Source organism: Pleurodeles waltl, chromosome 11, assembly GCF_031143425.1.
Source record: "Pleurodeles waltl isolate 20211129_DDA chromosome 11, aPleWal1.hap1.20221129, whole genome shotgun sequence".
Classification (NCBI taxonomy): domain Eukaryota; kingdom Metazoa; phylum Chordata; class Amphibia; order Caudata; family Salamandridae; genus Pleurodeles; species Pleurodeles waltl.
In genome coordinates, this window is record NC_090450.1 from 629,418,655 (window position 1) to 629,562,833 (window position 144,179).

Genomic DNA, 144,179 nt, shown 5'->3' on the forward strand with positions numbered 1-144,179 from the left:
AATAGAATCTTAATGTAATGATCCAGGACTTTCAGTTGGAGACACTGGAAAGTTAGGCCCATATTTATTCTTGGTTTGCGCTGAATTAGCCTTTTTTTTTTTTTTTTTACGTTAATTCAGCGCAAACCTAACTCCACTTTTATACTTTGGCGCTAGAAACGTCTAGTGCTAAAGTTATGGAGTTTACATCATTTTCTGGACGTGGAAACTTAACGTGCGTCAATGAGATGCCTACCGCGTTCCCGTGCAGAAAACAACAATAGGGCCTTAGTGCCCTATTTATCCCCCGTGCTAAAAACTAGCACAGGGGGGATGGGGGCCTTAAATAATGGCACTAAGCTTAGCTTAGCACCATTATTTAACACCTGGGTCAGGGCAGGCATTAGGGGACCTGTAGGCATATCTCCATGGTCAGAGACCATTGATAGAGCTCATAGGTGCCCTTTCCTGGCCCCAGGGACACCCCCACCCACACCAGAGGGACACCACAGGATGGGGGACCCATCCCAGGTGAGTCCTGATAAGCATTTTTTTGTTTTTGTTGTTACCCGCTCGGAAGCCCTGACGCGGGGCCCCCTGCATGGCACTGGCCCCAATGGACATTTGTCCCTTGGGCATAGCCATTGGGGTGGTGGGCATGACTCCTGTCTTTACTAAGACAGGAGCCATGTCCATGGGGGTTGTGTGCCAGGAAATGGCGTTACTCTGCTTACAGGCATTTTTTTACCTCTAAACAGTGCAGCGCCATAATCCGGTGCACAAACTCCGGTTCCCCCTATGCCTCCCCCACCCAGTTAGCTTTATCTACAATAACGCTAACTGGGCATTACCGCCGCCTGGGGTTGTTCCATAGATATGGCCCCTGGCCAGCATCCAGGAATGGCGATAGCCAGAGCTATAATTTTACAAGCAAAACTGCACTAACACAGTTTTGCGTGTAAAAGTATAAATATTGGCCTTAGTACGTTGCAGTAGGATGCCAAGCTTAAATATTCATTCTGGCAAACTCCAAACATTCATTGTGAAAATTACAAACATATAGGTCCTCACTACAACCCTGGCAGTCAGTGATAAAGTGGCAGTAATACTGCCAACAGGCCTGTGGTAAAAAAAAAAGTAATTACGACCACGGCGGAAACCGCTCAGACAGACAGCCACTTTAACACACCGACCGCCACAGCTGTATCAACAAGCACCATGGTGGTAACGGCCAACAGTCAGGCGGAAGACAATGTACTGCACACTGTAGACAGGCCTATCCGTCACCTTTTCCGGGGTGGTACCAACAACATCAAAAGCACGGTGGAAACAGAACACAGAAGTCAAAGGACTCACTTCTGGAGACTCAGGGAACAACCACAACACCATAAAGCCCGAGTTGCACATTTTTCTGATGCTTGTCTATCTTTTCCTGCATTATGAACATCAACGGCGGTGAAAATGACCACAGTGAGTACTGCCGCCTAGCACACAAGGGAGGGGGAGGAAAAGAGAGTGACACACACACGCAACACCCCAACCCCAACACCATACACACAATCAGATGCAGTAACATTACATATACATCTCATACCCCTCAGGAATAATGCAAGGACAAAAAGATTGGAAGAAAGTGAGTGTAACATGATAAAATAACATGAAAATGTGCATCAAAATACAAACATATACACATATTTACAAATGGAGGGACGCTGCCCAGTCCTCAATATCCATAGGCCACAGGGCCACATCACATAGGCCACCTCACTCCTGCAACAACACGGAGAGAACACTTCAGGGGCATCAGGCCAAAAATACACAGGCATCTCAGGGGGATGGGGGGCACCTCAACTGGAAGATGGTACAACACCACTGGTCCTGGAAGGGGCTACATGCCCTGTGCGATGTCCAGGGGAGTGCAAGGGCACAGTCTCTTAAGTGGGTAGTTTGACCACTGCTTGGTCCTGGGGAGTGCAAGGCCACAGTCTTTCAAGTGGGTGGTTTGCCCACTGTTTGGTCCTGGGGAGTGCAAGTCCACAGTCTCTAAAGTGGGTGATTTGCCCACTGCTTGGTCCTGGGCAATGCAAGGCCACAGTCTCTCTAGTGGGTGGCTTCTTCCACTGGTTCTAGAGTGGGCATTGTGCCCACTGTGCGTCATCCTGGGAAGAATGGGGTGAGTGGATGGGTTCTTCCACTGGTTCTGGAGGGGGCATTGTGCCCAGTGTGCTTCATCCTGGGAAGGATGGGGTGAGTGGATGGCTTCTTCCACTGGTTTTGGAGGGGGCATTGTGCCTTGTGATGCAGATCTTGGGTAGTGCAAGGTCACAGTCTCTCCCCTGGGTGTCCCACCTACAGGATTTGCAAAGTTCAGGACGCACTACAGCCCACGGAGACTACACACTGCCTGCCGGCGGTGATGGCTGCTCAGTGGTGGCAGTGGCGGGGCTGGCAGTGGTGGGGATAGGTTCCAGCCCATCCCCTGCAGCCTCAGACGGCTGCCCACTGGGACTGCTGCTGTTGGCAGTGGTGCTGGTGGCAGTGCTGGTGGTAGTGCTGGCAGTGGTGGGGGAGGCTCCAGCCCTTCCCCTGCAGCCTCGGACGGCTGCCCACTGGGGCTGCTGCTGCTGGCAGTGGTGCTGGTGGCAGTGCTGGTGGCGGTGGTGGCAGTGGTGGGGGGAGGCTTCAGCCCTTCCCCTGCAGCCTAGGATGGCTGAACTGCCATGGTTGGTGGAGGGGGCTCCGAATGAGTCCCAGCACCAGGCCTCCTGTCCTTCCTGCCTGTAGGTGCAGGCCCCCTGGTTCCCGGGATCCTCTCCCATCTGCAGTAGCTGTCGACACTACTGTGGCCGTGGGCTGGGTGGCTGAGGTGCTCACCTGGGATCTGACCACCCTGGCCCGATGTGAAGGACTGGGGAGGAGAGGGGTAGGGAAGAGGTCAAAGGTGGAGAGGAAAAGCTTCTTAGGAACATTGGGGCGGGAAGAGGGTGAAGGTTTGGGAGTGAAGGAAGAGGAAGTGGTTGTAGAAGGTGTCTGTGTGCTGTGTATGGGTGCAGGTGCATGGGCTGGATGCTGTTGTGAGGTGGATGGCTGTTGGGTGTCTGAGTGCTTGCATTTGTGTACTTTGGGAGGAGGGGGCACAGACACAGTGGGAAAGGACACAGGGGACGTGTGCATGGATGTGGGGGTGGTGAATGCCAGTGAGGGGTGTGTAGTGATAGGCGTGCTGGTGATGGAGGTAGTGGATGAGGATGTAATGCATGCAGGTGTGAGTGGAGACTCTACTGGGAGGGAGGCGGATGTGGGATGCAGCTCCCTCCGTCGCCAGTGCCTCAGCTCCTCTGCCAGTTGATGCTAATGCACATAAGGACAGGGTGACAAAACAAAAGGGGGGGAACAAAGGATACACTTGGTCAGTGGCTGCTCAAACACCACTGTTGGCATAGACGACACACACAGGTAACAGCCCTACGCATTAGGAAATGCACTACCACTCACAATGCTAGTCACCAGGCCATGGACAGTAATACCTAACGCTAATAACTACATACCTGAGACCCACAGACCCCTGCCCAATAGTGGATGCCTACTAGCTTGATTGGAGGTGGGTCCCATCAGACCCTGCTCAACATGGGACCTACCCTGTAATGTCCGGACTGGCCCAGAGGCACCCAGAGGCCCACGTCCCCCACCCGGAGACCACCCCACCACATGCAAGCACTATATTGGGAAACTGTGCTCACCCCCTTGTGGTTGCTGTGATGCCCTCAAGCGCCGATCCAGCTCCGGATAGACCACTGCCAGTATGCGGACCATCAGGGGGGGTCAGGGTTTGACGGGCACTCCTTCCTTGTTGGGAGGCCATCCCCAGCTGGGCCTCCGCCGTCTTCCTTGCCCAGCGTCTCAGGTCCTCCCACCGTTTGCAACAGTGGGTGTTCCCCCTGCCATTGACCCCCAGGGTGCGCACGTCTTTGGTGATGGCACACCATATACCCTTTTTCTGATGGGCGCTGACCTACAGAAATATACACCAAGCAACAGGTATCAGTCAGACCATCCGACCTGTTACACTCATGTCCCACCATAGCCCTCCCATCCCCTTACGCACAAACATTGCCCCCCATACATGCAGCTTGGTGCCTGGGACCCTTCCACCAACCCCCCCACACGAGGACCTCACACACAGCACTCCATGGATTCATGCCCCATGCATCGTGCTCACAGTGTACTCACCTGTTGGTCTAGAGGCCCATACAGCATTCGGTACTGTGGTAGGACCCCATCCACAAGTCTCTCCAACTCCACAGCAGTGAAGGCAGGGGCCCAGTGACATGAGCCATGGTCGGTTCCAGACACAGGTCACAGCAGCACTTGCAGTGTAGGTCCTCTCCTGTTGAAGGTCAGGTAGCAAGTGGGTGAACAGATAGAAAATGGCAGTCACGTCCGCGGCGGTGCGTACCGTCACCACCTGCGTACATCACCATTGGCCACTGTAACCCATAGGGCCCAATGAGATCCAATGAGGAGTTGCACAAAGGTTTTCGACTGCCTCCCCTAACGGCACACAACGTCAGCGGAATTACCTAATTTCCATATGTCTCTCTCTAAAGGACAGGTGGATGCCATTTCGGGGGGGGGATGGGGGAGTCCATGGCACCGAACTGCGTCACAGTACACATAGGCACCATTTGGGCCTATACAACAATATTGTGCTACAGTCACAACATGCAATGCAGCTTAGTGTTTGGAAATATGGAATACTGACCAGCTACTTACCGTTTGCCCCCTAGATTGCAACTGCTGTGGATGAATAGGAGATGGAGACATCCCCCGTGTACAGGCCCCAGGTTGACTTGGCAACAATGGAGGACAGGCACATCATCCTCACCTATAGATTGGACAGGGCCACAATCACAGAGCTGTGTGCCCAAATGGAACCTGACCTGATATCTGCTATCCGTCAGCTCACCGGGTTCCCCCCTCTTGTGCAAGAACTATCTGTGCTCCATTTCCTGGCAACTGGCTCCTTCCAAGTGACAGTAGGCTTGGCAGCAGGAATGCCTCAGCTAATGTTCTCAATAGTGCTGACCAGAGTATTGTCTGCCCTGATTAAAAACATGCGCAGCTACATCGTTTTCCCCCAGGTGGAGGATTTGGCCACAGTGAAAGCTGATTTCTATGCTATGGGACAAATCCCCAACATTATTGGGGCGATTGATGGTACACATATTGCATTTATCCCCCCCCCCCGGAGAAATGAACAGGTGTTCAGTAATCGGAAGAGCTTTCACTCCATGAATGTGCAGATAGTGTGCCTGGTGGACCAGTACATCTCCCATGTCACTGCAAAGTATCCTGGGTCTGTGCATGATGCCTTTATCCTGAGGAATAGCAGCATCCCATACGTGATGGCTTCACTCCAGAAGCACCGGGTGTGGCTAATAGGTGAGTCATGGTTCCCACCCAGGGGTTGTTGGTGTATGGGTATGGTGTGGCCCCTAAGGGTTAGTGTGTATCTAACAGTTGTCTCTCGATATTTGAAGGTGACTCTGGTTACCCCAAACTCTCATGGCTACTGACCCATGTGAGGAATCCCAGGACATTGGCAGAGGAATGTTACAATGAGGCACATGGGCGAACAAGAATAATAATAAAAAAGACATTCGGCCTCCTGAAGGCCAGGTTTCGTTGCCTCCATCTAACAGGTGGATCTCTGTACTACTCACCCAAGAAGGTGAGCCAGATCATCGTGGCATGCTGTATGTTGCACAACCTTGCCTTATGTCGCCAGGTGCCTTTTCTGCAGGTGGATGAGGCTGGAGATGGGCGTGTGACAACAGTGGACCCTATGGGCAGTGAAGATGAGGAGGCAGAGGATGAGGATGAGGACAACAGAAGTGCTATTTTAAGACAGTACTTCCAATGACACATAGGTAAGACACTGCAATTACACTTTACATTGACAGTTTTGTATTTAACATTGTCACTAGCAGGCTGATTTTCCAACTTCTATGGCCACTTACTGTACCCTTTGGCATCTCTATTTTCAGATATTTGTGTCCGCTATCGCTCATGGTTTGTTGACTGCAGCCAACTACAGGTCCTTCCTATGTACACAATATTGTACAGTTATATTGCAGTGTTTAAAGCTTGTTAAACGAATACATGGTCAAATGATTTGACAGACTCCATACTTGTATTTATTCAAATGGTGTTTAATTAGGTGCTAATTATTAGAGACAGATGTGCAATGGGCTGGGTTGATGATGGAGGAAAGTCCAGGATAGAGTCCAGTCTATTTGTATCACAGGTGAATTGTCCAATGGGGCTTAGGAAGGGGAGCAATGGCAGTTTAAGGTGCACAGGGTGACAGAGTGGGACACAAGGGTGACATTCAGGAGAGTCTTATTTCCTGGCAGGGGTCTTCGCAATGTTCTCTGGCTTCTGCCTGGATCGCAGGGACTGTTTGCGGGGGGGTGTGGTGCCGGTGGCCTGTTGTCTCTGTGGCGGGGCCTCCTGTCAACTAGCGGCAATGGAGGTGGAAGGCTATTCATCGGTTTGGCTAGTGTCAGGGGCCCAGTGGTGTAGCACTGTCTCCATCATGGTGTTGGCCATGTTTGCCAGCACCCTTGCAATAGTGACCAAGGTGGTGTGAATGTTCTTCAAGTCCTCCCTGATCCCCAGGTACTCTCCCTCCTCAGCCGCTGGGTCTCCTGCACCTTGTCCAGTATATGACCCATCGTCTCCTGGGAATGGTGGTATGCTCCCAGAATGTTGGTGAGTGCCTTCTGGAGAGTCGGTTCCCTGAGCCTGTCCTTCCCCTGTCGCACAGCAGTCCTCCCAGCTTCCCTGTTGTCCTGTGCCTCTGTCCCTTGAACCGTGTGCCCACTGCCACTGACCCCAGGTCCCTAATCGTCCTATGCTTGTGGGGTGGCCTGGGGTCCCTGTAGAGGTGGACACACTGCTGATTGACGTGTCCCGGGGACAAAGGTATTAGCCAGCTGGGTGGGTACTGTGCTGGTGTTTCCTGAAGGGGAAGGCTCTGTGGTGGTATGGGACTGTGCCTGGGTTTCTGACTGTCCGGAGATCCCTAATGGGCCAGGTTGGTCATCCATATCCAGGAGTCCAGAGCTGCTGTCATCACTGTGGGCCTCTTCTGGGGGGGGACTGGATGTTGCTGGCACCTCCTCTCCAGTGACGTTGGGTGGGGGACCTGTGGGGATGTAAATGCAGTGTTATGGCTTCTGTGTGTATCATCTTGCGCATGGGTGTGTTGCCCTGTATGGGTGTTATTTCCCCACCAGCTTTGCCTTGTGTGAGTAGTGATTTTGTGGGCTAGGTGATTCTCTCTAATGTGCATGCTTTAGTGATGGGTGTCCATGCAGGTCTTTGAGGGGTGTCCATGCATTGGTGTTGCATGCAGTCGGATGAGTGGGTTGTGATGATGGGGTGTGTGTGAGGTGGTGGAGTGATGGGAGTGAGGGTATGGGTGGGGATTTGTGATGGCATGCAGTTAGGAGGCTAATAGTAATAGAGATTTGACTTACCAGAGTCCAGTACTCTTCCTACTCCTGTCTGGCCCTCAGGATGCATGATTGCGAAGTCTTGCTCCTCCCATGTTGTTAGTTGTGGGGGAGGAGGTGTGGTCCAATGCCAGTCCTCTGTGCAGCCATTTGGTGTCTTGCTGCAATGGAACGCACCTTCCCCCATAGGTCGTTCCACCTCTTCCTGATGTCATCCCTTTTTCTGGGGTGCTATCCCACGGCGTTGACCCTGTCCACGATCCTCCACCATAGCTCCATCTTCCTTCCAATGGACGTCTGCTGCATCTGTGATCTGAATAGCTGTGGCTCTGCCTGGATGATTTCCTCCACCATGACCCTTAGCTCCTCCTCAGAGAACCTGGGGTGTTGTTGCAGTGCCATGGGTGTATTGTGAGTGGTGTGGGTGAGGGGATGTGGGGTGCTGTGTTGGGGTGTGTGATGTGGGGTGTGTGGATGGTGTGTAGGTGATGGTGGTGTGTGTTTGTGGTCTTGTCTGTGGTTTTGCCATCTCTCTTGTTGCACTTGTTTATAATAGGAAAGGGTTGTTGATAATGTGTGTGTGTGTTTTTTAGTGGTGTGTGGGTGTGGTGTGTGTATGGGTGTCAGGTGTGTGTAGTTTGAATTGTCCAATGTGGAGTTGCTTTGTATGTGTGTGTGTATTTTGAGCACAGCTGTATGTACAGCCAATGGTTTCGCATCATTGAATGTCCGCTGCGGTGATTCGTGGGTCATAATGCTGTGGGCGTAGTTCTGTTGGTGTAACGGTGTGGGTTTTGGTTTTGCCAGCTTATCACTGACCTTTGGGCTGGTGGACTTGTGTGTGTGGCTGTATAGTGACGGATTGCTATGTGTGGGTCATAAAATGGGTGGCGGTAATCCGCTGCGGCGGCGGTATGTTGCCGGTATTCAGCATGCCAGTAAGTGGGATTTACCGCTAATGTCATAATGAGGGCCATAGACTTATCAGGCAGCAAGCAATGGGGCAACAAACTTAAATATAATATTCATTGTGACAATTGCGAACGTATAGACTTGTCAGGCAGCAAAGACAAATAATTCTCAATCTGTACTTACAGAAAATCCATATTAATAATGGAGGCAAACCAGGATACCTTACAGCCGCAATGGGTAAGGAAATGGCACATAACCAGGCACAGTGGTCGTTTCCATATTTTCTTTTTACTTATCTATCAATAGGGGCCAACTATTAATCAAATCAAATCAAATCATTAACATTTATAAAGCGCGCTACTCACCCGTGCGGGTCTCAAGGCGCTAGGGGGGAAGGGGGGGGTTATCGCTGCTCGAACAGCCAAGTCTTTAGGAGTCTCCGGAAAGCGGAGTGGTCCTGGGTGGTCCTGAGGCTGGTGGGGAGGGAGTTCCAGGTCTTGGCCGCCAGGAAGGAGAAAGATCTCCCACCCGCCGTGGAGCGGCGGGTGCGAGGGACGGCAGCAAGTGCGAGGCCAGCGGAGCGGAGGGTGCGGGTGGGGACGTAGAAGCTGAGGCGTCTTTTGAGGTATTCCGGTCCCTTGTTGTGGAGGGCTTTGTGTGCGTGGGTGAGAAGACGGAAGGTGATCCTTTTGCTGACTGGGAGCCAATGCAGGTGTCTCAGGTGTGCGGAGATGTGGCTGTTGCGGGGTACGTCGAGGATGAGGCGGGCCGAGGCGCTTTGGATGCGTTGCAGGCGGTTTTGGAGTTTGGCGGTGGTCCCGGCGTAGAGGGTGTTGCCGTAGTCCAGGCGACTCGTGACAAGGGCGTGGGTCACGGTTTTTCTGGTGTCGGCGGGGATCCAGCGGAAGATCTTGCGGAGCATGCGGAGAGTGAGGAAGCAGGCGGAGGACACGGCGTTGACTTGCTTGGTCATGGTGAGAAGAGGATCCAAGATGAAGCCGAGGTTGCGGGCGTGGTCTGCGGGGGTCGGTGCGGTGCCGAGGGCCGTGGGCCACCAGGAGTCGTCCCAGGCGGACGGGGTGTTGCCGAGGATGAGGACTTCCGTTTTTTCAGAGTTCAGCTTTAGGCGGCTGAGCCTCATCCAATCTGCTACGTCCTTCATACCCTCTTGTAGGTTGGTCTTGGCGCTGGCGGGGTCCTTGGTGAGGGAGAGTACAAGTTGGGTGTCGTCGGCGTAGGAGGTGATGATGATGTCGTGCTTGCGTACGATGTCGGCGAGGGGGCTCATGTAGACATTGAAGAGTGTCGGGCTGAGCGATGAGCCTTGAGGTACGCCGCAGATGATCTTGGTGGGTTCTGAGCGAAACGGAGGGAGGTAAACTCTTTGGGAGCGGTTAGCGAGGAAGGAGGCGATCCAGTCCAGGGCCTGGCCTTGGATCCCGGTGGAGCGTAGGCGGGTGATTAGGGTGCGGTGACAGACGGTGTCAAAGGCAGCCGAGAGGTCGAGGAGAATGAGGGCGACTGTTTCACCGTTGTCCATCAGGGTTCTGATGTCGTCTGTGACTGAGATGAGGGCGGTTTCCGTGCTGTGGTTGGTTCGGAATCCGGTTTGTGAAGGGTCGAGCAGGTTGTTGTCTTCCAGGAAGGTGGTCAGCTGTTTGTTGACGGTCTTTTCTATTACCTTGGCTGGGAAAGGTAGAAGAGAGATGGGGCGGAAGTTTTTCAGGTCGCTTGGGTCAGCCGTAGGTTTCTTTAGTAGGGCGTTGACTTCAGCGTGCTTCCAGCATTCGGGGAAGGTAGCAGAAGAAAAAGAAGAGTTGATGACGGTCTGGAGGTGCGGGGCGATGATGTCGTCGGCTTTGTTAAAGATGAAGTGCGGGCAGGGGTCCGAAGGGGCGCCGGAGTGGATAGAGTTCATGATGGGTTTGGTTTCTTCCGTGTTGATGTGGGTCCAGTTGTTGAGGGTGATGTCCGGGGAAGCGGGTTCAGTGGTGTATGGTTGGGTCTGGTGTCCGAAGCTGTCGTGGAGGTCGCTGATCTTGCGATGGAAGAAAGTGGCGAGGGATTCGCACAAATCCTGTGAGGGCGTGACGGCGTTGGCGCTGGCGCTGGGGTTGGAGAACTCTTTGACGATGCTGAAGAGTTCTCTGCTGTTGTGGCTGTTTTTGTCTAGTCTGTCGGTGAAAAAGTTCCTTTTGGCAGTGCGGATCAGGTGGTGGTGTTCGCGTGTAGCGTTCTTGAGGGCGGTCATGTTGTCCGCGGTGTGGTCCTTGCGCCAGGCCTTCTCAAGGGCACGACAAGTTTTCTTTGATTCTTTGAGGGTGTCAGAGAACCAGAGAGGTTTTTTGGTGTTGGTCTGTCGATGCGTGCGTTTGAGGGGAGCAAGGTTGTCAGCGCAGTTGGAGATCCAGTTTGTGAGGTTGAGAGCTGCGTCGTTGGGGTCGGTGGTGAGGGTGGGTTGGTTGGCGGCGAGAGCGGAGAAGAGTTGCTCTTCAGGGATCTTGTTCCACTGTCGACGAGGGGTGGGTTGAGTGCGGAGGTGGGAGGTCTCGCGTCGGAATGTGAAGTGGACGCAGCTGTGGTCGGTCCAGTGTAGGGCAGAGGTGTGGCTGAAGAAGACGTGTTTGCTGGCGGAGAAGATAGGGTCGAGCGTGTGTCCGGCGATGTGGGTGGCGGTGTTCACCAGTTGTTTGAGGCCGAGGTTGGCGAGGTTGTCGAGCAGGGTGGTGGTGTTGGGGTCGTTGTTTTGTTCCAGATGGAAGTTGAGGTCGCCTAGGAGGATGTAGTCCGGTGAGGCGAGGGCGTGCGGGGAGATGAAGTCGGCGATGGCGTCGCTGAAAGAGGCGCGAGGTCCGGGAGGACGGTAGACGAGGGATCCTCTGAGGGTGGTCCTTGGGTCGGTGCGAATCTGAAAATGCAGGTGTTCAGCGGCGAGGGGGGGGTCTTCGGTGGAGGTGGTGACGCTGATGGAGTCTTTGAAGATGATGGCGACACCTCCTCCTACTTGGTTGGTGCGGTCTTTTCTGGAGATCTTGTAGCCTTCGGGGATGGCGGTAGCGATGTCTGGAGCAGAGGAGGCGTTCATCCATGTCTCCGTGATGAAGGCGACGTCCGGGGCTGTGGAGTCCAGGAGGTCCCAAAGTTCAACGGCGTGCTTGTGGATGGAACGAGCGTTGATCAGGATGCACTTGAGGTGGTTGATGGCGCGTGGGCTTGTGGTCGTGGTAGTTGCGTGGTGGAAGATGCGTTTGCAGGAGTTGCAGGCGAAGGGTCCATGGGTGCATTTGGGGTGAGCTAGGAAGCAGGTTTTGGAGCGCCCTGGGTTGAGGGCGTGGAGGGTGGTGGGGTCGTAGCGGATCAGCGGGGCTTGGGGGAGCTGGGGACCAGGGGTCGTGGCGCTGGGCGCGGGCCAGGCGCGGACGGGCGCAGACGGGCTTGCCTCTGGCGCGCCAGCGGCGTGCCCGCTGCGCGCGCCCGCTGCGCAGTCGCGCAGCGGCCGCCATAAGAGGTAGGAGGGGGGGGAGGGGTCAGCTGGGGGCGAATGGGAGCTGGGGGGCGGGGGCGTGCAGGAGGTCGCGGCGGGAAAGCGCGAGGGAGGGGGGGGACAGGTAGAGTGAGAGGAGCTGGGGGAGGGGGTTTAGGGTGGAGGAGGGTGAGTGTTAGGAGGTTTGGAGATTAGGGAGAGAGATAGGAGTAGGGTTGTGAAGATAGGGGAGGGGGGGTTGTAGAGGTGGGTGAGGGAGAGAGGTAGAGTGAGAGGATAGGGAGATAGGTAGTAGAGGGGGTGGCGGGAGGGGGGGAGAGATAGAGAAATAGATAGAGAAAATAGATAGAGAAGTCGATAGATAGGGAAATAGATAGATAGACAGATAGGTAGGTAGGAGGAGGTGGAGAGTGGGGGAGTTAGATAGTGAGATAGGGAGCTAGAGAGATAGGAAGATAGGAGGAGTGAGGGAGGTAGATAGCGAACGGGTTAGCTAGGGGTGAGAGAGGGGGAGGCGAGTGAGGGAGGGGGATGAGGAAGAAGCAGGAGGGCAGGCTCGGGGGAAGAAGACGGAGGAGGTAGAAGAGCCGAAGACAGGAGAACAGAAGACAGAAGAACAGAAGACAGAAGAACAGAAGACAGAAGACCGGAAGAGCAGAAGAACAGAAGAACAGAAGAACAGAAGACAGAAGAACAGAAGACAGAAGAACAGAAGATCGGAAGAGCAGAAGAACAGAGAAGAACAGAGAAGAACAGAGAAGAACAGAGAAGAAGAACACAGAAGCACCGAGAAGAACAGAGAAGAAGAACACAGAAGACCGGAAGAACACAGAAGAACAGAAGGGAAGAACAGAAGAACAGAAGAGAAGAACAGAAGAACACAGAAGAAGATTGCAGAGGGGGAGCGAGGAGGAAGAGACAGAGAGGAGGAAAAGAAGCAGGAGCAGGAGAGAAGGTGAGTGGCGCGGGGCAGGGCGAGGGGCTGGGAGGAGGGGGGTACTTACAGTTAGGTGGGTCTCAGGAACACAGGAACTCGGGAACTTGGAGGAGCTGCAGCGGCAGGGGGAGCGACCTACCCTTGGGTCAAGGGTCACTACCACTGTCGCGCAGCGGCCGCCATAAGAGGTAGGAGGGGGGGGAGGGGTCAGCTGGGGGCGAATGGGAGCTGGGGGGCGGGGGCGTGCAGGAGGTCGCGGCGGGAAAGCGCGAGGGAGGGGGGGGACAGGTAGAGTGAGAGGAGCTGGGGGAGGGGGTTTAGGGTGGAGGAGGGTGAGTGTTAGGAGGTTTGGAGATTAGGGAGAGAGATAGGAGTAGGGTTGTGAAGATAGGGGAGGGGGGGTTGTAGAGGTGGGTGAGGGAGAGAGGTAGAGTGAGAGGATAGGGAGATAGGTAGTAGAGGGGGTGGCGGGAGGGGGGGAGAGATAGAGAAATAGATAGAGAAAATAGATAGAGAAGTCGATAGATAGGGAAATAGATAGATAGACAGATAGGTAGGTAGGAGGAGGTGGAGAGTGGGGGAGTTAGATAGTGAGATAGGGAGCTAGAGAGATAGGAAGATAGGAGGAGTGAGGGAGGTAGATAGCGAACGGGTTAGCTAGGGGTGAGAGAGGGGGAGGCGAGTGAGGGAGGGGGATGAGGAAGAAGCAGGAGGGCAGGCTCGGGGGAAGAAGACGGAGGAGGTAGAAGAGCCGAAGACAGGAGAACAGAAGACAGAAGAACAGAAGACAGAAGAACAGAAGACAGAAGACCGGAAGAGCAGAAGAACAGAAGAACAGAAGAACAGAAGACAGAAGAACAGAAGACAGAAGAACAGAAGATCGGAAGAGCAGAAGAACAGAGAAGAACAGAGAAGAACAGAGAAGAACAGAGAAGAAGAACACAGAAGCACCGAGAAGAACAGAGAAGAAGAACACAGAAGACCGGAAGAACACAGAAGAACAGAAGGGAAGAACAGAAGAACAGAAGAGAAGAACAGAAGAACACAGAAGAAGATTGCAGAGGGGGAGCGAGGAGGAAGAGACAGAGAGGAGGAAAAGAAGCAGGAGCAGGAGAGAAGGTGAGTGGAGCGGGGCAGGGCGAGGGGCTGGGAGGAGGGGGGTACTTACAGTTAGGTGGGTCTCAGGAACACAGGAACTCGGGAACTTGGAGGAGCTGCAGCGGCAGGGGGAGCGACCTACCCTTGGGTCAAGGGTCGCTACCACTGTCGCGCAGCGGCCGCCATAAGAGGTAGGAGGGGGGGGGAGGGGTCAGCTGGGGGCGAATGGGAGCTGGGGGGCGGGGGCGTGCAGGAGGTCGCGGCGGGAAAGCGCGAGGGAGGGGGGGGGACAGGTAGAGTGAGAGGAGCTGGGGGAGGGGGTTTAGGGTGGAGGAGGGTGAGTGTTAGGAGGTTTGGAGATTAGGGAGAGAGATAGGAGTAGGGTTGTGAAGATAGGGGAGGGGGGGTTGTAGAGGTGGGTGAGGGAGAGAGGTAGAGTGAGAGGATAGGGAGATAGGTAGTAGAGGGGGTGGCGGGAGGGGGGGAGAGATAGAGAAATAGATAGAGAAAATAGATAGAGAAGTCGATAGATAGGGAAATAGATAGATAGACAGATAGGTAGGTAGGAGGAGGTGGAGAGTGGGGGAGTTAGATAGTGAGATAGGGAGCTAGAGAGATAGGAAGATAGGAGGAGTGAGGGAGGTAGATAGCGAACGGGTTAGCTAGGGGTGAGAGAGGGGGAGGCGAGTGAGGGAGGGGGATGAGGAAGAAGCAGGAGGGCAGGCTCGGGGGAAGAAGACGGAGGAGGTAGAAGAGCCGAAGACAGGAGAACAGAAGACAGAAGAACAGAAGACAGAAGAACAGAAGACAGAAGACCGGAAGAGCAGAAGAACAGAAGAACAGAAGAACAGAAGACAGAAGAACAGAAGACAGAAGAACAGAAGATCGGAAGAGCAGAAGAACTGCAGCGGCAGGGGGAGCGACCTACCTACAAAGTGCTTTAGATGTTTAAGTCTGAGTTGCATGTGTAAAATTCTGAACATCATGGTTGAGATTCACAGATGGTGCAACGTCTAAGTTTTACAGTTTTCCTGAATGGTATCAACTCAGTATGACAAATTCCGAAAATGGAGAGCACCATTCTGACAAAACCAGGTTAATGAACTCCATCGTGCCAAACTGTCAAAGTGATATATACCTATTTCCAAATACTATTAAAGTTAGAAATGAATGGAAGCAGTAGAGGTGTTAAATGAGGAATGTGCAGGGGAGGGAATCCCAACTCTGAAAAACAAGGGGATAGTTTAGAAGGGGCTATAAAAATAAAAGGAGAAAAGCACAAATAATTTCTGATTATTGGTAAAGAAGAACCCTCCTCATGCAGTTTTCATAAACCTCGTTCATGTCTTTAATAGTGAAGAATTCGTGCAAACTGGATTCACAAATCAGAAACGTTTTTTCAAATTTATTTTTTGTAGTAGACATACTTAAGCATCATGTCTTAAGTGGATATCCCCCAAAATACGCAGAGCAATCACACTTTTATATGTCACTAGATTATGTTTAGAAGTGGGCTTTAACAGTGCTTCGTTTGTAAAAGAATGAGTGCTGGTGCCCAAAGCTCTGCCCAGAAGCCCATGGTCGGTGCTATTAGTTGTGGGTGCATCTAATACAAATGCTGCATAGTCTCGGCTCCACCTCATGCCTCTTTCATCTACTGCCTTCTTAACTCAATCCTGCAGGACTCTGCTTTCTTTCTCTGTGACGGTTCTTCCGCCTTTTTGTCTTCTACAGTCTCTCCACTTCGTGTGCGTTTTCCTCTCTTGCTCTAGGTAGATGGCTGATGTGGAAAATACATGCCGGTCCCCACAAATGAGGTCTGGGGTCCCACCAGCATCAACCAACTCAAATTACCCAAAGGGCATTTCAAATTAAGTTTCAGGGGAGAAGCCATGAAAAGCCTCTGTAAGTGAGGCAAACACTGACTCAGTTGTGCCTTTGCGGACATTCATTTAAAATTCCAAACCATTTTCCACACGTACCTTTATTTGTAAACTTGCCCATACCTACCTGTAATATAAGAGGTGAAGAAAGTGTGACAAAGTAAATGACATCCCACCTCCCATACTAGAGATTGAGATGTTGCACATAGGGAGTGACAAATTGTGTGACATGGAAGAGTATTTCCCCTGGGATGAAAACCAAAAACATACTTTTTCAAAATAGATAGTTTTCCCAACCAACGCATGCAGGTTCACAGCAATTCATATATTCTGCTCTCATAGAGTTTATATGAACACTATGCATGCCCATACACACGTTCCAAAATTCAGATTTAGACCGGGAAGATCCATGAAGAAAGTATCAAGTTAACAATTGTTTTAATGCTTAGGGCTCTTATATTTTGCAAGGGTGCATATATGTATTCATATCACATTTCCTTAATCGAGGAACCATTTGTTAATGATTATGGCTGGTACCCTTGAAAGTGGTGGGGCAAGTGAAGTACCCTACCACATCCTGAAAAAACAAAACACCCCTCCCTCAAGAAACACAAAAGTAAACCACACCTCCCTCCAAAAGCCCAAGCCCAAAATAAGATACCCTCTCCCCAAAAGCCCAAATTCAAACAAAACACTAACTACAAAACAAAACAAAACCACTACACTTACATACATTACACATTTCAAACAAAATAAAATGGCACTTACCCTCTGCTCCCCTAACCAATCCAGACACTGCTCTCATGCTGTTAATCAGCATGATGGAAGCTCCTGGATTGGATGGAGCAGGCTGACTGGACGCTACTTCAGGCCCTAGAGGCCTGTGCTTGGTCTCCACCAGGCTGTCTAAGACAACTGGCCGTAGAGCTTCAAAGTGTGTATGTCACTTTGGCCAGCACAAAACAGCCGGCCACAGTGACATGCACACTTTGGAGCATCCAGTCAGCCCTGCCTCTGTGTTCCATGCTGCCTGCTAGCAGAAGAGGACACGCCCAGCATGTCTCTGAGCTCGGGGCTGCTGCAATCCGAACTGCGCAAACCAGTAAAAGTGAAATGGCAGTTAAATCTTTTTATTGCCATTTTATTTTTTCCTGCGTTGCTCTCAGTGGGCGGGGTGTTATGCTCCCCTGCCCTCAAGAAGAAACCGCCACTGATGGCAACCTGATGCTTTCCTCTGACAGATTTCAGCAGGTCAAACCTGCCTAAAATTTTAGTCGCAAATATCCAAACCTCAGAATTGGAAAAATTACCTACACCTGGTAAATACCGCTCCACATAGGTATTGGTGCAGTAACAGCAACCCCTGCATAAGGAACCCTAGCCAGGGCCTAGGTCTGTCACTGCATTAGTGACCAGATGCAGGGACTTAGGGCCAGATGTAGCAACTTTGCAAATTGCGACTTGCAATTTGCGAGTCCGAGCGAGTCGCTATGGGGTTGCAAAGACCCACCTCATTAATCGCAAATTGCAGCCCCATAGCGACTATGGGCACTCACGGGTATGGAGGCCTGCTGTAGTCAGCAGACCTCCATGTCCGTGACTGCTTTCAAATAAAGCAGTTTTTTTTTCAAGTGTAGCCCGTTTTCCTTAAAGGAAAACGAGCTGCACTTAAAAAAAAAAAAACTAAACCTTTTGTTTCGGATTTTTTCAGGGCAGGTAGTGGTCCCTTGGACCACTACCTGCTCTGAAAAAATAATTTGGGGTCCAGTCACAAAGGGTAAGGTGTCCCATGGGGACCCCTTCCCGTTTGCGAGTAGGTTACCATCCACTTCAAGTGGATGGTAACTGCGCGGTCGCAAATGGAGTTGCATACCACTGCGACTCGCAAATAGGAAGGGAACACCCCTTCCTATTTGCGACTCTGAAATGCATTTTGCGAGTCGGTTCCGACTCGCAAAATGCATTTCTGCATAGCAAACTCAGGTTTGCGACTCGCAAACGGCGATTTTCGCCGTTTGCGACTCGCAAACCGTTTGCTACATCTGGCCCTTAATGAGGTTGATTTTGGATACCTGCTTGGACTTACTGTTTACTGAGAGTAAGACACGTTTCGCACCACAAGTGGTCTTGATACTGTTGCTTTCTGCACACAGGTCCCGGGTTTCATTTACTACAGTAATAGCTGCTATCTATTCTAATGTCTGATGCACATTCTTCTGTGGTCTCTGCCACTTTCAGTCTCTGTTTCTCTGTACAACAGCATGCAGACATTGACTCAATTTAGTTTCTAACTTGTTTGGCTGGGATGAGGAATAGATTTCTCAGCAACTGCTACCGTGAAGTGTTTGGGGACAAAGATTTCAAGACAGATAATCTACTAAGCACGAGCCACATGGAATGAGGGTTCTTGAAATAGCAAAGAAAGAAAATAATATAATGGAAAGAAAAACTGTCATTAAGGTATGCATGGATGGTCTGGATTATTCTCTAAAGTGCATAATGACTTTAGGCAGTTTCTGTGAATGCAGCTTTCTATGGTATCGTTTAACTTTGGTCAGTGACTTCACAGTTTTCAGGTCACATTTTTTCATCACAAATGTCATAAGGCTGAAAAATGTGATTGGCAGCCTACGGGTATATTATAGCCTTTCTGATGTTGCGACAATGAATGAAGATTAGTCACAAGGGTAAAATAAAAGATCAGGACAGATTTCCCTTTGAATCTGTTACTTTTACTAGTCTGCCTATAGGAAGACAATCCCTTCTTTCTGCTCTTTCTGTGTCAGGCAAAGCATAAATTGACTGGTCTGCTATGGTGATTGCACTGCAGATGCTAAGCAGCATATATTTGAATATATTTCTAGAACTGTACTATAAATTATGCCTGGGGGTAAAATTCACTGTACTTGTAGATTCGGTGGAATTCACGTACTCCGTGCTACGTGGAGTAACGCGGAGTTCCCAAATTCTGCCATCTGCTGTGTATCTTTATCTTTTTTCCACTAGCGCACGCAAAAATTATTTTTGATGCTCATTCGTCAGCATTACAGTAGTCTCAGGCCTCTTGGGAAAACTTTTTTTCAAACACGAAGGCAGTGCCCCAGAGACTCCTAATTCCTTTTCCTGTCCAGCAGGCGCCTCCCAGTGCTTTGCCCATCTCCTGGTCACTTTTCACTTGGATTTCAAGGTGGAAGAATCACTTTCTTTTTCTGCTGAAAATATACCTTTGGATTAAAGGACTTTGTTTATGATATCTCACAAGTAAGTTCAAAAACTATTGTATAAGGGTTAGGGGTGGGTGGAGTTGTGGAGTTCCACTACAAAGAAATCTGTGGAGTGCTAAAAAAGCTCCACGAACTCCACCTCACTCTATGTGAATGGGCAGAGTTTTGGCCCACCTCCCATTCACACTGGTTGATAAAAGAAGCGTGCAACACGAGAGCAAACAGCATCTCGCGGTCGCTCACACACACGGCCATCTTGTTTTTTCTATTCGGTGTATGGTGCTGGGCCTACTTTTCCAATCTATACTATATCTTTGCCATCCTTACTTTATCCTACTTAGCGCCCCCAGTTTTAAATCTATTTCCTTTGTGTGTGTATTTGTGTTTGGTGTATTTTATGTTTTTGCTTATTTTTTTATTTTCTGAGGCTTGTCCCTTTTTTGCTTTCCCCTAAGTTCCTAATTTCTTTCTCTCTCTATTTGGTGTATTTTATGTTTTTGCTTCTTTTTTTATTTTCTGAGGCTTGTCCCTTTTTTGCTTTCCCCTAAGTTCCTAATTTCTTTCTCTCTCTACTCCTTCTCTTTCCACCTGTCTTTTTCTAATTCCCACCCAATGCCATGGTGGACCGTGGGAGAGGCAGAGGTGGTGCTACTGCCACAAACCACACAACCAGCAGGTGCCCGCGCCACTAGGCAGTGCTGTCTCACATTATTTTTAGTGAAGAGGAGGTGGCTGCACTTGTTTTTTATGTGCAGCACCACCTCCCCACCATACTGGCAGCAGGTGGCAAGCCCAGGAGTGGGTACAGCCTGTGGGAGCATCAACTATTGGGGGAGAGGGTGCAGGATTGCATCTGCCAATGTACTGGGGACAGGCACACCCAGCAGCAGCTGCTGTCCCGCTGGGCTGGTATCTTGGACTGGGGGCAGGACCTTTTCTGACCTGATGGGAGTGGCTTGGTGAGTAGTAGAACTAGCCTAGCAAGTATTACTAATTACAACATTATTTTTTAAATAGCATACTGCTCACACTCAGAGGTAATTTAAGTTCAGGTAATGTTCCAAATATTATGTGATCCAATTTGAACAAGCCCGATGCTCACTGCTACCTAGTTCTGCTTGTTGCTGTAGGCCCTTGCTTGGGCTGATTATTTAAGAGCTTATGCTGACTCCTCTGTCCACCTGACACTAACATAGTCGTACTGTGGTTGTAGTAGTAATATAATATTAATGTGTTTGCTTTCTCTGTGTCTTCATTTAATGTACCTCGTACAGTCCCAAGCAATCTCCCAGTGATGTGTAGTATGCATCTATGGAAAATGACTAGGTTGGCCCATTAAAGAGGGATGCAATTTTTTAAGCAAAATTAATTCACTGCAATGCATTAGTATTTTCAAATGTAGCTTAGAAAATTTGGAATAGGGCTTAGGTAAGGTTTTGGAAATTAGGAATAGGTCAACTGGATATCAAAGGCAATCTGATTTAGAAAAGTACAATGTCAATATGTTACTGAGTTTGCCTTTGCCTGTCAAAATATTTTCTAAGAGATTAGCTGTACAACTAATATATTTTTCTTATCTTCTTTATTTCTTACATCAGCAGCCAAGGGCAAGAAGAGGGCATCAAAGGGTTGGGCCAAGGAGGGTGCCATCACAAGTGCTGCATTGGGTGGTAAGGCCACTATCAGCGCTGCAGCCGTGGCTGATGGCTCTGCTAGCCCAGTAAGTTCTTGTCAGTATTATTTATTTATTTAACTTTTACCTCGCCCAATTAGAATAATTTTTCCTCCTTTCTCTTATACTATGACTTTTTTTTCAAATCATCATTGTTCTGTTTAATGTTATCCCTCTCTGCTTATCCTTCTTTCTATAATTCTTGTTTCTGGAGCTGACTTCATCCTCTGTACTAATGTGTAGCATAAGGTTTCATCTGCTTGGTTATTAAGCTGTCCCTCTCCCTTAATTATTATACCCTGTGGACTGATACTGTAAAACTAAGACAATACATTAAGTAGTCTAATGTGAAGATTGCACAGTTTGCAGACCCAAGCAAGCTTGTTTGTTGAGAAGGATTTCTATTTTTTGCTCATGCTCAAATGATGAGAGAGTGGCCATGGTTATGGTGACCATCCCCAAATGCTGTGTTGTATATATTACTATGCAGTAGCCCAGCAGTTTTGATAACAGTGCAGCAAGGCAGAAAAGTAGTATGAGGATGGTCCCATTGTATTTGCCAACCAAAACCATTTGTCCTTCATTGACGGATGTATTCTACCCCTTCATTGCACTTCAAATAACTCACAGTAATCATCATATCTCTGGCCCTCCATTATGGTTAGCTTGACTACTGGCTTTTCTAACATTGTCAACCAAAAAATGCCCAAAGTGATATTTAAGCTGGGAGAGAAGATACTGCAAACTGAACTGAAATCATGTATTGTGGTTGTATTTTATAAAAAAAGAATACAAAAGGGGAGGTTATGTGGCATCTAAAATGTGTAATGGTTTTTCTAACAGTACCGACCACCAGTGCTGCGACCAGCACCAGTGTGCACATGAAGTAGAAGATAAAGAGGGAGTCTCTGCTGCAGCAGGGATGGGTGATGGTAAGTCATATTGCTTGGTTATTTATAATTCCTAGTATGCACACTGTATTTGTCTAGTGAAGCAGATTCCACCCATCATCATCCAGGACGTCCTTGCCCATGGCACTTCATGAGCCATGGGCTATAACCCCACCTAACTTCAGCATGGTCGCTAGCTAATAAAATTCCAATCATTTATCACAACAAGAATAAATACTTGTATTCCAAAGTTGATGATACCTTAATTGTTAATCAGTTACGTTTGTTTTTTTTTCACACAAAGGTCCTCATTAAGAACACAGCGGTTAAAACCGACATGTTCATGCTGACGGTCTTTCTGTAGACCGCCAGCCACCCTGGGATCCTGCCGGCCGTATAATATACATTCTGCTGGGCCGGCCGGCGGAATCATTGTTTCCGCCTGACTGCCCACCAGAATGCCTGGCTGGGACATTGCCGGCGGCTCCATGCCTCTGTGTGGCGGGTGTGACCTTCGCAATGGGCACTGCACAGGGGCCCCTGCACTGCCCATACCAAGTGCATGGGCAGTACACGTGCCCCCCTGGGGAGCCCTGGAGCACCCCTTGCGCCAGCCTTCCCCTGGTGGGGAAACCTGGCAGGGGAAGGCTGGAGGAAATGAGCTCTGCCCTGTCGGATAATGATGCCGTCCACCATCAGGCTGCCTGTCAGAGGCCTGTCTTCATTATGTGGTGGTCTGGGTCACCATGACGGATGGTGGGATTTCCCACCACCACCGGCATGGCGGCACAGACCGCCAAGATCATAATGAGGGCCAAAGTGTCTATGTGGTTTAATTTTTTAGGAAATCCTTTACAAGAAAAAATAAATCAACATTTTTTTTTATCTTATGCTGCCTTCATTCAGCCAGTCAGTGCTTTTATGTGAAGCAATGAATTATACTGTATAATTTCAAAAACAGTGTTTGCACTGTTGCACAGAGCCTTCTTTACAATTTGTCTTTTTTTCTCACTATAGCTGCTCCTTCTGGTCTCCCACCACCACTGAGCCAACAGGAGATAGCGGCCTGACTTTGGCAGCAGAGACTAGAGGCCTCCGGGGCCCACTACCAGCGGTTGGTGGACAAGGAGATATAGGCACATGCTCCTTCTCGGTGGCCCAGTTCCACCAGCCAGGCCTCCAGGGCACATCAGCACCACCAGGCACTTGGAGATGCCTGTCCCCGTACCACCATTGCTGCCCCCTTTTCAGACCAGCTACACTATAGTCGGTGGTGTGCAAGCTGGCACATTTGGGCCTTAGGATGGCATGCCTCAAGGCCCAGAACCAACACACAAGGGCCCTCATCAAGAAAGTCCTCTACTAGCCATATTCTAATGTTGTTGTTTTGGTCAGAGGGAGTTATGTTGTGGGTGGAGAGGGTGGGAATTTGGAAAGGCAGTTTTCTGCAATGGACATTTGGACTTTTACATTTATTGTGGACATTTGTTGGAGATAGGGAAGAGACATGTGGGAGAGGAGAGGGCCTGTTATGGGTGGAGAGGGTGGGTTTTGTTAGCAAAGGGAAAATCTTTTGAATCTACTTTATGTCTGAAGATTTGTTTGTGTTTTACTTTAACTTTGCACCAATGCCTTTTTCTCATAGCCCGTCTTTTAAATCTACTCTTTGAAGTGTATGCCAGTTGGGAGGTTACATTGCCTACTGAAACATAGATAAACAATTACTTATTTCATCTCTAATAGAAGTTAGTTACAAACTAACTAAAGTAGTTCACTTCATCCCATAGTTCCATTACCAGAATAGATAAATTGATGCTCCCTATGTTAATATTCCAACACCTTACTGGAGGGTTCAACAAGGTCCCTTCTTTACGGTACTGGTACTGCCCTAACACAGAAGACATCACAACAAGCCAGGTCCCACTCCCACCTGGGAGATCTCCAACTGTAGGAATAATCAAAAAGACCACAGGCAACTAAATTGAAAGAAAAAACAAGAGTTAGTAGGTTATATTATATATTATAAATAGCTTTATATTATAGCTTTAGAAAGACTGAGGACAGACTATTACCACCATGACACATCAAAGAACACCACATATTATAACAAAAACTTGCAATGGGTAACTATTCTGAGCACTGCTGAGCATGGAATTTAAAAGCCACAGTTATGAAATCCTCAAGTCCGAAAAAATTTACTCAAAGTCTGGAGTCTGTAGTCAACAAGGTTAAGTGCTTACTTTATTTACTCAAAACAAAGGCATGAATGATGATATTGACAGTAAGGAATGACGTTCTTCCTTATGCATGTTTGAGTAAGTGCGGCTGGGTTAGGCTATTGCTCTGAGAATAAAAGATCCTGCAGTAAGTTGGTGTCGCATTTAACCACATTCACCCCACCAAGTGTGTGATCTTTTTGGTGTGAATGAAGACACACCTAAAAACAGCCTGGGAGAAGAGTTTGATGAATGAATGGGAAAGTGGATTTGATGAAAGGTGTGACAAAGACAAACACAGCACAACAATATTCATCAGGCTGATGAGAAGCACATCATCATCATCATTAATCAGTTGTGGAAGAAAAGAGTATGACACAGTTCAGTTAAATGCATTGCAAACAGTCATTCTTCCTCAGAGATCCAAGTTATTTGATATCTAAAAGTTCTGTCTTCTATGTTTGAAAAAGTCAAATTGTTGAGGAGTGAATTGAACGCACCCAGTTAAAGAAAATGATACTGTATTGCCAAATTGGGCGGTGCATCTGCATTCTCCTCAGGAGTGTCCATCACTCTTGGGTGCTGGTCTAAACCCTGTCCAGGGGTAAGCAGGAATGTTGCGCTCAGCTTTCGCCTTGTCTTCGTTCAGGAAAGGAGAAGGCCTATGCATTGTAAAACAGAAACTGTATTGAAGAGTCGAGGAGAAGGACGAAAGGAAGGTAAGCTCCATGAGGAGTGTACCAAAAAGACTCAGAGGCAGAGCAAAAACAAGAGGACTTGGAGTTTCACCAGTGCAACACGCACACTCAGCAGCATTTCCAAAATCAACGCACCTCTCTCCATTCCAAGTAGCTGAGTACTAGGCCTCAGAGTCATGGTTTCCCTTTGAAGTTGATAACTTCTTTATTCTATCTGTTGATGAGGTATCCCGCCCTCATCTCTTCCATCTTTCCCCTGACTCAGAGTAACTCTGTCCCAGACCCAACCCGAGCGAGACAGACCTTTAGTGCACTGCTGTTGATAAACAAGTAGAGAAACAGAACTTCAGTATTGTGTATAGATTTGTGTTAGTTAACTAGAGTGACTGGTCTGGTCTCTGAAGTACCAGAAAAAAGTTGTGGAACCTACAGGTAAATTTATGCTAACTAAGTTCCTAAAGGTCAATCACCTTCAGGCTAAATTATCACCCATCAGAAACTAAACCTTGCAATTAATCAAAATCAAGTTTATTGTGAATTGAACATCTTCCTTCTCTGTCTGCCACCACATAAATAATCCATCGTCACTCACAATTACTTACTCATTGTTGCTAAATATGTAGTTACCTTTACCAATCCTAACACTGGCAGGCTACATTCACAATTTTATCTTTGACGCAGGCACCACATTGGATTTTGTTATTGGCACTCTTATAAATCAATAATCTTCTGTGGCAGCAATGTTAAGTGATACAAAAAAAATGATAGGCATGCGAGGGAGGCAGGCATTGTTTCCAGGGTCATGAAGGAATTCTGGAGGCTTCTTCACTGCATACTGTTCCAACTCCAATTCAGCCATCTATGTAACTAGAAAATAGTGGTCAGAAGGTGGTCAGCTAACACAATTGATTCTGACCAATCATCCTCCTCCTCTCCCTGTGCTGTTTTAGGAATGGTGCAAAAGTGTGGTATGAAATGTAGGTTTATTTTGATTATGGTCAATCTTCTCCTCTGCACTGGACTGAAGACCTACCACTTGAAACCAAGCCAATGCAGAGGTTGGGCCCGCTACATCTGTTTTTATTGTTGCCAGTGTTCTTGTTGCTGGTGTTAGGAGCTGCATGATAAGACTGCACTCTTTGGAAATTGAAGGCGGCACCCCAGAACTGCTGTTCTTCTTCCAGGACTCCAGCTTTCTCGAAAATTTACCTCCTGCATTTTGAAACATCTCCTTCAGAAAAAGGAATGAAAGTGGACAGAATTGTTTTGTACCGTGGAGCAAGTACATGATGTAATTTTGCAGCCTTGCATTACAAGCAAAGTGAATGATTAAGCACTCAACCAAGACATGCGCATCTAGGTTTATGTTCACACCTGTGAGTGTGAACCTTTTAGATATCTTATTTAGCTTATCCCATAGTAGATGTAATAACGGTATAGCTTGGCTCATCGTACTGTCGTCCTTGATAACCTCCTGTGTGAACAACTCAAAAGGGAGTAGTATGTATGCCAGGCATTTCACTATTTCCCAATTGTCCGCATCTATGGTCATAGCTTTCCCAAGTACATCTCCTCCTCTTTGAATGACATAGTCAGTGATCTGGCTGTACTGCTCAAGCAGACATTAAAACATATAATAGGTCATGTTCCAACATATCAGGGCTTTAACTGGTACTCTATTAGCATGTTGAATAATCCTCACCTGCTTCTGGACTTTAAAAGAATGGTTGAATTGAGTGCAGATTCTTCTGCCAGTGGTCAGTATGCTGACTATGTCTTCTTTTTTTAGAAGGTCTTCCACAACCAGGTTAATGCAAAGTGACAAAAACAGCACCCTGGAATAGCCACCATTTGACATGGCCTTGACTATGTTACTTCTATTGTCTGTGGCAACAAATCCAATTCTGAGACCTTGGGGTCCCAGCCATTCGGACACCTTACTGTTAAATGTGACCTCAATGCTTGCAGCTGTATGTGATTTCTCCATGGTAAACATGACTACTGTTGCATGCCACTGAAAGCTCTTAAAACTTTCTTCAGGTTCAAGACCTGTAGATAGCTTTTGCTTTAACTCTGCCAAAGACATCTAGTTTGCAGTGATGCACATGTAATCAGTTGCCTGACAAGAACTGGTCCTCATATCTGTTGTCAAGTGTGAACAGCACTTTGCTCTAAAGCGTGACCAACCAACTGCAGCCCATCATAATACAGTGTTGGAACAGCAACTCTGGCAAAATAGGTCTGACTTGGAACCTTCAATTTTGGGCAGATGGCACCACAAATTCGAAGAATCCCATTCTTTCCACAAAAGTAAGAGGGAGGAGGTCCTGCGCTAACATTTTAGCCAGGTTCCCATTGTACATACGGACCGTTGGGTGGTATCGGTCATAGGCCTGCCTAAACAATTCCGTAATAGTAGCCTAGATTTTTTTCTTTTCTGTGGCCACTGATACAGGAGACTTCTGAGAAGTAGGAGTTGGTAGACTCAATGTGTCTTGGGGCAGACGGTGTAGGCCATTGTGTCTCCATTTGACTCTGAGTTTTGTGCCATTTTGAAGTCGCTCAAGCAGGAGCTGTGTAATCCCTAATACATTAAATGATCATTGACTATGCAACATTTCTGTTTTGTTTAGGGCATTTAGGGGCATATTTAGAAGCCCCTAGAGCCACCTTGAGCCACATTGGCGTAATAATTTTTTATGCTAATGTGGCCCAACAAGGCCAAAATACTAGCCCCATATTTGCAAGTGGAGCAATGCATGCATGTACCAGGCATGCGCAGGTATAATGTATGCAAAGAAGGCGATCCCCCATTGGGGGGGGTTGGAAAAATGGCGCAAGGAAATCTGAGAGATTTCCTTGCGTCATCTTGAATGTACTTTTTTAATGCCTGCTCTGAGCAGGCGTTAAAAGGGGGCTTCCATTATTTATAATGGGCACCTTTGTACTCTGCAGGAGTAGCGCCAATATTTTGGTGCTTTTCCTGCAGAGTACATCAGTAGCGTCATGAAAAATGACGTTGTAGCCCCCCACCCTGTGTCATGGTTGCTCCGTATTTTAAATACGGCCCACACATGGTGGCAGTAGGGGGTCGCTAAGGGGCTTGGGAAAAGTGGTGATGCACTCGGTGCAGCACCATTCTCCATAAATTTGCCCTTTAGTCCACCCAGAAAAGATATATATATCTTAACTGCAAAGAGTATTACTAAGGCTGTCACTATTATCCTTGGGACAGGCATGCAGGTCCTTGTCAGCACCCATGGCCACTTCCTTTCTTCTTTGCTTTCCTTTGGATTTGTCCTTGCTGTTAGTGGTGGTGTTATGGCAGAAATAAGGAGGTCCTTCAGCGTAGCAGTTGTAGTTTGTCTATTTGTTTGAGGTGTCTTTCATTTCCATTGAAATATGTTCTAGAAACCCCAAGTCAGAGTGCATGGAAAAGGATAATCAATTATCTTCATCCAGTGGTACCTTCAGTGTGGTATCAGAGGTTATCCAGCACATAATGCACACTGAGGTACTTTGACAAACAAATTGGAACAGGACCCACTTACACCCCTTGCTTCTTGGAGGTGTGCAACACAAACAGTTCTACGAGGAATCAGCACAGGACCCACTTGCCCCCTCCGAGCCTCTGGAACAGTATGGAGCAGCACGAGCAGCCCTGTCAGTGTCCACTTGGTGCTTTTGTGGAGAGGAGGTTGCATCTCGGTGGTGGTGGCGGAGCTGCCGGTGATGCCTCTGATAGCTGCTAGTGGTCTTGTGGCTCCACTGCCTTCTTGGTGTGAAGTCTGTGGGTCCAGGAGGTTAGCCCCTTGCTGCTGACAGCTGTGGCAGTAGTCAGGAGATCTGATATGTTCCTGTCCACTGTGGCTGGAGGCAGTGTCATTGGGTGTGAGCCTTCACCCAAACCCAGTCACTGGGTATCCGTCCATGTTCTGGTGGTGTGCCTGCTTCAAGAAGGGCCTTCAGCACCTGGCAGTGAAGATAGTGCTATGTTTCTGTTTGTTTCTTGCAATATTGTAGCAGTAGATCATCTGATACTGATAGTGGAGCAACAGACATGGGCCCCGGAATTTTCATGGGCGCCAAAACAAAATCTCATAGGGTCTCAATTTTGTCACTCCTTCAGGAGTGCTCCTCATTGCCAACAAGGTTAGTTGGAGTGCATAAATCCATGAGAGTTCAGTGGATGCACAGATCTTCCCTATCTTATTCTTCAGAACCCGATTTTTTTCTCTCAAAACCTTCTGCGCCTGGTGGACGACATTCACAGTGTAGTTCCTGTGTATCTCCCAGACCCCTGCATATTCCCTGAATTACATGGGAGATGAACCTCTTTCCATTGTCCGAGCTCGAGAGGATTGGGACCCCAAACCAAGGGATCAGTTCTTTAAAAATGCATTCAGCAACAGTTTGTGCATCACTATTCTTTGTAAGGTAGGCCTGAGTCCATTTGCTAAACATACGTACAATGTCCAAAACATACTTGTACTTATATGCAGAGGCATTTCAATTAAATCCATTTACAAACTCTCGAAAGATCTGTGTAGTGGTGGAAAGTAGCCTGGTGCAGTTGGTGTACCCTTCCCTGTGATATACTGGGCACAGAGAGTGCATTGTCCACACAGATGTTCAACATATTGGCAAAATTTGGTGCTGTACCAACATTGAGAAAACAAACAAATCATTCCATCACATCCCACATGTGAAGGCCCATGGGACAGACACGTCATGGAAGGGAGAATCTTTAATGGCAAATATATCCTACCATTTTGACCTTTCCATACCCTCTCTTCAATGTGCACACATTCTCCATTTCTCCACTCTTCCTGCTCCTGTTCCCCAGCCTGTTGTTGAATACATTTGGGATTGAAATATGGGCACTCATCATTTACCTGTGGGGCAGAGGTCACTTGTGCTATTGCATATGTGTAGCCAGTTAGTGCTATTCTTTTGGCTTCTCCATCAATAAATTAATTTCCTTTGGAAAAATTAATTTCTTTGGCAGAAGTATGAGCTGCACATTTGACAATGGCAACTTTTCTTGCTAAGAGCAGTGCTTGAAACAGGTCAGCAATCAGTGATGCATGCTGTATTTGTTGGCCTGTTGAAACCCTCATCGCCCACCACTGGCCAAAATCATGTAATACACTAAATGCATACTGGCTGTCTATATAGATATTTACTACTTTTCCCTCTGCCAACTTGCAAGCCCTTATTAGTACCACCAGTTCTGCCGCTTCTGCATTCTTTACTGTTGTCAACCTTGCCGCCTCCAGTAATTTTGTAGCCATGCCTACTGCATAGAAAGCTTCAAGCATTACAGTGTCATCTCTGATACGTGACCCATCAAGAAACAGATCCTCCTCTGCATCTGGGAGCGGCATGTCCCTCAAGTCTGGGCCCACCTTGGTATATCTATCTAGTGCTAATACACAATCATGGAAGGCATTGTCTATTGAAGGGTCATCATGGTCTTGTTCAGTTGGCAGCAAACAGGCAGGGGTGAGAGTGATGCACCTTTTGATGATAATGAGTGGTGCTAACAGTGTTAGTTCATATTGTGTAAGATGTGCATTTTTCAGGTGCTGAGTCTTTGTTGTTGTTAATAAAGTATCAACAGCTCAGGGCACATGCAGAAACAAAGTATGGGCTAGCCCTGCATTTTCTGATTGCCCTAACGCCAAGGCCGCGGGAGCCACCGCCCTCAAACAAGGTGGAAGAGCTGCAGCGACAGGGTCTAAGAGGGCATAGTAGTATGCCATTGGGCAGTAAAAGGATCAATGTTTCTGGGCCAACAACCTGAATGAGCAGCCTTCCTTCTCATGACAGAATAAGTGGAAGTCCTAGTGCTGGTGCTGGGCACAGTTCATGTTTTAGTGTCTGAAATGCCCTATCGCAATCTAGGGACCACAGTACTTTGTATGGCACCTCCTTGTGAGTTAAATTCTCCAGGGGGGTGTAATTATAGAAACAATTGATATCCAGTGTTTGTAGTAGCCAGCTACTCCCAAGAAAGACCTCACCTCCTTCTGTGTGAGTGGTCAGGGGAATTGTGTTATTGCAGATATTCTGTCGGTAGCAACTTCCTTGTCCCCTGGGACAGTTCGTGACCCAAATAACGCATTGTTGTTAGGCAAAATTATAATTTCTTGGTGGAAAGGAAATCTTGTGTACTTTCCTTGCTAAGTGACATAACAGTGTCACCGTGTACTAACTGCAGGCTGTTCAGGAAGAAGATGCCAATAGCAGGTCATCGATGTATTGTATTAAGGTATATCCATCAGGTAAGGGTAGGGAGGCTAGATCTGTTTTTAATGCGTTGGAGAAAATTGATGGTGAATCTGTATAGCCCTAGGCTAATCGTTCCAAGTATACCTTTTCCCACAAAATTGGAAAGCAAAGAGGTACTGAGGGATAGAAAAGAAAGCAGAGCTCAAATCTAGAATCGTGAAATGGGTGCCCTTTATTGGAATGCTAAACAGTATTGTGGCAAGGTTTTGGACAACTAGAAATAATGGGATCACTATTTTATTTAGTTCTCAGAGATCTTGTGTGAATCTATGTACAGGGGCCCCATCCGGTCCCATGGAGGCCTTCTTCACCAGAAGGATAGGTGTATTGCAAGTGCTGTAATGCATTTCTCTTATCACTCCCTGTCACAGGAGGTCTTGTATTTCAATGCCTGTACCTTCTTCTCCCGCCTAAGAAATCGTGTATTGTGGAATTCATGGCAGTGGTGCTTCAGGTATACATTTTATTTGCACCTGGGAGTAATCTAATACTCAACCCACTTAATTTTCCCTCTGTTCCCAGACTTCACTTGATACAGAATCCTGCAGCTCTGGTGGTATTCCCTCTGGCCTCCCCTGGGGGTTACATCTCATGAATGCCTGTAACATCAATCAATTCACCCTGCTTTCCAGAAAAACCCCTATAGGTGAACAGTGGAAGGTACACTGCCTCATGCACTGCAGGTCCTTTCCCAACAACTTAATGGGGTAGTTTTTTAAGGGTTGTGTCAAGTACTCATCAACAGGTTGCCCTGTCATGCAGACTGCTGTTATCGGTGTTCCCAAAAGTGGTGCCTCCGACATCTCAAACCCCTTCAGCATTGGTCTTGTCGCTCCATTATCAACCAGGAAAGGAACAGTTTTGATTTTTACTGTTCTTTCCACATATGGGCCCTCCTGATCCATCGGTATCACTAGAGCTATCAGGCAGTCTCTTCCTCTCTGGCACCCATAGAAGTATGTCTCTGATGGTGACAGGGGTAGGTTGGGTAGCCCTCAGTCTTATTATTCCCATATCTGTCACTGTTCTCTGCCCTCCCTTGATGGTGGTGGTAATGGAGGGGCTTGTGTTGGACCATAAATGGGCTGTGTGGTCACAGGCTTTCAAGCTCTTGCATGCTTATAGTTGCTTCAAATATGTTGTCAGTGTAAGGTGGAGGCACATTTCATGGATGGGAAGACCGTCTAAGGGGTCTCCTGTCCCTTGGCCTGCCATTCAGAAACAAACAGTCTGCCTTCCAGTGCCTTGGCTCATTACAGTGGAAACAGGCTGTCCCTGTGGGGGCTGTGAGGATGCCCTGTTATTTTTCCTCGACCCCGTCCCCTGACCTGACCTCCTCCCCTGCCTCTGTTCTCTTCTCCCCTGTAAAACTTCTCCTGCGCTATCATCAACTTGACCTTTTCTCTCTTCACCTTTTCTGCTTCCAAGGCTTATAAATGTACCTGTTAGTCAGCGGAGTATTTGACTGCTGCCAGTACTTTCTCAATGGGCTCCCGTTGCCAACAGACAAAGGATGTCTGCAGGGGGTCTTGTATTGGTTTCCTCAAGCCACAGACAAAGGTGGTAACAAAAGCAGGCATAGCGTTCCCTAATGGGTTTCTCATGCCACTCCTCTGCTTGTAGACATGCAAGAGGTGACCATAATAAGAATTCACACTCTCGTCTTTCTCCTGCTTAGTGTGTTTTATTTTTGACCAATCTACCTTGTGTTCTGGCCCCCAATCCTTCTTTAAACATTTTACTGTCTCCTTCAACTTCACCCCCTCAAACTCTCCCCAGCCTTTTTCTCTTGGTGGTTCCTCTATCGGCCATTTATTTGTCTTCTTACGGTCTTCCCACAAGTCTTTTGGGACTATAATGCTGAACAATATGTCTAGATCCTCCAATGTAGCCAACCCACCACCAATAACCTATTCAGTTCTGTATGCCACTTATGTGCCTCTTGTCGTAGTTTAGGAAAGTCTTTACACAGGGACATAGTCAATATTGGCTTTGTCATCACTGGGTATGTAGTAACTCCAATCTCATTTGCTACCTCTAATGTGTTCAGAGAGTCTAGCAGTGTTTCCAACTGCCTCAGCGTTTTCAAAGTGTACTGTAATGCGTTTGTTGTTCTGGCATCCTCCCAAAGCTGCATTTCACCCTCAGTGAAACTAAGCTTCGAGGAATCCCACTCATAAGCTGGTGGTAATGTGGTGATCACATCCTTAGTGTTCTGCCTATAAATGATATGTACCTGGGGGCCTCTGCCACCAACTTAGAATGCGCCAGAGATAGTATTTCTTCCTTGCATTGTTTGTCATGAGTTTGCACAAACTCCTCTAATGGCGCCTTATCCTCTATTAAGTCTGTTAGAAGGCTAAGGCATTTAAGGGTGTCTTTCTTGAGGATCCTTTTTCTTTGTGTCAATGGGGAGTTGTGTGGGGAGGGCTGCCTGGAGCTAGGCTGAGAGAGACTGACCCTCCTCTGCCCAGGTGTGGTATTTGCATTTGTAAGAGCCTCCATTAGCATGCTGATGTTATAAATGCATATTTTCCATATCAGCTCACGCATGTCTCCCACATCCTGAGTGAGATCGCTAGAGTCATCTGTAAAATGAGGCCTCCATATCATGTTTATGAGAAACAGCATTTCCCCTCCCTTTTCCTTACATTCTTCCTGTAGCCCATCGCTATAGTTTTTTAATTTGTTGGCAACATGTGCTGCTTCCTGCCTGATCTCTTTCAGATATTGTATGTCTGAAAACCCCCTCAATCGCTGTTTCTTTTCATGCTCATTTACCAGGCGTCGTGCTTGAGCATGGCATTGTTCCTGCTGAGTCTAGTCCAGTATGTTTTGTGCTTGTACTGTGTAGGGAATTTTTACTTATTTTAGTCACCCCCAGTGTGGTGCCTTGGCTGTTCCCCATCCTGACCATCAATATGTCTTCTATTAATGGACCTTGCCCGTCATTTATCTCTTGTGACAGCACACCTATCAAAAGAAGTGACTGGAATGTTCCAACAACCTGTTATTTCCTCCAATCCTCATTTTTAACTTGCTCCAGCCTCTTCTGCAAACACCCTTTCTTCAATTCCAATAGTTCCTTGTGCACTTTTTCCTTCACATCACTTGTGGTTTGCAAGTCAGGCAACATGGCATCCCACATCCAAAATGCTTCCCACTCAAGTGGCCTTATCATTTTCCCTTTAAGAACCAATATTTGCAGCAGATAAGACAACTTAGCCATGCCATTCGTACCAGTTAGTGGGAACTGTAGGTTTGGTCTCTTGGCTGTCAGTGCATGGCATTTTTCAAGGAAAACAAGGGTGGTAAGACCTTGGCGTATAATCACCTGGTGTGCAGGAGAATCTTCAGGTGTGGCTGGCTGACTAGTATCAAGGTCTCTTAGCTACGTGGGATTCCCATTGTGAAGCTAGCTCACCCTATAAGTGCGTACATAGACACTCCAATTATGCGTAACACAGGGAGACAAAAGGGGTCAGTGGACTTATTCCAACGTTCATACCCAGGTAAAATTCAGGTGGGCGGATGCCACATTCAAAGGATACTACAATAATTCAGCCAATCAGATGTATGTGTTGTTAGTTGAAGCAGAAAAGTCAACATCTCCCTCCAAAGACATTGCATTTGGTTCTAGTCCACCAAAGCGTTCACCAGTGGGAAGTAAGAAGGGGCTGAAGGTGCCGGTTTCCCAGAATCCTTTTTGCAGCCAGAAGAAAGATGATGGGATAGCAAGAATACGTATAGTATCTGAACCCCTTTGCGATCCTCCACACAGGGGAGTTTGCAGCTAGATGCAGATGAAGTTGACTAAATCCACAGCCAGTGACATACAGGTTAAGCAGGAGATTGTGAACTCTTCATGCACTTTACACATTCATACATATGAAGGACAATACGCAGGGGAACTGCCCCTAAGCTACGCCAGTGCACTCTACCCTTTGCACTGGAACCTGCCTACCAGTTGAGTAAGTCAAAGAGGAGTTATATTACTAGTAGTGTAATGAGGAAGTTGACCCACATAAGAGCAGTAACGCAAAGAAATGCTAAGGGTATTTCACAGTCCAGGATGTAAAATGCGAAGGCAGGCAGCATCATAAGGTACAACTCAACACATATCAATAAAGCCACACTTATACGGGCAATGTCCTGGTAAGGCTAGCAGCCTAATACATGTCAGTTTCCTTGCAATGTAAAAGTACACCCCTTTGAGAAGGCCCTTACCAGGGTAAAAGAGACATACAAACAATGCAATGCCACAATGTGATAAAAGGCAGCAGCAATACACAACATCAATAAATGAATTTAAAGTACTGTCACCCACCTCTTGTACTCAATGCATTTGCCCCTGGGGCAATCCTGAGGCCCTCTTCTGGGGTCACAGGCATCTGGAAGGCCACCCCGGAGAAGAAACAACCTGAGGTGGAGGTCACATGCAAACCAACAGTGCATCATCTTCCAGCTGCACTGGACGGACCCCTAATGCCCCCTCTAGCCAGAGAAGTGAAGAGACCCTGTAAGCACAGCCCCATTGGCTGTGAAAACTCACAGTGCATACTGTGCATGAATAGGTCCTTCAGCTACAAAAACCAAAAGCACGCAATCTGCACACCTAACCCCACCAGCTATTAAAAGTCAAAGAAGAGGTCTCTGTAAAATGGCTGGTGTTCCACTAACACATCTGGTGGAGGACTTGACAGGGGAATCATGAGCAACGTCATCAGCTGGGGTGAAGTGTGATGTGTGAAATCTAATACAATTTAAAAAAAGAGCCAGAAACCATAAGCACCACATTGGGAGAGAAGGGCAGAAAACAATAACGCCAAGTGTCGCCATCTAGAAAAGAAGGAGCAAAATGTATGAGGAGCAAGAGATTGCAAGAACCCACCCGAAAGGTGGCAGATACTCTAGGCAGCACCTTCCCTCCTCTCTCCTCCCAGGAGGGTAGCACAGAACCAGGCAGTAGTCACCAGGCAGGAAGATCCCCTTCCCTCCTCCCCTAAGGCTGGGAGCTGGGCAGCAGTGGATCGTCAGAACTGGAGCAGCATTCTCCACCAAAGATGTAAAAGCTCATTAAGATCAGAGGCAGGAATCTGTCATGAGAGAGAAATGAAAATGTATTATGTGACACAGAGACAGTTGCATTGAGAGAACAAGTCTGAGTCCAAATAGGAGAACTCGAAAACAATCTTTTATCTCTGCAAACCACAAAAAGGCGTAATAGGCATTTCATTAATTATCCAATTAAACTCTAGCACATGATCATTTCTCGAACATCACAGTTAAGATTCCATTTAAAATTTCATACCATCCATACATGAGGGCCAATGAAATGACAGACAAAAAATTATACCCTAATAGCCTAAGTGCCCCATATAATGACCATGGGGACTTTCCATATTTAATAGTACGTGCACAGGATAATAGATGTCTTAATATATGTTGCTTAAGCAAAAATGCAATAGTACATCATGAGTGCGGTTTTCTTGGCAAACCCTGTATGATAACACATTCTGAGCATAAAATGACAAGATAATAAACATGGTTCATCAGGGTCATGAATTTCAACAACAGACCTTGGTATCACTGGTAATCACAAGGTTGAGCAGAACAAACTGGATTCCATACTTGATAAAAAGAATTTGCAATTCTGCAATGGTAGTCCTTTTTAAGGTTTTCACACAGGGCATTAGCAAGGAGGAAAGTACGTTGGGCCAAGCTATCCTGTAGTTGCATCTACTACAGGACCAGCTAAAGTGTCTGAAAGGTTTGCAGTTGCTGGTGTGAACAAAAAGGCAGAAGCGCGTGCCTTGGGTGAGAGCTTAATCCTTTGCTTGGCTTGTAATGCAAGGTGCAAAATGACATAATGTTGTCCAAAGAGTACATCTATGCCATATTACTTGATCCATGGTCCAACAAACTCTGGCTGCATCCATTCCTTTTCTCCTAATCAAATTTTTCAAAATATAAGAGGTGTATTGTGGAGCAAGCCAGAGACCTGGACGAAGAACTGGTGGAAACTACTAGAGTCCCACTCCTAGGCAGAAGATCCGGGGTTCAGCTTTCAACTTCTATAAAGGGCATTCTTGCCTCACAGCAGCCAACACCGGCAACAAGAGCACTGGAAAAAAGAACAACTACATGAACAGTAAAATTAGCCCAAACCTCTGCATTGCCTTGATTTCAAGTGGCAGGTCCTAAGTCCAGTGCAGAGGCGAAGACAAAAGAAGATGAGCAAGTCGCATTGCTAATTACCATGGAGAGGATGTTCCAGGAGTATGTAGATGACCTAAAAGAGGCCTATGTGGATCAAAAACCATTGGTGTATTGGTATGCGAAATGTGCCAATGGCCAGTGCTCAGCAGGTTGGCAATAAAGTATCTGGCTTGTCCTGTAGCTAGTGTGTCTGCTGAGTGTGTGTTCAGCAAAGATGGCACAGTTGTCACATTCGTAAGGACAAGTCTCTTGCCTCAAATGTGGAGAGATTGACCATAATCAAAATGAACCAACATTTCATACCACACGATTACTCCGTTACGGAAACAGCACAGGAGAAGGATGATTGGCCAGAAAGTGTTTTAGCTGACCAATTTCTAGGGGAACCACTTGAGTTTGAGGGTGAACTCTACTTCCCTGATTAAGTATGCGGCCATAGTACTTTTTAAATTTGTATTGTCAAGCTTCTTTCTTTGTCCAAACAAAGATATAGGTAGTGGAAAATTGTGCTTGTGCCTGCTTGATGCTGCCCTGTTGGAGTTGGACCAATGTGCAGTTAATAAGCCTCCATATTCCTTGATGCTCTCTCTGGGTACCTTCAGGACATTGAAGACAATGCCTCCTTCCCATTCCTATCCTTTTTTGCATCACTCTGCAAGGCTGCCCACAAGATCATGGATTTACATGGCTGCCAAATTCCAATGTGTTGCTTGCATCAAAGAGGAAACACAATTGTGTACCTACCACAGTGCTTAATTTAGAAAATGTAATTACTAACTATTGCACAAATGAGTGATGATATTTTATTGAGTGAATGTAAGTAATGATTGATGGCTTATGTTGTGGAAGACAGTGAGGAAGGAGGTTCAACTAATTAGTCAACTTTATTTTGATGATTTGCAATGTTTGGTGCCTGATGGGTGATCATTTTTCCCTGAAGGAGATTGTACCTTTCAAACTTAGTGAACAATTACCTGCAGGGTCCACTCCTTCTTTATGGTTCTTCAGAGACCAGACCAGTCACTTTAGTTAAAAAACACAAATCATCACGAAATACTCCACATCTGTTTCTCTACTTCTTCTTCAGCAGCAGTGCACTACAGGTCTATTTTACTCGGGTCGGGCCTGGGACTCGGAGTAAGGAGGAGGATGGAAGGACTCAGAGCGGGACTACCTCAACGGCTAGAAGAAGTAAGTTATCAACTTCAAAGGGAAGCCTTGGTGATGACTCTGAGGCCTAGTACTTAGTTATGTGGAATGGAAAAATGTAAGTTGATTTGGGAAATTCTGCTAAGTGTGCGTGCTGAACAGCTGAAAATGTGAAACTCCTTTTGTTTTTGCTCTGCCTCTGAGTCTTCTTGGTACTCTCCTCATGAAGCTCACCTTACTTCTGGCCTTCTACTTAACTTTAGAATACAGTTTCTGTTTTACAATCCTCAGGCCTTCTCCTCTTCTGCATGAACAAAAGGCAAAAGCTGAGCTCAACACTCCTGCTACCGGACTTGTTCAGCCAGAAACCAAAGTGTGACGGACCTTTTGAGAAGAATAAAGGTGCACTGCCCAATTTGGAAGCACAGTATCAGCTTTCTTTCAATAATCATATTTTTTTGAACTGGGTGGGTATCATTCACATATAGATATCTAATAATGTGCTTCTCTTGGGCAGAAGGACTGTTTGTAATGCATTTAACTGAACTGTGGCATACTCATTCCTTTGTTCCCTTCCACAACAGATTGATGATGATGTGCTACTCATCGCTCTTATGAATATTGTTGTTGTGTTGTGCTTGTCTTTGTCACACCTTTCCCATCCATTCATCAAACCCTAACCCACTTCCCCCAGGCTGTGTAATTTTTTGAGGTGTGACTTAATTTATTCCAAATGGATCACATACTGTGGTTACATGTGACACCAACTCACTGCAGGATCTTCTAATAACTGAGCAATAGCCCACACCAGCCCTACTTACCCAACCATGCCTAAAAGAACATCATTCTTCAACATCAACATCATCATTCTGGCCTTTCTTATGCATAGGCGCTCAGACACGTCCACTCAAGACTTTGAGTACACTTTTCCTGAATTGAGGATTTTGTAACTTTGGTTTTCTTTAAATTCCATGCTTACCAATGCTCAGAATACTTTACTATTTCTATTGTTTGTTATAATATCTGGTATTCTTTGTTGTGTCATGGTTGTAGTAGCCTGGTCTATGTCTTTATAAAGCTATACTATAACTGTAAATGCTTAACCCACTAACTGTGTTTTTCTTTCAATGTAGTTGCCTGTGATGGATAATCCTTTTGATTAATCCTACAGATGGAGTTCACCTAGGTGGGAGTGGCACCTCACTAGTGATGCCTTCCCTGTTAGAGCACACCACTACCATTAATAAAGCACCTTTGGAAACCCTCCAGTAAGGTGTTGGAAGATTGAAAGAGGTAGCAGCCACGACTCCTTCTATTCAGGTAAGAGAACTAAGGGGTGAAGTGAATTAGTTTAGTTAGTACGTAACTAATGTCTACTGCAGATTTGATAAGCATCTGTTTATCTATGTGTCTTTAGGTAATATAGAGAATGGCAGCATACTCCCCTAATGATCAATATAGTTACAGAGGGCAGTAGGAAGAAGGGTTCAACTTACTATGACTAACTTGCATGCACTTTAAGAGGCAGATTTTAAAAAAACAGACTGTGTGAAAAGGCATCAGTGCAAAGTTAAAGTAAAACACAAAAAACCTCTTCAGACATAAAGTATACTAGAAATGTTTCCCTTTACTAAAAAAAAAAACAAGTAAACCCACCATCTCCACCTACAACAGGCCCACCCCCCTCCCAAAACAATACCTCCTGACAAAGTCTAAAATGTAAATGTCTATGAAGTCTAAAATAATAAAATGCCCTGCCCATTTCCCACCCTGTCTACTCACAACAATGCTCCCTCCCACCAAAACAAAAAATTAAAAAAAGGGCTTAGAAGAGGGCATTCTCCAGGAAGGTCTACAGGTCCTGAAGCTGGGCCTTGAGGCATGCCATCCTACAGCCCAAGTGTGCCAGCTCACGCAGCACTTTAAGATGTAGCAGCAGGTCTGAATGGGGGCAGCAATGATGGTATGGGTATCAACCCAGGTGGCTCCAAGCTTCCAGCAGTGTTGCTGCTGGTGCTGACGTGGCCTAGAGGCTGGCAGCACAGGCAGCTGGTGTAGGAGGCTGGTCTGGTATGTAGTGGGTACCTAAGGTACTCACACCTTATATCAGGTCCAGTTATCCCTTATTAGTGAAATGGAGGCAGTGTCTAGCAGCTTAGGCTCTGTAGGGGTAGCTGTAGCAGAGCAGACAAGGCTGAACTAGGAGACACGCAAAGCTCTTGCAATACTACTATAGTCACACAGTACTCATACACAATAATAGACAATATTCAGTGTTAAAAAAAATAAAGGTACTTTATTTTAGTGACACAAGGCCAAAAAGGTCCAAAATATCTTAGAGGCAATACTCCTTCTGGAGGTAAGTATTATACACAATATATACACTAATGTTCACAATCAGGTAAGTAAACAGTCATAGAATAGTGCAAATAGTGAAAAACACAATAGATTGCAAAGGTCCTAGGAGCAACACAAACCATATACTAAAATATTGGAATGCGAAAGTTGGATTGCCCCCCTAGGCAGGTGTAGTGTGAAGAGGGGTGCTGGGAGTGTAGGAAAACACCAAAGGTAAGTAAAGTACCCACCCTAGAGCCCAGGAAAACAGCAGTAAAGTACAGAAAGGTTCCTCAGAGCACACTACAGGTTGTGATGAAGGACTATGCAAGCAACCAACAATGGATTCCTGGACCTGAAGACATGTAGAGAGAGGAGACCAAGTCCAGAAGTCGATGAAGAGTCCAGGAAGCAGAGGAGCCCCTGCCCACCTTGAAGAAGGTACAAAAGTGGATTCTCCAGTTGGAAGAAAAGTACAGAAATGCACCATAGCTGCGGGTTCCTGCTTGGTGCAGGAGATGTCCCACATTGAGTCGTTGGATGCAGGCTGTTTGCATCACTGGATTCCGCCAACAAGCCTTGGTTCATGCAAGAACGCATTTTGCATCAAAGAGGAGCTGCTCGGACCCAGAAGTGGCCTGGGAGGCTCAACTCAGACTGAGGAGACAGAGGGGGCTCTTAGCACTTTAGAGTACCAGGCAGCACTGACAGGAGTCCCAAGACATGGGGACAGAGGAGTTGCAATGTACGGTCATCACAGCACTACACAGAAGGATCCCACACTACCGGAGAATAACTCAGAGAGCTGTGCATTGCAGAATAGAGTGCCGGGGACCTGGGCTACGCTGTGCATGAAGAACTTTTGGATGAAGTGCACAGAAGCCCAAGGAGATGCAGAAGATGCAATGCAGAGGGGTACTGTCTGGCACAGGCAGACAAGCTCTTACCTCCTCCAAATTTGGACAGCTGGACCTTGGGACAGTCAGGATCACTTTGGGCCACCACCTGTGTTCCAGGGATCATGCTCATCAACAGGAGAGGAGTCCCAGAGTACCGGTCATCGTCGCAGAGCGGTGCCGGCAGAAGCAAGGAAGTGACTCCGTCATTCCATCAGAGATTCCTTTGGTTCTTCTGGTGCAGGGTGAAGACAGGCAGTCTTCAGAGCGTGCACACCTCGGAGACTGTTGCAGTTACTGGCTGGAGCTGAAGTTGCAGGTCTCAGTAGCCTTCCTGGATACTTTGTTGCAGTTACAGCGGTTCCTGGAGCAGTCTTCGGTTGATCCGACGGTCAGAAGCTAAAGGAGAGGATGCAGAGGAGTCCTGGTGGAGTCTTGCAAACTGCATTTGAGGAAACACCTAGAGGAGAGACCGTAAATAGCCCTGAGAGTTGGATTGGCTACCTACCCAGGTATGCACCTATCAGGAGGGGTCTCTGACGTCACCTGCTGCCACTGGCCACTCAGATGCTCCCAGAGGGACCCCACACCTTGGAATCCAAGATGGCTAACTCCAGGGACATGCTGGAGGAGCTCTGGTCACCACCTCTGGGGTGGTGATGGACAGGGGAGTGGTCACTCTCTTTCATTTGTCCAGTTTTATGCCAGAGCAGGGACTGGGGGGTCCCTTAACCATTGTAGACTGGATTGTGCAAGGAGGGCACCATTTGTCCCCTTCAAAGCATTTCCAGAGACTCTGGGAAGATACCCCTCCCATGCCTGTAACACATATTTCTAATGGGAGAGGGTGTAACACCCTTCTAAAGGAAATGCATTGTTCTGCCTTCCTGGGATTGAGCTGCTCAATCCCCAGGAGGGCAGAAACCTATCTGTGAGGTGGCAGCAGCTGGTGCTGCAGTGGAAACCTCAGAGAGATGGTTTGGCAGTACTGGGGGTCCATGGAATCAGCCACCCAATACCAGATTTGGATTGGGGGTTCAATTTCACAATCTTAGACACCTCAGGTGGCCATATTCGGAGTTGCCATTGTGAAACTACATATGTATTGACATATATGTAGTGCACGCTTATGATGGTGTCCCCGCGCTCACGAAGTCCAGGGAATTGGCCCTGGACAACATGGGGGCACCTTTGCTAGTGCAAGGGTGCCCTCACACACAGTAACTTCGCACCTAGCCTTCAGTTAATGAAGGTTAGACATATAGGTGACTTACAAGTTACCTGGTGCAGTGAAAATGGCTGTGAAATAGTGTGTGCACTATTTCACTCAGGATGCAGTGGAGGTCCTAAAGGAGTGTTTGATTGAGCTCCTTATGGGTGGCAAAAGAAATGCTGCAGCCCATTAGGATCTCCCGGAACCCCAATGCCCTGGGTACCCAGGTACCATATACTAGGGACTTATAAGGGGGGACCAGTGTGCCAAATATAATCTGAATATGGAGTCACTAAACTATAGTGACAAATGTGGTACCCAGAGAGAGCATAAGCACTGGAGTTCTGGTTAGCAGAACTTCAGTGACACAGTCAAGCATACTGACAACACACATAGACCATAAACTATGAGCACTGGGGTCCTGACTAGCAGGATACCAGTGAGACAGTAAAAGCACACTGACAAATAGGTCTCAAACTATGGGTACTGGGGTCCTGGCTAGCAGGATCCCAGTGAGACAGTAAAATCACACTGACAAACAGGCCAAAAATGGGGGTAACAATGCTAGAAAGAGGCTACTTTCTCACAGCTGGCTGTCTGAAATGGGGGCTGGGGCAGGGGCATCAGTAGCTATATCAAAAAAGAAAAAAGACCTATTTTGAATAATGCTCTGTGCAAACACTTGTTTAAAATTATATAGTGCCGCAGTAGCAGTACATGGCTGGTTCACTAGGGTAATTAGAATTTTTTATGTGATCAGGAGAGTCACAGGGACATCATTTCAGCAACACATACCTCGTATAAAAGCAGTAACTGGCTGAAAGGAATTAAGGCGGCATAAACCCAGACTAAAAAATAGAGTGTTTTTTTTCTTGTAATGGTTTTCCTAAAAAAGTAAATCACACAGACCCTTTGTGTGGAAAAAATAAAATAACTCTAATTAATGAGAAAGGCATCATCCACTATTGAGTACAAGTATTCTATTTGTTTTGTACTAAGTGAATATAGGCGTGCCAGCTAGCGCATTGTGTACTAATTTACTACTCTCAGCAGTCTACAGCTAGGGCAGCTGTAATAGACAATTATCTTACTTTGATGCCAATGGCCCTGTTCTTCTCCAAATGTCTTCGAACTCTACCCTGATTCCAAGGAGGTACAAAAAAAATATATGTAGCACATGTCACGTATAACATGCAGATAATAGATATCCTGTCTGCGTAAGTAGACAGTGGAAAAACAATGCATTGCAGTACAGTGAAAGGAGCAGGATATATGTAGATTTTATTGGAAATGTTCACTACAGAGTATTCCATCCGCAAAACATGAAATCACAGGCACTTATTTCCATTTTACTCCCTGGCCTCACCCTCAAACTTAAATTACTTCAAACAAACACATTCGCTTGGCAGCAAGGAAAAGAAACTTGACTTACTGTACTGGAGGGTAAGGTAGAGGGAAAAGGCTGAGTAGGTACGGTAGACACTTTGCTATAGAATAGTGGGGTGTCACTGATCATCACGTACATAAGTTTTGGCTTAGACACTCCCTGTGTTTGAAACTGAAAGTTGATGAATGACAAAAGGGAAACATTTGAACAAGCGTAAATCGATTATGGAAGCCACTAAACAAATACATGAAACACTTCGCCCGTAACATGTGACACATGCCAAGAATGTTTCTTTTTCAATGAGTTTGGTCCTGGGGCAGAAATTAGAAATAAATAAAGGAATGAAGTACTAGGAGGTGACTGAGTGGGCACTGGGAACGAAGGAAAAGACACCTTGGTTTTGGTTTGCAACCCATTGAAAGTTTTGTAAATGCTGCATTAACAGAAGCAGATTCACGTTGCCCAGCCAACACTGCAGTACTAAATTCAACCATGCTGCTTTTAGGTGGCCATGGGTCACGAATTGCGATGGGAAGGGGGGCCATGAATGATGATGGGAGGGATCTGCCAACTTAACAAATACAGTGGGTATACCAGTATTAGTCAGTGTCAAGCAATGTGACTTACCACCACCCATTCTTGCCATCACAAGGAGTCCCCCTTCAGCTGCTGTGCCATCTGGCACTGGCCCGGTACTGGTGGTCTGTGCAGCTATAAATAAAATTACATATTTTGGATGCCTAATACACCTCCCATTTTTTTTTTTAAACAAAATACAAGTGCAAAACATGACTACAATTCAGTTGGCATTATCTTCTCTTCTATCTAAAATATAAATTTGAGCATTTTGTTGGTTGACAGTGTTGGAAAAGCCAGGTAGTCGAGCCAACCAAAATCTTTTTGTAATGGTAGGGCAGAGATAATATGATGGCTGTGAGTCATTTGAAGCGCAATGAAGGGGTAGAATAAATTGGTCAATAAAGAACATATGGTTTTGGTTGGCAAATGCAATGAAACAGTCCTCATACTACTTTCCTGCCGTGCATAACTGTCATTGAAACTGCTAGGATACAGAATGATACTTACAACACAACATTGGGGAGGTCACCATAACCATGGCCACTCTCTCATCATTTAAGCATGAGCAAGAAATAGAAAGCTTTCTCAACAAACAAGTGTAGAATAGCTTGCTTGGGTCTGCAAACTCTGCAATTATCACAGCAGAGTACCCATTCTATTCTCTTAGTTTTACAGTACCAGTACACACGGTATATTAGGTAGGGGAGAGAGAAAGCTAAACAACCAAGCAGAATAAATCTACAGATTAGTACAGACAGGAGGAAGTCAGTTACAGAAACAAGAAATATAGGAAATATGATAAAGCAGGACGGGATACCAAGAATTAGCAAACATTAATTAAATTGAAGAGGATTTGGAAAAATGTCACTATATAAGATAAAGAAAGAAAAAATATTCTAATAGGGAGAGGTAAAAGTCAGAGAAGTAAATTATATTGATAAAAGTTACTAGGGCCAGCAGAGCCATCAGCCATGGCACTGGTGGTGGCTGTGATACTTCCACCTGCCACGGCACTCGTAGCGGTAGCCTTGACCTGAACCTCCGATGCCTTCTTCTTGTCCTTGGGTGCTGAAGTAACAAATAAAGAAGATAGCAAAAATAGATTGGTGGTACAATTCATTTCCTATCCTACAAAATATTTTGACAGGCAAAGGCAGTAACATATTGACATTGTACTTTTCTAAAGTAGATCACCTATCTTTCTCGTATCCATTTAACCTATTCCTAATTTCCTAAACCTCACTTAATGCTTACTCCAAATTTCCTAAACTACATTTTGAACTACTAATGCATTGTAATGAATGATCTTTGCGTCGCAACCTCCTCTGATATGTCATCTCAGTCAGTTTACCTTTTCAATGCATAGTTGCATACTACCCATCACTTGGAGTCTGCTTGGGACCTTATGAGCTATATAAAAAGAAAGACACAGAGAATGCTAGCTCACTGATATTACTACCACTACAGTACCACAATCTTGGTGACAGGATAAAGAAGTATACATAATTTCTAAATAATCAGCTCAAGAGTGTGCCTCCAGTGACGAGTGCAACTATGTAGCACCGAGCACCTGGCTCGCTCAAATTGGATCACATAATATTCATAAAGTTACCTGAACTTAACTTACCTCTAAGTGTAAACAGCATGCTATTTGAAAAAATAGCTTTGTGGGACACAACAAATACATAATTAGTAATTACTCACCAAGCCCTGCAACCTAGATGCCCAGCAGGTCAAGCAGGACCTGCTCCTGTTTGAGGATGTTGGTCCAACAGTGTGCCAATTGCCGTTAGGTGTGCCAAACTCTAGCAAGCCTCTGCACCCACCAGTGCACCCTCCCCAATGGCAGCCTATGCTCCTGCAGGCTGCAACCACTCCCGGGCTTGCCGCCTACTATCAGCATTGAGAGGAAATGGTGCTGCACAAAAAAAGAAACTAGTGCGCCTACCTCAACCTCAGTGAAAATGGTGCGGGCCTGCACCACTTGGCAGCACCAGCAACCACAAGGTGTGTGGTTAGCAGCACCTCCTGCACTGGTGTCACTTCAGCCATGCTCTGCCATGGAGCTGGGAGGGAGGAAAAAAAAAAATGGGAAAGAGAAGGTGTAGAAGGGAAGAAAAAAGGAAGTAAAGGGAAAGCAAAAAAAGGATAAAAAGTCACAAAAAAGGCAAATATTTAAAATACACAAGCACAAATACACACACTAATATACAAAAGGCAAAACAGGGGTGGATAGGTGAGATAAGGGAAGGATTACAGAGATTAGCAACACCAATCAGCAGCGAACAGGCTATTCATCTGTTTGATGAGTGAGGTGGTGTTCTCAAGGAGTTTTTTAGCCACTGTTAGAAATGGGGTTTTTGGTTGGCAGTCAGGTTACCCTCTGTCCAAGCAAGAACCCTCACTCTAGTCAGGGTAAGTCACACACAATCCAAATTATCTTGTGCCCACCCTCTGGTAGCTTGGCACAAGCAGTCAGGCTTATCTTAGAAGGCAATGTGTAAAGTATTTGTGCAATAAATCATTCAATAACATAATATAGCACCACAAAAATACACCACACAGTGTTTAGAAAAATATAGAATATTTATCAGGGTATTTGTAGATCAAAACAATAAAAGATGCAATAAGAATTTGTAGAGATACCACTGAAAGGTGATATAAAGGGCCTGATTCTAACTTTGGAGGACGGTGTTAAACCGTCCCAAAAGTGGCGGACATACCACCTACCGTATTACGAGTTCCATAGGATATAATGGACTCGTAATACGGTAGGTGGTATATCCGCCACTTTTGGGACGGTTTAACACCGTCCTCCAAAGTTAGAATCAGGCCCAAAGTGTCTTAATTCTTTAAAAAGCAAGCAAAATTTCTTTCAAGCACAAAGTACCTGGTTTGGAGTGGAAAATCTCCGCAGAGGGCCGCAGATGAGGAGATACGTGGAAAAATGTTGTGTGTGCGTCGGTTTGGCCCCTTCACACACGGACTTGCGTCGTTATATTTCACGCGGGGAGATGTGCGTCGTTCTAAGGGAAGAAATATGGTGTGTGCGTCGGTTTCGCCCCTTCACACACGGACTTGCATCGTTATTTTTAACTCGAGGAAGACGTGCAGCGTTTTCTGGCACGCGGGCAGACTCCTTCTGTGGGTCGCGGGATTACCAGATGTCCCAGGGTCTGTGCGTGGAATCCTAGGCTTGTTATCTGGCTGCGCATCGTTCCGGGGGCCTGTGCGTGCAATTTTCTTCCTCACAGCAGGCGTCTCGTCGATGTCCTCTCGGGAAGCCGGGCGGTGTTGTCCAGGCGGGCCACGCGTCGAAGTTCCGGTCACACCGTAGGCGTCGCGTCGAGCGGCGTCTTTCCGGATCGTCGTGCGGTGAATTTCTCACAGCGGAACAAGCTGTGCATCGAATTTTTCGGCACGCACGCCGTCCAGTTGAAAGAAAGAAGTATTTTTAATCCTGAGACTTCAGGAAACAGGAGGCAAGCTCTATCCAAGCCCTTGGAGAGCACTTTTACAGCCAGACAAGAGTTCAGCAAGGCAGCAGGCCAACAGCAAGGCAGCAGTCCTTTGTAGAAAGCAGTCAGGTGAGTCCTTTGAGCAGCCAGGCAGTTCTTCTTCGCAGGATACAGGTTCTGGTTCAGGTTTCTTTCCCAGCAAGTGTCTGAGGTGGTAGGGCAGAGGCCCTGTTTTATACCCAAATGTGCCTTTGAAGGGTGGGAGACTACAAAGAGTGGCTTAGAAGTGCACCAGGTCCCCTTTCAGTTCAATCCTGTCTGCCAGGGTCCCAGTAAGGGGTGTGGCAGTCCTTTGTGTCAGAGCAGTCCCTCCACCCTCCCAGCCCAGGAAGACCCATTCAAAATGCAGATGTATGCAAGTGAGGCTGAGAACCCTGTGTTTGGGGTGTGTCTGAGTAAATGCACAAGGAGCTGTCAACTAAACCTAGCCAGACGTGGATTGTAAGGCACAGAAAGATTTAAGTGCAGAGAAATGCTCACTTTCTAAAAGTGGCATTTCTAAAATAGTAATATTAAATCCAACTTCACCAGTCATCAGGATTTTGTATTACCATTCTGGCCATACTAAATATGACCTTCCTACTTCCTTCAGATCAGCAGGTACCACTTCAACAATGTGTGAGGGCAGCCCCAATGTTAGCCTATGAAGGGAGCAGGCCTCACAGTAGTGTAAAAACAAATTTAGGAGTTTTACACTACCAGGACATGTAAACTACACAGATACATGTCCTGCCTTTTACTCACACAGCACCCTGCTCAAGGGGTTACCTAGGGCACACATTAGAGGTGACCTATGTGTAGAAAAAGGGGAGTTTTAGGCTTGGCAAGTACTTTTAAATGCCAAGTCGAATTGGCAGTGAAACTGCACACACAGGCCTTGCAATGGCAGGCCTGGGACAAGGTAAAGGGGCTACTTGAGTGGGTGGCACAACCAGTGCTGCAGGGCCACTAGTAGCATTTAATATACTGGCCCTAGGCACATACAGTGCACATTACTAGGGACTTATAAGTATATTAAACAGTCCAATTGGGTATGATCCAAAGTTACCATGTTTAAAGGGAGAGAGCATATGCACTTTAGCACTGGTTAGCAGTGGTAAAGTGCGCAGAGTCTAAAAGCCAGCAAAAACAGAGTCCAAAAAGTGGAGGGAGGCAGGCAAAAAGTTAGGGGTGACCACCCTAAGGCATGTCGGGTCTAACAGCCACTTTGTGGAATTCCGCATAGCAGAAATCCGCGAGTCCTTCCCAGGCCAATTATAAATCCAAAGGACTCCTCCTCTAGTATGCAACCCTCTTCAGTCCAGACTTTTACCAGAGCAACTACAGCAGTGGTGAATCATTGGAGAAGGTAAACCACTTTCCCATGTCAACCATTATGTCACATTTGAGATTGGCCCACTTAGAGGCCCTTATGGTCTTTATTAGAAGCTGAGTTATGTTGTGTTATTCAATGATTGAGGGGCAGCATCTCCTGCATAAAGACTGTCATTTGTAGAATGGTTCTGTAGCAGGGAGAACAAGGTTTGAATACCACAGTATTTGATTGGAGGAGTGTCCAGTGAGTCCTACATTTTATGCCAAAATGTTTTTCTCCATTGAATGAATTATTTAGCTACACACAGTAAAAATACCAATGGGTATAATTAGCCCCCAGGTTTCTTTCTTACGCACAGAATGCAGATGTATATATTGCACAGCATCCATCCACTTTCCACTTATTGAAAAACACCCACTCCTAATAGCAACTCAACTGCCACTGGTCCACTGTCTTTTGATGTGTCCGTGACACAGAATTTGCAACAACTTAATGTTAGTTCTGTTTCGGCGACGCAAAAACTATATGCCAGAACATAGCATGATGGCAGGCTCAGCATTCGTTTCTATTGCAAGTGGCCATGCTATGTTGACCAAAGCACTTTCAGCAGAAAGCAAATATCAATGTGGTGGCTGATTCTTAATAGGGTGGGAGATCTCTTGTGGAGTACTTTAGATGTGCTGCTTGCCAGGGTATTAAATGATCCACATAGTGTGCCTGAGAAGCCATGCAAGTAACTTATTAAAGGGAATGCTAATGTTTTTAAATGTTCATAGGGATGTAATATCTTCACTGCATCATTGCAATAAAGAAATTGACTATGATTATTTTTTTAGCCAATCTTGAGATCCAAATAAAAATGTGGGATTGGAACTATTCAGTTGAAACTATCTATTATTCATCCATTATTCTATGTCAAACAACCACTTCTACAACTTTTGTGTCTATTTACTATTTTTATGCTGCAGAGACAATGAAGTCAGGCAGAGAGCTCTACACATAAAAGAGAGGCCTGTCCAGTGGTTAATGGTCAATTCTTTCTAGGCAGATATTCTTTCCATGTTTCAGTCACACCCTGGTCAATTAATCATCACAACAATGTGGTAACAGCAGTTCAAGGGAGTCTTTTGTTGAGGGTGGGGGCATGCTTTTAATGACCATCCTACCCGAGGTATTAAATACTCTACAACTTTTAGATCTCTGCGAGTGAATTTTAGATGTTGCTCATGTGATATTGCCCACTCTAGGAGGTCCTGTTCCCAAATCATTACATCTGGGCCCCTAGGTTCTACCAGTAAATTGCAATCTGCCACCTTACCAATACCATACCAAGCATCTTCATTCTGGTTTCCATTTTTAAGTGTTTCCCTCATGGCATCACATCCAGCAGGCACATCTTAATAGAGCTCTCCAAGCCCAGCTTCACCACGTGTGATAGAGCTCTCATCATTCTCCCACTCAGACTTTTGATATTCATGGGCAAGCCCATGTCATGTGCAGAAAGTCAGCAGAGGGCAGTCTGCATCTGCCGCACAGTGGGGTGCTTAGGATAAATCTTGGTTAATTTGTTTGGTGTCATGTATGTTCTATGTAAGTGGTGAAACTGTATCAGCTTGAAACTCACTGTGGATACTTGTTTGACCTTCACATGCCCCCTTCCATTCTGACATGGTTAGTTCATACAGGCAATTGGCACTCCAACGATCTCTGGCTTGGTCGGTCTTGCCAAGCTTCTCCTTTAGTATGGCCACATATAAGTGTGTTATTAGCGCTTACACCCTGCTAATCTTGCTATCTGTTGTATAACCGCATATTCATGTTTTTTGGCAGGAACAAAGTCCAAATTACTTGGGCATTGTGGGCTAATCTTGCATACTGCAGGAAATGTTCTGGCCCCATGCTAAATTGCTTTTGTACCTGTGCAAATGAGAGGAACCTTTTATCTAGGTACAGGTTCCCCATGCATTCACATTCCCCTTCATACCAGCTACCGTAGGCCAAATCATTTTTTAGAGTGTGAAATGGTTTCAGCATCCATAGCAGCATGTCCTCTGAAAAGGAACCCCTTCAGAATATTTGAATACCACTATATGCTATGCATCCCCCAGCAGGTGAATAAGATACGTGAAGTCTTAAGGGATTTTTTTTCTCATCGTAAATGGTTCTGGAAGGGTATAGGATTCACCAAAGCTTGCAGGTGGGAGTTTTCCACTTAGGGGCTGCCATCAAATCATCTCACTGCATGCTGGAGCTTTGCAGCCGCATAATATACAAACATGTCCAGAAGACCTATCCCTTGCTTAAGCCCATCCTACTTAGCTTGGATTAGGCCCTTTATTTGCTGCCCTTTATTCCTGGTCATAATGCACTGTCAAACAACCCATCACCCAGATCCCTAGATATTGAAAGCTGTTAGTCTCCCATAAAAATCCCAGCTCCAGAGGAAGGGACAGACTCATTTGTTCTACCCTTCCCCCCAAGGGTAAAGGGAAAAGAGAAAAATATTTTGTCCTATTGGAATGCAGTGATATCACTGCAAATTTCTTCATTTCTTCTACGAGAAGAGGAGTTGATCTTACTGGATCTCACAGATATACCAGGGCCTAATCTGCATACATTGGCAACACATGGATGTGTCTGTGTGCTTAATATCCGATGGCCCGAATCTTGACCTCAGTGATTAGGCCAGCGGCTCTACTGCAAGTGGGAAAAGCTCTGGAGACAGTGGGCACCCTTGTGTAATTCCTCTACCTGGTTTCCGTGTATCTAAATAAGTTCCACCCATACACACACTAGCTAATGGGTCTGTATACAATAGTTGCACCCACTTACAATAATTTGGGGCTAGACTCCATGTATTACAAGGCAGCCCACATGCATTATCCGCCAACCGTGTCGAAGGTGTGCTCCAGATCTAAGGCTTCTAATGCAAAATCCTCCTCTGAGGACTCAAGTATGTGAGGACATGGTTTACCCACCAAATATAATAAACGGTGCTCCTTCCAGAAATAAAACCTGTCGGGTCTGGATAAGTGTTCCTGGGACTATTATAATGATCTCAAGTTCAGAGACCCTACACTGTACTTAATGTCCTTGTTCAGGATTGATATAGGCCTATAGGAGGCTAAATCAGTTGGATCCCTTCCCTCATTTGGTATCAGGATCATCACTCCCTCTCTTAGTGACCATAGAAGGGCCCTTCATTCCCATGCCTCTAATAAAATTTCTAAAAACCTTTCCCATACTGACAGGAGCAACACTTAATACAGTTTGACCGGGAACCCATGAACCCCTTGAACTCTGCCCATGGGTCATTCCAGCCAGTAAGTTCCTCCAATTCAAGTGGCTTCCCTAGGGATTGTCACTGCATGGCCGTGATTTGGAGCAACTCCGACTCCAAAGTGTTGAGGGTTGTAAGCACCAGAGCAAACCCCATCTGCAAATACCCCGCGTATGCTTTCTTTATCTGTTTTCTAGAACCTAGACCCAGCCCCCCCGCTTTCAGTAGTGTCAGTAAAAACTAACTTCTCCCATTAGCAGTAAGGCCAGCATTTTCCCCGACTTATCCCCTTCACTGAGCAAGTGTTGCCTATATTGTGTGCAACTGAATTTCCCCTGTCTATCTTTTTACTTCAACTAGTGATTGACAGGTAGCGTTCCAATTTGTTTGCCTTTGTTCCAAGTTGAGTAGGATCCAGTCTGGTTGTCTGTGTAGCCCATAAACCTTTGTTATACATTCCCCTCCTAATGCTACTTTACACGCTTCCTACTCCATCACCTTGTTCTCTGTGAAGCTGTGATTACCTTAGGATAAAGACCTAAGACTTGGGTAAAGAATGTGTTATCGGTCAGTGTGTCTGTCTGAAGTCTCCATAGGGGAATTTTGGGCGTAGTTTATCTGGGTGTCACAATGATAAGTAACGGCAAATGGTCAGACAGATATCGATTGAGGTAAGCAGAGTTTCCATCTCTCTAGGAAGTAGTTCAATCTGATATAGACCCTATGTACTGGTTAGTGGTAGGAACACACCTTGTGCTGCGGGTGCTGGTGGGTCTATTAACTGCAAAATATACATCATCCCTTTAACAGGGTCCATGCCACGGATATAACAGCTACGTCTGGTGACACAGCACCGCTGTACCATGGATGTAACCGTTACATCCTGGCTGTGACCCACTGGGGGATTACTAGCAGCCCCCTGGGTCACCAAACTAACCCCCGCAGCAGGGATGGCAGCAGAAGCGTTTCTGCTGCCATCCCTGCCCTCTCAGTGGCATCTGATGATCACACACTGATGTGATTAGAGGTCGCCCCATCGCACTGGAAGCATAGCTTCCACAATGTCCCAAGGAGAAACTGATTACTTTCTTATTGGAATGTGGAGCTCAGAGAGGCACCAAAGGAAAGGAATGGCTTTTCCTTTCATGTCTCGCTAAGCACTCCTGTAGCACAATCTCGTAGCGATCGTGCTGCAGGAATGCCCACTAGACACCAGAGAGTTTGTGTTTTTTGACAAAGTCACATAAGGGGTGCGGCCCCCTTAGGCAAGGGTCGCTCCCCAGGGGGGCATAATAATTTAGGCCATTTCTCCCCCCCTTGGGGACAAATCTGCCTATTTTAATTAGGCCCATCAGCTCCCAAGGGGGCAGAGACCACTAGACATCAGAGATAATTTTTGTGTATAATTTAACATTAGGGGATCGGCCCATTTCACAATGGTCGCTCCCGATGGGGGCTTATTATTTTAGGCCATTTCTGTCACCCGCAGGGGCAGATCGGCCTATTTTTCTTAGGTCCATCTATCTCCAAGGGGGACAGAAACCATTAGACACCAGGGATTTATTTTGTTATTTTACTTAAGCAAGGGTCACTCTTCATTGGGCATAATATTTTAGGTAATTTCTTCCCCCGTGGTGTCAGATAGGCCTATTTTTATTAGACCTCTTTGCCCCCAAGGGTGGTAGAAACCACTAGGCACCAGGGATTGTTGTGTGTGTGTGTGATTTGTTTGGGGGGGCGACCCCTTTGGCAAGGGTCACACCTCAGGGGGCACATTACTGATGGCCATTTCTGCCGACCCTTGGGGCAGATCAGCCTACTTTTATTAGGCCCATCTGCCCCAAGTGGGGGCAGATACTACTTAGGCACCAGGGATTGTGTGTGTGTGTGTTTTGTTTAGGAAGGTGGCTCCTTGGGCGAGGGTCGCTCCCCGGGGGGCACTTCTGGTGGCCATTTTTATTAGGCCCATATGCCCCCAAGAGGGGCAGAAACTACTTAGGCTCCAGGGATTGTCGTGTGTGTGTGTGTTTTGTTTGGGGGCGATCCCTTGGGCAAGGGCCACTCCCCTCTGGAGGGGTATTCCTTTTGGCCATTTCTGCCCCCCTTCGGGACAGATCTGCTATTTTTGTGAGGCCCATCTGCCCCCAGGGGGCCAGAAACCACTTGACACCATGGATTTTTAAAATATTTTGTTATTTTACATAGAAGGAGCAGCCCTTTAGGCAAAGGTCGCTCCCCATGCGGAAATAATATTTTAGGCCATTTCTTTCCCCCCGGGGCAGATCAACCTATTTTTTATTAGGCCTATCTGCCCCCCCTTGGTGCAGAGACCACTAAATACAGGGATTTTTCTTTTGTTATTTCACATAAGGGGAGCGGCCCCTTAGGCAAGGGACACTCCGCATCAGGGCATATTATTTTAGGCTATTTCTGCCCCCCTCGGGGGCAGATCAGCCTATTTATATTAGGCCAATCAGCTCCCAAGGGGGGCAGAAACCATAAGACACCAGGGATTGTTGTGTGTGTGTGTTTTGATTTGGGGTGGTCCCTTGGGCAAAGGCTGCTCCCATTTTAGGGGGGGGGGCATTCATTTTGGCCATTTCTCCCCCCCTTGGGGGCAGAAAGACCACTAGATACCAGTGAAGATTTTTTTTTATAAAAGAGGCTGGGAGTATATACCCTCACCTCAAATAAATGAAAACAAAGTTGTTCTGCCCACCAAGGGGCAGATGGGATAATTACCCCCAATCTGCTCCTGAGGGGGCAGAGAGCCCACTAGCTGCCAGGGAATTTAAAAAAATGGAGGGGTCGGGCTGCCAACCACTATGACTATAATTATGCACCTCACCCCAACTGAAGGGGGAAATAGTCTTTCAGCTCCCCACCACTAACTAAAGCATCTCATCCCAATGGCAAATAATAGGACATTTGACTCTTTTGGGTTTTGATTTTACATTTGGGACAAGAGAGCTTGACTAGCTCTCAATATCGTCCCACTTGGAATGGCAAGCGGCTGCACTTTTTCGACTTTGTTACTTTGCAACCTAGAAAAACCTACCAGAACTAAACACATCTGAAAACTAGACATCTGGGTGACCCAGAGTGGCGTGCTTCACATGCAGCCCACACTATTGTCTTACCCACAGTGCCCTGCAAACCTCAATTTTGCCTGAAATCACACATTTTCCATACATTTTTGTTACAGGGAACCTTCTGGAATCTGTAGGAATCCACAAAATTCCTACCACCCAGCACTGTCACATTTATACCAATAAAAACTCTGCCCTTTTGGACCCGCTTGGGTTCCCTCTGTTTTTGCTGCTTCCCTGTCACAGCAATTGTCTCACCTACATAAGTGAGTATCATTTTTATCAAAAGACTGAGGGGAATGCTGTGTAGTAGGAAATTTGTGTTGGCGGGTTGATCCCTCACAGAAATGTGAGGAAAATTTTACTTTTTAGCTAATTTGAAGTTTGCAGGTGATTCTGGGTAAGGAAATGCTGGGGGATTCCACACAAGTCACAGATCACTGGACTCCTTCAGGTGTCTAATTTTCAGAAATGTCTGGGTTTGGTAGGTTTCCCTAGATGGCTTCTGAGCCCAGGACTTAAAACGCAGGTGCCTCCCATGCAAAAACTATTTTGTAATAGATAATTCTTATGTGTCCATGTTGTGTTTCAGGCCCTTCCCTGTTGCCTACCCACACAAGTGAGGTACCATTTTTATCGGGAGACTTTGGGAAATACCGGGTGGAAGGACGTTTGTGTCTCCCCTCAGATTCCATAAGTTTGCAGCACTGAAATGTGAGGAAAAAGTGTTTTTTGAACAAATTTTGAGATTTGCAAAGGATTCTGGGTAGCAGAGCCTTGTGCGAGCCGCAAGTCACCCCATCCTGGACTTCCCTAGGCATTTAGGTTTCAAAATGTACAGGTTTGGTAGGTTTCTCTAAGTGCTGGCTGAGCTACAGCCCAAAATCCAAAGCAAGGCACTTTGGAAAAAAAGTGTCAATTTTCAATGGAAAAATGTGTCATGTCCATGGTGCGTTTTGGGGCTTTCCCTGTCCAGAACACTAGGATTACTCACAAAAGCGAAGTACCATTTTTTTCAGTAGACTTGGAGGAACACAGAATATAAGAACAAGTATTAGTGCCAATTGACTTTCTCTACATTTTTGTCTTCAAAATGTACGGCAGTGTGTAAGAAAGACGTCATTTTGAGAAATGCCCTAAAATTCACATGCTAGTATAGGGACCCCCAAATTCAGAGATGTGTAAATAACCACTGCTTCTAAACTCCTTATCTTGTACCCATTTTGGAAATACAAGGGTTCCCTTGATACCTATTTTTCATTCTTTATATTTTACCAAATGAGTCGCTGTATACCCGTTATACAATGAAAACACATTGCAAGGTGCAGCTCATTTATTGGCTCTGGGTAGCTTGGGTTCTTGATGAACCTAAAAGTCCTTTATATCCCTACAACCAAAAGGGTCCAGCAGATGTACTGGTATATTGCTTTCAATAATCTGCCATAGCTGGAAAAAGTTACAGAAGAACACTTAGACAGAAATGGTAGATTTTTTCAACTGAATTTCACTATTTTTTTAATTCAGTTGTTACTTTCTATAGGAAAACCTTAAAGGATCTGCACATTACCCCTTACTAAATTCAGATTTTTGTCTAATTTTCAGAAATGCTTAGCTGTCTGGGATCCACCACTGATTTTACTCCTATTTCTGTCACTAAATGGAAGGAGGCTTTAAGCACAAAAAATTTTAAAAATGGGGTACGTCCATGTAAAATGCCAAAAACTGTGTTCAAAAAAATGTTTTTCTGATTCCAGTCTGCCTTATCCTAAAAGCTGGGAAGATGGTTATTGTAGCTTTGCAAATACTTTGTTGATGCCTTTTACAGGGAAAAACGCATGCTTTCTTCTGCAGCACTTTTTTCCCATTTTTCTCCCAAAAAACTAATTCTAGCTGTATTTTGGCTGATGAATTGGTCTCCTCCATGGGAACCCACAAACTCTGGGTATCTTTAACATCCCCAGAATGTCAGAAAAAAGGACTCAAATTTGGGGTGGATAGCTTATGTGGACAAAAGTTATGAGGGCCGCAGCACAAACTACCCCAAAAAGCCCAAAAATGGTTTGGCACATGAGGGAGAGAAGGCCAGGCAGCAAAGAGGCTAAAGCCATTTCCATATTAGGTTTGAGACCTGGCCTTGGAGGTTTCTTATCGCTAGTTCAAGACTCAAATTTACCTGCCCAAATAAGTCTAACCCCCACGTATGGTACAATGAGAATCATTATTTCAGGAAAGAAGACTTTATCATCCACATTTCGTAACTATGTATACACCAAGCAGATGTCAAATCCCTCCAATATGATGGGGAATCTACTCATAGGATCTGACACCACCGTCTGTTCTACATTTGAGCAGGTAAATCTCTTGCAGCAGAACTATTTTTACCTTATGCTTACCAAGAGAGGAATAGACTCTGTATATTTTAGCACAGCAATTAAGCCCTCAAACAATTTAGCTTATTAGAGTTCTAATCATAGTCAAATATTATGCTCAATGAGAGTCACCCTCTAGAGCAGTTTACGGTAACCACTGAGAATTCCTTGCCTGGAATTCTCTTACTCAATTGGCTTTCACTAAGTATATTCATTCACAGGTTGTCTGGTCACTCCCGTGATTTCAAACTCAACTTTTGATTTGGCACAAAAAAAGTAACAGCACTCCCCTCTCCCATTCTAAGGGCATAGACGAGATACACCCAAACTGTTGGTCTGCCCAAGTGTAACACTAATTCACCTATGCAATAAGCGAACATGCACTAAGTCTTACCCTTTATTCAAACCACAGCCCCCTTTAAACTGTGAAAGGAAAAAATAGGGTAGCACTTGACGAGCCTAGGATCCCTCAACTATAGTGGCCCTTGTCTGGTACAAATCTGTTACCACAACCTACCCTGTGGTGGCAATAGAAATAACACTGAAGCTCTCTTCCACCAAGAGGAGAGCCCAGTCAGAGTTGAAGTTTTCTCCTTGGTCCCCTGTTATTCTGTAATAGAGAAACAAGCAATAACGTCAGTTCAGTTTCTCTCCGTAATCCACCCCTCCAGGTTTATAACCCTTGTTTTTAGGACTATGCAACATTCACTCTTGGCAAATGGCCTACAGCATGGTGTTCATGCATTTGTGTCAGGCTGATCATTTTGAGTGAGAGCCCCCTCGGCAGCACACCCATTGTCCTCCAGAGTGGATACTGGGATGTAGGTTGGGGTTCCTGGTCCCGCTGACATGGATTCATCTGCTTTGTCCATGGTGCCATCTTTGCGGATCATGCTTCATGTAGTTTGCTGGGAGTCAATCCTCCAGCGGAGTGGCATTCTCATTTGTTTTCCCATACTTCTATCCATTCTGGACACCCACTTTGCTCCACATTTCTAACCAGGCCCACACATCTTTGGGTTTTTTGAAGCAATTACCGTACCCCGGGTTTATAATAAACCTCAGACATGCAGGAAAGAGAAGCATAAATTGGGGCTTTAATGCTCTGAGGTTATATTTCACTTCTGCATATGATTTTCACTCTGCCTGTACCCTCCTGGCATAGCAGGGATAGATGGCTATAGAGTGGTTCTCAAAGAGGTACTGCTCCACCATTCTGGCAGTTGTTAGAACACAGTGCCTATCTTTATGGTTCAATATTTGGGCTGTCAAGGCCCTCCGGGAGCACACAGTGGGGGCTGTGCCCTAGGCTCTGTGCGCCCTACCCACCACAAACATAGCCTACAGACCATCAGGCTGCAGTTTTCTGCGAGTCCACTCCTTCAGAAAGGATTCCATGTTTTTGCTCTGTACTTGTGCTGGGAATCCCAAAAAACATATGTTGTTGCCGAGGGAGCGATTTTTGGCGTCCTCTACTCTGTCCTGCAGGATGCTTGCAGCTGTGGTTATGTCTGCCATGCGAGTTTTCAGGACTATAACTTCAGTTTGGAGGTCCCATAGCACCCTCTTCTCTATTGATCCTTTCTGCAACTTTGTATAAGTCAGAGCACAGCAAAATACCATCTATAGAAACAGCCTCAGTCTTCTCCAAGAGAGCCATTTGTGGGCCATCTAACACTGGTGGGAAGGAGTTCGGCTCTCGAGGGTTCTTCTTTTGCGTTCATACCACTTACAACACTGGGATTTCATTTGTCACGTGGCTCTCTGTGGTAGGGCCTGCGAGGTAGTGTATTGTGTGATACTAGTCCCCTGCTGCAACCTATGCACCTTATCTTTTCACCTTAATTACTGTAAAAGCAGATAACTTGCTGCTGTCCAGAATGTTTTATCAACTCATGCTTTACTCTCTCAAGTAAGACAATGAAATTCAAGAAAAATGCTAGGATACCTCAGATCTTTGGTTGGTGGAATAATGCATTTATATTAGTTGTTCTAATTGTATGAAAGCAGGGAAAACGTAAAGCATGTTGCATCTACTGCATGAAGCTCTAGATCTATCAGCATAGATTATTTAACAAGTGAAGAAAACCGCACATCGAGCTACAGACCAAGTTAATCAAAAAGAAATAAAAGATCTAAGAAAGATTCTGGTTACTACTGAGCAATATGTCACAAGAGAGGAATCTACGGAATAACAGTTATGTTTTAGGGGTTTTTATCTGCTTGTAAAACGTGATCTCTCAAAACAGACAGCTTCTACTGACACAACCTAAAGAATTTTCATAATAAGTTCAGTACCACTGATATTAACACCTATCGCTGAAAGGCAGTAAAGCAAACATTTTGTTTGCAGTACAGCCGATACAGAGAAACTGCTTTTACATTACGAAAAGTGATGTTATCCTGTTGCAGCCACCCAGGAAAGACTATCTGAATAGCAGTGTATCGTCCTGCTCAGGAGGTTGCTATTACTGCAAAACTTGTTCTGCATGAGCACCGACAACTGCTAGCTGCCCTTGTGACACCCGTTTCAAATACAACGCCCCGGAAGCACCAGTTAGACACAGGAGAGGCCAGGGAATCTTGCAATGGGAGAAGCAACACAAGGAAGGTTTATCCTACAGCCAATTACCTTAATTTTAGTGTTGGAAAGAAAATATAGATTCTCCCAACAGGGGGATTGAGTCCTCGTCATTGCCAGTCGCTGTGCTTATAGACTGGGAAGAAAAAAACAGTATCACCTCACCAGAAACAGTATCCTAATGGGACCTGCTGAACATGAATTTCCTACAAATATCCGTTATCACAACTCCAAACTCAAGGGTGTATGGGCAGCACAGGACAAGAAAAACTACTAGGGCCAGAACCTCAGGCCCTCGAGTACATCCCAACATTATTACACTCCAATTACCCACACTCACACCTGGTCCATGCAAACACTAACAGCTTGCCTGCACATCCAACACAACAATTTCATTGCATACCTTATTCCGAACTTTCTCCTTGCTTGAGGGGAGCCTTAACCACAAGCTCTAGACTCCTTAGCGGCACTTGAGCCACCGGCTGCCATTTTGCACCCAGAGGCACTGTGAAAAAGACGCTCCAAACCCACTCCGCGTGACAAACTTTCTCCTTGCTTGGGGGGGAGACTGAACTACAAGCCCCAGACTCCTTAGCAGCACTAGAACCGCCGGCTGCCATGTTGCGCCCGGAGGCGTGGTGAAAGGGACGCTGCAAACCCACTCAGCGGGACGAGGCGGGACACATCCGGGCGCATGCCCGGGTGAAGACCAGGCCAAGAACGGGCCTGTCTGTGCCTGTCAGAGCCTGGGGGAGGCTGGGCTTGGCATACTTTGTTGTTTTTTTGGTCTGAGGAGTTGTATAAATTCTGCCTAGATTAGTAAAGATTACTCATTATAGCAAGTACACTTTATATTTACAATGGGGCAAAGGAAGCTAAATCAAGCGGGGAACGGTATTAGTACCAAAATATCTAGTACCACTAATATGATCACTTACTATCTTACAGATGCAATGGGGAAACGTTATGAAGAGATTATTAATGCTGAATCACGTTTAGTGGCAACCATAAATGTTCTACATAAGGCCATTATAGAAGTGAGTACTGAGGCTGCAGACTTGAATATTTAACTAGAATCTCCAAAGGAAATTCTTTTTGGGGCGGTCTCAAGGTCTCCTTTAGGCCCATTAACACTCACAGACACAATAATAGAAACTGAACCTTTGAATAGCATAGATGACCCAACCCCTCCGCCACCGAAGAAGAAGAGAAGTAGACAGATAACTAAATCTAACCTCGTACCACCACCACAGCCTTCTAAGGGTGCTAAAATAAGCATGGAAATGCATGAAGGTTACCCATTAGCTGCATCATTAGGCCACGATGGCCCCCTATTAAAAAGTTTGGAAACTTTGTTTAAGAAATTACACAGTAAATTAGACAATCTAGAGTCCAATGTATTGTCGGAATTCAAGGAGATGAAAGAACGTATTAGCACGATGGAAGTAAGAGTTAAGTCAGTGATTAATGCTGAAAACTTGGCCCCTGGTTGCGATATTACTCCAAATGAGAATCAAGTGGACATAGGTACAAGGAATAACACAATGACAGGGAATGTGGACTGCAATAGAAGAGGCACGGAATGCTATTACCCGCACTGAGGGAATCGTTCCAACTTAAGGCACCTTTTACTAACCAGGCAAGGCAATTAAATGTAAACCATAAATGGCAGAGTGTGAGTAGAGAGCAATCTGTGAAAGAGGTTTTACTACTACCCACAGATGCAACTTCGTATACAATCATTCTTAAAAACATTCCCAAACTGTGACTAAATATTGTTGAGACCTGGCCAGAATTACGTAATGAAGTAGTACACTGGAAAGTTGAAGAACATATGTACTCCAGATTTTTTATTTTGTGAAATTTATATGCAAGGTGAGTCCAGTGGGTGGGATACTTGGATGAAGAAGAGGGAGATTGTATAGTGGTTAATTTTCGATATCCTCGTTTTGTGGGTAAACTACTACTACATTTAGAAAAAAGACATTGAACTTGCAAAAGTATGAGAAGGGAGATTACGGCTGTCCCTCTAGGGTACTTTTATAGAACGCTGAATATTCTAAGTGCAAAATGCACAAGGGATACAAGGAAAGTACCTAGTAACCCGGATAGGCATGATAATTTAGAGTGTCACAATCGATTTGCCACCTTGAGTAATGTGGAGGATCTGGATTGACAGCAGGAGGATACGAATAGAATAAGGACACCTGCTCCTGATGAAATATTGATCACCACAATAGAGTCAAAACTCAATAGTCTGAGCTGCAGCGGTAACGCTGAGTCCGATGGGAGGTCCTTAATAAGGGATTCTATTATTCTCATGTCGTAGAATATAGCCAGGTGAAGGTCTAAACTGGCTGATAAGGAATGGCAGACTATAGTAAGTTTGTTACATATCATCTGCCTACAAGAGACATGGCATACGGGATCCTTCTGTATTGAAGGATACTCCGCATTCATTACACCAGCTTCCGCCTCATCTAGTGGGAGGGCCAAGGGAGGGTTTGCAGTATTGATTTCAACACTAGTACCGTTCATGAAATCCTTCTTTGACTCTGCTTATTATCAGTTCCTATACTTCCGGATAAATGGCATCACAGGAATTGTATTAATCAATTATTATAATAATAAATTTGATGATACCAAAAAAGTAGTGGCATCAACCCTCCATGATGATTTACAGCTATTTTTAAATTACATAATATCTACATATATATTAGTATGGGCTGGAGATTTTAACATCAGTACGTGCCAGACTACTATAGGAAAAATATGTGGATTATTGATGATGGGGGTAATGCCCAATTTCACTTCTTACATAATAATTATGGAACTGTATTGAATGAAATATCTAGATATGATCTAGAACTGGTGGAACAAGAGGGGGCCAAGGGAGTGAAGCATCCAATGTTTATAGGAAGAGGATATTTTTCAACTATTGATCATATACTAATCTCTAGGAATAATCTAGTTACGATTGAATCTTTAAAGATTAAGCCAACCATATATAGTGACCATCATCCTTTGTTATTTACTATGAGATTAGCTTAACCCTTACAATATAGCAAGAAATATCGGAATAAAAAGAGAAAATGGAATTGCTATAAAATGGACTGGGATAAATGAAACAGACTTGATGACAAAAATTGTGACCAGATATAGACAAGAAATTTTAATATGTACAGAATTTAATCAAAGCCCACTTGAGATTTTAGTGTCTTTTAATCAACTTAGTAATGCTACATCAGAGAGCCTAAAAGCAACATCCAGGAATGAAAAGAGAGTAAAACTGGGGTGGTTTGATCATAATTGCTAATTAGGAAGTCAGGAACTTAAGGGAGCCCTGCAGGCCCGTCCAAGAAAGAGGGAAGAAGTAATTAATAAACGCTCCAGCTATAAACATGCATTGGAGACTAGGAAGACACAACTGAGACTCAGGGCATGGTATAATCTTGAGCAAGCAGCGGCATTGAGAGATAGTACCTTATTTTGGAAAAACATTAACCAACCATTCCTAAAAAATAGAGATGCACTTGAAATTATTGTACATGTTTCAACAGCTGATTGGCTCTCCTATTTTGGCATAATATTCAATCCAGATCACTTGATTATGCATTCTTTGAATACCGGGATAATTGAGATCAAGCCACCCTTTTTGAAAGAGATTAGTTCAGATGAAGTGAGATCTGCCATGGGAAGATGGCATGCCAGTAGATGCTTACTTGACATATTTGGATCTATGGTGCCCTCTTTCGACTCAAGTTTGTCTGAGTGTGGCAAGGGGATATATTTTAACATCAAGGACTGAAAGTATAACTGTCCACATTTTTAATAAGGGAAATAGAAGTGACCCCAAATGCTACCGACCTATTTCCCTTTTAGACTCTTCAGTCAAACTATTAGTGAGAGTACTCCTAGAAAGATTAGAGTCTTGGACAACCGATTATCATATACTTACGGAGGCTGAGTTGGGATTTAGACCTGAGGTTGGTACCTTGGAACAGTGACTAAATCTTAATTTAATAATAAGTAAATACACAATAGCAAAAAAGGGTCATGTGTTTCTCTGCTTTGCAGATCTTAGCAGTGCTTTGGATTTAATGAACCATGCAAAGTTGTGGAAAGTTTTAATAGATCTGGGTGCGCCCCTAGATATAATTTGTATTTTGGCACAATTGTACAGCCATTTAACAGCGCAAGTGGGATATGGAAGAAATGGTGAATGTACCCCAGGCTTTAGGATAGGGAGAGGCAAACGTCAAGGGCGTGTTTTAGCTCCCCTTTATTTTCCCTCTATATCAATGGGGTAGATTCCCACCTAAAAACATGGCAATCGACACACCCAAAATAGGGGAATGTCCTGTTCCAGTCCTGCTATATGCAGACGATGCGGTACTGTGGTCATGAACCACAAATGGACTGCAGCGGCTGATTGAGGGTTTTGTAGAGTTTATGGAGGGTAGAGATATGTGCCTGAATCAGAACAAAACAGTCGTAATGACTTGTGGCCAGGGAAGGCCAGAAAGAAGGGCGATAAATGTGAAGAGGTAAATAGACTTATATATCTGGGTGTACAGTATTCTAATACGGGCCACTGGAAACAACACCTAGAAATAACTAAGATGAAGTATATTAGGGAAACAGAGGCCGTTTTTAGATTCTTTAAAAAATTCAGTAATAAACCCCTTAGGGAAATGCTACAAATTTATAAAAGTAAAACAATCAATAGCACTACATACGGTTCTGCCCTTTGGGGCTTAATGCCAGAGATTCCGTCACTACAAGCACTAGAGAATAAGTTCCTCCGTAGACTACTAGCAGTACCATACACTACCTCAACTTATATGGTACATAGGGAATTGGACTGCCCAAATGTGGAAGGTTTAATATATACACGTGCCCTGCTGGCTTGGCATGGCATTTGGTCTAAAGAAGGGACTCGATTTATGAAAAAGATCATCAAAAACTGCCTTACACTAGAACACTGGGATAAAATCCCATGGTTTGTGCATTTAAAAGATCCGTTGAAAAGCATAAACCTCGATCCACACTTAGACAATCCGGGTATTATTCTTCAATTTAGTCAAAAGAATTGAAAAACCAATAAATGGAATGGAGGGATAGCGATAGAGTAAATAGAGAATGTAGGAAATCAACAGTAGCACTTTATATGACTACAATCCCAAACTATTTATTGACAGTTGTAAACACCCAAGACAGATTTTACCTAAACCAGATGAGATTTAGGACATTGCATTTTCTAGTAGCTTTCCCAAAGATGAGGATATGGAGTAAACGTTTATCGAAGTCTCCCTGTGAGGGACGATTTGCACAATCTACGATGCACTTTATAATATCTTGTAGATTTTACAATGATATTAGGAAATACTTTTAAAACCTTGATTTGTCACTAATAAATTATTTTATTGTAGAGAAGCTTTTAACTATCTATGTAAACTGGACACTAAAGAGAAATGAGATGCAGTGATAACATTTATTTTATATGCTATGGAACAGAGGAAACAATTGATGCATTTAGAAACCCTCTGTTATGAGAATAAATAATGGTCCAATTAATTTTAATGAAGGATTTTATCTATTTATTATTAATGTTTTGAAGCACTGTATTGTATATTGTTTTTCAAAAGGGACTGTATATCTTTTATGGAGTAATATCGGAATAAAGATTGATGTGATTTGACTTGGCATACCTTATGAATACACGTGCACCACCAACGACACAAAATTCCAACTTAACTTCATCACCACACACTTAGCAGTGAGCCACAATTCAGATGTAGCTGATGCCACCACAGAGTGGCGTTTCCTTAAAAAATATTGACACAAAAATATAATTTAGCCATTATATCGTGGACAAAATATTATGGCTATAAAAAATGTTTTAGACAAAAATGTAAAAGGAACGTGTATTCATTTTCTTTTTACACTAAATTCTAAGTTGAAAATATAGATTACTATGATATTGTTTTCATTATGTCATTTATTTGTGTTGCATTTTGCTTTAAATCATTGTTTATGCTGTTGAGAAACTCATTTTTAATAATTTTAGGATAATATTATATTGAAAAAGTGTTACTTTGGATTGTTCAGATTAACTGGGGGTTTGGATAAGAGTGTTGTGTTAAGTTATATGTTAATGAATTTAAATTATTTTTCATATGTGTTATTTCACTGCTTAAATGAATAACACAGTTCAAAATGTTCATTACATTTCGATTAGGGACTCATGATTTATTTCACAAACACAAAGCACACTGCCCCTCAGTACATGCCGGGCTGCAGATGCAGAAGAGGAGCCGGTGATCATAAATCCATTCACAAATTGATGATTTAAAATGAGGACACCCTCACACTGGAAGAAGATTCAGTGGATTTTAATCCATTTATCATGTGCAAATCACGCTCTATAGATTAATTAAAATCTACCAAATTTGGCATGAGTGCGTCCTCATTTTGAACAAACTATTCATGAATGGATATATAAATGTTTGTATGTATATTATTATATATATTTTCTAGTGATAGTGTGGGGTATCGGAGCTTGGGTGGGTATTGTAATTTTCTAAGTGTATATTAATTTTAGATGCAAGTTTAATATTTTAAAATGTTGTTTTTAATATTTTTATTTTAACATTTTGGGGTTTATTGTTACTAAAACTGGTAAATTATGAATAAACACATTTTCTATCATAACAGGTATTATTTTATTTTGTTTATATTTTATAAGTTGGGGTGGAAAGGACATTCTATTAATTTCAATTTAATTATTAAAATAATGCATACTTTTGTTCAGTCATGATATATATGTTGTTTTAAAATGTATCATATGTTTTAATCCTTGACATGTTTAGGAATTGTAATTTATTTATTTCCATTTATGACAAGATTTTTAATGTTTTTTTATTTGCATGTGTAGTATTGGAGCACCCATCCAGTCTCACCACCCAACGGTTGATAGAGTGAAGTTTGAATTCAAATCCACCCGACCCCATCATGAATGAAGTTTCACCAATTTATGGTGCACTGGAGTTACAATTATAAATACGACCTCCTCTTCTCAAATGGATGCACTCCCAATATTTCTTAGACAGGAGTTAGAACAGTAAGTTTGACTCACCCGAAGTATTTAATTTATCCAATGTTTGCTAGACTGTTCTTAGAGTTGTAAATCTGAACCTCCCAATGTTTGCATTTTTTCCAATGTTTGCTAGGCTCCAGTTAGCATAGTAAATTTGGCACTCCAGTGTCTCCCCAGTGTTTGTTAGACTGAAGTTAGGATGCTAAAATATTACCCTCCACCCCCAGCACCTGTATGCACATTCCACAACTTGAGTTAGGCTGGAGTTAAGACAGCAAATCTGAACACATTAATGTATGTACTTTCCCTAGTGATTGCTAGAACTGAGATAAAATATTACAGCTTTTTTAGAGAGTGGTATGGGGCAGCTAGACCAGGCATTGGGTCTTAATCTTAATAGCACTCGTCAAGGCCAGACAGTCTTTCTGCTGCTCCTGGGACACAGAAAGGGGATGTAACCTGGAGCAGAAAGCCTACTAGACACAGAGATTTCATTTTTATATAAAAGAAGAAATGGGGTTGGGACAGACTTGCACTAGCCCTACTTCTAGACATGGGTGAAATTTCATTTACGCAAGAGTAATCAGAGTAGTGTTGGTAATTCAGCATTGCTCTTTTGAGGTACAATTACCACAAATTACACAATTATGCCCATTAATGTAATTAGGAGTCATTAGGCATGAAAATCCTACAATCACCTTAGCAAGCACAATAGGCTGCTGGCCTATACAGTACCGACCTTCATTTTGCCTTTGGTACATGCCAAAATGCATTATACCCGTCACAAATGGCCAGATGGGCCGTTTGCGACCTGTAAAATGTGTTGCACATCTGGCTGAAGGTTTTTTTGGAAATTAATGAGCTATCTAAACAAATATTCACTTCCTGAATTTGAAATTGTGTCTTCTTTACAGAAATGTAAAGCTATCCAGATTCTCCCATGAAATCACGCTTGTTTTAACTACAAACAAGCAGGTAGGTAGAAACCACAAAAATAGTATTAACTAACTTCCACTCTGAAAAATGCAAAACTGTGATTAAAAATGATTTTTTACAAATCTGCTTGTTTCTAAGAAGAACTAACATACCACACGCAAGAAAAGAAATGGAAACAGACTAATCACTCATATGAATTCACTAAGTTTAAAGTTTGAAAATCCCTCGTCATAACAAAAGTCTTCTTTTACAAGACCACATCAATAAAGTAGCTAAGTGAAGCAAATTAAGTTTTTCCTTCATTCTACAGCCAGACCTTTCCCACCTGTAGAACGAGTTACTTACCTTCAGTAACGACTTTTCTGGTGGATACATTAGCTACCTGTGGATTCCTCACCTAATGAATACTCCCATGGCGCCAGCATTCGACGGAAATCTTCTTCCTAGTCTCTGCACGTCGACGAGGACGCCACTCTAGCCCATGCGACGCCGTCTGACGTCATTCAGGCAATAAGAGGTCCTCGCCGACGTGCCGACGTCAGTACCAACATTTTTTACGTGCATGAGAACAACAACCCAATGCAATGAAAGAGCAAGGCAACATCCCATAACCTTGTAAAATACACAATATTGCAATGAATAGCTGTAAATTTAATATAACTCTCTCTTTTTTTTTTCTTTTTTTTTTTTTTTTTTTCAAAAACGAACAAATATATGCAAATCATGTATATACACAAAGATATATACATATATATATATACAGATAAATATACACAAGTATCCATATATACAACATCTATTAAAACCTTGAAGACCAAGTGGAGCGCACTCAAGGATTACTTGGTAAGACCAGAAAGGCAACGGGGAGGCGGGTGGGACCGTGAGGAATCCAGAGGTAGCTAATGTATCCACCAGAAAAGTCGTTACCGAAGGTAAGTAACTCGTTCTTCTGATGGATACCACTACCTGTGGATTCCTCACCTAATGAATAGAGTCCCAAAGCAGTACCACGCCCGGTGGCGGGTGCCTAAATGGTCAAACCAAGAAATCCTGCAGCACTGACCGTGCAAAATGGCCGTCCCTTCTGACCTCAGAGTCCAAACAGTAATGTTTCGCAAAAGTGTGAAGGGACGACCAAGTTGCGGCCTTGCAGAGGTCGACCACAGGAACACCTCTGGCCAAGGCCGAAGTGGCCGACTTAGCTCTGGTGGAATGAGCTCTAATGCCCTCAGGAGGATCCTTCTTTGCCAAAGAGTAACAGATTTTAATGCAAAGAACAACCCACCTGGAGAGTGTTCTCTTGTGGACTGCCTTTCCTCTCCTCTTGCCCACGTACCCGATGAACAGCTGATCCTCCAGCCTGAAATCCTTTGTTCTATCAATAAAGAAGCTTAACGCCCTCTTTGGGTCCAGACGGTGCAGTCTTTCTTCCTCTTCAGAAGGATGAGGCGGAGGATAGAACGTGGACAAAGTAATTGTCTGAGCCAAATGGAAAGGTGAAACAACCTTCGGGAGGAAAGCAGCCTTGGTCCTCAACATCACCTTATCCCCATAAAAAGTTGTATAAGGGGGCTTTACCGATAAGGCCTGCAACTCACTCACTCTCCTTGCAGATGTTATAGCTACCAGGAAAACTGTTTTTATAACCAAATACCTTACGGGGCAAGAATGCATAGGCTCAAAAGGGGACCCCATAAGGAAAGTCAGGACCAAGGACAAATCCCATTGCAGCATAACGAATGGTTTTGGAGGATATTTATTTAGAAGACCTTTCAAGAATCTGATAACAATAGGGGATTTAAATAACGATGGTTGGTCTGGAAGACAAATGAAGGCTGACAAGGCCGACAAATAACCCTTAATGGTAGCCACTGCACAACCTTTCTGCGCTAGAGACAGAGCAAAAGACAAAACGTCCGACAGATGAGCATGTAAGGGATCAATCTGCCTCTCTCCACACCACGCAACAAATTTAGACCACCTATTAGCGTAGATAGATTTAGTGGAGTGTCGCCTGGCCGCTAATATAACATCCACTACATCAGGCGGGAGATAGAAGGAACTCGGGTTGCCCCGTTCAATCTCCAGGCATGTAGGTGCAGACTCTGGAGGTTGGGGTGTAAAACCTGCCCCTGCGACTGCGAGAGGAGGTCTGCCCTGAAAGGGAGAGGGAGCGGAGGGCACATTGAGAGTTGGAGAAGGTCGGAGTACCACACCCTCCTTGGCCAATCCGGAGCTATTAAGATGACTAGCGCCCGGTCTTGGCGAATCTTCCTCAATACTCGAGGAATCAAGGGTGTGGGAGGAAACGCGTAAAGCAACTGGCCGCACCAGGTTATTTGAAACGCGTCCCCCAACGCTCCCTGCATCGGATACTGGAGGCTGCAGAATAACGGACAATGCGCGTTCTCCAGAGTGGCAAACAGATCTACCCGAGGAAACCCCCACCTTTGGAAGATCAAACGGGCTTGATCTGGATGGAGACGCCACTCGTGGTCTGCCGAGAATTGGCGACTGAGACCGTCCGCACGTACATTCAAGACCCCGGCCAGATGATTTGCTACCAAGCAAATCTGATGGTCCTTTGGCCAGGACCATAGTCGAAGAGCTTCTCTGCAGAGAAGGTACGACCCTACTCCTCCCTGTTTGTTTATGTACCACATCGTGGTAGTATTGTCCGTCAGGACCTGTACCGACTGACCACGAAGGGAAGGGAGGAAGGCCTTGAGAGCCAGACGTACAGCCCGTAACTCTAACAGATTGATATGAAACATCTGTTCCTCTGGAGACCAAAGGCCTTTGATCTCTAGATCCCCCAGATGAGCTCCCCACCCTAGAGTGGAAGCATCCGTTATGACCGTGGCCACTGGTGGCGACTGCGCGAACTGCTTTCCTTGTGACAGATTGTTGCTCGCAATCCACCACTTCAAGTCCACAGCAGCATCTCTGGAGATCTTGACAGCACCTTCTAGATCTCCTTTGTGTTGAGACCACTGCCTTCGGAGGCACCACTGAAGAGCCCTCATGTGCCAGCGAGCATGCGTGACCAACAGAATGCAGGAGGCAAACAGACCGAGCAGACGAAGGACCTTGAGGACTGGAACTACCGCTCCACTTCGAAACATTGGAACCAATTCCTGAATATCTTGAATCCGCTGAGGCGGAGGAAAGGCTCGACTCAATGTTGTATCCAGTACTGCCCCTATGAACAGGAGGCGCTGAGAGGGCTCCAGGTGAGATTTGGGCTCGTTCACCGAAAAGCCCAGGTCGAACAACAACTGAGTCGTTGACTGCAGATGATGCGACACAAGCTCCGGAGACTTGGCTTTGATCAACCAGTCGTCCAAGTAAGGGAATACTGCTATCCCCTTCCTTCTGAGCTCTGCCGCAACCACCGACATCACCTTCGTGAAGACTCGAGGAGCTGAAGTAAGACCAAACGGAAGGACCGCAAACTGATAGTGCTGCGATCCTACCACAAACCGGAGATACTTCCTGTGTGACTTGAGTATCGGGATATGAAAGTAAGCATCCTGCAAGTCGACAGACACCATCCAATCTTCCTTGTTCAACGCCAAAAGCACTTGAGCTAGGGTCAGCATCTTGAACTTTTCCTGTTTGAGGAACCAATTCAAGATCCTCAGATCCAGGATTGGTCTCAACCGACCATCCTTCTTGGGAATCAGGAAATACCTTGAGTAACAACCTCGACCCCTTTCCTGCTCTGGGACCAACTCCACCGCGCCCTTTGAAAGGAGGACTTGTACCTCCTGTTCTAGCAACAGGAGGTGTTCTTCTGAACAATAAGATGGGCGAGGCGGGATGGGGGGCGGGAACTCCCGAAAGGGAAGGGTGTAGCCTTTTCCCACAATACTGAGAACCCAAGTGTCCGTTGTAATAGTCTTCCACTTGCGGAGAAAATGCCGTAATCTTCCCCCTACGGGAGAGGAGTGAGTGGGAAATGGTGGAAGCCTAAGGCTGCTTTCCCTGCTGCACCCCTCCAGAGGACGAGGAAGAGGCATAGTGCTGCTGAGAGGCTCCTCTGGTACGGGCCCTACCTCTCCCTCTAAAAGATCTATAGGGATGGGAAGAGGCAGGTTGCTGGAATCTCCCCCGAAAGGAAGAGGAGGAAGAGCCACGCCCAAATCCACGAAACCTCCTGAAAAATCTGGAAGAGGCAGAGGAAGAAGGAGCTTGGAGCCCTAACGATTTGGCTGTGGCCCTGCTCTCCTTAAATCGCTCCAAGGCCGAATCTGCCTTGGCCCCAAACAGTTTGTCCCCATCAAACGGGAGGTCCAATAGGGTTGACTGCACATCCGCAGAAAACCCCGAATTACGGAGCCAGGCCTGTCTCCTTGCCACCACAGCCGTGCCCATTGCCCTAGCCACTGAGTCGGTCGTGTCCAGCCCAGACTGAATAATCTGGGTCGCGGCAGCCTGGGCGTCCGAAACAACATCCAAAAGACCCTGGGGAAGCTCCGTAAATGATGACGAAATGTCATCCATAGGAGCATGGATGTATCTCCCCAGAATGCAAGTTGCGTTGGTGGCCTTCAACGCCAGACTGCAGGATGAAAAAAAAAATCTTGGACTGCGCATCCAGCTTTTTCGAGTCCCTGTCTCCAGGCACCGTCGGGAAAGATCCAGGCGCTGATTTTGATGAACAGGAGGCTTGCACCACCAAGCTCTCCGGTGTAGGGTGTCTAGAAAGAAAGCCAGGGTCAGATGGCGCAGCTCGATACCTCCTGGCCACAGCCCTATGAACCGCTGAGGAAGATACTGGCCTCTTCCACACCTCTAGCACCGGATCAAGCAAAGCCTCATTAAACGGCAAGAGAGGCTCCGCTGCAGCAGAGGCCGGATGTAGCACCTCCGTTAGAAGATTCTGCTTCGCCTCTTCCACCGGCAAAGGCAGGTCCAGAACGTTAGCTGCCTTCCGTACTACTGCTTGAAAGGAAGCACCCTCCTCCGTATATTCCCCTGGAGACGAAAGATCCCACTCAGGGGAAGTGTCCAGCACACTGGCTGTATCCAGACCATGCAGTCCATCACCAGAGTCCTCCAGTTCTCCTTCCTCCAGGACTCGTTGGTACTCCTGCTCTTCCAATAGACGAAGAGCCCGTCTCCTCGAATGTAGCCTCTGCTCGATACGCGGAGTCGACATGGCCTCCGCCGAAGTCGAAGATCGGCCCCGATCCCCAGAAGCAACCGACGCCGCGTCCGGCACCACAGGCAACTTCGGTGCCGATGAAAGAGCAGGACGAAGAGAACTTGGAGCAGATGGACCCACCGGAGTCACAGGACGAAATCCCGACGTCGACGGGATGGAAATCTCCAGGGCCAATCCCTCTGAAGCCACCGGAGCAGCCACCGGCGCCGACACCGGCGCCGAGCCCACGTTCCCAAAAGGGAGAAAGGGCATAAAGGGTGCCGGCCGTAGAGGCGCAGGATCACCCAATGAAAAGGCCAAAGGACCAGCCGGAGCACCCCCTGGAGCCATCTGTTGGAAGATGGTATACATCGCATTTAGGAATGCGGTACTATCGGCTCCAGGGGTGGGAAAAGCCGGATACTGGGGTGCCTGTATCGAAGGCGACCCCGACGCCGGCCTCGACGTCTGCGACGCCGGAGACAACACAAGAGGCTGCATCACCTCAATCACCGACGCCTGCCCAGGTGAAGTCGGTGACGCCGGAGAGGGCAACGGCGTCGACGGATGCGGCGTGACCGTGGGACTGACCTCCCAAGTCCTCCGGCGCCGATCCGAAGGCGACCTGGAACGAGTCTCCTTGCTTGAATGGCGCCGTGAATCTCTACGGCGCCGGGAGTCTCGATGACGCCGATGCCTTGGCGAAGAAGACTTCTTGTGATGCTTTTCTTTCTTCGACTTCGCCATAAACAACTTAGCCTCACGTTCCTTGAGGGCCTTCGGATTCATGTGCTGGCATGAATCGCAAGTTGAGACGTCGTGGTCGGAGCTCAAACACCAAAGGCAGTCGGAGTGAGGATCTGTAACTGACATCTTGCCCCCACACTCTCGACAAGGCTTGAAACCCGACTTTCTCTGCGACATTATTACTGCAGAGAAGGACTACGCAGCAAAAAATACACTGTAACCACGAAAGTAACAGTTGCTCCCTCGAAGATAACCGTTTCGAATGCACGGAAAAAAGGGAACTGACGTTGGCACGTCGTCGAGGACCTCTTATTGCCTGTATGACGTCAGACGGCGTCGCGTGGGCTAGAGTGGCGTCCTCGTCGACGTGCAGAGACTAGGAAGAAGATTTCCGTCGAATGCTGGCGCCATGGGAGTATTCATTAGGTGAGGAATCCACAGGTAGTTGTATCCATCAGAAATCAGTAGTTTCTTCACCAAGAATAACCCGTTCTCAACATCATAATTTTCTCCTTCCGAAAATATACCTTCTGGAAGCTCTGAGACACATCCTCCCCGTCCTGAAGAAACCAAACCTGACCCAAGATGGTCTCATCAACTTTTGCCAAATCTCTTGCCTCACCTATGTTTATTTAACAAATTATTGAAAGAGTAGCCTCTCTTTAGCTTCAGGAGCAGGTCATCAGGAACAACTTATTACCGGGCTAATAATTCTGCCTCAGGTCATAATGCCACAAGAACGAGTGTTGCGGTCAGTCATTGCTGCAGATGTAAAGCAGGACAAGGGTTGAAGATGATTGTTGTTAAAGCGCAAAGAGCAGGTTAGGTGTTGTTGAAGGTCATTGCTGTACCTTCCCATTGGAGGTCATTGTGGCCTTTCATTGCTGTAGTCAGACAGTTGTTGGTGTGTAAAGCAGGGTTCGCCAAAGCTTTGCTTGGGCAGTCAACACAGGCGGGACAGTCTTGCAGTGAATGGGCTTTTTTATGGTCAAGAGGAGCTCACATTTCTAGATTTTAACTTTTGCTTGCGGGAGGAGTTTCCACTGATACCAGCCAAGGGCCCAGGACCAGGCTGGCACCTCTTTGGCCTCACTGCAGCAGAGACCAGCACCAGGGTTCAGGCACATCCAGATGCAGGTTCAGGCAGATCTGGTTGCAGCCAGTCAGCTGGGCATTTGCTGGGACACCTCTAAAGCTTGTTGTGTCCCTGTAGCTAACATATAAGGTGGGCCTACTGATCCTTGGAAGCACTCTGGGTAGCCTGGGATGAAGACAAGCAGGTCCAATTTTCCTTCTCAGACATCAAGGCAATCCTTCATGCAGCAGGGCAGTTCCCTGGCAGTAAAGCAATTTTTTGGAGTCTTCCAGAGGTGCAGGAGTGTTTTGAAGATTAGCTCTGGAGGTCTAGTATAACTGGTGCCAACATTTGTGTGGGGGTCTCATTGTCTTACACTCACAACTGGGTCTGGATCTGGAAAGTTCATCCCTTCCTCTTGGCTAAGGTTCCAAACTGTTGGGGGTTGGGCGATGGCAGAGCAGGCCTGGTGTCTGGTTCCTTTGTGTATGCAGGAGGCAAAGCCATGATACAGGCTGCAGTGGCAAGCATAAGATATGGTTTAAAGTGCTACTTTAGTGGGTGGCACAATGGGTGCTGCTGGCCCACTAGTAGCATTTGATTACAGCCACTGGGCACATGGATTACCATTTACAAGAGGCTTTTATGTAAATGAAATGAACCAATCAGGTATATGCCAATTCTACCAAGTTTCAAGGAAAAAGCAGAAGCACTTTATAACTCATTACCAGGGGAAAAGTCCACATAGTCCAGGATCAAGGAACAAAAGGTAAACAAAACTGGTGGGAACCCAGAAAGAAGAGCCAGGACAACACTCCCCATCTTCTACAAAGTAATCAAGGGATCTGTAGTCACTGAGGCCAACATCAAGATCTGGAACTGAATTTAGGCACTCCAACCAAACACAGATTAAATTAAAAACTGGCTCTTATCCATGAACCTGGATGGCTTCATCCTCCAGCTGACAAACTATACAAAGCCAGTTGGACTCACCCTTGACACAGACTTCATATTCAGGAACCGATTGCCTGGAAAACAATGACATCAGGGCATCAGCTCTCAATTCTTAAGAAGATAAAACACTTCTTTCCAGAAATCAAGTTCAGAACAACGTGTTGTGTAGGCTCTCATTATCCTAATGAGACTACTGGAATTTGAGCGGCAAGATCGTTCACAGTATGGAGGACTAAGTCTGACCCACGGTGGATGACACTTGTCACTCTAAATCTGGGTTTTGCTCTGGCTAACTAGCAGTGCCTCATCTCTCCCGAATGGTAGAGACAATGGGGCAGCCGAGCGCATGACATCTTAGTACTTCTCAGGGAAGTCGTGGGCACTCAGGTCAAGACTGGTTCTCTCATACACAGTACGGTCTCATATATGAATGACAAAGGCAGTTTACGTTTTAAAGATTGGTTTAATAAAACAACTGCATTTTAGATAGCAAAGTGTGAGCTGCAATAATCAGAACTATACAACACAGTAAAATTAAAATAGTAACAATGAGAGTGAAGCACAAGAATAAGGCTATCATAGTGCTGCTAGATTATTTTCTCTTTAAGTTATATTTCGAGCACAGCATGTGAAGCTCTAAGCCTGCCTTTCAAGTTCCCATGGGAGGACATCAACCCTCATACCTGAGCAAAGGCCTGTAATCTGCATCAGCATCTGCAACGGGGCATTCAGCACAGGGCGATCAAGAATGCATTATTTGAGAACAGTGCTGAACTAAGCTAAACAGTGTGATAGAAGAAATTAAAACAAGACTGTAAAACTGGTTATTGTAAAATAACAGTGCGAAGGTGAATAAAATATATCTAGGGCAAAGTGCACAGCGGCCTAGTATGTTAAACTAACGTGCATGAAGCTATATTAAAAATGGCTACACTACAAACAGAGCATGCCCTATTTCTCTCCAAATTGAACAGAGTCAACACTGATATATGTACCCTGCTGCATCTCTGAAGGTCTTATCAACTTACGCCACACCAGCAGCCACTTTCCTAAACTGGAGACAAAGAGGTGTAAGAAGGAGTAGGGGAAAGTCTGCCTTTTCACTCCATGCAGCCTGGATCCTGCACACTGTCCTCATCAACCTTAGAAAAGTTCACACACTCCTGAGATTCAGAAAGAAGCTTAAGAATAATCTCTCCCAGAAGTATTCAGATACTGCTCACTGTTCAGGTTCAGGCAATTATGTGCTATACAACTGTGTGTGTGTGTATGTGTGTGTGTGTGTGTGTGTGTGTGCGTGTGATTTACACAGTTGCAGTTGTGGAAAGGTTCGAGTTTCCATAGGAAGAGCATATATTTTTTTCTCTAACAACTTTGGTGCTGTTTGATGAAGTGTCACAAAACGTTTCCCCAAAAAAGTTCATCCTCTTTACCTCTTTCCAGGCAAGTTTGGTGGTAATCAATCAAGTGGGAGACCAAGAAAAAGGTAGTGGGTTCCACAGCCCATAGGTGGTTTTCATTTAACTATGACTGGTGAATTTCAGGATTTGTTTGGATTTATAAGTTAATTTTCAGCTCATTTCAACACCTAACTTTAACATCACTTTAACCTTTATTTTCTGAGTATTTTTAGTGAAAGGAAGATAATATCTTTAATTTTAGTTTTATTCACTGAAGGAGCCAAAGGTTAGAGACACATTACAGTTAGATGAAAACAGCAGTTAAAACATAACATTTTAAACTAACAAAACCACTGAAATCAAGCTGTTATACTTATCCTAAGTAACTATAACGTGTGCCTTAATGTATCTAGCCATCGCCATGCACAGAGTTGTTATCAATGATGTAATTTCAGATGTCATTAGGGATGATTCTCAATGAGGGTACAATCAGTGCATGGCGAGGGCACAAGTCATAGTTATTTCTGTTAACTTTAACGTCCTTTTAACCTATGCTTTTTTCAGTGATTTTCTATGGTCTATTAATGTAAAGTCAGATATTATTACAATTCTTAACTATAATGTCACTTTAACCTTTGTTATGTACAGTGAATTTCTATCTTTTCAACGTAAAGTATGATGCCCATTGTCATGCACGGTGTGAGCTAGCTGCATGTTCTGGCCTTCAGCCATTCCCAGCATGGGTTTTGGTGCAGGGTCTGGCCTACAGCCAGGTACTGCACCCGACCCCCCTGTGGGTGCTAATTTTTAAAATGTTGCTGTGCCATAGGTTCATCCCAATTCTTGGGGTGGCCATGCTGGGGCTTGTGGTGGATTCACAGATCAAGGGAAGTCCCCAAAACACAGCTTTTTTTAAACTTACTGTGATAGGTGGTCCCCAACATGGCCCAGGGTGTTAGGTTGCCCCTACTCGTCATTCTTATATCTTTCCATGAGTCCTAAGGGGGCAGCTGCAACTTTTTCTTACAGGTTGTAGCCTTCCAATCACAGCACACACTGGAGCTTGCATATCCATGGATACACCACAGTGGAACCACAAGAAGAACTATACATACATTTTGAGCAATAATTTTTCAAACTTGCTAAATGGATTTACACCAAGGGCCAGATGTAGTAAAATCCGATTTTGCGAATCGGAAATTGCGAGTCGGTGCGACTCGCAATTTCCGATTCGTAAAATCGGATGCAGAACGGTGTCTCAGACACCGTCTGCAAATCTCAATGGGGTCGCAAAGACTAACCCCATTAATAATATTAATGAGGTGGGTCGCATTTTGCGACCCCATTGAGATTCCCTGCACTCACAGGGATATTGGCCTGCTGGAGACAGCAGACCTCCATGTCTGTGACTGCTTTTTAAATAAAGCAGTTTTTCTTTTTGTATTGCAGCCCGTTTTCCTTAAAGGAAAACAAGTTGCAATACAAAAAAATAACGAAACCATTTGGTTTCGGTTTTTCAGAGTAGGCAGTGGTCCATTGGACCACTGCCTGCTCTGAAAAAGCATTAACGGCGACATTCACAACATTCCCTTTTGCGAATGGGTTACCACCAGTGTGACACAAGATGAACAATCTCCCCATTTTGTGTGAGTCTAGAGTCAAGAGATTCTAGAGATTCCTACCAAAACCCTATACCTAGATCTCAGAGCATAGTGGTAGTAACCCTTCTGCCAGGCCTGACCCAAGGGATAAGTCCGCACCCCATATCTGGATACAATAACAGGGATCTGCCTGTTGTTTGCAGGGCAATCCTCTCAACAAGCTGAAGATGAGTGCCAGGATGAGCACGGGTGTCTGCTGTGTGGTACGTGTAACAGAATGGTCATGACTAGAATAGCCTCTACCCTCCTTATGACTATGTGTTGTTTATATACAAACCCATGCAGTGTTCGGAGGACAGGCACTGCAATGGCATAGAGTGCTGGGGTCTCAAGTAGAGTGCAATGGCATAGAGTGACGTGGCATACAGTGCAGTGGTGTAGAGTGCAGTGACATACACTGCAGTGGTATACAGTGCAGTGGCATACAGTGCATCAGTGTACAGTGCAGTGGTATGGAGTGTAGTGGCATACAGTGTAGTGGCATAGACTGCAGTTGCATTCAGTGCAGTGGCATAGAGTGTAGTGGCGTACAACGCAGTGGTGCAGAGTGCAGTGGCATATGGTAGAGTGGTAGAGTGTTTTTTATAGTGCACCCTGTTGCCTACATCCCTCAACCTATACCACATCCAAAGTGTGTTCTAAACAACATGACTCCCTTTTTAGTTTGTAAGGGCCCCCATTAGCCAAAATTATACTGTTTTGTCAATGTTTACATCACTATTTACAGCGATATACCATGAATGTACTGTGGTGTACCGTGACCCAATATTTCAATACGTTTTTGTCCCTTATTACTAAAAAACTACTGAACTAATTTTCATGAAATACTAAAAAGGATTTTTCCCAGACCACCATCTATATTCCGGCATATTTAGTGAAAATCTGTTCAGGCATTTTGACACTGCTCCTTTCTAAAAAGTCAATGGAAAATGCAGTGGTGGAAAAATGTGTATATGGGGATGCGAAGACTTGGCAAACCCTACCGATCTCATGCTGAAATCTGATTGACTGCCAACACTTCAGCAAGAAAGTGTTGGCAGCCATGTTGAGACTTGGCTTCAACCGAGTCCCAGACAAAAATGTAATGGGATGGAAGAGAGAGAGAGAGTCACAGTAAGGCATCTCCTACAGCCTAAAGGTTAGGGTCACAGACCCTCACAATGAAAGTTGAGGGTTCTACTCCAGGCTGTCTCCATGGTCATTTTTCTTCTATAATTTCTTTTAAACTTCAAAAGTTTAAGGTTCATACTAAATGGTGGCCTCACTCTTTTTAATTGACAAATACATTTTTCTTTTCAATTTTTCCAGAAGTATCTCATTCTAAGTATATCATTCAGCAAAACCTAAAAAACTGTCTCTCACGACCACTCAGACCCTTATGCATCCACTCACAGACCCACTCAGATGCTCATTCACCCACTCACAGACCCACTCAAACCCTTGTGCACCCACTCAGAATCCCCCTCAGACACTCATGAACCCACTGACAGATCCACTCAGATATTCATGCACTGACTCACCAACCCACTCAGACCCTCACATACCCACTCACAGACCTACTGCAACCCTCATGCACCCACCCACAGACTCACACAGACACTGACACACCCAATAAGACACTGATGGGATGCCAGCACCAGATCTAAAAGGTCGGGATGACTCTGCTCTGGCCCTTTGTCTTTTTTTTTGTAACTTTTTTTGTGGCACTCAGCTGAATCTGAGTCCCAAGATGGCTGGCAACACTTCCTGGTTTGAAGTGTTGGCAGCCAATCAGATCTCTGCAGCACCGTGCAAGAGCTCTTATCAATTGTGAAGTCATCAAGGAGGATCCGGTGTCGTAGATATACAAACTTATTTTCTCTTTAATAGCTCAAAACCTACTGAGTGAATTTACATCAAATAAGCAAAAGCACAATCTCCATACTGAAATCTAGCTTTCTGCCAAATTTAGTGTAATTCCGCCAGGAGGTTCGAGCTGTAGTTGTGTCCAAAGGTCCTATGAGAATTAACAAGGGAGACATAACTTTTCTCACTCCTACTTTTTCTCAACTCCCACTTGGCAGTGCATAACAAGAATTACTGGTATACTGTTTTTGGAAACTTTCAGAACGATTCGTCAAAGTGTGCCAAATATATCGACAAGTCAAAAAACACTTTTTCTATGGAAAATGGTCCTGACTATAACTACCGATGGACAACTGCCAGTAGCTAACAATATTACCCAGTGGTGGTCGCCACTGGGCAGCTATAGTTAGGATCATTTTTCCATAAGAAATGCCTCTTTTCTGCTGCTAATAACTTTAGTGGTATTTAACAAATGTATTCAAAACGTTTTTAAAAAGTGCTACTCTTTGATTAGTGGGTGCTTGGAAAGTTTCAGGGTGATCCATTGAGTGGGGGCTGAGAAAAAAGAGGGTCAAAAAACGCATTTTCCCCTTTAATTTTTCACTTGGATCTTTAGACACATCTACATCCCAAGCCGCTGAACGGATTTACACCAAATTTGGAAGAAAGCTAGATTTTGGTCCAGAATGCTTTCTTGATTTGGTGTAAATCAGTTCAGAAATGTTTGAGCAGTTAATGCTCAAAGAAAATAGCATATATTACACTGCAGAGGATCCACTGACCTGACAGATCTCAAGCTGAGATATGATTGGCTGCCACCACATCAACATCAAGGGGGTGGCAGCCATCCTAGGACTCAGTCCCTAGCCCTAAAAGCAGGTGACAAAGGATACCCTGACCATCTAGGCCTGGTAGTAGGACCCTAGAGGATCTAAAAAGGCCCCAGGGACCTCATTCCCAGGGAACAAAATGTATAATAAAACATAAGGGGGCTATGTGCCCCAAGCCTAAAAAGGCTCCAAGTACTTCATCCCCAGGGCCATAACAGTTCCAACTAGAAACACAGGATTTTTATAGGTGCATAAATGGGTGGGGCAACCCAATGGGCCTAGCCCCCACCACTCAAATAACCCGCAACAGTCTTTCTGCTCCCCCGGGGAGCAGTTAAGAGGTTTTTAACCTCTAGACACCAGGAAGTTTTTTATGGCTGCAAGGCCTAGCCTCCACATTTAATATAATCCCGACAGTCTTTCTGTCCCCCAAGGGGAGATAAGAGGCCTTTAACTCCAATCTGCCTTGCTGGGAGGGTGGCAAGCAGCCCACCAGAAATCAGACAAATATTTCTGGTTCTGTATAGAAAAATTGCTTGAAGGGTGTTCACCAGCAAGCTGCCCCAGGGCAGTTAGGACAGATAGAAAAACTGATGTGCCCATAATGGACTAGGGGAAAGACATGATGCATGTGTGAGCTGTCAAGCCCTTTTTTATTTTTGGGAATCTTTTTTTCCTTGGTGTTGAGTGGCCTTTCTGTGCCCCAGAGGAAGATTTTGGGATCAATCCAACTTGGGGAGCAGAAAGACTGATACACCAATTCTGGGGTGGGAGCAGGGCATGCTGCATGCCAAAAAAAAGGGTTTAGGCATGGCTCACACTGGCATCACACCTTGCTTCCACACCAGAATAGATGCATCAGTCTTTCTGTTCCCCCCTCTGGGTGGATTCAGGGTGTTTCTCAAAATACTTCCTCCAGGGGACAGAGAGACATCACACCCTGCTCCCACCCCAGAATAGATGCATCAGTATTTAACCAAAATTGCACATTTTCTTGCATTTCTGGGACAAAATATTTGGAAACTACCAAAATCCACAAAATGCCTACCACCCTGCCTCCTCCCACTTGTCCGATAATAATGTTACCCCACTTGTGTAGCTAGACCTAACATCTGAATTACAAAACACCCCAAATCGCAATGCATAGAATTTGACAATAGGGGTAGCTCTAATGTTTGGACCTGGGCTGGGTGGCCACAGAGAAAAACATACCACCCAGACATTTCTGAAAACTAGACATCTGGAGAACATCAATGTGGTGTGCCCTGCCTGGATCCCATGACATTATCTTACCCACAATGTCATGCAAATCTCAAACTTCACACATTTTACCTGTTTTTTTGTGACATAAACTTCCAAAAACCTCAGGCATCCATAAAATTCCAACCATCCGGCATTCTCCTACTTGTCCCGATAAAAATGCTACAATCACTTGTGTGATTGGGCCTTAGTTCCTCTGACAGGAACAAATCAAGCAAAGGTCAATGTGAGTTTCTCTGTGAGCCTCTCATTGACCTTGATTTATTATGTGTCTTTCACTGGCACTATGCACCACCACACAAGTGGGGTAGCATTTCTAACAAGACAAATAGAGGAACGTTGGGTGGTGGAGGTCACAGGAATACAAGGAACATGTGCAATTGTAGGCATGTTTGAAGTTTCAAGGGCATTGTGGGTAAGAAAACCTTGTGGGGTATATGTAAAGCCCACCACCCTTGCCTCCACTGGGTGCTTAGTTTTCAGAAATGTCTGGGTTTGGCATGTTTCCTTGGGTGGCTGTCAATCCCCAGCCTAAAAAAGCTGCTACACCCATTGCCAAATCAGATCAATTTTGTGACAGAAAGTGTTGATGTCTCCACACTGTATCTTGGGGCCTTTCCTGTCACTAGCACTTGGCCTTTACACACACAAGTGAGGTACTATTTTCATTGGGAGACTTAGGGGAATGGTAGGTGGTAGCACATATGCTGTTTCATACAGATTCCAACTTTATATCACAGAAATGTGATGAAAATGTTCTTTTAGTCAATGTTTGAGGTTTTTCACAGCTTCTGGGAAGGAAAACCTGATGTGAGCCATGTAAGTCACAGTTAGAAATTGAGCCTTTGATTGGCAGTCAGTTTACCCCCTGTCCAAGCAGGGACCCTCACTCTAGTTATGGTAAAGGAGAATCACCCTCAGTTAACCCCCACTCACCGCCTTGGTAGCTTGGCACGAGCAGGCAGGCTTAACTTCAGAAGCAATGTGTAAAGTATTTGTACCAACACACACAGAAATACAGTGAAACACTACAAAATGGACACCAAGATATACATTTTCAGAAGAATAGGAAAACAGTGAGAATGCTGTTCTTACACAAAGTACCTAGTTAGCATAAAAAAATAAAGCCGCACAGGTGAGTGTGTGTAAGAAAAGGCAGCAATGCATCGATTCCTTCCTCGCATTTTAGGCCGTGTGTCGTTTTCTCCTCTGGTCAATTTGGTGATGCGTTGTTTCTTCTCCCTCGCAAGAGAGCGAAGCATCGATTTCCGGACTGGGCACCACGGATCCGTGCAGAGTCTGGTTGACTTTGATGCCCAGGGAAGATGCGTGGAAAATCCTGTTGCACAGTGTTAAAAGAACGTGCTGCGTGGTGTTTGCGTCATTGTCAGCAGCCGCAAGTGGTTGTTGCACGTCACTTCTTCAGCCACGATCCAGGTGGATGCAGGTGGAGTGTCGATTTTAGCTGCAAGGCCAGAGGCACGTCATTTATCAGCCGCGTTGCAGATGATGAGTCGTAAATTTCCCGGCACAACATTCTGCGCTTGGATATTCAGCTCTTGTCTGCCAACTTCACAGGGTCTAGGGACTGGATAGTGCACCACTTGGCAGGTCAGGAGTGTCAGGAGAGAGTCCAGATGTTAGCAGAGGAAGTCTTTGATGGTCCTCAGACTTCAAATTAGGAGGAAAGCTCAACTCAAGCCCTTGGAGATTTTTCATAAGCAGGAAAGTGCAATAAAGTCCAGTCTTTGCCCCTTTTCACAGGCAGAAGCAGCAACTGAAGGATAGCCCAACTAACCACAGTCACAGGCAGGGACAGCACTTCTCCTCAGCTCTTCTCCTTGGCAGAGTTTCCTCTTGAATCCAGAAGTGATGTGATTTTCAGGGGTTTGGGTCCAATACTTAAACCCCTTTCTGCCTATGAAGTAGTTGAAGTCAGAGCTTCAAAGAAAGGTCTCTGCTGTTTACAAGATCCTGCCTTGCCCAGGCCAGGCCCCAGACATACACCAGGAGGTTGGAGACTGCATTGTGTGGGGGGAGGCACAGCTCTTTCAGGTGTAGGTGACCACTCCTCCCCTCCACTATAGCTCAGATGGCTCATCAGGATATGCAGGCTACACCCCAGCTCCTTATGTCTCACTGTCTAGAGGGGATTCACAACAGCCCAACTGTCAAACTGACTCAAACAGGCAATCCACAAACAGGCAGAGTCACAGAATTGTTTGAGCAAGAAAATGCCTACTTTCTAAAAGTAGCATTTCCAAACCAACAATCTAAAAAACAACTTCACTAACAGATGTATTTTTAAATTGTGAGTTAAGAGACCACAAACTCAACATTTCTATCTGCTCTCAAAGGGTATCTGCACTTCAATAATATTTAAAGGCAGTCCCCTTGTTAACCTATGAGTGAGACAGGCCTTGCAACAGTGAAGCCCTAAATGTAGCAGTATTTCACTGTTAGGACATGTAAAACAAATCATGCCATCTCCCACCTTCAACATACACTACACCGTGCCCTTGGGGATACCTGAGGTCTACGTTAGGGATGCCTTACATGTATGAAAAGGAAAGGTTTGGGCCTGGCCAGTTGGTACACTTGCCAAGTCGAATTGGCAGTGCAAGACTGCACACACAGACACTGCAGTGTCAGGTCTGAAGCACATTTACAAGACTACTCGTGGGTGGCAAAATCAGTGTTGCAGGCCCACTAGTAGCATTTGATTTAGAGGCCCTGGGCACCTCCAGTGGACTTTTCTAGGGACTTACTAGTAAATCAAATATGCCAATCATGGAAAAACCAATCAACAATACAATTTACACATAGAGCATATGCACCTTTGCACTGGTTAGCATTGATAGAGTGCCCAGAGTCCTAAAGCCAACAAAAACAGGTCATAAGAGATAGGAGGAAGGAGGCAAAAAGATCAGTGATGACCCTGTACAAAGGGCCATTTCCAACGGTCACCCCACCCAGGATTACCCTGGTTGTCTAGTTTTCACAAATGTGTGCAGGTTTGATAGGTTTCCTTAGGCACCAGTTGAGTTAGCGCCCAAAATTCACAACTAGGCATGTTGCAAAAAAAGGGTCAGTGTTCTGTGGAAAAATGGGATTTGTCAACATTGGGTTTTGGGGCCTTCCCTGTTGCAGGCACTAGCCCTACCTACACAAGTGAGGTACCATTTTATCAGAGTCGTTTGAGAATGCTAGTTGGTAGGACATTTTTTGCTCCATTCAGATTCCAGAACTCTCCATCACAGAAATATGGCACAAATGTGTTTTCAGTCAAAGTTTAACGTTGCAAGCAAGTACTTCTGGGTAAGATAACTTGGGGAGAGCCACACAAGTCATCCCTGCCCTGGATTCCTTTGGGTGTCTAGTTTTGGTTTAAAAAATGTGAATGTTTTCTAGGTTTTTCTAGGTGCTGGCCCAGCTAGGGCCCAAACTTCACAACTAGCCACATTGCAAAAAATAATGGTCAGTTTTCTGTGGAAAAATATGATGTGCCTATGTTGGGTTTTGGAGCTTTTTTTTGTCATGGGTTCCCGCCCTACCCACACAAATGAAGTATGACTTTTGTCGCAAGACTTGGGGGGATGCTAGGTTGTAGGAAATGTATTGCTCCTTGCAGATTGCAGAACCTCACAAGCCCCACTGCCTTGGATTCCCCTGGGTGTCCAGTTTTAGAAAATGTGCACGTTTGCTAGTTTTCCCTAGCTGAGCTAGTGCCCCAAATCTACAGCTAGACATATTAAAAAAAGATCAGTTTTTAATGGAAAAATGTAGTTTCCATGTTGTGTTTTGGTGCATTTTCTGTTGTGGCCAAAAGCCCAACCTACACAAGTAAGGTACCATTTTTATTGAGGGATTTGGGGGAATGTTGTGTGTTAGGAAATGTGTGCCTCCCAAAGATTCCAGTAGTTTTCCTCACAACAATATGGGGAAAATATGTTTTTGGGTTAAAGTTTCCAACGTATTCTGGATAAGAAAACCTGGTGAGAGCAACACAAGTAAGCCACACTACTTTGGATTTCCCTGGGTGTCCAGGTTTAAAAAATGTGCAGGTTTACAAGGTTTCTGGTTGAGCTAGGACCAGCAACCTACAGCAAGCCACATTTCGAAAAGGGTCAGTTTTCTGTGGAAAAATGTGATGTGTCCATGTTGCATTTTGACACCTTTCCCGTCACGGCCACTAGCCCTACCTACACCTGCATGGTATGTTTTTTATTGGAAGACATAGGGGAGCACAGAATAGCAGAACAAGTGTTACTACCAATTGTATTTCTCTGCATTTGTGCCTTCCAAATGTAAACCAGTTGGTCAGAAAGAAGACATTTGAGAAATGCACTCTAATACACATGCTAGTGTGGGTACCCACAGATTCAGAAATGTGCAAACAACCACTGTTTCTAAACTCTTTATCTTATGCCCATTTCAGAAATACATAGGTTTTGTTGATACCGATTTGCCACTCTTCATACGTTATCATATAAATTTCTCTATACCTTGTACGTAATGAAAACCATTGCAAGATGCAGCTCAGTTATTGGCTCTGGTTACCATGAGTTCTTGGAAAGCCCACAAACCTTATAAATAACCGCAAATCCCTGGTCAAACAGATGTAATAGTATCTCATCATGACAAGAAGTAACAAATAAAAACATTTTTTTTAAACAACGTTTTCCCTAATAATTTTCAAGATTTGTTTTTTATTTAAACAATTAGATTCTTTGGCGAAACCTTGAGGCATCTACACAAATGAGCCATAGAGAATTTAGAATTTTGTCTACATTTCAGAGATCTTCAGCTCTACAGAAATACCCATGGATTTCACAGTGGCTTTCACCTCAAAATGGAAGTAAGTTGAAAGCACAAAAAATGGGAAAAATTGGCTCAATTTGTAGCAATATTTTGCCCATTTTCTCAGTCCCCTCCAAGGGAATTCACAAACCCCAGATTCGTTGAGAATCCCTAGGTTGCTGGAAAAAAAACAATGCAAATTTGGCGTGGGTAGCTTATGTGGAAAAAAAGGTTTGGAGGCCTAAGCACAAACTAGCCCAAATAGTCAAAAAAGGTGCTTAGTCTTCTGGGGGAAAAGATCTAGCAGTGAAAGGGTTAAATAACTGAGGGAAAGGGCAAGCCAGGGCCCAGGGTTTGCGGCTTTGATTCTTTTATTTAGGGGAGGGGTGTTATTGTCACCTCTAATGTCCCTGAGTATTATTAAGCCTGGGGACTCTATCAGCTTTAGCTGCTTTTTAAAAAATGGGAGGAGCATTGTGGCCTCCTTCCTGAGCCTTATTAGGCCCCATGGACCCAACACTCCCAGGCCCTATTCTTTTTTTTAGCAGTAGGGGTGTGCCTCTTTCCACCAAGCCTTCTGGAGGCCCCACAGACCCCATTCTCCTGGCTGATAGAATAATTAGGAGGAGGGGGTGTGGCCCAGCTCTCTTAGCCTGCTTGAGACCCCAAAGGCCCCATCACCATGGATGGTAAATTGATAATGGGGAGGGGGTGTGCGCCCCTCATTGGCTGAACCTGGATAAGCCCCAGCTATCCCATCTCCTGTGGCCAGTTTATTTTTTGTCAAACTGGATTATATATCACAATTTGTGCTTTGGTCTGTACTATGACCCTTGGTTCGAATTTGTCTGAAGCACCAAATTCTATTTGTCATATCTCCATTTAAATTCTTGCATTGCAATATATTGCTTTGCATGTGAGCGGATTCTCCTCCCTTTCACTCATAACCTTGTGTATGCAAGATGGCAGCGTTTCTCCCACTAACACTACTCTACTAGACAAATATTTTTTTGTTCTAGTGTTTAGTCCTTTTCTGTTTTTAACATGAGCATACACATTTCTCATTGACACATCCTTGCTGATGGCCTCACAGTGCTCAGGATGGTTTCAACAACACAACAAGGTAAACAAGAGATTATTCCATTCCTTTCTGAAGTGTTGAACATTTGTTTGGGATGGTCGCTGACATACTTTACATTAGGAATCATAAATAACGTGTAAATGAGTCTGCCTTGGCAGTTTGTTTTTCAAGTTTCACTGGGCATATAGAGAAGTATGGTCAATATGGCTGGGCATCACTTGTAGTGTTTCTTTTCAGTGCACATTTCCGGGCACTGGTTCAGAGTCTGCTTCAGTGACCAGTTGTTTCAGCAGGTTGGAAGTGGTGAATGCAACATTTTTTCTTTAAGGTATGACTTTTTACGGGTAACACGCACCATGATCTGCCTTTGGGGTCGCAAGCATGTTGGTATGTTGTCTCCATTCCATACCCTTTTCAGGCACATTTTTTTAGTACTGTTAACGGCAACTAAAATCAGGAGACAGAATCTGGACTGACGTTTGTTTTGGTGATTTGTCACATTCCATGTTGGTACAGATTCCAAACAAAATTGATTTGAGTTTTATTGAAGTTCCAAGTCCTATCTTTCTTTAATTTGCACATACTTTGGAAATTTGCTGTCCTGTGTCCCTAGATGAGTTAAGTTTGCTCTATGGTGCTTTGGTCAGGTGAGCAGACCTTACTTGCAGTTCATCTATGACCTTACCATATTTAATATGGGTTCTGACAGTTCCGATATCTTTTCTAGGATGATTCTGCTTTCCGTCATCACCAGGAGCACCTATTTTTTATTCTTTTTATATTGGGTATCTATAATATGTGAATTATATCAAATGAAAAGAAATCTATTTTGTCACATTGATTGTGTTGGAATGGCAAGGATGATAAGAAAATAGGCCCTATCAAATCATAGGATTACTTGTTTGAATCATTCCTTACAGAGCTGTGTGTTTCTTTATTGTGTCATACACAAGGTTCCTTGGAATTCAAGTGCCCAGTACTTATTTTTACTTAAAATCACACCCCTTATTGACAAAGCCAGTCTGACTGCCTTACATTAAATGACACCCTTTATATTGTTACATGACATAGTCAGCCATGCACGGTGGTGGAGAGTTGGGTGAAGGGCCTGGACACAATCAAGACCCTGTGCCCAACTCCATATCTTGCAGAGCAGAAGGTCATGTGTGGCAGAGGGTTGGGCATCTGCGCATGTTGAGTTTATGACTAAAGGCCATACATGGTGGTGGGTTGGGCCCTACTCTCAATCACACACCACGTATGGTGATAGACATCTTACTTTACCTTAAAAAGGTCAGCAAAATTAACAGAATAAAACAAGGTTTAAAGTAGTACTATATTTAGGCATTGTAATAATGCATGGTGCCCTCATGGCTAATTACCTGCCACACTACATCACTCATGGCATGTTCTATGACATCATTGATAACATCACTGCACTATCTGAAATTACATCTGTTAGACCTGGCATCCTTGGCATGGTCTCTCCTAACATTTTTCTGCTTCCCAGATTGTTGACTGTGTACTGGACTCTGTTTTTGCTGTTTTTATTACTCTGGACACTTTACCAGTGCTAAAGTGCAAGAGCTGTCTATGCAAAATTGCATGTATAATTCTCTTTTCCCTGATTGGTATATTTTTATTTACTATTAAGTCCCTAGTAGAGTGCACTAGAGGTGCCTAGGCCTTTTAAATCAAATGCTAGTAGTGGGTTTGCAGCACTGATTGTGCCACCTACATGAGTTGCCCTTAAAACATGGTTCCGACTTGCCACTGCAGTGTCTGTAGGTGCAGTTTTAAACTGCCAATTCAACCTGGCAAGTGTACCCACTTGCTAGGCCCAAACCTTCCCTTTTCATACATGTAAGGCATCCCTAAGGTAGGCCCTAGGTAGTCCTGTTGGCAGGGTGCAGTGTATGTTAAAGGTTTAGACCTGTACTGATGCGTTTTACGTGTCCTAACAGTGAAATACTGCCAAATTCGGTTTTCACTGTGGCAAGGCCTATCTCTCTCATAGATTAACATGGGGTCTGCATTTAAATTTCCTTAAAGTGCAGTTTCCCTTTGAGAGCAGGTAGAAATGTGGAGTTTGGGGTCTCCGAACTCACAATTTAAAAATACATCACTTAAGGAAGTTGTTTTTTAGATTGTTCGTTTGAAATTTCCACTTTCAGAAAGTAGCCATTTTATTCCTTTAACCATTCTGTGACTATGCATGTTTGTGGATTCCCTGTCTGGGTCAAGCCGACAGTTGAGCTGTTTGTGAATATCCCCTTGACAATGACACAAAGGGACCTGGGGTGTAGCCTGCATTCTAATGAGCCATCTGGGCTAGAGTTAAGGGAGGAGTGGTCACTTACACATGAATGGGCTGTGCCTGCCCTCACACAATACAGTCTCCAACCACTGGTGTGTGTCTGGGGCTGGCCTGGGCAAGGCAGGAATCTGTAAACAACAGAGACTTACCTTTGAAAGAAAGGGGTATATGTAGTGGACCCCAAACCCTAGACATGGGATCACTTCTGGAACCAAGAGGAACCTCTGCCAAGGAGCTGAAGAGCTGTGGAGAAGTGCTGCCTCTGCCTATGATTGTGCTTTGTTGGGCTATCATGCGGTTGCTGATTCTGCCTGTGAAAGGGGACAAAGACTGGACTTTGTTGCGCATTCCTTCTTGAGAAGAATCTCCAAGGGCTTGAACTGAGGTTGCCTCCTATTTTGAAGTCTCAGGGCCATAAAAGACTCCCTTTGCCAGCACCTGGACTCTCTGTTGAGACTCCTGCCCTGACAAGTGGTGCCTTATCCAGTCCCTGGGTCCTTGAAAGGTGATGTTGGCAGAACAAGGACTGAAATCCATGCACAGAGCACCGCGTGGGCAAATTTTCAATGTGTCATCAGCAACGGGGCTGATAAATGACGTGCCACCCACTTCACGGCTAAAATCGACAATCCACCTGCATCATGGCTGGGAGATCAACGCATCGCAGCTGGAGAAAATGACTCAACATCCACTTGCAGCTGCTGATAACGACGCAAACCTCACGCAGTGTGGTTTTCTAACAAAGTGCGACCAGGTTTGTTAGGCATTTTCGCTGGACGTCACAGTCATCATGAACCTGAGTGGATTTCAGGTGTCTTGTCCAGAAATCGATGCATCACTCTCTTGCAAGGGAGAAAAACAACGCATCACTGACCCGACCAGAGAAGAAAACAACGCACGCACTACTTGTGAGTAAGGAATCAACGCATCGCTGACTTTTCCGATGCACGCTAACCTGTGCGGCTTTATTTTTTACGCTAACCAGGTGCTTTGTGTAAAATCAACTTTTCCATTGTTTTCTATGGAGTAAGACTCTTATTCTTCGCAAAATTCATATCTTGACGTGTGTATGTTGGATTTTTGTCAATTAGTTCTTGTTTGATTTAGATAATTATTGCCTATTTTTCAAAACTTTTGTGGTGTCCATTTTGTAGTGTTTTCACTGACTTACTGTGTGTGTTGGTACAAATACTTTAGATATTGCTTCTGGGTTAAGCCTTTCTGCTCATGCCAAGCTACCAGGATGGTGATTGGGGGATAATCAAGTGTGTTTCTCCTTTGCCCTGACTATAGTGAGGGTCCTTGCTTGGATAGGGGGTAACCTGACTGCCAACCAAAGACCCCATTTCTAACAACATCTTTGATGACAACACTGTGCATGGTAGGGGCGCAAATTATAGTTATTTTAGGGCACAAATTATAATTACTCAAGATAACAATAACTGGCTAATTTCAGTGGTTCTGTTTGTTTGAAGTGTATGTTTTAACTGATATTTTTTCCTAACTATAACATGCCTTTAACTATATATATATATATACACACACACATATATGTGTATATATATTAACAATTAGCAATTTGGAAATCACTGTTCCTAATGTATGTAGCTTTTTTTTTTTAATTACAGATTCCTTGTGGGTCACAAATTGAATACCTCATGAATATTAATGAGGTAGGTAGTAGTTGCAACCAATTAGAAATACTAGCTATTACAGGGATGGTGGCCTGCTCAGTCACCATACCACCATGCCTGTGATTATTTTTAAATAAATAATTTTTTATTATTAATTTCATCCCGTGTTCTGTAAAAAGAAAGTGGTAAGCATTTCAAGAAAGAAAATGAAATGTTTAGGTTTCGTTTTTAGGTCGAGCGTTAGCGTTCGGCCTGCTATATACTTTTAAGTGTACTATAGAGTGAGTTACACCGTTTTGATTTGTTAGTGGCAGTGTCCTTCAAAATTCCTTGCTTACTAGTGGTTAGTTCTGCCTCTTTGTCCTGCCTTTTTTCACTTTGGGAGCAGCACAAAGTACTGTGTTATTACGCTATGTCCTGTTTATCTCTTCTGTAAGATACTTTTTTTTTGCATTTGCCTGTTTCACCTCAACAGTGTGGGTGCTTGTTCAGTTACTCCTCCCCACCAGCTCCCTCTGTAAACATAAACCAACAGCAGAGGGGGGCTTTTCCTGGGCCAGCTCACCCTCTCTCTTCCTTTTTTGCGTCGAGCCTGCGTTGCATGCGCTCGCGCATGTTTATCGCAGCGAGACTCTTTTGTATTTAGAAAAGGGCTCGGGTCCTGTCAACTTCACGTCAGTGTTTTTTATTGGTTTGTGGGCTTCTCTAATAAAAATCTGCTTGCTTTCATTAGTCGAAGGCACGCATATGTCATGCCTTTTCCAGTGGCTAGCCCTCCTCGAGCGCAGCGACCAAGTGCGAGGCTCGCTGTTTTCCATCGGGCTCATGGACTTTTTTTCTCTAATTTACGAGCCCGATCTTGCTTGGCAGAAGTCGAGCGCTTTACATACTTGATTTCACTTTTTCGGGTTATGTACATAAATGAATTTTTGCCCGATAGGTGAAAAGTCGGGTTAGGAGTTTACAACACAATCAGCTCTAACATGAGCAAACGCGAGACCCGTTGCATTGTAAATGCTTGTGTTATTTTCAGTCTGTGTGGCAATAAAAGTCCGGTCAGTAATTTACAACGCTATGAGCTCTAACTCGAGCAAACACAAGACTATTGCATTCCAAATGCGTGTTTCTTTTGCCTCTCTGCTTCACATTGTGTGGCCGTGTCTTGTTGCTCGTGTTTCCTGGCATACACTTACTCTCCCGTGTCGTCCCACCCACCCTTTCACAACTCCCACAACACTGCTTAGTGTCTTCGCAGCTGATGTAATTATTAAAGAAAAAGATGTATCTCCAGCAGGTCCATAGATTAGCCTCAGCGTCGTAGCCCTAGGATCACAGCTCGCATTAACGAGTTATGGCATCCTGAGTGCCCCATAGTCCTTTTCTATGTCTATGCCTGTGCTGGCTGCAGAGAGACACAAAGCTGCCGCGGGATGTTTCTTTTTCTCCTCCTCCTTTGTAGTACTGTCACAGTCCCTTGCTGTTTTCCACGCTCGGCGATAGTCTGATGACTGGGCTTCAGTTGTGGGCCTTGCCATGTCAGAGAAGGAAATGAACTGCAGAGCCCCAGAATTTAACTCTCTGCCCTGAAATGTAACTATTTTTCACTTTCACTGCGGCTGTGGCATTTACAAAAACAAGCCTAATAAATGCCCAATGTCAATATTAAAATGACATTTGCTGGGCTCTCTCCATGTTTTCATGATAGTCCTGGAAAGCACTGTGCGAGCTATGTTTGTGTTCTGGGAGAGTGTTTGACAGAGGGTGGAGTTGAACGGCTGTGGCGAGAAGTGGCACCAGTGAGTATGCTCATTCACTGCACCCACTGTGAAAAGGAGAGCCATTTCTAAAATAATAACAGGACCATCTTCATTTTACCTATGAGTGATAGGCGTCCGCCTGTTTCTTTTGATACGACTATACCTCTCTAATTTTTACAGACTCCTTTCCATGTCTTTAAGAAACTGGCTGGGCAGGAGCCAAACACAGCACATTAAATGGTAAAGTGGAGGCTTGAAGAGCGGTGCTCAGATAGAGGCAGAATCATGTATGTCACTTGTTTTAGTTGTGCACTGTGAATGCTTCATTTCATATATGCTTAAAAATCCCAGAAAAACCAGCAGCACTGCTTATTTCTAATGCATATATTTGACATTTCAATGACATAGCCTAAGTAATTTGGAATTTTTTTAACTACTCCATTGAAAGTTGATTTCATGTACTTACCTTATATACGCAGTCCTCAAAGTACAAACAACGTTATCTAGCGTTCCTCCCCTCAACTTATAGGATGGGAGGATGCCATGAGATGAACGCGGGTGATTAGCCTGGCACGTCAGTGTCTGCAAATGCTTCAGGAGCCTTTTCCCAAACTGGTTATACAGCCTCCACTGATAACGGTGAGTGTAGTTTTAATTTGCAAACGCATCAGAATCCCCTAAAAAAGCCGGACCTGCTTCTTATGTGCTTTCTTGAGACCTTTTTTCTGCTTCCTTGAAAGATTATGCCGAACAGCAACCCATCTCCTGGTCCTAAGGGGCACTAACCTGTTGCTCTCTGAGGTATGCTTCCAATTTTATTATGACTCTGACAGGGGCCGAGTCAGAGAACCATATTATCCAATAAAAACTGCTCTCTATGGTTCATTGTAAAGTTTTTACTCTCTCGTCTCTTGGGTATTTTACTGCAGGTTGCTCTTGAAGGTCCTTGATAATGTTCAACATCTCTAGTACTAAGAACAGTGTCTTTTTTAAAAGAAACACAGTTACATCTCGTTTTTACCTCCACAAAGATTCATATCAAATCAAATCAAATCATTAACATTTATAAAGCGCGCTACTCACCCGTGCGGGTCTCAAGGCGCTAGCGGGAAGGGGGGGTTACTGCTGCTCGAAAAGCCAGGTTTTGAGGAGTCTCCGGAATGCGGAGTGGTCCTGGGTGGTCCTGAGGCTGGTGGGGAGGGTGTTCCAGGTCTTGGCTGCCAGGAAGGAGAAGGACCTCCCACCCGTCGTGGAGCGGTGGATGCGAGGGACGGCAGCGAGCGCGAGGCCAGAGGAACGGAGGAGACGGGTGGGGGCGTAGAAGCTGAGGCGACGGTTGAGGTATTCCGGTCCCTTGTTATGGAGGGCTTTCTGTGCATGGATGAGAAGTCGGAAGGTGATCCTTTTGCTGACTGGGAGCCAATGCAGGTGTCTCAGGTGTGCGGAGATGTGGCTGTTGCGGGGTATGTCGAGGATGAGGCGGCCGAGGCGTTTTGAATACGTTGCAGGCGTTTTTGGAGTTTGGCGGTGGTCCCAGCATAGAGGGTGTTGCCGTAGTCCAGGCGGCTCGTGACGAGGGCGTGGGTCACGGTTTTTCTAGTGTTGGCGGGGATCCAGCGGAAGATCTTGCAGAGCATGCGGAGGGTGAGGAAGCAGGTGGAGGACACGGCGTTGACTTGCTTGGTCATGGTGAGAAGAGGGTCCAAGATGAAGCCGAGGTCGCGGGCGTGGTCTGCGGGGGTCGGTGCGGTGCCGAGGGCCGTGGGCCACCAGGAGTCGTCCCAAGCGGACGGGGTGTTGCCGAGGATGAGGACTTCCGTTTTGTCAGAGTTCAGCTTTAGGCGGCTGAGCCTCATCCAATCTGCGATGTCCTTCATGCCCTCTTGTAGGTTGGTCTTGGTGCTGGCGGGGTCCTTGGTGAGGGAGAGTATAAGTTGGGTGTCGTCGGCGTAGGAGGTGATGATGATGTCGTGCTTGCGTACAATGTCGGCGAGGGGGCTCATGTAGATATTGAAGAGTGTCGGGCTGAGCGATGAGCCTTGAGGTACACCGCAGATGATCTCGGTGGGGTCCGAGCGAAACGGTGGGAGGTAAACTCTTTGAGATCGGTTTGAGAGGAAGGAGACGATCCAGTCCAGGGCCTGGCCTTGGATCCCGGTGGAGCGGAGGCGGGTAATTAGGGTGTGGTGACAGACGGTGTCGAAGGCAGCCGAGAGGTCGAGGAGGATGAGGGGGACTGTTTCACCGTTGTCCATCAGGGTTCTGATGTCGTCTGTGACTGAGATGAGGGCGGTTTCAGTGCTGTGGTTGGTTCGGAATCCGGTTTGTGAAGGGTCCAGCAGATTGTTGTCTTCCAGGAAGGTGGTCAGCTGTTTGTTGAAGGTCTTCTCTATTACCTTGGCAAGGAAGGGGAGGAGCGAGATGGGGCGGAAGTTTTTCAGGTCGCTCGGGTTTGGGTTATAAGCATGATTCCCAATGGGTTTTTTACTAATGGAGGAATCTTAAATATATAGTTAATTTTATCCACGTTACCATTGTCCAGGCAAAAGGGAACAGTTGCCTATGTTGCTGAGCATGGCTCACACTAAGGGTGTATAATGATGCATGATGTGAATTAACAGGAGTAGAACTCATGGCTGGAACTGGGAGTAGTTTGTGTTTTAAGGGCCTTGTTTGTAATAATATTCTAGTAGGCCTGCTAGGACTACAAATGTGTAATGCACTACCCCCTCTAGGGGCTATATATATTGTTACACTGCATTACGTTTTGGTATTCTGTTTTCATGTGGTTATGCTCTCTAGGGGATGACTGTATGGATACATGACCATGTTTCTTAGGAATGCTATTTTTATAGTGGTGCCCTCTATGCGCTGTACTGAGCATTACAGTCAATATACTATAATATTCGCTGCACTTGAAAACTCGCCCCATAATGGTTTGAGGGGCATTCCTTTTACAAACCATGTTTGCCCTTAACTCACTGCATGATGTGCTCTTTCTGTGTAGGTCATCTCTGGGTCCCCACACTAGGTTGGGGGGAGGGAACCCCAAAATAGTAAATACAATGCAGTGGGTCTCGCATTTGCTTGAGTTATTAGTGTTGTAAACTCCTAATTGGACTTTTCTTGCCACATAAATTAAAAATGAAAAGTAATACAGTTTCACATAAGCAAGTCAAAGCATCAAAGTATCAGCGTGAAGCAGCACACAAAAGGAAACAGAAGTTCCCTCGCAGTCAAACATATTGGCAAAAGTGCAGTTAGCCATGTAACAGGGGCGATGTCCAAGGCGATAACTAAACTGCCACAAGGAGGGACAAACGTAAAACATTTACCAACAAACACAAATGATTTTTGAAGGGAAAGCTCATGAACGAGTGATAGTGATGGGCGTGCAGTGGGCATGGTTAAAAACCCAGATACATACCAACACGCCGGAACTGCTATGCTCAACCTAAAACAATAAAATAATGGCAATATTTTCATTTTTTGCTGCAGATAGAGAAAAAATGTAAATGGAAGTGGTTTAGTTCTATGCAGGGCCACTGAATTATGTGGCAGATAGAACCAAATTATGTGGCAGGGTTGACCAATTTATGTGGCGAGAAAAGTCCAGATATGCATTTACAAAGCCAATAGCTCTAACTCAAGCAAATGCGAAACCTAATGCATTGTAAATGCTTGTTTTGAGAGTAGGCACTGGTCCTTTGGACAACAGATGGCTCTCAAAAAATGTTGTTTAACATTCTCAAAAGAGAAGAGGTCCCACGGGGACCCATTCCAATTTACAAATAGGTTACCACCAGTTTTGAATGCATGGTAAAGTAGTAATGTTCTGCTACTGCAATTCTTCATTTGAAAGGGGTTCCCTAAACAGGCCCCTTCCAAATACTGAATTGTGATTCGGTAAAAAGTTGCTAAACCACTATTTGGTGTTTATAGATTGAAAAAAACATTTGTTGCGTTCACAAACGTACCCATCCTGCTAGTCATACCATTTGTGACCTCAAAAATGCTTTGTACATCTGGGTCTTAGTTCCTAAGTGAACTGAAGTCCTATTAGAGGAACGTGTCATTTTCATAGGTTTCCTTTGTTTGCCCTTGACTACCAATCAACTCCTGAACACAATTTCCTTGTGGGCGGTTTCTGAACTTTATTGTCTCTTGAATAATTTATACAGTTGTCTACATTTTTCAGATATTTTGCTGATTGGCATTTTTATTTCGTTAATACAAATTGGCTCTTATTTTGTTTACGACAAATTGGCTCTGTTAATCGAGCATGTTACTTCTTTAACTGTATTGTTTATTTTCACCCCCGTACCACATGCACATTTTTCTGAAGGTTAGCCTTGCTGCATATGACAAGCTAGTAGAGGTGAATCAAGGATAGGGAAAACTGGTTCAGCCTTGAAAGTTCATCTGTTTATGCAGTGTGAGAGCTTTTTCACAGCTTCAACACTGTCAACTCATGTCCCAAAGATTGCCACTTTGATTTTATACATTGTACCTCTCAGGCCTGGCCTATATCTAGAAACTAAATTCTCACCTTTCATGATTCTGGTATATATGCATGGGTTTGCTTCATCACAAATAAGTAAATAATTATAGCAGAAAAGCACCATCAGGCTCTTCTCTGTGCTGATGAAAGATAATAAATCACTACTGGTAATTATGAGTATTTGCCTCTCTAGGTTCAAGACCTTTTTGTTGATTAAGTCAGGTAGCTCTAACATTCTGACATTTTATTCAGACTTTATTAGTTTGTATACAAACAATTTCTCTGTATTTTGTAGTTGATGTTTTACAATTAACCCCTCGAGTGCCCTGGAAGAGCTGCTCTCACCCTCGGCCACGGTCGCCGTGTGCCAAGGACCAGGTCGTCCTGCTATAGGCCCTCAGGAAGTGCTAGCGCTACCCCCAGTGACCTGGCACCCCCCAACCCTGGGCAGGGATGGAAGGGGAATCGCATCCCTTCCACACCCACCTCCCTGACCCCCCCGTGGCATCTGATGAAGTCTGCGCACATCGTGCGCGGACCTCATCAGAGGCTGCCCCCTGCTTTAGCATTTCTCCTCCAATTACATGGAGGGGGCGAGAAAGGCATCAAAGGAAAGGAAAGACCTTTCCTTTCCTTTGATGTCTCTCTCAGCATTTCTGCGATGCGATCGGGCAGCAGAAATAGCCACTAGAAGCCAGGGAGTTGTTTTAAATGTTTATGCATAAGGGGAGCGTCCCATTTGGCAAGGGTCGCTCCCGAGGGGGCAAATAATTTTTAGGCCTTCCCTCCCCCCAGGGGCAGATCAGACTTTTCTAATTTGGCCAATATGCCCCTTGGGGGCAGAAACTGCTGGATACTAGGTATTTTTTTTTTTTTTTCGATGTGGGGAGCTTTACTGGGGGGCATTTTTATTAGGACAATCTGCCCCCAATGGGGACAGAAACCGCTAGACACCAGGGATTTTTTTTCAGGTCAGTTTCATTTGAGGGGAGCGACCCCTTAGGCAAGAGTCACTCCCCTGGGGTGGGGAAGGCAAATTTGTTCTAGGCCATTTCTGCCCCCCTTGGGGCAGATCAGCCTATTGTAATTAGTCCGAACTGCCCCCGGGGGGGGGGGCAGAAACCTCAAGGCACCAGGGATCATTTTTAAAATAAATTACATTTTATTTAGACGTGGGAGCGACCCTTTAGGCAAGGATAGCTCCCCTTGTAGACAATTTTATTGTAGGCCATTTCAACTCCCCTTGGGGGCCTACCGGCCTAATTTTATTATGCCAATTTGCCCCCAAGGAGGGCAGAAACCACTAGACACCAGAGATTTGTATTTTTTTGCATAAATTTCACGCAAGGGGGGTGACCCCTTAGGCAAGCATTATTCCCCAGGGGGGCAAATTTATTTTAGTCCATTTCTGTCCCCTTGGGGGCAGATCAACCTATTTTTATTAGGCCGTTCAGCCCACAAGTGGGGCAGAAACCACTAAGCACCAGGGAGTTTTTTTGTGCCAATTTCACGCAAGGGGAGCGACTCCTTAGGGTAACATTTATTTTAGGCCATTTCTACCCCCCTTGGGGGCAGATCTGCCTATTTCTATTAGGCCTATCTGCCCCCGGGAGGGCAGAAACCAATTAGGCACCAGGGATTGGTGTGTGTGTATGTGTTTGTTTTGTTTGGGGGGTAGCCCCTTGGGCAAGGGTCGCTCCCCATGGGGGCACATTACTGTTCGCCATATCAGCCCCCCTGCGGCCTATTTTTGGAAGGCCCAGAAAGCCCACCAGAGACCAGGGAAGATTTTTTTTTCAAGAAAAGAGGGTAGGGGTATGGGCATAGCCCCACCCCAAATAAATGGGGCCAAAGTTGTTCTGCCCACCGGTTGGCAAATGGTGAAAATACCCCCGATCCACTCTCTGGAGGGGGGCAGAAAGCCTACTATATGCCAGGGAACTTTACAAAATTAAAAAAATAGTGGGGTGGTGCCCATACTCATGCTCATACTGGTGGCTACTAACCAGTATGGGCATGATTATGCCTCCACCGCAACTGAAGGGGGAACAGTCTTTCAGCTCTCTCCTACACACTAAAACATCTTATCCCACTGCAAGCAAGAGGACATTTGATTATTTTGGGTTTTGGTTCTACATTTGGGCCGTGAGAGCTTGTCTAACTCTCAAAATCGTCCCACTTGGAATGGTGAGGGCTGCACTTTTTGGACTTTGGGACGCTGCCATGTAGAAAAATCTACAAGAACTAGACACATCTGAAAACGAAACATCTGGATGAGTCCAGGGTGGTGTGCTACACATGCACCCCACACCATTTTCTTACCTATAATGCCCTGCAAACCGCTAACTTTGCTGGGAATCATAAATTTTTGGGATGGAACCTTCTGGAATCTGCAGGAATCCACAAAATTCCTGCCACGCAGCAGTGTTGCATCTATACAAATACAAATTCTTCCCCACAATGTTTTTTTTTCAAACTGCCTTTTTGGACCCACTTTGGTTCCACCTCAATTTTGACATGGTTTTGGCTCTTTTCTGTCACAGGCACTTGGCCCACCTACACAAGTGAGGTATTATTTTTACCTGGAGACTGAGGGAAACGTAGGGTGGTAGGACATTTGTCCCGGTGCGGTGATCCCACACAGAAATATTTGTAAATGTTGATTTTTTTTAGCTAAATTTGAGGTTTGCTGAGGATTCTGACTAAGAAAACACTGGGGGATCCACGCAAGCTACACCTCCCTGCACTCCCTCTGGTGTCTAGTTTTCAGAAATGTTTGGGTTTGGTAGGTTTCCCTATATGGCTGCTGAGCTCAGGACCAAAAACGCAGGTGCCCCCAGCAAAAACAGGCTGTTTTGTATTTGATCATTTTGATGTGTCCAAACAGTGTTCTGGGGATCTTCCTTTCGTGGGCACTAGGCCTAACCACACAAGTGAGGTACCATTTGTATCGGGAGATGCGGGGGAATGCTGGGTGGAAGGAAATGTGTGGCTCCTCTTAGTTTCCAGAACTTTCTATCACTGAAATGTGAGGAAAAAGTGTTTCATTTGCCAAATTTTGAGTTTTGCCACGGATTCTGGGTAACAAAACCTGGCAAGAACCTCACAAGTCACCCCATTTTTGATTCCCCTAGGTGTCTAGTTTTAAAAAATGCACAGGTTTGGTAGGTTTCCCTACGGGCCGGCTAAGATCGAGGCCAGAAGCCATAGCTAGGCACTTTGCTAAAAACAGCTTTGTTTTCTTTGGGAAGATGTGATGTGTCCATGTTGTGTTTTGGGACATTTCCTGTCGGGGGCACAAGGTCTACCCAGACAAGTGAGGTACCATTTTTATCGGGAGACTCTGGGGGAATGTTGGGTGGAAGGAACTTTTTAGCTCCTCTCAGATTCCAGGACTTTCTGTAACCGAAATGTGAGGAAAAAGTGTTTTATTGGCCAAATTTTGAGGTTTGCAAACGATTCTGGGTAACATAACCTGGTGAGAGCCCCACAAGTGTCCCATCTTGGATTTCCCTAGGTGTCTAGTTTTAAAAAATGCACAGGTTTGGTAGGTTTCCCTAGGTGCCGGCTGAGCTAGAGGCCTAAATCCACAGCTAGGCACTTTGCAAAAACAGGCTCTGTTTTCTTTGGGAAAATGTAATGTGTCCACGTTGTGTTTTAGGGCATTTCCTGTCGCAGGCACTAGGCCTACCCACACAAGTGAGGTACCATTTTATTGGGAGACCTTGGGGAATACAGAAATGAAGAACAAGTATTATTTCCCCCTGTCTTTCTCCTCATTTTTTCCTTCCAAATGTAAGATAGCATGTAAAAAAGACGTCTATTTGAGAAATGCACTGTAATTCACATGCTAATTTGGGGAAACTGGAATTCAGTGATGTGCAAATAACCACTGATTCTCAACACCTTACCTTGTGCCCATTTTGGAAATACAAAGGTTTCCTTGATACCTATTTTTCACTCTTTATATTCCAGCAAATTAATTGCTGTATACCCAGTATAGAATAAAACCCCATTGCAAGGTGCAGCTCATTTATCGGCTCTGGGTTACTAGGGTTTTTGATGAACCTACAAGCCTTATATATCCTCACAACCAGAATAGTCCAGCAGACGTAACTGTATATTGCTTTCAAAAATCTGACATCGCAGGAAAAAGTTACAGAGTAATACGTGGAAAAAAAATGCTGCTTTTTTTCATGTCAATTTCAATATTTTTTTATTTCAGCTTTTATTTTCTATTGGAAAACCTTGTAGGATCTACATAAATGACCCCTAGAATTTTGTCTACTTTCCAGCTTTCCGGGATCCAGCATTGGTTACTCACCCATTTCTGTCACCAAGTGGAAGGAGGCTAAAAGCACAAAAAAAAATACAAATGGGGTATGTACCAGTAAAATTGAAAGCTGTGAAGATGGTGATTTTAGCACCATAAACCCTTTGTTGATGCCATTTTCACGGAAAAAAACACAAGCCTTCTTCTGCAGCCCTTTTTCCCATTGTTTTTATAAAAAAAGAAAATGTTGCTGTATTTTGGATAATTTCTTGGTAGCCTCCAGCGGAACCCACAAACTGTGGGTACCTCTAAAATCCCTAGGATGTTGGCAAAAAAGGACACAAATTTGGCATGGATGCCTTATGTGGACAAAAAGTTATGAGGGCCTAAGTGCAAACTGCCCCAAATAGCAAAAAGAAGGCCTGGCACCTGAGGGGAAAAAGCCTGGCAGTGAAGGGGTTAATCTAAACTCTATATATCCCTTTCGCTGCTTAGCCTTTCCCCCCTACTGTGCTAAGCCTTTTTTGGCTATTTGGGGAAGTGCACTTTGGCATCCATAACTTTTTTGTCCACATACGCTATCCATGCAAAATTTCTGCACTTTTCTCCAAAATCCTGGGGATTCTAAAGGAACACAGGGTTTGTGGATTCCCCTGGTGGGGACCGAGAGATTAGCCAAAATACTGCAAAAATGTGTTTTTTAGCAACATTTGTAAAAATGAGCTGCAGAAGAAAGCATCTGCTTGTTTCCCTGCAGATGACATCAACAAAGGGTTTATGGTCCTGACATCACCGTCTTCCTAGCTTTCAGGGACAGGCATACTGGAATAAGAAAATTAGAATTATTAATACAGTTTTTGCATTTTACTGGGGAATACCTAATTCTTCCTATCTTTTTTGCGTTTTTAACCTCCTTCCAGTGAGTGACAGAAATGGTTGTGAAACCAATTGTGGATCCTGGAGAACCATACATGTCTGGAAATTAGACACAATTCTGAATTCAGCAAGGGGTCATTTGTGCATGCCATCACATACCCCCACTACTCACCCTCACCCCATCATTCCAACTCCTCACAGATGTCCCATTATCACAAACCACACATCCCAAAACCAAGCCCTGCATGCAACTACAAAGCATGGACAACCAACACCAAAGTATGCCCACTGCACAAACCCATACACCCCCCTAACCATCATCACACAAGGTCCCACACAGGAATGCAAGCACTGGGGTACACGGTCACCTACCCATTGCACACCATGGCACACACAGATGCAATAATCATGCTTTTACACCCCTGCAGGACCCCTACCCAACGTCACCGCACAGGAGGGGACCTCTGAACAGTAGGTTCCTATCACACAGTCACAGGCCACTACATAGCTTCCCCCCCCTGGAAACACCAGCACACCACCCTCCCAGCGGGCCCATACCTCTGTCCCAGGAACACGTCAATCAGCAGTGTGTCCACCACTACATGGAACCCAGGCTAACCCACCACCCCAACAACAACAGGGACCTGGGGGCAGTGGCAGTGGGCACACGGTCCAGGGGACGGAGGCCCAGGAACACAGGGGAACTGGGAGGGCTGCTGTGCGACAGGGGGACGACAGGCCAAGGGAACCCACTCTCCACGAGGCCCTCTCCAACATCATGGGAGCCTACTACCACTCCCAAGAGACGATGGCAGCGGTACTGGCCAAGTTTCAGGAGACCCAGTGCCTGCAAGAGGAACAAACAGCCCCATCTCCACTTCCTATGCCCATTTGGGCAATGCACCTGTGAGACTAATAGACTGGACTCTGCCATGGACATTCCTCCACCTTCAACGCTCCCCATTTTGCAACCCCTCCAATATTGAGCACTTAAATAAACACCTTTGAAGCACAAAACAATCTGGATCAGTCTATGATTTCGAATTAGTGTATTATCAATTACTGTGGCAAAAAGCTCTTTCAATTGTAATGTCAACATACCTATGTCACACAGCTCTAGTACACAGTGGGACCCACATCTGTGAAATCGTAAGGGAAAGTGACAACTCAGTGACCATACACTGGCTGAAAACGAGCGACAGTAGAGAGGTAGTAGTGTTAAAGTACATGTAGTGGGCAGGTCTGTATTCTTACCTTCTGTCTCACTGGAAATATTGCAGGATCACCGAGTCCCTGTGGTCGATGTCCTCTTCTTCTGCTTCCTCGACTTCACTGTCCACAGGCTCCACAGCTGCAACAACACTGCCATCTGGACCATGCTCCTGCAGAAAAGGCACCTGTTGTCGCAAAGCTAAGTTGTGAAGCATACAGCAGGCCACGATGATCTGGCACACCTTCTTTGGTGAGTAGAATAGGGATCCACCTGTCAAATGGAGGCACCGAAACCGGGCCTTCAGGAGGCCGAAGGTCTGCTCGATTATCCGCTGTGTTCGCCCATGGGCCTCATTGTATCGCTCCTCTGCCCTTGTCCTGGGATTCCTCACTGGGGTCAGTAGCCATGACAGGATAGGATAACCAGAGTCACCTGCAAATGGCGAGGGACAACTGTTAGACACACACTAACCTGTAGGGATAACCCCAGACCCAGACAACCATTCCCACTGACTTGCTTCCAGGTTCTCACCTAATAGCCACACACAGTGCCTCTGGAGTTTACCCATCACATAAGAGATACTGCTATTCCGCAGGATGTATGCGTCATGCACTGAGCCAGGGAACTTGGCATTCACATGGGAGATGTACTGGTCTGCCAAACATACCATCTGCACATTCATAGAATGATAACTCTTCTGGTTTCTAGACACCTGTTCACTCCTGCGGGGGGATCCAAAGCCACATGTGTCTCATCAATGGCACCTATGATGTTGGGGATATGTCCCAGGGCATAGAAATCACCTTTCACTGTAGGCAAATCCTCCACCTGAGGGAAAATGATGTAGCTGCGCATGTGTTTCAGCAGGGCAGACAAAACTATGGACAACATGTTGGAAAACATAGGCTGGGACATCCCTGATGCTATGGCCACTGTTGTTTGAAATGACCCACTTGCAAGGAAATGGAGCACTGACAGCACCTGCACTTCAGGGGGGATTCCTGTGGGATGGCAGAGAGCTGACATCAGGTCAGGCTCCAGCTGGCTACACAGTTCCTGGATTGTGGCACGGTCAAGCCTGTATGTGATGATCACATGTCTTTTCTCCATCATCGATAGGTCCACCAGCGGTCTGTACACCGGAGGATGCGACCATCTCCTCACATGTCCCAGCGAACAGTGCCTATGAAGGACAACAGCGAGCACAGAGTCAACCAACTCGGAGGTACGTACCCACAGCTTACACAGAACACAAATCATAATCCAAAAAGTGGCCTCTATGTGTGTTGAGTCTAGGCCTAGGTATGTGTGACGCAGTTAAAAATGAAGCCATGTGGGCCCCTGAAATGGCGGCTGCCTGACCTCTAAAGTGGGACAATGGGATGTGAGCTAACTGCGCTGGCGTTGTACACCGTTGCGGAAGGCGGTCGAAGACCGCGGCGCAATGCTGCATTGGTTAACATTGGACCCTATGGGTCACAGGAGCCAATGACGATGTACGCTGGCGGTGACGGTACGCACTGCCGCGGACGTGACCGTCATTTTCTATCTGTTCAATCATTAGATACCTGATCTTCGACTGGAGAGGACCTACACTGCAAGTGTTTCTGTGACCTCGGTCTGGAGGAGACAATGGCTCGAGTGTCTGGGGAAAGGGCCCCTGCCTTCACATCGGAGGAGTTGGAGAAACTCGTGGACGGGGTCCTCCCCCAGTACACGCTACTCTACGGTCCTCCAGACAAACAGGTAAGTAGACTGGGAGCATGCTGTATGGGCTATGCCTGTGTGGAGAGGGGTGGATGTAAGAAGGGGGGGAGAGTGCGGCGTGCCTGAAACGACGGTGAGTGCATGTGCCACATGGCAAGGATAGGGATGGGGGCCAATGACTGTGACGGTGCAGTTGGTAATAAGTTTTTCTTCCCCCGTATAAATCATGTAGGTCCGCGCCCACCAGAAAAAGTATATTTGGCATGCCATCGCCAAGGACGTCCGGACCCTGGGGGTCTACCACAGACAGAGCACCCACTGCCGGAAAAGATGGGAGGACATTCGCTGCTGGAGCAAGAAGACGGCGGAGGCTCAGCTGGGGATGGCCTCCCAATGTGGGAGGGGTGCCCATCGCACCATGACCCTCTGATGTTCAGGATTCTGGCGGTGGCGTACCCGGAGTTGGATGGGTGCTTGAGGGCATCACAGCAGCCACAAGGGGGTGAGTACACTCTCATCCGTCTGATTTTGCTCGCAGTGGAGGCGTCTGGGTGGTGGAGGTGGGCTGTGGGTTCCCCTAGGCCAGGGCGAGTTTAGTCGGCAAGGTCCCTCCATAAGGCAGGCCATGTGGCACCCCACCCCACCTCTGTAGAGTGGCAAGTACACCTAGTCATGCCCCTGTGTCATCCATGTGTGCCGATGTCGTCCATAGCCTAGTAGGCCATTTCCCAGGGATTGAATAGTGGAGCCCAAGAGCGCGGTGTAGTGCAGGGGGCTTCTGTGTCTGTCGTGTCCGCCAATGGTAGTGGTAATGCATGCACTCAACATGTCTTTCTTCTGTCGTAGTTCCCCCTTTTTGTGGTCTCCCTGTTCTTGTGTGCATTAGCATCATCAGGCGGAGGAGCAGTGGCACCTGAGCACGAGGGAGCTGCATCCCACATGTCCATGGAGGGCGAGACTACGGACTCGGAGTTCACCAGTGGGACGGAGGGCGAGGGGAGCTCCACGGCGGGGACAGGAGCTGACACCATCGACACGGACTCGTCCTCTGATGGGAGCTCCCTTGTGGTGGCGACAACATCTGTGCCCCCCGCATCTACAGGTACAGTCACCACCCCCCCTACCAGCACCGCCCTCCCAGCAGCCCCTCAGCCTTTGCCCCGTGCCCGCTCACTCAGGAGAGTGGGCATCACCTTCGCCCCAGGCACCTCAGGCCCTGCCCCAGTCACCCCTGCTGCCCTCAGTGAGGAGGCCATTGACCTCCTCAGGTCCGTCACTGTTGGGCAGTCTACCATTTTGAATGCCATCAAGGGTGTCTAAAGGCAGTTGCAACAAACCAATGCATTCCTGGAGGGTATTCATTCTGGTCAGGCGGCCCTTCAGTGAGCTTTTCAGACCCTGGCCTCAGCACTGATGGCAGCCATTGTCCCTGTGTCTAGCCTCCACCTACAACTTCCTCCACCCAGACCCAATCCCCTGTACCCCAGCCTATCCCAAGCACACCTTCAGACCAGCATGCACACACGTCAACACACAACGGAAGCTCAGGCAAACATAAGCACCACACATCCCACAGGCACTCACGCAAGCATCACACACATGTAGACACACCAACATCCACTGCCTCCACTGTGTACCCCTCCTCCTCATCTCCCTCCTCCCTCCCAGTCTCGTCTACACTCACACCTGCATGCACTACATCTACAGCCACTACTGCCATCACCAGCACACCCACCACCACACCCCGCTCACGTGCAGTCACCACCCCCACTACCATTCACACGTCCCCTGTGTCCTCTCCCAGTGTGTCTGTGACGCCACCTCCCAAGATACACAAACGCAGGCACACACCCACCCACTAGCCATCCACCTCACGACAGCCTCCAGCGCATGCACCTTCACCCAAAGTCACCAAACGAACACCTCCCACAACCACAACCTCTTCCTCCACTCCCAAACCCCATCCAGCTACCCGTCCCTGTGTCCCCAAAAAACTTTTCCTCTCCAACCTTGACCTCTTTCCCACACCTGCCCCACCCCGTCTGTCTCCTAGGTCCCGACTCTCCAGGTCCCAACCTAGCACCTCAGCCACAACATCTCCGGGACCAGTGGTGCCTGTAGTCACCGGAATCTGGAGTGCACCGGCCACCAGGGCAGCCAGTGTGGCAGGGAGCCACAGCACAGACAGTCCCCCACCTGTCAAGTATCAGAAGTTGGCCAGTGCCCAATGGAGAAGGGGAAGACTCCAGCCACCAAAGCCGCCCCAGGGGTCCCGGTGGGAGTGTGGAGTCAGCTGCAACACCTTCCAAGAAACCAGGAAAGTCTGGGAAGGTTAGCACGGCAGAGGAGACCGCCATCTTCCCCGCTGCCCAGGAGGCCACAGCCATCATCATCCCCGCTGCCCAGGAGGCCACCGCCATCATCCCCGCTGCCCAGGAGGCCACCGCCATCATCATCCCTGCTGCCCAGGAGGCCACCGCCATCATCCCCACTGCCCAGGAGGCCACCGCCATCATCATCCCCGCTGCCCAGGAGGCCACCGCCAGCACAAGCCCCGCTGGGACAGAGAGGACTGCCAGCACAAGCCCCGTTGGGCCAGAGAGGACCGCCAGCACAAGCCCCGCTGGGACAGAGAGGACTGCCAGCACAAGCCCCGCTGGGACAGAGAGGACCGCCAGCAGCTGAGTCACTGCAAAGGAGCCCGCCACCTCAAGCACCGTTGAACAGGGCACGTCAGTCACGAGCAGGATGTAGCACTCTGGGCACAAGGCGCCCTCCAGAACCAGTGGAGAGATATATCCACTACCTCTGTCCTTAGCAGGATGAAGCACTCTGGGAACCAGGCCCCCTCCAGAACCAGTGGAGAGATACATCCACTACCTCTGTCCTTAGCAGGATGAAGCACTCTGGGAACCAGGCCCCCTCCAGAACCAGTGGAGAGATACATCCACTACCTCTGTCCTTAGCAGGATGAAGCACTCTGGGCACCAGGCCCCCTCCAGACCCAGTGGAGAGATACATCCACTACCTCTGTCCTTAGCAGGATGAAGCACTCTGGGCACCAGGCCCCCTCCAGAACCAGTGGAGAGATACATCCACTACCTCTGTCCTTAGCAGGATGTAGCACTCTAGGCACAAGCCTCCCCTCGAGAACTAGTGGAGAGCTACATCTACTACCTCTGTCCTTAGCAGGATGTAGCACTCTGGGCACAAGGCCCCCTCCAGAACCAGTGGAGACTGTTATCCACTTGAGAAACTGTGGCTTTGCACTCCCCAGGATGCAGCAGTAGGCAACCCACCCACTGTAGAGACTTGAGAGACTGTGGCTTTGCACTCCCCAGGATGGAACTGTGGGCAACCCACCCACTGTAGAGACTTGAGAGACTGTGGCTTTGCACTCCCCAGGATGGAAGAGTGGGCAACCCACCCACTGTAGAGACTTGAGAGACTGTGGCTTTGCACTCCCTAGGATGGAACAGTGGGCATGTGGCCCCCTCGTGGATTTGGCGTGGTGCCTGTTTTCTTGCTCTCTGATGCCCCTGCAGTGTTCTCTCCGTCATGGTCGGGGATCTTGTGTGGGCCCAGTGTTCCACGGACTTCATTGGAGCACTACCTGGTCTACTAAGCTTGGTGTATATTTTGTTTATGGTGTATATGTATATTTTTGCGTACTTGATTTTAATATATTACAATGGTTACACTAATTTGCGTTTGTCTTTGCATTCTTCCGGGGGGTTTTGGGGGTGTAACTGTAATGTATCATGCTGTATTAGTGTGTGTGTTGTAGTGGGTGAGGGTGGGGGTGGGGGTGTTGCATGTGTGTGTGCCTGTTTTTTCCCTCCCCCCTCCCCTGTGTCGTAGGTGCAGTACTCACCGTTGTCTTCACCGCCGGCGTTCGTGCTCCTGGTAGAGGAGCAAGAAGATGAGGGCTGGAAAAAAGTGCAGCTCTGGTTCCATGGCGTCCGGATTCCTCGTGGGGTGTGTAGAGGTGAGCGTTTTTCCTTTGAAGTCCTGTTTCCGCCGTGTTTTTGTCTGTGGTGAATCCGCCCCGGAAAAGGTGGCGGATTGGTAGGTTGTGATACTGTGGGCGGTACATTGTCTTCCGCCTGTCTGTTGGTGGTGACTGCCAAGCTGTTTGTCTGTACCGCCGCGGTGGTCGGAGTGTTAAAGTGGCAGTCTTACCGCTGCTTTAACACCGTCCGCCAGGGTTGTAATGACCACCTAAATCCCCCAAAAAGCACTTAGAAACCCAATAACTCAACCTGGTGCAATCATGGCGTTATGATGGAGTTGTTCCCAACAGTCCGACGCCACTTGCGAGGGAGTGCCCCACCAGTCAGGAAGTTGCACTGATCCCAGGTGCATTACCTTAGGAACGAGGCAGAGTCAAAGACATGGAACAGAGTCAGGGAGGTGAGGTGTCGCTGGAGCTGGTGTGGCGTTCGTTCTGTACTGCTACAGAGGAGGTGAGACGTACGTCCTTACTGCTATGCAGAGGAGGTGAGGCGTCAATTCCTTATGGACAAAGTGGAGGTGAGGTAGGGTTGGCGGCGAGTCAGTGTTTCCTTATTGCTACACAGAAAAGGTGAGGCGTCAGTTCCCTATGAAGACAGTGGAGGTGAGGTGATGTTGCCGGCGAGGTGGCGGTTCCTTGTGATCCAGCGCAGTCGATGAGTCCAGCGGGTCAAGACGCAATGGGGCAACTTCTCAGTGTTGCGGTCACATGGCGGGGCCACAGGCACTATGGCGGAGTCGGGTGTCATGGATGTCGGTGGCCTGACAACTGGGACTCGCAATGTTGCGGGACTTCAGAGGCGCTGCGGCGGTGTCAGCCCTGCGGTGTCAGTCGCAGTTGTCGCACTTCAGAGGGGACTACACACGGGTGCAGGCAGCAGGGGGTCGGGCAACGGCGCTGGTTCTTGATTTGTCCAGAGTCGGTGTGCCTGGTTCTTCTTGTTTTATGCTAGACTTCACTCCCAAGGGCCCAGGAACTGGGGTGGGCAACTCTTGGCAAGTCAGGGTCCTAAGCAAGAGAACCCGGGGCCGGCAGGCAAAATCTTTGATGTCCCTGAGACTTCTTCACAGGAAGCAAGCTCAGTCCCAGACCTTGGAGAAACCTCACAAGCAGGATACACAGCAAAGTCCAGTCCCTGTCCTCTCCAAAGCAGAACCAGCAACTGCAGGCCAGCCAAGCAAAGCTCTCACAGCAAATGGTCAGTAATCCTCCTCACAGCTCTTCTCCTTTGCACAGTGTACTCTTGATTGAGAAGTGTTCTAAAAGCCTGGGGTTTTGGTTCCAATACTTATACTTATTCCTGCCCTTTGAACTAGGCACACTTCAAAGGAAAGTCTTTGTAGTGCACAAGACCCTGCCTTTCCTGCCCTGGTCCCAGACACACTCTAGGGGGTTGGAGACTGCATTGTGTAAGGACAGGCTCAGCCCTACTCAGGTGCAAATGTCAGCTCCTCCTACCACTATAGCCCAGGAAGTCCCATCAGGATATGCAGAGCACACCTCAGCTCTCTTTATGTGACTATCTAGAGTGAATTCACAACTAGCTGAGATGCCTTCCTGACCCAGACATGTATTCCACAGCAAGAAGCACAGAATGGCTAAGAAATAAAATGCCCACTTTCTAAAAGTGGCCTTTTAAAAAATAAAAGTTAAAAACCACCTTCACTAAATGATGTATTTTTAAATTGTGAGTTCAGAGACCCCAAACTCCAAATTGCTATCTCTCCCAATGGGAAATTAAACTTGGGAAAATCCCCATGTTACCTTAGGGGAGGGACAGGCCTTGCAATAGTGAAAAATGAATTTGGCAGTATTTCACTATCAGGACATGTCCTACCTTTTAAATACACTGCACCCTGCCCAATGGGCTACCTTGGGCCTACCTTAGGGGTGCCTTGCATGTACTAAAAGGGAGGGGTTGGGCCTGTCAAGTGGGTGCCCTGGCCAGGTCGACATAGCAGTTTAAAACTGCATACACAGACATTGCAGTGGCAGGTCTGAGACCTGTTTACTGGGCTACTCATGTGGGTGGCACATTCAATGTTGCAGGACCACTAGCAGCATTTGATGTACAGGCCATGGGCACACATGGTGCACTGTACTAGGGATTTATTAGTAAAATCAAATATGGCAATCATGGATAACCAATCATATCATCATTTTCACAGGACGCACTTGCACTTTAGCACTGATCAGCAGTGGTTAAATGTCCAGAGTATCAAAACCAGCATAAAACAAAATCCAGCACACCGTCAAAAATACATGAGAAGGAGGCAAAAAGATAGGGGGAAACCATGCCAAGGATCTCAGGTCTAACATTGGTTCTAATTTTATGCTGCTCTAATCCCCTAATCTAGTCCCCTAAACTGCAACCCCTGTCACCTAACCTACAATTACATGAGAACTTTAAAACAAGCTTCATAGAAGAAGTGAGCACTATGACATATTTCTAGGACATAGTTCCAGCACAGCTTTCATCAACACTTCTTTATGATTTTATGGCTAATAGAAATAATTCACAGAAAATGACCTTGAGATCTCCCACACTATCTGACTACACTACATAGCCTAAAATTTGGATTTTCCACTAACATGATTACTTAAAGATTTCTAAAAACAGGAAACATCCATTGCATCCCAGGGGGCAAATGGAATCCAAGAATTCCAGAAGTCACAAAGGGCCAGATTTACAAGAAACTGGCACAGCGCTGCACTGTGCCAAAATTTGCAGCGCTGCTCCACTTTTGAAACACAGGGATACGCTGTATTCACCCTGCTTTCTCCCCTGCAACAATGCAGGCATCCATGCAACATGGTGCAATGGCATCTGCATTGAGGGGTGTGATTTTTTATGTGCAGGAAGGTGGCCCTTCCTGCACATAAACAATCATCTACGGCATTTTGCTTCTCCTATGTGTGCTGCAAGATGCAGGATGCAGCACACATAGAAAAAGCAAAAAACGAAAAGGAATAAAAAACATTTCTCTTTGTTGTGCCATGCTAACGCCACGTTAGTTTTTGGGGCTGCCACACATTGATGCCTACTAGTTAATCAGTTAATCTGGAACAGCCTCAAAAGCAATAGGTGTTGCGGTGGAATACCTTATGCATGCCTCTGACACAGAAAACTGCATCGGAGCAGCCCATATTTACAAGCAGGCGTAAAGCCACAAAAAGTGGCATTTTGCCTCCTTGCAAATATGGAGACGTGGTTAGCGCCACCAGATTGCCACAAAAAGTGATGTTCCGTTGACCCTAGGGCCTTTTAAATCTAGCCCAAAGAGTTGTTTTTCTTTTTAACATAATATAGTCAGTCCTTAATTTGAGCAGGTGGTTGACAGTGAAGTCCACCGGCACTCATTTTTGACGACCTGCACTTAATTTACCTCATCAGACATTCCCCAAGCGCAAGAGAGCAAAAACTACACATATGGGAAAGGAAGAGAAAGGTTAAAAAACTGTCACCAAGGGAGGAAGAAGAGACCTGCAAAAGTGAGATACAGGAGTGTGGTAGTGGATTATAGAGGCTTGAGGTGGATTCAGGACTACACAGCCTGGGTATTCGTAGCCCTGACATTTAATAGCGCCGATCTTTGGCTTCTGAGCAGCGCTTTGGGCACCGGCACTCAATAGTTTGCAAATTAGGCACTGTTATAGTCAAATACATTACTCTGCTTAACATGGTGAGGGGCTGTTCTCAGGATATTGTATCCTGATTGGCTACAGTAAAAGTATTGCTCAATCCGTCATTCATTGTAGTTGCCTATATTACCCCTTCATCAAGGATTATGAAGAGGACTACAACAATATAGTGTTCTGCCTTGACAACTAAACTGTTGACAACCTACTAATAAAATACTGGGCACAAGCACTGAGGCCACGTCAGATTTGATCCAAGGTCAAACATGCAGAAGTATCCCGAGGGCATTCTTTTGAACCCATCCGTATTGAACATTCTACCTCCATATTTTCTTTTCCGGACTGTCCCAGGCTTTGAGAATCACGGACAGTTTGATTTGGGCCTACAGCTGAAGTGCAGTTCGACAGTTTAGCCAAAATATGAAACACAAGGAACTGTTCCAGCGGTTCTTTGAGCGGTGTGCAGGGTTTTCCACCCACATGATCACCTCGGCAGGCAGTTCCGCACGGTAGACGGAATGAACAGAGCTCCTAACACGCCATCTCTGTTCTCCAGCTCCGCATCCAGTGAATGATGATACAAAAGATCTCGAAAGTCCGGCTGACATCATCAAACAAACATTCTAGAATGCCAAATGTGCTTGATTGTTCGAAATGCTGAAATGGGTAAAGAGAACCTTTTAGCCCCACACTGTATGGTCCTATAAAACAGATTTTCGTATAATTACTACCGCTTTAGATGTTGCAAATAGCTTGAGCTGGCATTTATTTGTGGGGGCAAGGAGACATTTTCATCGAGATCTACCAGATATAGATCAGATGTATTAGAGGCAGACAAAGAATGCAAAAATTGTTAGAGGTGTAATGAGTGTGAAGGTGGTGTTTGTGCTTTCGTTCTTCGTATTAAGTTTATCATTCTGTAATTTCAAGGTCGGTTTGCTATCTTGTACTTGCGTGATAGCTTAGACTAAAATCTGAGTTAAACACAATGGATTTGCAAAATATATTGAAAACACAAATGCTGAGCAAAATGTTTGATTGCGATTTACTGCGTCTTTGGCACGTTTGGCATATTTTCAGTTGTTAAAGTGGAGACAAATGCAATGCAAAAAAACCCAGTATGTTCGGTTATTAGGCGTCTTTCTTCCTATTATTTACAGCTTCCTTGTTTTTAAATAACAGGACTCTAAATTGTTCCCTCTCACATAGATTTTACATTGGGAGGGGTGTTCTGTGCTTTTAAACTCCATAAAACAACATCACACTATACTCTAAGGTGACATCTAGGCGTCTGAAGCAGAGGAGTACATGATTTAACTGCAGTTTAATGTTTTCTATGATTTTAAACTGCTTCAGTGCAGTTCTCGAAAATGTAAAATTATTCATGGATTAGCCTACCGGCCTTGATTTATAAACACGTTTAAGTATAGCATTTCTCAAAGAATAAAAATTGGTCTAGGGTGATGCTCTTAGTTAATTTACCACCTTATATGGCAGTTAACCAGCTTTATCACTCCTAAGTGTAACTTATTGATGAGCCTTTTAACAAGTGAGAGAAAAACAAAGTTAGTCTTGTCGCCCTGGGTATAAGAGAGTGTAAATGAAATCTTTCTGCTCTGTCCTTTACTCTTTCTCTTTTGCTCTTTATATTTCTTTCACTCTATATCCTGCAGCAGCCGGCGCAAATGTCAAGGGGGTGTCAGGGTGGACGGGGATGGTGGAATCAAAGAAAAGAAAAAAAAAATTACCGCTCCCACCATTTCCAGCTCTGCCTCCTGCCACCACGCTCCTCTTCTAATGGTGTTCCAACATTCACTGGGACACCAGCACGGGTTCCCTATGCAATCCTGGTGCTGCTCTCATGCTAAGCCTAGAGTAAGAGCAGTGTCAGGATTGGTCTGAGCAGCTTGGACTGCCACTCAGACACTGCCCTGGGGTCTGTGCAGGTTCTCCAGCCCGGCTGTGCAATACAGCTGGGTTAGAGAAACCTAAGTGTGCATGTGTGTTTGTCTGGCCTAAGGCAGCCTGTCAAACTCACATGCACACTTAGTGCACCCCACTACTCCTCCCACCTCCCGTGGCCCAGTCCCACCCCTCCATACACCTGCTGGTTGAGCCAGGAGCAGAAAAATAAAACAATATTTAAAAATCGTTTTATTTTTATGCTGCTCGCTCTTAGCAAGTGGGCGACGCTCCTCTGCGGCAGCAAAGGTGATCCCCTGTCTATCTCCTCCACAGATACATACGCACACAGCACACACAGACCCCACACATTAACATGAAGACATGCACTGTGAGAAAGTCACCCTGTTCACCCCAAATTTACCCGACTGATACTGGTGGTAACTGACTCTGACTGTGCCCTGGGCTCTGCTAGCCAGGCTCAGGGCCACTGCTTTAATGAAAAAGGTGTATGGCAATTAAGTATGATCACAAATGGCAATGACTGGCACCTGTAAGTCCCCAGTACATAATAAGGCAAGGGGGAAACAAACTACCTGCAAATCCCTAGTGTATAATAGGGCAAGGAGGTTTAGAGGCCCAATAGATGACCTGCACTGGAATGTGCACTGCTGTGTCGCCTGCTGTCGCTTTGCAGACTGTCTTTAAAAGTAAAATGTATGCAAATTTGAACTTGGAATTAAAGGTACTTCCAAGGTGATAATCTCCGTAAGGTCTCCCCTGGGTGCCCCAGGGGTGGGGTGCCATGTAACTATAAGCTGGGACCTTATAAAAGATGTGTATATGCCCTGGTGAGGGAAAACTGCTCATTTAATTTTCCCCATTGTAAATGTTTAGCTCCATAGGCTAACATTGGAATATTTTTTAAGTATAAGTATTGGTAGGAGGGAGCTGGACATGTCATTCAAGGGCTCAAAAGATTGGTAATGATAAATCCAACAATCTGCCACTATTGAATTTATCATAACGATTAAAGATTACAGAAAATAAGTTATAAGACTTTCTTTTCTGTGATCCAAAATTCATCCTTCTAGCAGCCTCTCATGATTGGTCAGCCTTCATAGCATTTGCTAGGTTGCTTTAATGAGCTGATAAGTGGCCTGCACAGAGCAGCGATCATATGGTAGGGGAACTCTGGAGCTGCATAGCACAGGCCAGAAAGGGAGCTAGATAAATCAAACTGGACTGAAAAGATAACAGGACAGAAAGAAATTCCAGCCAGGCCTAACACCTCTTCCTTTATCCCACAGCCAGATGGCAGGCCAAGGAATGGAATATGCAGATGGTCTAGCGGGGAGTGTTAATGGAAATGAGCCACACCAGTAGGTTGGTTTAGCCAGGTCTTGCTCCTCTGGAGAGGAATCCTCCATCTTGGATTTTTAAAGTGCAGTGCTTTGTGGAACTAGAATATGTCACACTTTAGAGGAAGCTGTCATGCTTTTGGGTGGCACCCTGCGTTTCGTTGGACAGCGGTGCAATCAGCAATACCAAAATGGTCTTCTAATTCACAGTGGCCAATTCACCAGGGTACATTTTCATGTGTAGATCTACTCACATGTATACCTACTCCTTCACTTTTTTTGTATGCACCATCTCCAAGTGAAGATTTACACTTAGGTGTAGATGTAAGAATCTCCTTCCCATCAAATATGGAGTGAAGCACCTACGACAGAATTTATAAGCGCAATGTTACTTTCTATGTGTTGATGGAGAGCTCCCTATGGGAATGTAGAAAGACATTAAAACATGTTTATTTTTGTTTTTAAAATAAAAATATAATGTAAGGTAATTTATAATAATTTAACCTTGAGATCATAAAACAAAAACACAAAAACCTAAACCTTTTTAAACTAAAAGTCTATTAATTTATAAAACAGTTTAAAATATAATCATTTAATTTTAAAATATTCATTTTGAAACAACAACTTAAAATAAAATTTACATTTACTAACTGTTAGAAATTGGCTTACTGGTTGACTGGGGTGTGAGCCTTGGTCAAGCAGCAACCACAATCCATGGCAGGTTAAGGTGCAAGCAAAACCCTAATTAACCCATTCTCAGCCCCCTAGTAGCTTGGCACAAAGCAGTCAGCCTTATCTTAGCGGTAATGTGTAAAGTATTTGTACAACACTTCAAGCAGTAAAACAGTGAAAATACCACAGAAAAAGCACCCCATACCAGGTTAGAAAATTAGAGCTTGATTGATCAAATAAAACAAATCCTTAACAACAAAAATAAAATCAGTAGAACCAGAGTTATGTATTTTTATAGAATAACTGTACAATAGCACCTGAAAGCATAAAGTGCAAACCAGGGATATTTGAAAGTGCTGGACTGGGTCAAAGTCAAAAGTTCAGGCCGACCACAATGGAGCGTGCATCAGATACAGTCCTAGATTAGTCCTGCTGAAGTTTTACCTTCTCAAGGTTTGTGCCAAGAGTCCCATTAGCTTTAAAGAAAGTCGCCGGGAGCAAGGACAGTGTCGCTGGTCAGCGTGACATAAGGACAGGCCATGTGCCGCGGGTGGGCGAGGTGGCACTTTGTGCTGGCAGTGCTCAGTAGGATATTGATGCTTGCAGCACAAAGAAACCGGCTTGAGGCTCCTTGCTCTGATTGTTGGTGCGAGTGGCGTGGTTATGGTGCAAACAGCCATTCATGGTTGCAAAGAGCCCAAAATCTTGAATTTAGGCGCTCAAGAGAAACACCAAGGGTCCAAGACCGGAGAGGCACCTCTTGGGGCTCAGGAACACACTGAAGATGTGTCCAGGAGCTTTAGGGGAGCCAATTATGTCCCGAGGATCACATCAGGAGGCCAGCAGACTAGCCCTTTGAGTCACTCTAGGGTCACTCTAGGGTCCTGGGTCCAAGATGGTTTGCAGGTCTAGTTCTTCTTCCAGAGGCAAGAGGGCAGCAGGCAGTAGGAAAGCACAGCAAGGCAACAGCTCCTTCAGATAGCAGTCCAGCAGAGTGGCAGTCCTTTCAGCAGCACAGCAGTCCTTCTTCCTGGCAGAGTATCCACAGGTCCAAAAGAGTACTGAAGTGATAGTGTCTAAGGTTTATATTTATACACTGGTGCCCTGGTTCTGGAAAGTGGGAGAAGCTTTTAGAAAATGTCTTTGAAGAGCATTGGATTCCCTACATCTCCTGCCTTGCCTCCAAGCTGGCTGAAGTGACAATGGAGGGTTAAGCCATTTCTGTGGAGACAGGACACATCCTATTCAAGTGCAAGTGAGGTTGGGCCCAGTGCCTCCCTCCCATCCTCCCAGTAATGGCCCATCAAATTACACCTAAGCTCCCATTGTGTGTGCCTGTCTAGGAGGAATACACAAAGCCTAACTGCCAACTACACCAGTCAGGTGACCAGAAAGTGGATGCAGGCACCAAGGGCCAGATGTAGCAAAGGGTTTTACCCATTCTGTGTCTATGGGAAAATGTGTTCGTAGATATGGCCCCAAATGCCTAAGGGAAGAAAATGAAAACTTTCTAAAAGTGGCATTTTCAAAATTACAATTTAAAATGCAACTTCACCATAACTTAGAATTTTAAATTGTGATTCTAGAGACACAAAACTTGAGTGGGTTACCTCTTCCCATTTCAAAATTACACTTATAACAATGTATCAATGCTATCCTATGGAGGTGAGAAGCCTTGCTGTAATGAAAAATGTATTTAAGAGTTTTTCACTACCATTGCATTTAAAACTTGAAACTACACGTCAATTTTTTAAAAACACTGCACTCTGCCCCTCGGCTGTCCAGTGCCTACTTTAGGAGTGACTTATATGTTTTAAAAAAGAAGGTTTTAGCCGGGATAAAGGTTTATTTTGCCAGATCATCATGACAAGTTACTGCACATAGAAACTCTGTGATGGCAGGCCTGAGACATGTTTAAAGGGCTTCTTAAATGCAGCAGGCCCACTGGTAGCATGCAATTTACATGCCCTGGGCACTTGTAGTGGTCTTTACTTGGAACTTTCACTAAATTCAATATGTAAATGGGATATGAGCCAGTGTTACCATGTTTTCAGCAGAGAGCACACACACTTTAGCACTCATTAGCAGATTTAAAGTGTGCAGACTCCTAAGGCTAGAAAAAATGAAGTCCTCAAAAACAAGAGGTCTAAAGGCAAAAAGTTAGGGGGAAACCATGCCAATGGTTTCAGAATCTAACACTAACATCTTTTAATTTAATTTGCTGTAAATATGGTTGAAAGGGGAAGGGAACATTGGCCTCTCCTAGGAGATAGCTTCAAACAAAAACCTGAATTTTGCGCTCATATGGAACTGTATCAGGAACTAGCTTAGCACTGAATTGACTTCTTGTTTTTTTTGTATTCTCACTGTCTAAAGAGAATACATGTCCCCGGATGTGTCCAAAGTAATGTATCAACTTAAAGAGCACAAGTTTGAATCCGTGAACAGTGATTGCCTCCTTGATTCCAGACTGTGCTCTCTGCAATTCATGCTTTAACTAAGAGAAATTCTTAGTTCTATAAATTAACTTCAACACTGCAATTGCATAAATGCAGCACAAACACAGCAGTATTAATTTGAGGTCCCCTATCTACAGGTCGAGTTTATCAGGTCCGTAGTTTGTGGACCGGTAAAATTCAGGTACCAAAAATGCGTGTAATTGTTGGTGGACCAAATTCAACCAATGGAATTGATCTGGGTAAAATTGCACCACTTGTAATAAAGGCCAATATGAGAATTGTACTCCTGTTTCATGTCCAAGCGTAATACTTTGAGTTTAATTTTTTGATGTAGTTCACACTCTTTTACATGTCTCTTGTTTTTCGGCTTCCCCCAATAATAATTACACCCCTTGTTTTGAAAATACCACAGTCTTACTCATTCACAGGCCATTGTGTTTTTGAGTCAAGAGAAACCTCTTCAGTTACCAAGTGTATAAGAGAACTATTCCACAAGTCTACAAAACTTTAAGCTTAAGTGGCTCAAGTGATTTCTCCGGATAGTGTTTTGCTGCTGGTTTGATATGTATCAGTTGATCTCTGTAATATGTTTGGTGTATTAGCCTAAAGAGCCAAACACATTAATAAATAGATAAGCAATCAGTGTGCTGTCAGACAAATATTAAGGTATGATTTTGCACACATTTTTAACCCCTTCCCCGCCACGGATGTAACAGTTACGTCCGGTGGCACGGCACTGAGGGACCACGGACGTGACCATTATTCCTGGTAGGGGCACTTGGGGAAGTGCTGGTGCTCCCCGCGAGGGCCTCCACCACACCTACCAGGGCAGGGCTGGAAGGGGAACAGCTTCCCCTTCCACACTGACCCCCCCACCTTCCTAGTGACGTCTGATTACATCAGCGTGCCAACGCGAGCTGACCTCATCACAGGTTAACTCCTGTCGCGACCAAGGAGAAACTGATTTGTTTCTCCTCGGTACGAGGGGCAGGGGAGGCAGAGAGGCATGAAAAGGGAAGGAAAGGAGTTTTTGCTTCCCTTTTCATGTCTCTCTGTGCAAGCCACTAGACACTAGGGTTTTTTTTTGGAAATTGTCATAAGGGGAGCGGCCGCTATGGCTAGGACCACTCCCCAAAGGGGGCATTTTATTTAAGGCCATTTCTGCCCCCCCTGGGGGCAGATTGGCCTATATTAATTAGGCTGATCTGCCCCCCGGAGGGGCAGAAGCCATTAGGCACCAGGGATGTTTTATATATATATATCTATATATATATATTGATAAGGGGAGCAACCGCTTAGACAAGGGTTGCTCCCTGGGGAGGGGAATTGTTTTTAGGCCATTTTTGCAGATCAGCCTATTTCTATTAAGCCGATCTGCCTCCGGGGGGGGGGGCAGAAACCACTTAGGCACCAGGGATTGGTGTGTGTGTATGTGTGTGTTTTGTTTGGGGGGAGCCCCTTGGGTAAGGGTCGCCCACCAATGGTGACACATTACTGTTGGCCATATAAGCCCCCCTTGGGGGCAGATCTGTCTATTTTTGGAAGGCCCATCTGCCCCAAGGGGGGCAGGAAGCCTACCAGAGACTAGGGAAGATTTTTTTTCAAAATAAGAAGATGGGGGTATGGCAATACCCCCACCCCAAATAAATGGGGCCAACGTTGTTCTGCACACAGGTGGGCAGATAGGGCAATTACCGCTGATCCACACCCCAGGGGGGCAGAAAGCCTACTAGATGCCAGGGAATCAAAATAAAATAAAAAAACATAGTCCTGGTTATGCCCCCACACCAACTGAAGGGATAACAGTCTTTCAGCTCTCCCCCGCACACTAAAACATCTTATCCCGCGGCAAGCAAGAGGACATTTGATTATTTTGGGTTTTGGTTTTACATTTGGGCCATGAGAGCTTGTGTAACTCTCAAAATCGTCCCACTTGGAATGCAGAGGGCTGCACTTTTTGGACTTTGGGACGCTGCCATGTAGAAAAAGTCACAAAACCTAGACACATCTGAAAACTAAACATCTGGGTGAGTCCAGGGTGGTGTACTGCACATGCACCCGCACCATTTTCTTACCCACAATGCCCTGCAAACCTCCACATTTGCTGGAAATCACACATTTTTTCCCCATTTTTGTGATGGAACCTTCCGGAATCTGCAGGAATCCACAAAATTCCTACCACCCAGCATTGTTTCATCTATACTGATATAAATTCTGCCCCACTTGTTAGTCTAAAAATATTTTTTTCAAACTGCCCTTTTGGACCTGCTTTGGTTCCCCTTCAATTTCAACATGTTTTTGGCTCTTTCCTTTCACAGGCTCTTGGCCCACCTGCACAAGTGAGGTATCATTTTTACCAGGAGACTGAAAGAAATGATAGGTGGTAGGAAATTTGTCCCAGTGCGGTGATCCCACACAGAAATGTGAGAAAAATTTGATTTTTTTAGCTAAATTTTTAGGTTTGCTGAGGATTCTGGGTGAGAAAACACTGGGGGATCCACGCACCTCACACCTCCCTGGTCTCCCTTGGGTGTCTAGTTTTCAGAAATGTCTGGGTATGGTAGGTTTCCCTGTATGGTTGCTCAGCCCAGGACCATAAACACAGGTAACCCACCTGCAAAAACAGGTAGTTTTGTATCTGATAATTTTGATGTGTCCAGATAGTGTTTTGGGGCATTTCCTTTCTTGGGCACTAGGCCTACCCATACAAGTGAGGTACCATTTTTATCAAGAGACTTGGAGTAACGCTGGGTAAAAGGACATTTGTGTTTCCTCTCAAATTCCAAAACTTTCTGTCACTGAAATGTGAGGGAAAAGTGTTTTTTGGGCCAAATCTTGAGGTTTGCAAAGGATTCTGGGTGACAGAACCTGGTAAGAGTCCCACAAGTCACCCTATCCTAGATTACCCTAGATGTCTAGTTTCCAAAAATGCACAGGTTTGGTAGGTTTCCCTAGGTGCCGGCTAAGCTAGAGGCCAAAATCTACAGCTTGGCACTTTGCAAAAAACACTTCAGATTTCAATGTAAAAATGTGATGTGTCCATGTTGAGTTTCCTGTCGCGAGCATTAGGCCTACCCACGCAAGTGAGGTACAATTTTTATTGGGAGACTTGGGGGAACACAGAATAGGTTATTATAATATAATTTTATTATTATATATATAATATATAATAATTATTGCCCCTTGCTTTCTCTACATTTTTTCCTTCCAAATGTAAGACAGTGTGTAAAAAAGACATCTATTTGAGAAATGCTCTGTAATTCACATGCTAGTATGGACAACCCGGAATTCAGAGATGTGCAAATGACCACTGCTTCTCAACACCTTATCTTGTGCCCTTTTTGGAAATACAAAGGTTTTCTTGATACCTATTTTCCACTCTTTATAATTCAGCAAATGAATTGTTGTATACCCGGTATAGAATGAAAACCCATTGCAAGGTGCAGCTCACTTATTGGCTCTGGGTACCTAGGGTTCTTGATGAACCTACAAGCCACAACCAGAAGAGCCAAGCAGACATAACAATATATTGCTTTCAAAAATCTGACATCGCAGGAAAACGTTACAGCGTAAAACATGGAGAAAAATGGCTGTTTTTTCACCTCAACTTCAATATGTTTTTATTTCAGTTGTTATTTTCTGTATGAAAGCCTTTTAGGATCTACACAAATTACCCCTTGCTGAATTCAGAATTTTGTCTACTTTCCAGAATTGTTCAGCTTCCCGGGATCCAGCATTAGTTTCACACACATTTCTGTCACTAACTGGAAGTAAGCTGAAAGCACACAAAATAGTAAAAATGGGGTATGTCCCAGTAAAATGCCAAAATTGTGTTGAAAATTGGGTTTTATGGTTCAAGTCTGCCTATTCCTTAAGGCTGGGAAGATGGTGATTTTATCATCAGAAACCCTTTGTTGATGCCATTTTCAGGGAAAAAAACACAAACCTTTTTCTACAGCCCTTTTTTCCACTTAAAAAAAAAAACGCCATTTTTGCTGTATTTTGGCTAATTTCTTGGTCTCCTTCAGGGAAACCCACAAAGTCTGGGTACCTCTAGAATCCCTAGGATGTTGGAAAAAAGGACACAAATTTGGCGTGGGTAGCTTATGTGGACACAAAGTTATGAGGGCCTAAGCGTGAATTGCCCCAAATAGCCAGAAAAAGGCTTGGCACCTGAGGGGGCAAAGGCCTGGCAGTGAAGGGGTTAACCTTCGTTGACATCTTACTAGCATATCATTAGGTAGACACTGAGGATACCCCATGGCTGCACCTTGTAGCAGTCCCATGCTTGTTCTGCTTCATAAGATGAATAACCTCCATTTCCTTAGTGTGCACTTGTGATTGCCAGTAAACCTAACAACAAAGAGAGATACATATCAGATGGGATCCCAGGGCATAAAAGAAAACACCAAAATGGGCCTCAACCTCCTCATCTCCTCTGAATCAATCACACATTCATTGAGAATGAAAACAAGCAACATAATGCTAGGATGAATCAAGGTAGCTAGGTCCATAAACGGAAAACAGAACTAGTCCTACATTGAAACAGAACAAAATAATGTCAAGGATCTAACCCACAGCTCTCTTGTAGCCACCTATGTCCCTCAATATGACGTCCCTCTGGCATCTAATCTTCTAATCCTGTCTAGCTACACCAAAAATTTAGCACAAAATCCTGACTATCCAAATACATCCTTCTAAATACTGTAGGAACAAAGTTTTAAAATGTATATTTGTCAAAGTAGATGTTGTCTAGCATCAATGTTGCCCTTCTTTTCCCATATAAAGACAAATGAGATTAGATGACAGTCTAACCAATCAACTAGCATGGTAGAAACAGTCTCAATTGTCATCTTTCAAGTCAGCAGTAAGTCCAAAATACATCCTTTGTCATGAGCTGAACTACAAGAATTTTAACATAAACTCAAGACAACAGATAGATATTAGTGCGTCTTTTGTGTCCTGTAGTTCAAGATTCAAATCCCCCTGGAAGATGACCTTGGGTAGAACATCAGACACCCAAATCTACAGTATTTCATTCCCAAGCTCATTTGTTTTAGAAGAGGAGAAACAATGAGCTTCATCATCTCAGCAACTGACAAGGCAAATTTATTAGCACATTTCCTTATTTAGAACATTGGTGGGGGTGGTTTAGTTGTGTCGCGTAGGGTCTCATTATCCCAATGAGACTACTGGATTTTGGGCGGCAAGATCGTTCGCAGTGTGGGGGACTAAGTCTGACCTACGATGAAGGACCCTTGTCACCCTAAATCCGGGTTTTGCTCCGGCTAACTAGCAGTGCCTCATCTCTCCCGAAGGGAAGAGACAATTGGGCAGCCGAGCGCATGACATCTCTAGTACTTCCCAGGGAAGTCGTGGTCACTCAAGTCACAACCGGTTCTCTCATACACAGTATGGTCTCATATAGAAATGACAAAAGCAGTTTAAGTTTTAAAGATTGGTTTAATAAAACGACTGCATTTTAGATAGCAAAGCGTGAGCTGCAATAACCAGAACTACACAACACAGTAGGATTGAAATAGTAATGATGAGAGTGAAGCACAAGAATAAGGCTATCATAGTGCAACTAGATTATGTTCTCTCTAAGTTATATTCTGAGCACAGCATGTGAAGCTCTAAGCCTGCCTTTCAGATTCCCCTGGGAGGACATCAACCCTCATACCTGAGCAAAGGCCTGTAATCAGCATCTGCAACGGGGCAGACAGCATCTAGTTGTAGGTTCCTGGTCGGAATCTCCCTCTAACGTGTAGTAGGACTAGAAAGTGTTTTTATAACTAACATGCAAATGTTCTAAGAAAATGTCCCTACGTAAGGATGTGTATTTTCTACGAATAGTAGAGACTAAACTTCTAACATGTTTACCGGCAATGTACCAGACTGTAGCCTTGACTGAAGCACAGGGCGATCAAGAATGCATTGTTTGAGAACACAGTGCTAAACTAAGCTAAGCAGTGTGATAGGAGGAAATAAAAACAAGACCATAAAACTGGTTATTCTAAAATAACAGTGCAAGGCTGAATAAAATGTATCTAGGGCAAAGTGCACAGTGGCCTAATATGTTAAACTAACATGCATGAAGCTATATTAAAAATGGCTACACTACACCCTCCCCTTGTCGGTAGAAAGTGGTTTAAGCCGAAGCTAAAATGCCCTAAGCTAAAATATAATTAAAATCCTTTTCAATTTTAACAAGTTAAGAGGACACACAAGCATAGTAATTTGCAATTGAAAAATTAGCAGGCGGCCAAATGCCGAATTCAAAGGAGAATGTCAATTTAGAAGTCCAAATCAAGCATCGGTCATGGAAAGCAGGAGATTCTCCACCTCAGCAGATGACAAAAACGGAAAATCCACGCCATAGACTATCAAGGAGCAGGTGTGTTCCAGAGCCCCAGTGTCAACCCAGGCTGCATCCCGTGCAGTGCCTACGAACGAGTTAATATCAACTTCCTCCAGGAAGGGTATCTCGTAATCAGCTTCTCTAAGCAAACGCAGCTGCAGCGCGCATGTCTGGTAATGAACCCTCACCGAGAACATCAACAGATCAGGATCACCAGCTGGGGGGCGTTGCTGTGAGAGACAAACGTCTAGTGCATGTTCAAAAGAGCACCAACGGCACCGAAACACGGGCTGCACACAATCCAAAACCGGTCTGAATGACAGAGACCAGTCACACTCAAAATGTTCCAGGAGTATTGCTCCAAAGTGCTGCATCTTGCGCTCATGACACAGCTGCGCTGATGGGAGCGCCCACATTTGTCCTTGTTGCGGCGGGACAGCCATTGCGGAAAAACAACAGCAACAGCAAAATGCCGGCTAATAACGCCAAAGTTATCGGAAATCCCCCAAAAATGCTTCCGAAATTGAATTAATAGCTGAAGGTATTAAACCGAATATGGAAGAAAAGGTGTGAATGAAACCAATACCAACAGCTTTGAAAAAATGTGCTAATCCAGCCGTGCTGCACGCATTAAATATACATCCCACGAGTTCACCAAAGTGTTTCGGAAAGTTCGTATTTAACAGGGACTGTATTTCCGCCGATGACCTTGCCACCTGAAGTGCGTTTGCCTCACGTGCAGATGTAAGGGCCACATGCTTCTGAAACAATAAAGCCTTCAGTCTAGTTAACTTGTCAAAATTCACTTTGGAAGTAGCAATGTGAGGCCAAATATCTGCTACCTCCCTAATTCTAGTGGGGGGAAACAACACGTTCCCGCAGCTTGTAACGACCTTAGTGACCGAAACAACGTAAACTATTCCAGCCCGCATGCCGCAACAGTCTTCACTAGTGAGGAGGACGTAGCTGCTGTTTGAAAGCACCTGAAAAGTGCGTCTAATCAAGGGGACTGGAACTCCCTTCAGATAGCAAGCCAAGTTCGCAACCAAGGCATTACATGCCCCATGCAAGGACAGCTGCTTACAAATCATCGAATGGCTGACTAAAGTCTCACATTCACTACCGCTAAGAAAGACCTCTTTCATGCCATTGAGGCATTTGTACGAGAAGGGAAGCTCCCACACCTCATGGATGTAACTATCTCCCAACTTTTCATATCTGCCTACTGGAACATGTTTCAAACAAGAGGTGAATTGTAATGTAGAAATAGGCAGATTAATAACCCCATGTATCAACCACTCTGCTGAGGGAATCTCTGCCACGGTAAAAGGCAATCTTTCTAACTTTTCAATGCTGAGCATGACATAAGTCGCCTCTTTCTTAGCCATTAGTTGTTGTTGTCGCATCAAATTAAAGGAAAAAAATATTTCCCTGGCACTGATGTGCTGCCACGCGACCCGCCTTCAATGCCTGAAGCATCCAACCCAACTGCATAATGGACCTGGTCTGACTCTGTCCATGATATAAAGAAAACATATCAGATCGTATAATGTCTATAGCAGAAGAATTTTTTTTGTTAATTGTATATATTCAGTCAGACAAGGTGTGAATTCTATTATCCACAACAGCTAATGCCTTTTTCATATTTTCCTGATCTATCTGCCTTAGCCGGGCTGCAGCTTCTTGTTGAGAAAGTTTCCATATTTCATTGTATACTTCATACAAGAAACGCTTCCTACGTGGTATCTTCGGGCCTGACAAAAAATCTTGTAAATCAGTGTTATTAGACAGGAGAGTGAGATGTGTCTTAACTGCATCTAGCGAGGATGATTTTAGCCATTGCTGGCACAATTTTCCTACAATATATGTTGTGATTATTTTAGCATGTTCTGGTGATATATAGCTAGGGTCTGACCTACTCGTTTGGAAACCCCCCGAGGAGGTGACAAAACGTTGATGACATCCGTTGGTATCTATTGGCCACAATAACCACCCGCCTGGACGTGTCAGTGAAGTGTTAAATGTACCATTTTGGACCCATTCACTAAGCTCACTAAAAGTTGCATTTGTGTACTTCTGTTAATTATTACATTTTGCAGGGGCAGGTATACTGGGCATGTTTAATTCTCTGATCGTAGCTAAGCCTAAGCAACTGGTCTGTTGCACTGTTTCGTTTAAAAAAATCATTTGAACGGGAATTAGACATGCTCTAAACAATGTTTCTCTACCCCTTGTTTACCAATTTTTTGTTCCCCAAACACTTTTCAAATCAACATTTTGTGACCAATATTCATAACCTTCAATTGGTAACCGGGAAACAAAGGAGTCCGAATTTATACATTTTGTGTTGGTCAACAACATTTATTTATCCCTAGTCGGAGTTATCTTAAAATAACATGAGTCAGCATTCCTTTGATGATGTCCAGAAAAATACGTAAATTTATCAAAATAAGTTTTTGAACTCCCTTGCGGGGGAGTTGGGCAATGTTCCCATTGCGTATAGTCAAATATTGTTTTTGGACTGCTCGCTTTATGTATGAAATGGCGCCCATAATAATTAAAGCAAAACATGTCACCATAATTGTCTTTAAACTGGTAAACATCCTCATTTTCATAGACAGTATATTATTGCAATTCTGTCATCATTGAGTCAACTGTCTTCACATCCCAATCATCAGATACAATGCCTGGTATTACTATATCGTTCATAGATAACATTAGCACATACGGTATTTGAATTATTTCAGTGGGACCGTGTATATCAAACATTACTTTATCCCACACAATCCCATCTGGAATTGGCACTGCAGAAATGTTCACAAAGAACCTTGTGTGATGAAAAATGTGCTTTCAACACCTCCTCCACCTGTTCAACCGCTGATCTCTCGGGAAGAAAATGACCATGTAATAACAGAAAAAAGGTAATGACAAACCCAATCCAAAGAAAAAATGCTAGCATAGTCAATAAAAGCCACAGATAGTTCCATGGAAAAACAAAATACGTATGAGCCAACGTATCAGCTTACGTGGACCTGACAGGTCAGCAGTCGAAGAGGCAAACGAGTCCGATAGACCATCGTTGTTGTCGGCAAAGTAACCAGAGTCAGTTTGTGCAAAAGGCGTTGCCATAGTCAATGGAGGAGTTGGTGCTTCCCACGGTGGTACACTGTAGACAGCACCATCCGTCACGTTTGTAGTCATGGTGACTTGATCAAATGTTTCTAAGTTGGTCATTGTTAGTGGAACTAATGCGAGATCATCATCCACTGTCCCCAAGCTCGGAGAATCAACAGTGTTGGTATAGACAACTTGAAGTAGAACTTCTTCTCCAGTAGCGAGAGGGATTCGGGAACTACCGGATGTTCCTCTTTGTCGGCTGTGTAGAATCAGCCACATGTTATAACTTGCCATTGTCAATACAAACAAAGCGGTTTTCTTTGGCACCTGGCATCGGGGGTAGAATAACAGTTCTGGTTCTGTGTATCCCCAACACAGGGATTGGTGCACGATAAGAAGGGCCAAATTCTTTTTTCACCGCGACCTCTAAACGCATAAGATCCCCAACCCTGGGACTCCAGCTGGTAGGTGTTACTGGCACATCCTTAATTCCTGTGGAGGCAGCACTTTTAGAAGAGTTATCTTCACAGAACTGCTGTAATTCCTGTAAAACAGTGACACGATCATTTATGTCAAAAGGTGTCTCCGCCGCCTCCACACCAGGACCATCAAGATCCAGAACAAACATTCGTGTTCCGAACAGGCACTCATATGAAATACGACCCCCCCAGGGACCTTCGAGGCAGGTTATTTAGTGCTCTCTGAACTCCATACAGGTGGGTTAGCCAACTACGACCCATACCTAAGACTCTGGCTGTTAAGGATTGCTTTAAATGGCGGTTTAATCGCTCAACAACAGAATTTCCCTCGGGATAAAATGGAGACGAGTACTAGAGCGGGACCCCCACTGAAGCCATGGTGTCCCTGAATGCCCTTGAGTCAAAAGCAGAGCCCTGGTCCGAATGGAATGCTGCAACTGCATATGTACCGACAAAGACTCGCAAATCTTTAATAACAGTCTGAGCGTCAGCCGAGTGTTGTGGCCACACCCACACAAATCTGGAGCAAGAATCTACAGCGGCTAGTATATATTTGTATGCACTATCCAATGTTAGTGGACCGCAATGATCCAAGTACACACATTGTAATGGTCTGTTTGATATTAAGAGGAGTGTCTGCAGCGGACGCTTAGCTGTTGAAACTTTATTTTTTTTACAGATGTCGCAACAAATGACATACTGCTTAGTCTCTTTTTAGAGACCGGGCCACCAATAACGGCCCTGCAATAGCGAAATTGTAGCTGCCACGCCAGCATATGCAGATGCCACTCCCTCATGCGCTGCTTTAATCAATTGTGGCATTACATCTTTATTGGGCATGTTGCGTACGCCTACGCTTGGAATTTTAACTTCAGCGTTCAGCATACTTCCCATTAAGTATTAGTATTTATTAGGAAATCCTTTACGATAAGGTGTGCCATCAACCGTAGCTTTTATGGCAGCCATAATGTCTGTGTCTGGTTTGGAACTCGGACAAGTCACTGCAGCTACAGTGGCAACTGCCACTGCCGACTTTGCGGCTTCATCAGCCAAGGTATTTCCAGCAACGTGTATTCCAACGCGCTGGTGCCCAAGTGTATGCACAACATGGACTTTGGGTAGCATCTCTTTCAGGTCTGCTATCTTCCCCCACAGTAGTCTGTGTTTTATGGGGTTGCCTTTCAATTCTCTGAACCCATTCAAGCGCCAGTAATGCAGGTATTCATTAAAGGACTGGACGCAATAATACGAATCACAAACAATCAGCATGAACTGTGTTGGATCTGTATGTTCTAGTGCCATTAGTAGAGCTTTTAGCTCAGCCAATTGTGCTGTAGAATCCCCTAAGGCCTGTGTATAGGTATGTTGGGGACAGAATTTCTCCCCCTCCATGTAGCCACTCACAACCGCACATGCGGCCGAATATTGATGTTCCGTTCCAATTGCTGGTTGCGCAGAGCCATCAGTGTACATGACTACCTGATATTGATCAATAGGCAACGTGTCAGCGGGAACTGGATTTTCAACTTCTTATTGTAGAAATTCCTGAGTTTGTAACTTTGAGTCAAAAATGTAGTCTACGTCAGTAGCTGTTAAAGACGTAGCCCATTGTATCCATTGTGGGTGGAGTGCTTTTGCGTTCGGGACGCTAGATTTTGTAACAGCCTCAAGGGCAGGAATAGGAGAAACGACTATCATGCATTTTCCCTGGGCAAGAGGTCTCTCTTTAAGAACAGCCATCTGTACAGCAGTGAGAATTTTGTCTGTGGGTGCAAATCGTTGTTCAGCAGCAGAATACAAGTGTGACTTTTATGCAATCTGGACTGTCTCACCTTCATTAAATGTGACATAAGTAAACCCAATGGCCCCAGCTCTCACCCTGATGACCAAATGTGTCTTATTATCCTGTGTGTGTAGATGTTTCGCTGCTAGAATATCTGCTTGTAACTCCTGAAGCAGAAAAGGGTATGTTCAATTGTCCAGAGTTTGCTTGAAAAATCAGGAAGTATTAATTCATTTAAAGGTTTTATGCGTGTAGCATAATCAGGAATGTATGTTCTGCCAAAATTTAGAATGCCCAACAATGATTGGAGTTTCTTAATCATATTCGGAGGTTGCAACTGTGCACACTTTTCAAAAAATTGTGGCGCTATGCTCTTTCCTTCATTCGACAGCTGATATCCCAGGAACAGGACGCTGAAGAATGCAATTTTTGATTTTTTGAAATTAAATTTGTAGCCGACTTCAGCAAACCCTACAACAATGCAGGTTACCCGTCTTAAATGTTGTAGCAACTCGTCATCCGTGAGATATATATCATCCACATATGACAACGCTTCAGGGTCTAACTTGTGTAAAATAGCAGTCACACGAGCTGCAAACAGTCCTGGGCTGTTCTTATACCCCTGAGGCAAACTACAGAATTACTTTTCGGAGCCTAGTGCGCTAAAGCTTGTTAAATCTCTGCTTTCAGGTGCTATATTCTGGCAGAAGAATCCATTTGAGATATCCAAAGTCGTTTTATATTTTTTCCGCACAATGTTGCTCATTAGTGCAGTGCTATGTGAATTTTGTATAGCATATGTACGTGTATGTCCGTTCAAATGTCTGAAGTCTAAGACTATTCTATATGAATGGTCCCGTTTAGCTACAGGGAATAAGGGATTATTCATCGGCGAGACACAGGGTTCGATCACCCCCTGGTATTCTAATTGTGTAAGTGTTTCTCTCACCGGTGCCCTCGCTTCATGTTTTATGGGATACTGCGGTTGTGGCTGAGGTTCACCTTTAATAGGAATTACATAGTATGGAGAATCCCTTTCCCACCGTACGTGATTTCTATATAACACAGGTGCCTGTGCGAGAGCCAATTCTATAGAATAAGACTCAGTAAGTTCCTCTGGTACAAGGGGCGAGAAGGAAGGTTTAATAACCTCCTCCCCAGCTGGGCTGGTGTAGACATAATCAGGCGGCCAATCTTGTTCACCCACTAAAATGTCATATATTTTAACCACACAATCCCAAAAGTTCAATGTCTCCTTTCAATTGTAGAGTTACTCTATACAGCCTATAGGGTTTGGAGACACGCATGTCTGCTGTTTCTACTTGTATGAAGTCATCAGTTGCTTTCACCTCCAGATGCTCTAGAAGATTCCGGCGAACTATTGTGACCTCTGCCGTGCTGTCTAGGATTGCTAGAACCTAGTTCTTGTTCTTTAAGAGAACCCTCTTCCTGAGTGGCATTTCTAACTGAGACTGCTGCCACTTTTTTCTTTTTGTTGTACCGGTTTCTCTTCCTTCTTGACAGAAACCTCCGATGAGCATTGTGATTCCTGTCTCGGTTTCACGTGCTCTGTTCTCCACTCCGATCGCCCACCTCTCTCATTTCTCTTTTCTGATGAGTCCTGAAAGGAACGAGATTGGCGTGTATCAGTATATTGACATCTATCAGGCGTTTTTATATTCTCTCTATTTCTGAGATTATACCTATTCTGCAGGATATCCGTACGTGGAGATTCTCCCCTTTCTTTTTTAGGTGTTTGTTATTTTTTCTCCCAGCGCTTCTTATTACCTTCAGGTTGCTGTTTTGTATTGTCTTTATTAATTTTTCCCTGAAATTTAGGTTTTTGTGGTCTAGCCCGTCGGCTATCTCGACCGATACTTGAATATGTTTCCTCTATTATATTAAGCAGTTCCCGCTCCTGATCTTGTTGCGGAGCGTTTTAATTTTTTGTGCCAGCTGAAACGGAGTCTCCACTTGTTTTGCTGGGACCTTACCCATAATAGAGTGCACAGTCACCGGATTTATACCTGGTGTTACTGCATGTGGCTCTGCTGCAGCAGCATGAACTGGGTTTGTATTTAGTGTCTGCATCACAAATTGTACTAATCGTCTATGTACTGCTGTTAATTCAATATATAAGTGTCGAACCTCAGCTACCGCCATGTTCACAACCGCAGGATGAGGTGTATATGTGGCCAATAAAGGCCAGGTAGGACCTTCATTACCAAGGGGACCTAACCTTACTGGTAAAATTGTATGGGGTAGGGCGCCATCAAGCCAATTATTATGTTCTTGATAAGATAAAGGTATCACTAAGTATGCGTACGCCCTGTACTGCCCAGGCAAGTTCGCAACTGTATATGTGTGGAATGTATTTGTATTCCCATCAACTGCTGGAAATGTAACCCAAGAATAGAACAGCTCTGTTCTATAAGCTGTGTGAGTGTCCACCACAAATGTGACTGGACCTCCCTTTGCTGTAAGTCCATGTGCTAATAAATGTGTCGTAAGTGGTTGTCTCATATTAAGAGCTATTTGTACAGCCTGGGGATTTGCCATTATAAAAGCACTAAGAGTTCAGAGAAGGCACACCAAAACAGGGTATTTTTTCCTTTTAAGGTTCAAGCTTGAACAACCACCTGCTGTAAAATAGGGTTACCTATACGGCGGTGGTGGAAATCCTCAGTACCACGGATGTCTCCGTATATGGGACTGAGGGGTCATTATATTATATGAGACCGAGATATACCGGTGGACCCGAAAATTAGAGCCTGACCAAACATTGGCGGCGCCATGTTGCGTAGGCTCTCATTATCCTAATGAGACCACTGGATTTTGGGCGGCAAGATCGTTCGCAGTGTGGGGGACTAAGTCCGACCCACGGTGAAGGACCCTTGTGTAGGAGGCTGGCCTGGCTTGTAGTGGGTACCAGAGGTACTTACATCTTGTGCCAGGTCCAGTTATCCCTTATTAGTGTAGAAGAGGTGTTTCTAGCAGCTTAGGCTGATAGAAGGTAGCTATAGCAGAGCAGCTTAGGCTGAACTAGGAGACATGGAAAGCTCCTACTATACTACTGGTGTCATATGCACAATATCATAAGAAAACACAAAACACAGATATATACTAAAAATAAAGGTACTTTATTTTTATGACAATATGCCAAAAGTATCTCAGTGAGTACCCTCAGTATGAGGATGCCAAATATACACAAGATATAAGTACACAATAACAAAAATATGCAATAATAGCAAAAGGAAGTAATGCAAGCAGTGTAAAGTTACAATAGATTGCAATAGGAGCACATAGGTATAGGGGCAACACAAACCATAGACTCCAAAAGTGGAATGCGAACCACGAATGGACCCCAAACCTATGTGAGCTTGTAGAGGGTCGCTGGGACTGTAAGAAAACAGTGAGGGTTAGAAAAATAGCCCACCCCAAGACCCTGTAAGGTAGGTGTAAAGTGCCCCTACAACCCCCATAGAGCACAGAAGTCGTGATAGGGGGATTCTGCAAGGAAAATGAACACCAGCAATGCAACAACAGTGGATTTCCGGACCTGAGTACCTGTAAGACAAGGGGACCAAGTCCAAGAGTCGCGACAGTGTCGAGAGTGGGCAGGAGCCCAAGAAATGCCAGCTGAGGGTGCAAGGAAGCTGCCACTGGATGGGAGAAGCTTAGTGTTTTGCAAGAATGAAGAGGACTAGGAACTTCCCCTTTGGAGGATGGATGTCCCACGTCGTGAAGAAGCTTGCAGAGGTGTTCCCACGCAGAAAGACCGCAAACAAGCCTTGCTAGCTGCAAGGGTTGTGGTTAGGGTTTTTGGATGCTGCTGTGGCCCAGGAGGGACCAGGATGTCACCACTCGGATGAGGAGACAGAGGGGGCGCCCAGCAAGTCAGGGAGCCCTCACAGAAGCAGGCAGCACCCGCAGGAGTACCAGAACAGGCACTTAGAAGAGGAGTGAACCGGAATCCACCCGAAGTCAGAAAAGGGAGGCTCACGACGCCGGAGGACAACTCAGGAGGTTGTGCACTGCAGGTTAGAGTGTCAGGGACCCAGGCTTGGCTGTGCATGAAGGAAATCCTGGAAGAGTGCATAGGAGCCTGAGCAGCTGCAAATCACGCGTTACCCAGCAATGCAGTCTAGCGTGGGGAGGCAAGGACTTACCTCTGCCAAACTTGGACTGAAGAGTCACTGGACTGTAGGAGTCGTTTGGACAGAGTTGCTGATTTCCAGGGACCACGCTCGTCGTGCTGAGAGGGGACCCAGAGGACCGGTGATGCAGTCTTTTGTTGCCTACGGTTGCAGGGGGAAGATTCCGTTGACCCACTGGAGATTTCTTCAGAGCTCCTGGTGCAGAAAGGAGGCAGGCTACCCCCAGAGCATACACCACCAGGAAACAGTCGAGAAAGCCGGCAGGAAGAAGCGATACAAGGTTGCAGTAGTCGTCTTTGCTACTTTGTAGCGGTTTTGCAGGCGTCCTGAGCAGTCAGCGGTCGATCCTTTGGCAGAAGGTGAAGAGGGAGATGCAGAGGAACTCTGGTGAGCTCTTGCATTCGGTATCTGAAGAATTCCCCAAAGCAGAGATCCTAAACAGCCAGAAAAGAAGGTTTGGCTACCTAGGAAGGAGGATAGGCTAGTAAGAAAGGTAAGAGCCTATCAGAAGGAGTCTCTGACATCACCTGCTGGCACTGGCCACTCAGAGCAGTCCAGTGTGCCAGCAACACCTCTGGTTCCAAGATGGCAGAGGTCGGGGGCACACTGGAGGAGCTCTGGGCACCTCCCCTGGGAGGTGCAGGTCAGGGGAGTGGTCACTCCCCTTTCCTTTGTCCAGTTTCGCGCCAGAGCAGGGCTGGGGGATCCCTGAACCGGTGTAGACTGGCTTATGCAGAGATGGGCAGCATCTGTGCCCATCAAAGCATTACCAGAGGCTGGGGAAGGCTACTCCTCCCCAGCCTTCACATCTATTTCCAAAGGGAGAGGGTGTTACACCCTCTCTCAGAGGAAATCCTTTGTTCTGCCTTCCTGGGCCAGGGCTGCCTGGACACCAGGAGGGCAGAAACCTGTCTGAGGGGTTGGCAGCAGCAGCAGCTGCAGTGGAGACCCCGGAAAGGCAGTTTGGCAGTACCCGGGTTCTGTGCTAGAGACCTGGGGGAATCAATGCCATTGAGGTGACAATTCCATGATCTTAGACATGTTACATGGCCATGTTCGGAGTTACCATTGTGACGCTATACATAGGTAGTGACCTATGTATAGTGCACGCGTGTAATGGTGTCCCCGCACTCACAAAGTCCGAGAATTTGCCCTGAACGATGTGGGGGCACCTTGGCTAGTGCCAGGGTGCCCACACACTAAGTAACTTTGCACCCAACCTTCACCAGGTAAAGGTTAGCCATATAGGTGACTTATAAGTTACTTAAGTGCAGTGGTAAATGGCTGTACAATAACGTGGACGTTATTTCACTCAGGCTGTACTGGCAGGCCTGTGTAAGAATTGTCAGATCTCCCTATGGGTGGCAAAAGAAATGCTGCAGCCCATAGGGATCTCCTGGAATCCTAATACCCTGGTTACCTCAGTACCATATACTAGGGAATTATAAGGGTGTTCCAGTATGCCAATGTGAATTGGTGAAATTGGTCACTAGCCTGTTAGTGACAATTTGGAAAGCAGAGAGAGTATAACCACTGAGGTTCTGGTTAGCAGAGCCTCGGTGAGACAGTTAATCATCACACAGGGAACACATACAGGGCACACTTATGAGCACTGGGGCCCTGGCTGGCAGGGTCCCAGTGACACATAGACTAGAACAACATATATACAGTGAAATATGGGGGTAACATGCCAGGCAAGATGGTACTTTCCTACACCTTGTCGCCCTAAATCCGGGTTTTGCTCCGGCTAACTAGCAGTGCCTCATCTCTCCCAAAGGAAAGAGACAATTGGGCAGCCGAGCGCATGACATAACTAGTACTTCCCAGGGAAGTCGTGGTCACTCAGGTCACAACCGGTTCTCTCATACACAGTATGGTCTCATATAGAAATGACAAAGGCAGATTAAGTTTTAAAGATTGGTTTAATAAAACGACTGCATTTTAGATAGCAAAGCGTGAGCTGCAATAACCATAACTACACAACACAGTAGGATTGGAATAGTAACGATGAGAGTGAAGCACAAGAATAAGGCTATCATAGTGCAACTAGATTATGTTCTCTCTAAGTTATATTCTGAGCACAGCATGGGAAGCTCTAAGACTGCCTTTCAGGTTCCCCCGGGAGGACATCAACCCTCTTTCCTGAGCAAAGGCCCGTAATCTGCATCAGCATCTGCAACGGGCAGTCAGCATCTAGTTGTAGGTTCCTGGTCGGAATCTCCCTCTGACGTGTATTAGGACTAGAAAGTGTTTTTAAAACTAACACGCAGATGTTCTAAGAAAATGTCCCTATGTAAGGATGTGTATTTTCTACAAATACTAGAGACTAAAATTCTACCACATTTACCGGCAATGTACCAGACTATAGCCTTGAGTGAAGCACAGGGCGATCAAGAATGCATTGTCTAAGAACACAGTGCTAAACTAAGCTAAACAGTGTGATAGGAGGAAATAAAAACAAGACCGTAAAACTGGTTATTGTAAAATAACAGTGCAAGGCTGAATAAAATGTATCTAGGGCAAAGTGCACAGTGGCCTAGTATGTTAAACTAACCTGCATGAAGTTATATTAAAAATGGCTACACTACAGTTGTTATTGAAGCTTTTTATTACACATGACTGTCACTTCCTCCTTACCATGTAGACTTTCTGCTTAGTGCATAGTATGCAAGTCAGGTATTGCTACAAACAAATAAAGGCCTTGTGTCCCTTCTGAATGACCAAGAGAGTTAAGTTATTTTAAACTAGCGGCCAGATTTACAAGGCCCCAGTGCCACTGTAGCGTCACTTTTAGTGACACTAAGGTGGTGCTATTCACTGCACCATATTGACAAGGCTGCACTAAGCTACTTTTGTGGCTTAATGTCTCCTTGTAAATATGGGCCCCTCCGACAAGTTTTCTGCAGCAGAGGGGTATGAAATGGGTGTTCCTATGGGCGTTCCACTGCAACACCCATTGCTTTTGACGCTGCCCCAGATTTACAAGGGGTGGTGTTAGCATGGCGCAACGAGGAGGCATTTTGCAACATACATAGAAAGAGCAAAAGGACATAAATCATCTCTCCCCTCAACACAGAAACCTTTGCAAGGATGCCTGCGTTGGCAGATAAATTTAGCCTCAGCGCAGGGGAAACACAGGAGTGCGCTGTGTTTTTGTAAATACAGCGCATCCCTGTATTTCAAAAGTGGTGCAGCACGAACTGCAAAACTTTGTCGCCCTGCTGCACCACTTTTTTGTAAATATGGGCCAGGTGCCAGAGGTCAATGGCATTGTTAGAAATGGGGTCTCTAGTTGGCAGTCAATTTGCACCCTGTACAAGTAGGGACCCTCACTCTAGTGAGGGTAAGGCGGATACACAGCTCAGATACCCCCTGCTCACCCCCTTGGTAGCTTAGCACAAGCAGTCACGCTTATCTCAGAGGCAATGTGTAAAGTATTTGTACCAACACACACACAGTAACGCAGTGAAAACACCATAGAAGGACTCCATTCCATTTTAGAAAAATAGTCAATATTTATCTAAATCATACAAGACCAAAATGACAAAAATCCAATGTACACAAGCAAATATATGATTTTTTAAAGTAAAAAGAGTCTTAATCCATAGAAATCAATGGATGTGTTTTTGTAGCACAAAGTACCTGGTATGCTTAAAAAATAAAGCGCATGGGTAAGCATACATCAGAAAAGCAAGCTATGCGTAGATTTCTTACTCGTAAGTAAGGCTGTGCGTCGAGTCTTTCTCCACCAGGCAAGCGATGCGCACATTTTTTCCTTGCAGGGAAATGATGCATCGCTTCCTGACAAGCAGAGTCAGGTCCTTTCGGTGATGTTGAAGATTCTGACGCCGAGGGATGATGCATGGAAAAGCCAGACACACGTCAGCAATGAATCTGCACTGAGCTTGCGACGTGTCGATTTTTACCAGCGAGGCATCGATTTTCAGCTGCAGTGCAGGTGCTGGGTTGATTTTTCTCTGCCCTCACACAGCAGTGCATGCATTTTTCCCCACAGGTTATCAGATTCCATTTCTAAGGGCTCAGGGACTGGATTTGGAGCCCAGGCAGAGGCAGATAATGTTTTTGATGTCCCTGAGACTTCAGTGGGCAAGCTCAGTCCAAGCCCTGGGAGGAAGTTTTCAAGCAGGATTTCAGAAAGCAAAGTCCAGTCCTTTCCCTCTTAATGCAGATGCGGCAGCAGACCAGTACAGGAAAACAACAGGCAGGATGGCAGGTCCTTTTCAAGCATCAAGCTCTTCTTCTTGAACCAGACGTAATTTGAAAATCCGGGGTTTGAGGTCCAATACTTATATTCATTTCTGCCTCAGAAGTAGGCGAACTTCAAAGGAAAGTCAGGGAGGCTGACGGTTTCTGGTGAAGTTGATATTTTGAGATCCTTGGTTATTGTATCCTGCCTTTGGCGGCCCTTGTGGTATTATGGGTACACTACTGTATTTCCTTTGTTCGATGTACAGTTCACGGGGCTGTTATTGTTGTTGTATAATACATTTGTATAAATAAATAAATACAATAAAAACTTCTAAGGAAAGTCTCTGTTGTTCACAAGATCCTGCCTTGCCCAGGCCTGCCCCCAGACACACACCTGGGGGTTGGAGACTGCATTGTGTGAGGACAGACACAGCCCTTTCAGGTGCAAGTGTCAACTCCTCCCTCACCACTCTAGCCCAGGACACACCTCAGCTCCCTTTGTGTCACTGTCTAGTGGGAATTCACAATCAGCCCAACTGTCAGTCTGATGCAGATGTGGATTTCACAGGCAGGCAGAGGCACAGAATGGTTAAACAAGAAAATGCCCACTTTCTAAAAGTAACATTTTCAAACATACAATCTAAAAAATGACTCTATCAAAAGATGTATTTCAAACTGTGAGTTCGGAGACCTCAAACTCCACATCTCTATCTTCTCCCAATGGGAAATGGTGCTAAGATATTTAAAGGCAGTCCCCATGTTAACCTGTGGGGGAGATAGGCCTTGCTATAGTGAAAAACGAATTTGGCAGTATATCACTATCACAACATGTAAAACACACCAGTACATGTCCTACCATTTAAATACACTACACCCTGCTCATGAGCAGCCTACGGCCTACCTTAGGGATGACTTACATGTAGTAAAAGGGAAGGTTTAGGACTGGCAAGTATGTACACTTGCCAGGTCGAATTGGTAGTGCAAGACTGCAGACACAGACACTGCAGTGGCAGGTCTGAGCCATGTTTACAAGGCTACTCATGTGGGTGGCACAATCAGTGCTGCAGGCCCACCAGTGGCATTTGGTTTACAAACACTGGGTACTTATGGTGCACTTTACTAGGGAGTTACTAGTAAATCAAATATGCCAATTATAAAGAATCAATTACAAGTGCCTTTTAGACAGAGAACACGTGCACTTTAGCACTGTTTAGCAGTGGCAAAGTGTGAGAGAATCAGAGAAAACAAAAACAAATTACAGCACAGGATTCAAACACAGGGGTCAGAAGAAACAAAAGTACAGGGAAACAATGCCACGAGCTGACAGGTCTAACGGGCATGGACAATGACTGAGTGAGCATTTATTAGAGCACATTTCATAGAAAAGATATTCAGTTACACTTTGCCAATTATTGACTACAATGGGTCTGCTCAAGCATAGACCATATGGTTTAAGCATAGTCAGAGTCCTTCTTTCAGGGATCTGCACCTCCCAACTGAACTCATATCCACTCTGACAATTATTTATCACAGAATCCTGTCTTATCTCAGCTTTGTTGTCAATGTTATCTAATAACTGGGGGTGCCCAAGTGAGTTACATGCAAAATTCAGAGGCACTTGTCTGCATTTCAAATTCACAGAGCACAGTTTGGGCACTTTCTTCCCACCTATGACAAAGTGTGTCTCTGTAGGCATGAAGCATAGAAAATTCCCCTACTAGGTTTTCTCCATGCTGAAACCCCAGCTGGGCAGATCTAGCCAAGGGCACTGCATAATCTTCTAATATGGACGTTATGACTTTTAGTAGTGGGGTTACTACCACAATTACCACTAGATTTAACATAGGTTCATTTTAGAGACCTAAGTGAGTTTTTCAGAAATATATATCAGTTAAAGATTGTCAGACACATGGAAGTTGTAAACTAAATCGTCCTGATTTAGTGCACATGGGAGATTGGTGTAAAGTTGACACATTGACTAATGACCCACAAGATCAGCAAAGCCCTCAGCTCCAACTGTTGTTTTTTTCCGCATGAGAAAATCTCAGCAGAGGATCTGTTTGCATTGCATGCTGTGAGCTTGAATCCATGGTTTTAAACTGCAAGGACTCACTTTGTTGCACGTAAATCGGTGGCTGGGCTCGGTGGCTCGCGCCCACTGTAATGTATCC